General features: G+C 44.3%; 2 protein-coding genes across 3 annotated transcripts; one reads left to right on the top strand and one right to left on the bottom strand.

The window, feature by feature from the left end:
• Positions 1-24,311: 24,311 nt before the first annotated feature.
• TTI1 (TELO2 interacting protein 1) lies at positions 24,312-70,247 on the bottom strand. Of its 2 annotated transcripts, none has more exons than XM_055437198.2 (8): positions 70,190-70,247; positions 55,411-57,752; positions 50,106-50,300; positions 47,066-47,214; positions 43,241-43,381; positions 40,720-40,924; positions 40,335-40,422; positions 24,312-25,839 (listed from the first exon to the last, which is right to left on the bottom strand). In XM_055437198.2, the coding sequence occupies exons 2-8, from the start codon at positions 57,710-57,712 to the stop codon at positions 25,656-25,658; spliced, it is 3,264 nt and encodes a 1,087-aa protein (XP_055293173.2). In that variant the 5' UTR covers positions 57,713-57,752; positions 70,190-70,247; the 3' UTR covers positions 24,312-25,655. The 2 variants fall into 2 exon arrangements, with proteins under 2 accessions (XP_055293173.2, XP_055293168.2); XM_055437193.2 differs by having other exon boundaries at positions 24,313-25,839; positions 50,106-50,315; positions 70,190-70,246.
• An 85-nt stretch (positions 70,248-70,332) lies between these two features.
• RPRD1B (regulation of nuclear pre-mRNA domain containing 1B) lies at positions 70,333-125,900 on the top strand. The gene is made up of 7 exons (XM_055437201.1): positions 70,333-70,880; positions 75,898-76,027; positions 84,013-84,146; positions 92,287-92,399; positions 93,931-94,057; positions 100,217-100,392; positions 123,266-125,900. Exons 1-7 carry the CDS (start codon positions 70,730-70,732, stop codon positions 123,413-123,415), a joined length of 981 nt encoding a protein of 326 aa, XP_055293176.1. The 5' UTR covers positions 70,333-70,729; the 3' UTR covers positions 123,416-125,900.
• The last annotated feature ends 5,767 nt before the right edge of the window (positions 125,901-131,667 follow it).

Raw genomic sequence — 131,667 nt, 5'->3', positions numbered from 1 at the left:
CTGCACTGACAGGCAGATTCTTAACCACTGTCCACCAGGGAAGTCCTCATCCAACAGGATTCTGATGCAGGTGGCCAGAGGAGTATAGTTGGAGAAGTAATACACTATATGATTCTTTAAAGAAACAAACATGTGTAACTTAAAAAAATAATACTTTTCTTTAACAAGGATGGGTGTTTGTTTCACTTAACCGCATGCCACATACTGACCTATCTCATTTTTGCTGCTCGCTGGAGAGTATTTCAGCAGAGGATGTACCACAGTTACCCTGACCACTCTCCTCCTGGTGGGCATCTGAGTTATTTCTAATGATTTGCTATTACAGGTAATGATCACCTGAGTATGGCTCTGTGAACAGCGTGGCACTTTCAGGGTATTTCAGAGTGTGTGGGAAATCCTTAAACATGAAATTGATAGCACCAGATAGTCTATCAAATTGCTCCCCCCAAGCAACCTTGACTATCTTAAAAAAAATTTTTTTTGGAATAAGTAATAAGGGCGCATGATGTGAATGTTAAAAGTTCAAGAGTATTTATAGAGAATTACATTCTATTTCCACTTATCCACCATTTCCCAGTTCTTCCTGGAAACAATTACCATTAGGAGGCTCTTTTTTAAGAAAATATTTATTTATTTGACTGAGTTGGATCTCACTTGTGGCACGTGAGATCTTTCATTGCTTGGGCTCTTTGTTGCGATTCACAGTCTTCCCTAGTTTTGGCACATGGGCTCAGTTGCCCCTAGGCATGTGGGATCTTAGTTCTCTGGTCAGGGACCGAACCCGAGTCCCCTGCTTTGGAAGGCAGATTCTAAACCACTGAACCACCAAGGAAGTCCCACCATTAGGAAGTTCTTACTGTCCTTCCAGTTACATTCTGTGTGCATGTGTGTGTGTGAAAATACTTGAATGATATAGTGTGATATGCACAGTTCTGAATCTTGCTTTTTCCATCTAACAATCTACCTTCATGACGGTTCCACATGGGTTTTTTGATTTATGTAGTCAGTCCCCTAGCGTGGAACATTGAGGTTGCTTTCAATCTTGTGCTATCATAAACAATGTTTATTGTGAATTTCCCAGAGTATAAATCTGTGCATCCATATGCAAATATATCTGTAGGATAAATATTTAGAAGTTAGAATTGCTGATTCAAAGAGTTTCTGCATTTTTAATTTTGGTAAATATTGTAAAATTGATCTCTGCAGAAGCTGTGCCAACTTACACACCCACAAGCTGTATACATGAGAGAAAGGCCCTATTTCCTGATTCCCCCCACTGTCACCAACACTTTTATCAAATATTTTGATCCTGATCAATCTGTTGGCTAAAATAGGATCTCGTGGTGGTTTAAATTTTCATTTTCCTTATGAGTGCAACTGCACATCTTTTTGCTTAAGAACCACTTTTACTCCCTTTTTATGAACTGACAGTTCATAATCCTTGTCCATTTTTCTTTTTTTTTGCTGTTGGTTGTCATACTATTGATTTGTAGGAGTTCTTTGTGTGATGATTGGCAAATATTTTTCTCAGTCTTTATTTATTTGTCTTTTGGCTTTGTTTTCACTGTTTTTTTCTCCCAACTAAATTTTTAAAAAATTTGCTAAGTACCTTATATTTGTTAATTTTTATCAATCTATTAATAAGATTAGTCTATTAATCTTTATATCTAGGAAGCATTATCTTGTCATTTCTGTATTGTTTCATGTCTGTAAATGTAAACTTTACCCTTCAGGAGTTCAAATTGCTTAAAAATATGAGGGAAGGTTCCTGTTTTGTTTTCCTCTCAATGTCTGTCACTTATCTCAATGCTATTCTCCCTCCACTAATTTGAAGTACCATCATTATCATATTTGAAATTCCCACATATATATGGACCGTTTCTCAACTTTCTTTTCTACCCCCGATCTCATTCATGGGTCAATACTTTATTGTTTCAATTATTATGGCTTTATAACATATTTTGATATATTCTAAGCCTGTTTCCTACTTCCCTTTTTGTTTAATTTTTGTCCTAGAAATTCTGTGGATTCTTCTTTGCTTTTCCATGTGAACTTTAGAATCAACTTGTCTAGTTAAAAAGAATTTGATTGTTATTTTAGTTGGATCAGGAAAATTCATAAATTAACATGACCAGAACTTACGTTTTATGACAACATCTTTCTATAGTATCTCAACACTCCCCACCAAGACTTCCCTGATGGTCCAGTGGTTAGGGCTTCGCCTTCCAATGCAGAGGGTGCAGGTTGGCTCCCTGGTGGAGGAGCTAAAATCCCAGATCCCACATGCCTCTCTGCCCAAAAACCAAAACATAAAACAGAAACAATATTGTAACAAATTCAACAAAGAGCTTAAAAACAGTCCACCTCAAAAAAGCTTTTTAAAAATAATAATAAAAAAATACTCCTCTCCCTGGTAACATCCTCTCATTTTGTCAAGGACTTCTTTTGTCTGCTTTTATAAAGACTACTTAAAAACTAACGGATTTTTCTGCCTGCCCGTGCAGGGGTCATAGGTTCTGTGCCTAGCCCGAGAACAGTCCACATCCCACAGAGCAACTAAGCCCATGCGCCACAGTTACTGAGCCCACGCGCTGCAACTACTGAAGCCCATGGGCCTAGAGCCTGTGCTTTGCAACAAGAGAAGCCACCGAGATAAGAAGCCTGCACACTGCAACTAGAGAAAGCCCGAGGGCTTTAACGAAGACCCAGCGCAGCCAGAAATAAATAAATAAAAACGTGTAAGCTGGTGGGATATCATGTGTGCCTAGCAAGTGGTCTGAAAAGACATCCACTTAGCTGAGAGCTGTGGTCACTTCTAAGGATTGAGATAAAAGGGATATATTCCAGGGGGCTGAATAGCTGTACCTTGAAATACATACAAATATTTAAAGAAAACTGACCAAGAAACAAAAGTAAATAAAATGAGGGGAATGTAAGATGTCAAGGTTGGCAGCTATCCTAGTATATCTGAGTCCCCTTGACAACATTTCTTCCTCCAGTGTTATCCTTCCGGAAGAGCCCTTGCTGACTCTGTGTGGAGCAGACCCTGGAGTCGTGTTCACACTCACTCCTCCTCTTCTTTACTCTTCCACCCTCTTCCCACTCTCACTTCTTTTCTTTGCTTGGTAGTCCTGATTTGGTTTATTTTTCATTTTTAAAACTGTTTATTTACTTATTTGGCTGTGTCGGATCTTCACTGAGGCACGGCGGCTTCTCTAGTTGCCACTCGGGCTCAGTAGTTGCAGCGTGGGGTTTAGTTGTTTCACAGCACGTGGGATCTTAGTTCCCTGACCAGGGACTGAACCCACGTCCCCTGCGTTGGAAGGTGGATTCTTAACCCCTGGACCACCAGGGAAGTCCGTCTTCCTGATTGAGTGCAGATATTCACACTCCTTCGAAGCCACTTGTCTCAGTAAAGACTTGCCCATTCCCAGACTCAGTAAAAAGTAGAGACATCATTTTGCTGACAAAGGTCCGTATAGTCAAAGCTATGGTTTTTCTGTTAGTCATGTGTGGATGTGGGAGTCGGACCACAAAGAAAGTTGAGCACTGAAGAATTGATGCTTTCAAATTATGGTACTGAAGAAGACTCTTGAGAGTCCTTTGGACAACAAGGAGATCAAACCAGTCAATGCTAAAGGAAATCAACCCTGAATATTCACTGGAAGGACTGATGCTGAAGCTGAAGCTCCAATATTTTGGCCACCTGAAGCGAAGAGCCAACTCATTGGAAAAAACCCTGAAGCTTGGAAAGATGAGGGCAGGAGGAAAAGGGGCGACAGAGGATGAGTTGGTTGGATGGCTTCATCGACTCAATGGACATGCGTTTTGAGCAAATTCCGGGAGATAGTGAAGGACAGGGAAGCCTGGTGTGCTGCAGTCCATGGGGTCGCAAAGAGTTGGACATGACTGAGTGATTGAACAACAACAACATAACTCAGAAAACAAATCTTACTGAACCCAAGTTACAGGCTCTTAATGTGGAGTCCACAGACCACTCCTGTCAAGGGTCTGTGGATGGAATGCTTGAGATTCACACTCTTGCACTGGGAAAAAACAAAACAAAACTATGTCTTTTTTGCATTAAACTCCAACTGAAATTTAGCATTTCCTTCTATTACGAATGTAAGCAACAAACCTCAGTATCATTAGCAGTAACTTGTGACTTTGTCACCGATAGAAATCACAAATATTTTCGTGTCACAAAACAGTTATTACAGGTACCTCAGAAAATTGTTTACCTTCATTGCTACTTAAAAATTATGGTTGTTATTAGATTTGCTGTTGGATTTTGTCATTTAGTACACTAGTAAAGAAGCAATTTTATTCTTAAATCACTTTAAAAATATAATTTTGAAAACTGTATTTCAATACAATTGATTTCTCTTGTAATCCTGTCATTTTTATTCTATGAGGTTAAGTAGAGTATTCTGGAAAGGGGTCCCTAGGTTTCACCAAAGGGTTCCCTCTCACAGAAGAGGTGTATTAACTCTGGCCCAAGCCGATGCTGGCAGTTCCATTATCCGAGCTGGAGACTGGGAAGTGTCATGTGACCTGGTGTGTCACATTCACAATGAGATGCAAGTGGCCACCTGTTGGAGGGAGAGGGAAGGCCCTCTGCGGAAAGGTTTCTTAAGAGGAGACACAAGGAAGTCATACTTTCTTCCTCTGCTACTTAGCGTCTGAGCATGCAAGCTGGGAATTTCTCCCACGACTGGGCAGCCATGTGGAGAGCAGCTGATACACTTGAGATGAAAAAGACTGATGGGAGAAGAATGGGTCTTTGATCTGGTGGATTAGCCAGATAGGAACCTCCCTGCCTCTAGATTCCTGTTACCAATCAATAAATCCTTTCTGATACAGGCTGTTGTGTCAGTCAGTTATGTTTTACTTGCAGATAAGGGCACGTTCTCTAACCTACATGCTCTCCTTGTTCCGCCACATTTCCCACACTTGGTCCTAACCATCACTGAGGTAACACGGAGGCTCAGGTCTTCCAGCTGATCCCTATTTTTAGATTGGTCCGATCTTCTTTCCTTGAGGCTGAACATCTTCAAGTCCTTCAATGGAACTCGTGTGCATAGTTTTCAGACCTTTATATACCACTAACAGGTATGTCTATCCAGATCACTGGTTCTCAAACTTTGGCAAGCGTTGAAATCATGCTAAGGTTTGTTAGTCGCTCAGTCGAGTCCAAATTTTTGCTACCCCAGGACGGGGGAGCCTGGTGGGCTGCCGTGTATGGGGTCGCACAGAGTCGGACACGACTGAAGCGACTTAGCAGCAGCAGACTATAGCCCACCAGGCTCCTTTGTCCACGGAATTCTCCAGGCAAGAATACTGGAGTGGATTGCCATTTCCTTCTCCAGAGAATCTTCCCAACCCAGGGATTGAACCTGGCTATCCTGCATTGCAGGCAAATTTTTTACGGTCTGGCTCCTAAACTCTCTCCCTATTATTTATTGAATGTCTATTGTGTGCCAAATGCTTTAAGGAGTTATTTAATTCTCACGACAACCCTTGAAATGGGCAGCTATTTCTTCTGGGGCAACTGATGCTCAGAGAAATAAAGAAAAACAATTCCCGAGATCACCTGCTGCTGCTGCTAACTCACTTCAGTCGTGTCCGACTCTGTGCGACCCCATAGACGGCAGCCCATCAGGCTCCCCTATCGCTGGGATTCTCCAGGCAAGAATACTGGAGTGGGTTGCCATTTCCTTCTCCTAGCTGGTAAATAAATGAGGGGCCTAGTATTTGAGGCTGGGTTATAGAACTCTACAATTAAGAACTCTCCTCCTGCTAAACAGCATTAATTAATCAGCTGCCCTTTGGGGCCCAAGACAAATTTACCTAATTGTGCCTCATCTAGCTCATTTCTCTTTCTTGTCTACATGGTCATCAAGTGTGATTTTTGTCAAGTACCCCAGGTTTCTTGAGCCTTTAATATCTCCTTCACCTACAACTCAGTCCTTTGACTGCCCTCACTTCTCACAAAGAGAAGGAGGTTTGCTGAGTTGCATTTGGAGCCATATGAGTTTGGTTTCTGAAAGTGTTAACTGTGGGCACATTTAAATAAAGGCCATTTTCTAGGCTCAGTTCAGTTCAGTTCAGTCGCTCAGTCGTGTCTGACTCTTCGCAACCCCATGAATCACAGCACACCAGGCCTCCCTGTCCATCACCAACTCCCGGAGCTCACTCAAACTCATGTCCACAGAGTCGGTGATGCCATCCATCCATCTCATTCTCTGTCGTCCCCTTCTCCTCCTGCCCCCAATCCTTCCCAGCATCAGAGTCTTTTCCAGTGAGTCAGCTCGTCGCATGAGGTGGCCAAAGTATTGCAGTTTCAGCTTTAGCATCAGTCCTTTCAATGAACACCCAGGATTGATCTCCTTTAGAATGCACTGTTTGGATCTCCTTGCAGTCCAAGGGACTCTCAAGAGTCTTCTGCAGCACCACAGTTCAAAAGCATCAATTCTTCGGCGATCAGCTTTCTTCACAGTCCAACTCTCACATCCATACATGACCACGGGAAAAACCATAGCCTTGACTAGATGGACCTTTGTTGGCAAAGTAATATCTCTGCTTTTTAATATGCTATCTAGGTTGGTCATAACTTTCCTTCCATAACTTTCTAGGCTAGAGCTACATAAATGTTGCAATGTAATATGCAAATATACTACAAGTGATTTAGGTTGTGCTGGGCCTTTATTGTTCTACTTGCAGTCATGTTGATTTAGCCCAGAGCTGTATAGTTAATAATTTAGTAAGCAACCTTACTTTTCAATCTCCCTTTGTGCTCACGCCTCACCCTTTTTTACATTAAGGGACTTAGGCCTGCATGCAGATTTAGTTTAATGAACAATGAACCCCTGAATAAGTGTAGTGGCAAAAGGACTCCCTTGAAATGCTAGCAAAAGTTCATTTTCTTGATGGGATTCTTCATTTTATCATAAATATCATGACTCAGTTTATCCCTAGTAGTCCTTTTTTGCATTATATTCTATTTTGCTGATATTAGCATTCTTAGATGCATTTTCTTTGGTTACTATTTGCCTGTGATATCTGTTTCTTTTTGGATATTTCTGTGTCATTGTCTTAGGTATATCTCTTAAACAAAGTTGATGCTGAATTTTGATTCTTTTAAAAATCTCATAGTCTCTGTCTTTAATAGGTAAGTTTAATCCACTTACATTTATTGTGATTACTGACTTATTTACTTATATTCTACCATCTTATTTTCAGTGTATTTTTGTGTATGTTTTCTATTAACATGACACTTTTGGGGGAGGGGAACGCATAGGGTTACTTCAATGTTTTTCTTCTTTTTTGAATTTTGATGGATAGCATTCTTTAGCATCCCATCCTTTATCCTCCTCAATGACTTGAAAGGTGTGTATCACATTTCTTTTACTATTTCAATATTTTTTCTTTTAAAAAATATTTATTTACATTTGTGTTTTGGCTATATCAGGTTTTAGTTGCAGCACGTGGGATCTTCCTTGAAACATGCAGATCTTTCGTTGTGGCGTGAGGACTTAGTTACCCCACAGCATGTGGGATCTTAGTTCCTGGAGCAGGGGTCGAACCCATGTCCCCTGCATTGGAAGGTGAATTCTCAACCACTGGACCACCAAGGAAATCCCTGATTTAACTTTTTAACATACTTAAGTATACATTTTCCTAACAGCATTAATATAAAGTTTTTCAGTATCTCTATTTTCCTCTTGACAAGACAACCCCTCTAACACCGTCTAACTATGAGCTGAATTATCCCCCATTGCATCATCCTCGTTAGACTCTTAGTTCCACTGTTTATCACAGAAACTAATTATATTATCAGAAATTATTTAGATTCACCAATATATTTGACCAATTTCTGCACTTAATGTTTTCCTCCTTTCACTTTCCCTTTTGCTGAAGTACACGCTTTAATACTCAGGTGGCACAGGCGGTAACAGTACAGGTGGTAAACTCTCTTAATCTGTGAAAAGATCTGTAATTTGATTTCCTTTCTCAGTGCTCATCTGGCTGTGTATCGAGGTAGGCTGATCCAATTTTACCCTCTGCATGATCTGGATATTATTTCTCTGTTTCTGTCATCTATTGCTGTTGATGAGAAATCTGCTGTGAGCTCAACTAGGTTTCCTTTGCAGGCAATTTGTCTTTCTTCTCTTAAATCTTAAGATTTTTCTCTTTATCTTTGACATCCTACTCTACCATTACAATGGTTCTGGTTGAGATTTCTTTGGGGGCGAGGGGGGCGGTCACACTGCGAAGCTTGCAGGACCTTAATTCTTTGACTAGGGATCGAATCCAAGCTCCTGCAGTGAAAGCATCCAGCGCTAACCCACTGGACCATCAGGGAATTCCTGAGATTTTAGCCATTCTATTTAGCACACGGTAAATGTTTTTCATCTGAGGACTTTTGTTTTGATTCTGAAATATTCTCAGTCACCATCTCTTAAATATTGTATCTCCATTATACCTTTTATTCTTTCCTTCTAGCATTTCTATTACACATATGTTGGACTCTTTCTATATGCCCACTGTCTTAAATATTCTTTTCTATTTTCCACTTCTTTATCTCTCTGTGCTGTTTTCTGGGTGAATTACTCAGGAATATCTTTCAAACCTAGGGCTTCCCAGGTGGTTCAGTGGTAAAGAATCTGCCTGCAGTGCAGGAGGTGAGGGTTTTATTTCTGTGTCAGGAAGATCCCCTGGAGGAGGAAATGGCAACCTTCTCCAGTATTCTTGCCTGGAAAATCCACGGAGAGAGAAGCCTGGCAGGCTACAGTCTATGGGGTTGCAAGAGTTGGATGCAACTGAGCACGCATGCACGCATCTTTCGATATACTAATTGTCTCTTCAACTGTGTTTTATTTAGAATGTATCCCATTTGAATTCACTTCAATAATGGTACTTCTCATTTTTAGGATTTCTAATTGTTTCTTTTTCACATTAGCAGTTAATTGTTTATCTTTGTTTTGTAACATGTTTTTACATGTTATTCATTCCTGTACCTTTGTTGGGGGCTTCCCCAGTGGCTCAAACAGTAAAGAACCTGCCTGCAATGCAGGAGACATGGGTTCGATCCCTGGGTCGGGAATATCTCCTGGAGAAGGAAATGGCAACCCACTTCAGTATTCTTGCCTGGAGAATTCCACGAACAGAGGAGCCTGGCAGGGTACAATCCATGGGGTCACAAGAGTTGGACATGACTCAGCAACTAACACTTACCATTGTTAGGATCCTAATGCTTTAATGGATTTTTCAGATTGCTTTATTATTGGCACTTCTCATGGGCAAATTCAACTCCTAAGAGTTGAGTTTGTTGGCTGTCTGTCGGTTTACTTCAAGTGCTTTAGAATTTGGGTTTGCAAGCTTGTTTTGAAGAGGAATCTTTATGCTCATTTTCTCTCTCTGCACTTGTCTAAATCTCCAGGATTCCAGTCGCAAACTGTGCTTCCTAATGGAGCTTAGGAGTCCCAGATTGCAGTGCTATCAGAGATGTCACAGGTACAGTTAGTGAGTCAAGGTGGAATGGCTCAGTTTCTAATTGCCAAACTGGTTTCTGTTCCCCCCCGTTACCTGAGGTATGGATTCAAGCAAGAGTCTGATATGCTATCTCTACTTCTTGAAGAATCCTTTTGGTCTTGAATTCCTGGTCACTTCTGCCTGTTTTCAGATCCAGGGCTTGGCAGGTCTATTCCCTTATCTTTGTGAGTGTGGTTATGTAATTTTATTTATTTAAAAATATAATTTATCTGCTGCTGAGGTATATAAACAGGTCATCTTTCCTCACTAATTTATGGATAGTATGGTTGAATTCTCTTTTGTCAAGGGCTTTCTTGGTGGTCCAGTGGTTAAGAATCTGCCTGCCAAAACAGGGGACAGGGGTTCTATCCCTGGTCTGGGAAGATCACACGCTATGCAAGGCAACCCAGCCCATGCACAGCTTCTGAACCCACATGCCACAGTTACTGAAGTGTGCATATTCTAGAGCCTGTGCTCCACAATGAGAGAAGCCACCGCAATGAGAAGCCCACACACTGCAACTAGAGAGTCGTCACAACTAGAGAAAGCCCATGCACAGCAACAAAGACCCAGCACAGCCAACAGTAAGTAAAATAAATAAAAAATTTAAGATATTTCTTATGTCAGTTTTACTGAGGTATATATGACGATTATGTTAATAGAATAAAAGCATCCATTTAAAGTGTATAACCTGATATAGTCATAAAGTCACCATTATATGATAAACATATACATATATAATCAATAATAATTTCATGAACCCCCAAAACTGCCTTTGTACCCCTTTGCTATCAATCCCCTTCTCCAAACTGCAGCCCCAGGTAACCAGTGATATACTTTCTACACATTGGTTTTCCCTTTCCTAGAATTTCATATAAATTGAATCAGACAGTATATACTCTTTTGTGGTTGGCTACTCCCACCAAGCACAGTGATTCTGAGATTTATCCAGGTTGCGTATACTACCACTTCATTTGTTTCTACTGTTGAGTAGTATTCTGTTGTATGGATATATCACCATTTGCTTATCCATTCTCCTGTTGATGGACATTTGGGTTGTTTCTAGTTGGGGCCATTATATATAAATCTGCCATGAACATTCATACACAAATCTTTGTGTGGACATGTTTTCACTTCTTTTGGGTAAATACCTGAATGGGATTGCTGGGCAGCAAAGTAAATGTATGTCTGAAAACTTCCAAACTGTTTTTCAAAGTGGCTACATCATTTTGCATTCCCATCTGCAATATATGAGTGTTCTGGTTGAGGAGCAGGTTATTTTTAAAGCGTGAACTCAATGCCATCTTCACTGTAGGTGACTGTAAAAACACTTTAGAATGTACCCCGAGCTATAAAATGTCAGGAATGGTAATGAAGGCTCTGTGAGGGCACAGACTTGTAGTGTCCTGCTGTGTCCCCAGTGCCTCACACAGGTCTTGAGGTTCGTGGCATGCACTCAATAAATCAATCAATGAATAAAGATCTGCCCCTGACAGGCACTGACAGCTTTTAAGGGTTGGGTCAAAGTTTGGACTGTATCTCATTTAAACAAAGGAAGTTTTTTGGAGCCCTGTTTTCTCCTTCCCTAAATATCACAAGACCCTTGTTTGGAACTAGTCGGCATTTCTAATTACCGTGGGACCTACCATCCCTTTGGCCAGATTTCTCTTCATAGCCCAAGATGGCCTCTCTACCTCCCAACACTGGGTCCGTATTTCAGCCAGGAGGAAGGAGGAAAAGGGAGAGAGGGGCACACAGCCTCTCTTTAAGGATGCTTTGAGTCGGACACGACTGAAGTGACTAGCAGCAGCAGCAGCAGCTTGAAGTTGAAGATCATTTCTGCTTCTCTATCATGAGCCAGAACTTAGTCACGTGGCCACATCTGGCTCAAAGGAGATGGGAAAGAGTGACCTTTATTCTGACCAGCTGTGTGCCTGGATAAATAGTTCAGTTCAGTTCAGTTCAGTCTCTCAGTTGTGTTAGAAGAAGGGGAGGTTAATTATTGATGACTTCTAGCAGGCCCTACTCTGAGTCTGCCTCTATCCTGAACTCTAGGCACTTTGAGTTTAATATACTATCTTAGTAGAAAAATACAATTATTCCTCAAAATCAGGGAGAACTTTTTAATTCACTACACAAAAGGAAGCCAGGCTGGTGGGTGAGGAGGTGTCTCACTCAGCACCTCCAAACTCCCCACCTCCTACCACCAGACCAGCCACGTTAACTTCTACCTCAAGGTTTTTTGCTCCAGCTACAGGGGATGAGAGTGGGGTGGGAAGCAGTTGACGGGTGGTGCATTCAGAGAAGGGGGAGTTAATAATGGAATCTGTCGACAGACCCACACTGTTGACCAGCCTGAGACCTGAGTTGCTGCCTTCTGGGAGCCTACCTGGGGAGACCTACCTGAGGAAGCTCGGATGGGCCCACTGGCTGAGCTGGGTCCACTTGGCTGCCCTTCCCACAATCCATCAGACTTGATGTCCAGGAAACAGCATCCTACAGACAGTAGGGCATATCCCAGAGCTGTGTGTCCAATATAATAGCCATTACCCACACATATTTTTTCATAACATGTTATTTATTTATTTTTAATTGGAGGATAATTGCTTTACATTGCTGTATTTGTTTCTGCTGTACAACAACATGAATCAGCTATGTGTATAAATACATCCCCATCCCTCTTGAGCCTCCCTCCCACCACCTACCCCTGATCCTGCCCCTCTAGGTCGTCACAGAGCACAGGGCTGAGCTCCCGGTGTCATACAGCAGCTTCCCACCAGCTAGCTATTTCACACATCATGGTGTATATACGTCAATGCTACTCTCTCAATTCGTACCCCCGTCTCCTGCCTCCACTGTGTCCATGAGTCCTCTACATCTGTGTCTCTGTGCCTGCCCTGCAAATAGGTTCATCTGTACCATTTTTCTAGATTCCATATATATGCATTAATATATGGTATTTGTTTATTTCTTTCTGACTTACTTCACTCTGTATAACAGATTCTAGGTTCATCCACCTCACTACAACCAACGTAGATTCGTTCCTTTCACATGTATTTATTTAAATCTAAACTAATAAAATATGAAGTCCCCCAGTTGTACCAACAATATTGCAAGTGCCCTATGGACACCTGTGGCTAGTGGCCACTGTATTGGCTAGAGAAGGCATAAAACACTTTCATCACTGAAGAAAGTTCTGTTGGATTTGCTGCCCCGGAGGAAAGACAGCACAGGTTGAATTGCAGAGGCAGAGTACTGAGAAAGAGGCCAGTGATGGGTCTGATGTACACTGTGCCAGGCAGACCCCAGCTGGGCCACCACAGTCTATGGGCCCCACACTCCACGAGGGAAGCAAATGGGAGAGAGGAAGGTGTCCAGGCAAAGATGCAGAGGCGGGTGGAAAACTGTCTCGTATAAGGGATGTTGTAGTATGGGGCTCCTCCAGAAGCAGATGCTGGGACAAAGGTGGGTTTTTTTTATATTTATTTTTTAAAGTTTATTTATCTATTTACTTGGCTGAACTGGGTCTTAGTCGCGGCACTTGAGATCTTTGTTGTGTCATGCAGGATCTTCCATTGCAGTGCGGGCTCCAGAGCACACAGGCTCAGTAGTTGTGGCGTGGGATATGGGATCTTAGTTCCCTGACCAGGAATCGAACCCAAGTCCTCTGCATTGCTAGGCAGACTCTCAACCACTGGACCACCAGGGAAGTCCCTGGGACAAAGGCTTAAGGGTATGTAGTTTACTGGGGGAGGTGATTCCAGAAAGTACCAGAAGGGGAGTGGGGAAGTGAGACAGGGAAAGTGTGAGTGGTCAGGCCAGCAGCCACTGTGAGCGAGCGGGGCTGTGTCCTACCAGGAGTTCTGGGAGCCAGTGTGGAGCACGTACCTCAAAGTCATCCCTAGGGCTGGGGGACCTGTGGCTTTTATATATTAACTTCCATCAGTCATCGGCTGAAGGCTGTCCCCAAGCTGTTAATATGCCAAGACTTCTGGTCTGCTAAGAAGGCCCTCCTTATCTATGGAAAGTCTTCAGGCAAAGAGATGCAAACATGGGGCAGCAGGAAGTGAGTGGGAGCACACTGAGGTGGTAAGACTTGAAGGGTGTGGGCTGGACACTGGGCCCTGTGTGCTACAAAAGAGAGAACCAACGTCCTTAACCCCAGCCTCCTATCACACACACACACACACACTCCTTGCACACACCCCCTGATGGCCTCTTCCTCTTCCTTAGACTCACCCTGTTCCTTCTCACCACAGGACCTTTGCATGTGCTGTTCTGGAGGTGTCTGGAGCACTCTCCTACTCTTTCCCATCCCCTCTCATGTAGTCAAGTCTTATTTATTCTTTTGATCTTGGCTCAAACATCCCTTCCTTTAGGCAGCCTTCTCTGAGGGACACCCCCACCCCAGCACAAGTACAAGCCCTCCTGTTGCACACCAGCCCAGCTCCCTGTCCTGTAAGTGTGTCATGACATATTTGTGGGGTTAGTTGTTGTCTTCCTCACAGACTGTCTTGCAATCAGACTGTAAGAAAGGATCTTGCTTCTCCTTGTTCACAGCGACACAGAGTAGGTCCTCAAGAAATAGATGTGTGGTGAATGAATGGAAAATGAATGAATTCCAGTCCCATTGTCTAGGATTTCTAGTAGCCAGAGAGAATTTACCAGTTAAAGACCCCAGGAAGAGGAGGAGGCTAATTAGCAATTCATTAGGATTCGTTTTCACTTCTGTAGTCAATGCTAATCACTTGTTTGTTTAAAACAGGAAGTTCTACACTCATTAAATCTATTAGTAAATGAAAATGTTTCTCAGGAAAGTCTGGCCTCCCACACTGGAGTGTAAATTCTAGGGCTCCTCCTCACCCCACCCCCGCTGCTTTGTGCAGACTTCCCAAAAGTCAGGAAAGCAGGCACTTACAAGCTGGAATTGCCCTGGGAGAGCCCCGCTTCACAGTGGGACCCTGGGAATCTTCTTCAGCCCTCTGAGCTCAGTTTCTGCCCCTGTACAATGGGCGCAACATTCAGTCTCAGGGCTGTTGTGAAGGTTAGAGAGAGCTGTGTAGCCAGGAGTATCAGCTCACATCCTGGTGTTATCTTTCTTGATGGCCAATAGAGGGTCTATTTGAGAATGTAGCTACCTGGCAGCCCCAGTGTCCTGAACTCTTTCATTCTTATTAACAACCAGGCTCCTGGGACTTGCCTTGCGGCTCCGGGCTTAAGACTCTGTCTTCCAATGCAGGTGCACAAGTTCAATCCCTGGTCGGGGAACTAAGATCCACATGTGGGATCACTTTTCCTGCATCAAATTTTTGTGAGTCCTCACAAAAATTCGACAAGATGAGCTGCTATTATTACTCCCAGTTTTACAGATGAGGAAACCGACTTGTCACATGGTCATATGGCTGGAAAGTGCATAAATGGCAGAGGCAGGCTGCCTTCAGATCCCATGCACTTCACCACAGGAAGGACAGTTCTATCCCCACGTGAGGCCTCAGGAACAGTGGAGGGGAGGACTGGGAGCCTGGCAAGGGTAAACTCAGCCCTCCATCCAGTCCCGTAGCAAAGTCACAGAGAACAACTTCCCCGGGGCAATGCTACCGATCCACTCAGGCACATACTGAGCACCCACTGGATGTAGAGTCGTGTCTGCCGTTGGGTGTGGAAGAGACCAGTCTCCCTTCCTGAAGTTTCATCCTTTTGTTCAGACTTATTTCTTAAGGATTGTACCACAATGCTTTTTAAAAAATTTTCTTCTATTTAAAAAAATTATTTTTCTTTTTTAAAAAATTTACTTATTTCTAATTGAAGGATAATTGCTTTACAGAATAAATTTTTAATTAGAGGATAACTACAATATTGTGATTTTTTTTTGCGATACATCAACATGAATTGGCTATGCACATATCCCCTTCCTCTTGAACCCCCCTCCCTCCCCTCAGTCCAATGATTTTTTAAAAAATAACATCAACTCATTTTGTGCTTGTAAATGTTTATTTATTATTTATTTATATTTCTGGCTGCACTGGGTCTTCATTGCTGCACAGGTTTTTCTCTATTGTGGCAAAAGGAGGGTACTCTTTTTTGGGGTGTGTGGGCTTCTCATTGCAGTGACTTCTCTTGTTGCGAAGCATGGGCTCTAGCATGAGTGGGCTTCACTAACTGTGACACGTGGGTTCAGTATTTGAGGCCTTGGGCTCTAGAGTGTGAGCTCAGTAGTTGTAGCACACAAGCTTAGTTACTCTGCAGCATGTGGAATCTTCCTGGACCAGGGATTGAACCCATGTCTCCTGAATTAGCAGGTGGATTCCTATCCACTGTACCACCAGGTAGCTATGGTTTTTCCAGCAGTCACGTGTGGATGTAAGAGTTGGACCATAAAGAAGGTTGAGCCCTGAAGAATTGATGCTTTTGAACTATGGTATTGGAGAAGACTCTTGAGAGTCCCTTGGAGAGCAAGGAGATCAATAGAGTCAATCATAAAGAAAATCAGTCCTGGGTGTTCATTGGAAGGACTGAAGATGAAGCTGAAACTCCAATACTTTGGCCACCTGATGGGAAGAACTGACTCATTAGAAAAGACCATGATGCTGGGAAAGACTGAAGTCAGGAGGAGAAGGGGATAACAGAGGATGAGATGGTTGGATGGCATCACCGACTCAATGGACCTGAGTTTGAGCAAGCTCCGGGAAGCTTGGTGGTAGACAGGGAAGCCTGGCATGCTGCAGTCCATGGGGTTGCAAAGAATTGGACACGACTGAGTGACTGAATTGAACTGTACCACCAGGAACATCCCCAGCCTTATTGTTTATGGTCCCCACCTCCTTCCCTCTTCCCAGAGGGTCCCCTCCCTTTGTGTCTGAGGGGCAAATACTGCAAAGCCAGCTTGGATGGCCTCTCTTCCACGAAGCCTCCCAGTTTCCTTTCAGTTCATGTTCTGAGCTGGCACTTATACCTGTAAGGAATCATCATCACCTGACAACCAGCTCCTACAGAGCACTGCCCAGCTGCCAGGCCCTGAGTCGAACACTTTATTCTCACCAGGCTCGAATTCTCACCATGCTCTCAGGGAGGTATGATTTTTACGCCCATTCTGTTGAAGCTTGGAGCAATGAAGAGACTTGCCAAGGCAGCAGGGTCAGAAGTCAAACCCAGGCTGCACGTCCAAAGGCCATGCTCTTAATTGCTGCTCCCAACCTTCTTCCAGTCCAGACTTTATCACTGCCTTCTCATGATGACTGTCTTGGTTAGCTCTCCTCTGGGCTTGGCTTTTAGGAGACAGAATGTATGCTTTTTTGTTTTGGGGTCTGGCACATAAAAAGCCTCGAAAAATACTTGTTGGATGAAATTGAAGTTTCCAACCTGCAGATTCTGAATTCTGTGGCGTAACCCGGTATAACTCATCATATAACTCATCATGGGATGTCGGCAGCCTCCAGTTTGAATTCTATCGTTGCCCTCTATTTGGTGCCTTTGGGCCCATCCCTAGGTGGCTGTCATCCTAACAGTGAGAGGAAGGGACATGCCACAGCCCTGTCCAAGGTGCTGAAGATGCAGCCAGGAACGCCATCTCTCCACAGGGACAAGGCTGCCAGCCTGACAGAGCCACAGTAGAGGCTACGGCAGAGGGCAAGTAAGGCAGCCAGGAAAGCCTCTGAGCCTCACCTTCTTCTTTCAGGGCTCTGAGGGGCTCAGATGAGCTGGGGCACTGATGGGAGGATGGTCTTTGTCCACGCACACAGGAGCTGTGCGGTGGTTGCCTGTACAGTACACAAGCCATCCTGTGAAGGGGTCTTTGCCAAGATCCCTTTCCTTATTTGGCTTAAGCAATACCTCCTCTTCCCAAGCCTGGTTGCCCTGGAGAAATGTAAAGCACATGAGAGGAAGCCCAGATGATGTTATACTCCTATCACCAAAATGTGAGCAGAATAACAGACTCACAAATGCCTTATATTTGAATAATAATTTTTTGAGTGAGTGAAGAAGTTACACATATGATTATGCATATGGCTTTAAAATGTGAAGATATGAAGGGTACAATGTGAAAAGATTTCTCATCACTGATCCTGCTATACTTCCTACAATGCTGCCACCTGGGTATTCTTTAAGAGGAATTCCACACATAAAGTATCTCTGTCCCCCATAAATACTAGCATTGCTCTGCTTGCCTTTTTCTTTAATAATAAATCTCAGTGATGGACACAGAGAAGTGGCTCTTTTTTAAGTCTATTTGGCACAATAGTAAGACACTTATTTAGCCAAGACCCACTGGATGGACCTTGAGGTCATTTCCAAACTTTTATTAATGCAAACATTGCTTCAGTGAACACTGTGTTCACCATCCTTGCATGCTGTGCTGTGCTTAATTGCTTAGTCATGTCTGACTCTTTATGACCCCATGGACTGTAGCCCGCCAGGCTCCTCTGTCCATGGGGATTCTCCTGGCAAGAATACTGGAGTGGGTTTCCATGCTCTCCTCCAGGGGATCTTCCCAACTCAGGGATTAAACTCAGGTCTCCCCCATTGCAGATGGATTCTTTACCATATGAGCCACCAGGGAAACCCATGAATATTGAAATGGGTAGCCAATTCCTTCTCCAGGGGATTTTCCCAACTCAGGAATTGAACTGGAGTCTCCTGCATTGCAGGCAGATTCTTCACCAGCTGAGCTACCAGGGAAGCCCCCATCTTTGCATATGGACAAGGAAATCCCTAAAAGCAGGATTGCTGAGTCAAAGAGTGTGTGCATTTCAAATTCTGATACCCACTGTTGTTTCATTCATTTTATTATATGGATGGACCACAGTTCATTTACCCAATCCCTCCCTCCCTCCCTCCCTCCCTCCCCAACCCCTCCTTCTGCTTTCTTTTTAATCCCATGTTTACTTTTAGGAAATAGTTAACATTTCATGACATTTGACATACCATTGTTCAGTATAGCTCACTAGAACTTCTGGTGGGGCTTTTTGGGGGGTGGGGTGAGGGGTCTTTCAGCCTCCTCTGGGTGGATTTGAAGTCCTGTGATTAGGTTGTTTCCTATCTTTTGCCCCCAGTCTCTTGAGATATTAATGTAAAGCATTAAGCATAATGCCTGGTACATACTGGGCATTCAGTATTGTGAGTTTCTGCAAATCAGGAACAACCTTGCCGTGACTCGCCTGTGCAGGTACCCCTTTGTGCACACGCATCAGTATTAAATTCTTAGAGGCAGAATTGCTGGTCAAAAGGTGTATACATTCAAATTTATGAGATACAGTCAAGTTGACCTCCAGAGAGCTTACACCAATATACATATTATATATATATATATTCCCCTAGAGAAGGGACTGACTACACATTCCAGTATTCTTGCCTGGAGAATTCCATGGATAGAGGAGTGTGTATATATATATGTATATATATATATATATATATACAGATATTGGCCACGCTGCACAGCATGCAAGATCAGCATGTGGGATCTTAGTTCCCCAACCAGGGATCAAACCCATGACCTCTGCAGTGGAAGCAAGGAGTCTTACTAACTAGACTGCCAGGGAAATCCCGAGCTCGTGCCAACTTACATGCCTGTTTCCCCCAAGACGTTATTATCAAGTCAGTCACAATTTAGGAGGTGGATCAATTTTAGAGACTGTTTGGTTCAAATCCTTCAACTAGCAGACAGGAACTGAGGCCCTGGGGAGGAGGAAGGTCCGCCCAAGGTCACCCGTAAACTGTGGCATGGTTAGATTCCCATTTCTGGCCTCTCTGGCCTCTTCTCGGGGACTGGGCAATGTCCCGGATGGAATGTGTGAGAGCATGAGGTGGGGTCTGTGAGGTAAGAAAGGATGTGAAAATGGGGCGGAGGGGAAACGGGGTGCACCAAGGTCTGTGTCCACTGCACACCTCTGCCCTGGGGAACATAACAGGTTTTAGTTCTTGCATATTTTTTGTTGGCTGTGCCATATGGCATGTGGGATCTTAGTCCCCTGACGAGGGATTGAACCCATGCGCCCCTGCAATGGAAGGCAGATTTTAGACACTGGACCACCAGGGAATTCCCATGTTTTGTTTCTTGAAGAAACTTCTGACTCATCTCCATTACTTCTCCCTGCTCCACCTCCCCCACTGCCCCCACCCCACCCCATCTTTTCCCTTGGAAACAGAGATTCTGGAAGGTGCTTCCTTACTTCAGAGCCGTCTTTGTGGGAGGAAGCTGAGGACGTGAGGGTACTAACAGAGAGCAGGTTGAGACCCAGGAGCTGTTGTGCGAAAAGAATGGCAAATTACCTAAGGAGGGAAAACGGAAGGGGGTGTTGGAGGCAGCCGTTCATCAGCGCTTTTTAACCCTTTCCTGCTGTGCAGGCAGGCAGCCCCAGACACGGGAGACCAGATTTTCATAAATGGCTGGGGCTGATGGCTCTGAAGGGAGGTGGGCACCGCTCCCTCCGAGTCCTTGGCAGACAGGCTTTGTACTCTGGGTGAAAGTGTTGGATAAAAAGAGAGAACAGCTCCTCATCTCGGAGAGGATTCCTCAGGGAAATCAGACTGCTTTTCAAGCATAATTTGGAAAGCCACTGCCGCCTCCAAACTTCTGTGGGGAAGGGGGTGGGGGGTGGGGAGAGGAAGGCCATTTATAAAGCAATCGGCGCGTCCATAGAGGCAGCCATCACGCAGTTATTTTCTGAAATTTGGCCTCTCCTCCTTACTCTAGAGGCAAGGCAACACGGGCGACTCTGCTTCCAATCGAGGCTGACAGAAGCTGGGGTGAGTCACACAAAGGGAGAGGGGCCCTGCCCTGCTCATCGCAGCCGAGCTGCTTTCAGAAAATCACTCCCCGTGCTTCTGAACGAGGAGGGAGCCTCATCAGAGGATCCATTCATCTCACTTCTTACTCTTAAACTTTAAAGCACATATTTATGTGCCTCGAGTTGCCCATGAACCACGGCGTGTCAAACAGTTTGGGGTTGATGGAAGAGGTACATTTTCTCGTCCTGGGACTTTCAGAAACACAATTTCATTGCCAGGCTCTCTCCTTTCCAATTTCTCCTGCACGCTGCCATGAGATGAATATTCCTAAAACGCTGCTTTCAGCGCATTACTCACCCATTCAAGAACCCTCCAAGTCCTCCCCTCTTGATCTCTTAAGGCTGGGATCCCCAGGTTGACAAGTCAAGGCCCTTTGTACTTGTGGCCTTGGCCACTACAACCTCCTCACACACACCTTCCCTAGACGGCCAAGCCACCCTTGTCACCTGTCACAGACACAGCCTGTCGACTTGGCCCCTCTCCACCCCACATCTCTTTTTCTGGTAACAGAAATGCAGCGCTTCCTTTTAGGGGAAACCACCCTAGTTCTCTCTCCATATAGTTTGGTGAGCTGACCTGACATCTGCCTCAAGGCCTGCCTGTGAAAATGTAGATCAGGGCAAACAAAGGGCCCTGGGCCAAAAAAAATAAAAGGCCCCTGTCCTATTTTGAGGGGCTCCTGAGCTAAGAACAGTGCTTACATGTGAAAAGGTTGTAAAAAATATCAAGGAAGAAGATGCCATAGAGCTGCTGTCCCCAACCATGGAAGACAATTTTCCCATGGACCAAAGAGGAGGGAGTGGTTTGGGGATGATTCAAACGAATTGCATTTATTGTGCACTTTATTTCTATTATTATTCCATCAGCTCCACCTCAGATCATCAGGGATTAGATCCCAGAGGTGGGGAACCCCTGTTCTAGAGAACCTATCTGCAAAGCCTAAAATATATGCCAGCTGGCCCTTTACAGAGAAAGTTTGTGGATACCTGCTTGGATGCACAGTGCTTGGTTTGGGGTGTGGCGACAGACGGGCTGCGCTGAGGAGAGCAAGTGCCAGGACTAGAACTGGAGCTGTCAGAAGGACGGGCACACTCTCCCAGGTTTGTTGAACCTATGTCTGGAACTAGTGGTGGCCATCTCAGGCACTTAACAGAGAAAAGCTGCCTGAGAAGGAAGGCCACACTGGGGGAAGCAGAATCAAAAAACAGAGGCTGGCTGTGGAGCTGAAGCCAGCTAGGCCCATTGGTCATGCAAGCCCAGGCATTTCTTTGCAGCTGAAGCCAGTTTGAGTTGGGTCTCCTGCCAGCTGCAAGGGAAGGAGTTACGATGAGCACAGATATTGGCAGGCATGCCTGATGCCCTTGGGCATGTTATTACCTTGTCTGGAATGCCCTTTATCCTCTCTGCCTGTCTGCTTATCTCTTAGGATCTTATCTCCTCCTCTGCTGCGATGCCCTGTAGTTCCTGGATAGTTCATTCAGAGACATAACCATCTACTTGCTCAGCTGTAAGTGTCTTGGAGGAGCAGGCGTTGCATCCCTAACAAAGCCACGAGCAGTTGGGTTGGGAGATGGGGGAAGGACAGTGTGTTGTCCTGGGAGCCAGGAACTTACTTACTCACCAGAGACACTATAGCATTGACTCTTCCTGAAGCAGCCACCAAAAGAGGCAGTGGCAGTGGCTCCATTTTACTTAGTTATTTAAAATATTTATTTATTTGACTGCATCAGGTCTTCATTGCAGCATGTGGGATATTCATTGCGGTAAGCAGGCTTCTTTAGCTGTGGTGCGTGGGCTTAGTTGCCCCTTGGCATGTGGGATCTTAGTTCCCTGACCAGGGATGGAACCCACTCCCCCTGCATTGGAAGGTGGGCTCTTAACCACTGGACCACCAGGGCAGTCCCAGCGGCTCCATTTTAGAGATGGGAAAATGAAGTAAAGTGACCCAATGAGGTCATGCCATTATGAAGAGGCAGAGTCAGAAATCAACCCCAGTTCTGATGAACTCCACAGCCATGTTCTTTCCAGAGTATGGTGCACCCCCCACCCCACCCCTCGACACACCAAGGGTCACATCTAACTCTTCTCAGGATCCCCTGGGTCCAGTTTTACATGTCTCCGAATCCTCTACTTCCTGCAGATCAGAGCTCAAACATCTCAACCCCAACTGCAGGGCCTTTCAGCATCTGCCTGTTCATTCCTCCCCTACCCCTGACTCCAGCCACACAGCCACTCAGGGTACTCAGTGTACACCCTGAATGAGAGGAGAAACCTTCGCTGCACCAGAAAGTTTTAACAAGGGGAAACGATCGCTTTGCAAAGCCAACGTTGACAAGGACTAGATTGAGTCAGCAGGACAGGTTCAAAATTAAAGTTGCCTGAATATAATAATAACCGGAGAGGCACTCTAATTAGTTTGTTTTTTTTTTTTAATCAAGTGCAACAATCTGCCTGCAGGAATCTGAAAGCGACTCAGGATATCTTAACTCTTTGAGGAAGCAGTGGGTTTTCGGAACATCATGGAAATTCTCTAGTGCAGGTTATCCCCTGGAGGGCTTCCCCAGAGCATGAGTTTCTAATATCATGGTACAGGGTGGGTGTGCATATACCCCAACTCCTTGGCACATCATCTAGGCCTGCCACACCCTGGCACCTGGTGAAGGAAGGCAGGCTGCTTTAATCTCCCTGGGAGCCAGGTCATGCTCGACAAGTCACGCCACCTCTCTGACCTGTTTTCTCATTTGTCAGGACCTAGAGATTGAATTAGTCTATCACTCTGTGTCCCCAGCGAATCGGGAACAATGCTCTGTGAATCTTTTGACAATCCCCTCAATTAGAGGGCATTTCCTCCCTTTCCCCAAAGGAAATCCCTGCAGAATTTTCAAACTGGAGAGAGTTAAGTGATTATCTCTCTCTTTTCAGGGCTTCTTAACCTGGAGTCCCTGGGGGGTCACAGGTGAGGTCTCCAAAATTGGACACAATTTTTCGAGGTCAGCTGAGCGGACCCAGCGGGAGGTGGAGATGGGCCGTGACTGCAGGCTGTACCCTCTAGTGAGTGACAGGGGAGGAGGAATGTTTTCGGGGAGTGATTCCTAGCGGAGTCTAGAATTGTCCAAATTTAAGAGTTCTCCCTCTGGCCCATTCTGTCTACTTTCCAGGTGGGAGAACTGGGGCCCAAAGTTGTTGGTGGGCGGGGCGGGTAGGGGGGTGGAGGCTGATGACTCACTGACATAGCCAGACCAGAAGCCAGCTGGGCATCCTGCTGCCCTTGCAAGGAGGCTCTGCAAGGCAAGGAGTGGGACCTCTCCGGAATGGGCTGGGGACCCTTGCCCCACAAGGTCCCCATGCCAGCCAGCTTCTGGTTGTTTTTTTTAGAGCTCAGGGATTATCTGTGTCACTAGAGGAGTTATCTAGCTAGTACCTCACCATGCATTTGCTGAGAAAGCATTCATCACTCCTGCACGTGTGTCCTTCAGCACCTGCGTGTATGTGTGTGCGGCTGTATACATGAATTTACATAATCTGTGGATTTTAAGTCTCCCAGCCACGAAAATCAAGTGTTTATCCTGCCTTTTCCACATAAACTCTCTCAAGGTTACCGCATGGTTGATGAAGGGACGCAAGGCTCTAGCTACAAGCCAGCTGGCATGGTGGGGCTGGAAGAGAACTGCTCTGAGGTCCAAAATGAACGAATAGGTCCAGGTGTGACCCACCACTGGCTGCCAACATCACAAGAAGAGATCAGACATCACACACCTCCTGATGGAAGTGTGTGATAGCACCCACAGCAGAGTGCTACCAAAAAATAAAAACAAAAAAACCCTGATCTCTTGTTTTGCCTCATTTCTAGGAAATACAGGTGACAGGGGGAGCCTGTGCAATGACCCCCAAGGGGATGTAATCAATAAATCCAGACTGTGAGAAGTGCTGTAGAATAAATGACCTGTTTCCTTAACAAAAAACTTCCCAGGAAAAGAAGAGAGGTGGAGAATCTATAAATTAAGAGAGATTTATTAAGGGACATATTGATAATGGCAATGTACACACCTTATTTGCATCCTGATTCAAACACAGCAGGAAAATCTGAACACGGACTGAATATAATATTAAAGGAACGCTGTTAACTTTTTTAATGCTATTCTGTGGGTTAGTTGCTCAGTCGTGTCCAAGTCTTTACGACCCCATGGACTGCTGCCCCTCAGGCTTCTCTGTCCATGGGATTCTCCAGGCAAGAATACTAAAGTGGGTAGCCAGTGCCTACTTCAGGGGATCTTCTGGACCTAGGAATCAAACCCGGGTCTCCTGCATTGCGGACAGATTCTTTACCATCTGAGCCACCAGGGAAGCCCAATCTATTCTGGTTGCCCATTAAAAAAAAAAAACAAAACCAGTTTGGATATGACATCTGGGATTTGCTTCAGAATAATGCAGGGGGTGAGTGGGGGCATGGAGGTAACTAGGAAGGGGCGGGATAAAGCAGGGCTGGCCAAGTCCTGACTGGTGCAACTGGGTCACCGCCATAGTGGCCTTCAGTAGACTGTTATCCATGATAGACAGTTAAAAAATACTTAAAAGGCATCCAAACAACTATCAGGAGTGTTTGCCTCTGGAGAGGAAAACTAGATGTCTGGTGAATGAGGCTGGGGAGAATGACTTCTCAGTGTTTTGTTCCACTTGGATTTTATACCATGACTCTGTATTATCCCTTTACAAACATAAACTCATTTTTAAAAAAGTCACCCAGTTTAAATAACAAACTTCAAAGTGAGGTCTTGATTATACTTTTCATCCAAGAAGTGCCTTTATTTCATCTCCTTCCAAAGAACAGGTGAGGTTCCATCTCCTTATCTGAGGAGAGGGAGCTGTGTGAGTCGGTGCTGCCGGCCAGTGACCGGAAAACTCGTGGATGGGTGTCGCTTCCACGTGGTCCTTGAGTGGTCACAGGACACACACGATGCACAGGCCTCTGCCCCACGTATCCCCAGGCTCTCGGGTGTGTGTGTGGGGGGCGGGTGGCCTGTGAGGCAGCTGGGGCCGCAGAGATGGTGAGCTAAGGAGTTAAGCCCTTAGAGCTGCCAGACAATGTCATTTGAAAACACCAGGTATGAAATATAAATAACAGTCGGCTGCTTTCCTTCAATCCAATTTCTGAGCAGTTGTGTGATCGATCAATTTATAAATCGATCGGCTGTCTAATCCACCTTGGCAGTCTTCTCTGCTGCCGCCGCCACCGCCCTCACCAAGGTGGGGTCGGCCCCATGTCCTTGTTCTCCTCGGCAGGGGAGGGAAGGGACCTCCTCTGGCGTCCACCTGCCCGCCCGGGGAGGGGCGGGGTGTCACTGCAGCTCCGGGAGCAGGCGGAGCACGTTGGCTGAGTAGGGGTTCTGCTGCCTGGTGGCCCCCCGCAGCTGCACAGGGTGGAGGCTGGGGTGGGGAGGCGTGAACTCCTCCGGGCAGTAAAGTTCGTTCAGGAGGAACCAGGTGGAGTCTGGGTCGACCTTCATCAGGTGGAGGAAAACGCTGTGGAGAGATGGAAAAGGAGTGTGGGGGCATGGGGAGGAGCTGCTGGGCTCCCCGCACCCCCAGAGGCTCTGTACTGGGTTATTTGTGAAAAAAACTGATAACCACATCACTTTGAACAGCAGAACAAAACCCACTTTAGTTCTGAAGACCATTATGATGGTCCCAAAGTCTAACAGAAAGAGAGGTAAAGAGTTTCATTTCCATTGACAGAGAGAAGGAAAGTAATTAGTCTGAGCGGAACCATATTGACATCAAACAAGCTCTTGGCAAAGAAAGTGGTTAAATTCTTGACTACAAAGCAGTGTTTAGAAGGAAGGAAATGGATAGGGCCCACCTCCATTACAGGGCCCTCGCCGCTCACAGGACCAGTTGCGGGCAGGGGCTCCCTGTCCTGCTTGGGGAGCCTGGGCAAAACCCTCAACTCGTGGGCCTCAGGTCCTTATCTCCTCCCTCCAGCAAGCTGCTGAACTCAGCAGTCGAGGCCTCTGAAAGCCATGGAATTTCGGTGGTCTGGATTCACCCACAAAGAGATCTGATCCAGTTGTTCTCCCGTGGCAGGGATGGCTAAGCCCTGCCCTGAGACCTTTAGCAGACGCCAAGTACTGGTCACGAACATACAACACAAACACAGCAGAAGGGCCCGGGCTACCCAGCGCCAGACACCCACCACAGGTGAGGTTCTTTATCTTGGTCTGAATCATGGGGTCACAACCCTTGTCTCTTATCTGCTCACATTTCATTTCTAAACGATGCCCGGGGCCACGGCACTGGGCAACCCAGGTGTAAACTTCTTACAGTCGGCTGACTCAGCGATGCAGAGTCTGGCTTTCCAGTCTCAGGAAGGGTGAGGCCCTGAGCTGGGTGGCTCTCTTGCAGCCATCCTGCCCATCTCAGAGCCTGGACCACCTGCACGGAGAGGGCGGCCTTCCAGACCACTTCGCCCAGGCGGTTGCCCCTGACTCTTCCTTCTCAGGACACTCTTCCCAGCACTTGTCAACAGCCTCTTGACTGACCATCTCCCTTCCTTATAGCACAAGCCCCTGAGGCCGGGGTCATCTGTCTGGTTCACTGCTGTACGTCGGGTGTTTGGTGTGCACGTGGTAAGCACTCAACCAACGTTTGATTGAGCAGGTTTCATGTTTAATAAGGAAGGGACTTGTCACGCTGCACACTGATGACTTCAGATGGCATCCCTGCTGAAACGGTTGTTGTTTAATCGCTAACTCACGTCTGACTCCTTGTGACCCCATGGTCTGCATGCAGCATGCCAGGCTTCCCTGTCCCTCACCATCTTCTGGAGTTTGCTCAAACTCATGTCCATTGAGTCGATAACGCCATACAACCATCTCATCCTCGGTTGCCCCCTTCTCCTCCTGCTCTCAACATTGAAATGTTGTTGTTCAGTCATCCAGCCATGTTCGACTCTTTGCAACCCCATGGACTGCAGCACGCCAGGCCTCCCTGTCCCTCGACATCTCCCATAGCTTGTCCAAGTTCATGTCCATTGCATTGGTGATGTCATCCAGCCATCTCATCCTCTGATGCCCTCTTCTCCTTCTGCCCTCAATCCTTCTCAGCACTGACGTCTTCTACAATCAGTTGGCTGTTTGCATCAGGTGACCAAAATATTAGAGCTGAAATAGCTATATTCTGTAAAATGACCTAAAGAAGAGGTGAATGGCTCACCACTAAGGAAGGATCCACGGATGTCACTAACGGGAGTCACGTTACCACAGACATCACCAGCTGCGTGTTTTATCTTCATCTCAGCTTCCTCATTTCTGAAAACAGGAGATATACTTCACCCAGGGTCCTGCTGGGGTTTAATTGAGAAAACACAGATCCGGCCCTATGCAGGGCTGCCCGCATGTGATCCCTGTCTACCAGCTAACAATGGACAGAATCTATCTGGTGGATCACGTTTTATTCTTGATGACCATTCTGAGGAGCCTCTCCCCTACTACTGGGCATTGGATAGGAACTTAAACAGTTGTGGTGTGCCTGCTTGGTCATGTCCAAAGTGGTTGCTAACTGGCGCTACATTCTGGCTTTTAATTTTGTTAATCTGAAAAACCTGTGCCCTTGGGGGACGGAATTCAGGTTTTACTTCAGTGGAGTCAGTTTTGCTTCTTTCCTTGGGTTTAACAGATGTGGGCTCAGGTGGCTAGGGAGACAGGTGGAGGGGGCACTCTAATTTTCTGACCTGTCTAGTGCCTGAAGTTTTCTTTACTCAGGATAATCTTGAGTTTATAACCTCAGCGGTGGCTGCTGGAAAAGTGATTAGAATATTCTAATTCATTGTTTCTACTTCACCGCAGAAAGGAGATGGGGCCTGCGTAGGAGACAATTTTTGTTTAAAAACAAAAATATCTTTGATAATTAGAGTGGCGAGGGAAGTGATGAAAAAATGCACCAAAACTGGGAAGCAGATTTCTATTTACACGTGACACAGTTGACAGTTTTCCCTGGTGCCAAAGGCTGTTAGAATGCAAATGATTTCATTTGATTTTTTTTTTTCTCCCCTTTCAAGAACTGGAACAATTCTTCAAGCAACAGCATGGGTGCACACTCTCAACTTCAAGGAGTATTTTGATCTGGGCAACACCCAGCCAAGTGGTGCTGCAGCCCAGTTCAGTCACCGCTCTGTTCTGCAATGTCGCAGTTCATTTTCGGCATCCCTTTTTAACTTGCTAAATCGGGTGCTGTATTCGTTGGCAGGAAAGGAAAAGGAAGGAAGCCACTCTCTCTGACCTTCGAGATCCCTAAATAAGACGCTAACGGGGAAGCAAAGGAAAAATCACGTGCAAAGTTCATCTTCTTCTAGAAGCCAGGGCCAAACTCTTGGAAGAATTATTTTGGGTCTCATTCCTGAGCTCCTAAAGTGATAGAATCCCCAGAATGGCAGGTTGGCAATGCTGGTTTCTTCTCTCTGCGTCTGGAAGCAAATTATTTTGCCTCTGTGAACCTGTTTTCGTCTTTCTCCAAAGGAAAATAATCACACTGGCCCCACCCTCCTCACGGGTTTGTTCTGAGGCTCTAAGGAGATGAGGTGCAGGAAAACACTTTGAAGTGTATGATGAGAACAACTGTTCCTTCCAGAAAGAGTGTGTGTGTCTCAGGAATAATTATCACTACCAACCCCAGCAGGACTACCACACCATGCAAAATTCTCAGATGCTCTGAAAAGGGCAGAACATTTGTCTTTTGCTTCAGTCATAATTTCCTTCATACTGACTTGGTAGGGGTCCCATTTCTCAGCCACTGGGATTGTAATTTTGCCCATTATTTTCAGGAAGAAATGAATGCACTGTTCTTTGCCCTCCGTGTGCCTGAGGTCGGGTGCCGTGCAACTGTGCCAGGTGGCTGGTAGGCAGAGCTGTGTTCTTTGCTTGGCAAAAGACATGCGACCTGCTGAACTCTAAACACTGACAAATTCTGAACCCAGACCCTCGCTCACTCTGAGGCCTTGAGAGCTGAGCCTGAGATGCAGAAGGTGTTGTCTGACTACTCAGAGGCCCAGCTTTGCTCCAACCTCTAGGATCACCCTGTCCCGGGCCCGGTTCCTGCCCTTTTTGGGGAGGGGGCGCCCAGACAGGGAAATGCAGAAAGTCGAAGACCCTGAAAGCATCCTTCTGCATAATCAAAAGATGAAAGACAAAGAAGAGACCTCTGCTTTGAATTGATTGGAGTAACTGCCTGGAAAATGTTCCTAATACATCTTGAGACATGGCCAGGATGGCTGGTGAACACGCCAAATGGCCAACTCCATCTTTTTTTAAGCCTAAAGAGAAACACTTTAAAAATATATATATATGTACACCATTTAACTCCTGCACAAAAATTTCTTTCTCCTTCCCCCAGGCCCAAATCGGTGGCTCCAGGGAGCACAGTTATCAAGAGATTATCTGGTCCCCAGAGTTTCGGGAGGCATTCGGCTAGGCCTCCTGCCTCCGAGTGTCCTGAGGCGAGTGATTATCTCTCAATAACCTGTAGGGCCGTGTAGCTTAAATGATAACTTGACTTTAAAAAATTTAGAACTCGCCGTTAGGCAGTTTCTAAGCAACCTCTGTTTCCATGGCAAAGAAGCCTAGTGTTTATACTGATTTTTCACTTAAAATGCGGTTTTATTGAATTTCACTTCATGCAGGCAGCCATTTCCCTGCACTTCAGCCCTATCTACAGTTGACGGGTATCAGTAAGTACCTAATAAACTCCAGACACCAAACCAACAGAAGCGACTCATTCCTTTACGATCAATATCAGGTGCTCTGAGTGACAAAGCTGGGGGTGAGGGCGCCTGGGGGGCTGGGAAATGTGCTGCTGGCATCTGATTGGCTGATTGGTCCCATCTCTGCGTGGCTCACCAAATGTTTACTGGCACCTGGTCCAGACAGGGGAACTATGTCAGGCGTGTGGGACACAAAGATCGGTGGACAAAGGCTCTGGCCTCAGGGCTACCTGTCTGGTGGGGGAGGCCAGATGGACCACAGACACCCACAGTGCGACATGAAGAGGGCCAGGCTCAGGTCATGGCTGGGCCGGAGCCAGGGAAGGACTCCTGAGGTGGGGATACGGCAATCTTTCTTGGACATCAAATGGGATTGGTTCTAAGCCCGTTCCAGCTCCAACATGTCCCAGTTCAGTTCAGTTCAGTTGCTCAGTCGTGTCCGACTCTCCGCGACCCCATGAATCACAGCACGCCAGGCCTCCCTGTCCATCACCAACTCCTGGAGTTCACTCAAACTCATGTCCACAGAGTCGGTGATGCCATCCAGCCATCTCATTCTTGGTCGTCCCCTTCTCCTCCCGCCCCCAACCTTTCCCAGCATCAGAGCCTTTTCCAGTGAGTCAACTCGTCGCATGAGGTAGACAAAGTATTGGAGTTTCAGCTTTAGCATCAGTCCTTCCAATGAACACCCAGGATTGATCTCCTTTAGGATGGACTGGTTGCATCTCCTTGCAGTCCAAGGGACTCTCAAGAGTCTTCTCCAACACCACAGTTCAAATGCATCAATTCTTTGGCGATCAGCTTTCTTCACAGTCCAACTCTCACATCCATACATGACCACGGGAAAAACCATAGCCTTGACTAGACGGACCTTGGTTAGCAAAGTAAGGTCTCTGCTTTTTAATATACTATCAAGGCTGGTCATAACTTTCCTTCCAAGGAGTAAGCGTCTTTTAATTTCATGGCTGCAATCAGCATCTGCAGTGATTTTGGAGCCCCCAAAAAATAAAGTCTGACACTGTTTCCACTGTTTTTCCATCTATTTCCCATGAAGTGATGGGACCAGATGCCATGATCTTTGTTTTCTGAATGTTGAGCTTCAAGCCAACCTTTTCACTCTCCTCTTTCACTTTCATCAAGAGGCTTTTGAGTTCCTCTTCACTTTCTGCCATAAGGGTAGTGTCATCTGCATATCTGAGGTTATTGATATTTCTCCCAGCAATCTTGATTCCAGCTTGTGCTTCTTCCAGCCCAGCGTTCCTCATGATGTACTCTGCATAGAAGTTAAATAATTAAGGTGACAATATACAGCCTTAACGTACTCCTTTTCCTATTTGGAACCAGTCTGTTGTTCCATATACAGTTCTGACTGTTGCTTCCTGACCTGCATACAGGTTTCTCAAGAGGCAGGTCAGGTGGTCTGGTATTCCCATCTCTTGCAGAATTTTCCACAGTTTATTGTGATCCACACAGTCAAAGGCTTTGGCATAGTCAATGAAGCAGAAATAGATGTTTTTCTGGAACTCTCTTGCTTTCTCCATGATCCAGCGGATATTGGCAATTTGATCTCTGGTGCCTCTGCCTTTTCTAAAACCTGCTTGAACATCTGGGAGTTCATGGTTCACATATTGCTGAAGCCTGGCTTGGAGGATTTTGAGCATGACTTTACTAGCGTGTGAGATGAGTGCAACTGTGCGGTAGTTTGAGCATTCTTTGGCATTGCCTTTCTTTGGGATTGGAATGAAGATTGACCTTTTCCAGTCCTGTGGCCACTGCTGAGTTTTCCAAACTTGCTGGCATATTGAGTGCAGCACTTTCACAGCATCATCTTTCAAGATTTGAAATAGCTCAACTGGAATTCCATCACCTCCACTAGCTTTGTTCGTAGTGATACTTTCTAAGGCCCACTTGACTTCACATTCCAAGATGTCTGGCTCTAGGTCAGTGATCACGTTATCGTGACTATGTTGGTCGTGAAGATCTTTTTTGTACAGTTCTTCTGTGTATTCTTGCCACCTCTTCTTAATATCTTCTGCTTCTGTTAGGTCCATACCATTTCTGTCCTTTATCGAGCCCATCTTTGCATGAAATGTTCCCTTGGAATCTCTAATTTTCTTGAAGAGATCTCTTGTCTTTCCCATTCTGTTGTTTTCCTCTATTTCTTTGCATTGATCACTGAGGAAGGCTTTCTTATCTCTCCTTGCTATTCTTTGGAACTCTGCATTCAGATGCTTATATCTTTCCTTTTCTCCTTTGCTTTTTGCTTCTCTTCTTTTCACAGCTATTTGTAAGGCAACATGCCCCAGCAGTTCTCAAACCTGGGGGCTGAGTCCTGGGCCTGTCCATCCCAAGTGGGGCAGAACCAAAAAGACGCCCTTCTGCTGAAAGTGCGAATATTATGGAGTGTGTCCTCACCATCTACTGCTAGACCACGCTGGCTTCAAGGGGAATTCTAGAAAACCGCCGGCCAATTGAGGCTCGGCAGAGCTAAATAAACCATAACTGAAATTCAGTGCTCCCAGTTCTCCTGGGTGACAGGCTATTCTTTCTCTGTCAATTACTTGCTTGAGGGATCTGCTGCTGCTCCTTGTCTCCTTCTGGATTTATAAAATGCTCTCATGAGCTGTCTGCATAAATGCCAGTGGTAAAGAACTTGCAGCTCTGAGAGGTTTATTTATTTATTTATATGGGGGGTTGAAAGAAGTTACTCAGGGCATCTCCTTAGGGACACGACGCAGGCTGTCTCTATGTGGGTGCGACCTAAACGCAACTGGAGGACAAACTCTCTTGTTGGAAAGCAAAGTGATTTTGGCTTCCCTGTGATTCTCTTTCTGGCAGAGCAGCCACCACGCTCTTCTCTTCTCTGGCCACCTCTTCTCCCATGTCTCCGTACCTGCTGACTCAGTACATGCTGACGCTACAAATGAGGCTGTGTGTTTCCTTTTAAATAAACGGATGCTAGGGGTATCCACGTGTCGGAGTCAGCAAAGCAGTGGGGCAATGCTTCCATACTCGGTAATTTACTCTAATGGGTCTCGCTTCATTGGTTAACCAGTATTTCAAGCCTGTCCTTTCTTGCTATTCAATTTAGCTATCTTCCCCTGCACGGAGGCCGTTTTTTTGTTTCTAAATGTTGGAAATGGAGGATTATGACTTGGAGCAACGATTTACTCTCCAAATAAATACCACCAATTGCCTTTGCGGCTATACATACTCGTTCGACTTAACTATATTTACCTGTTCACAGTCATTCATCTATCGATCGCCAACCTGCACACTCACGCAGAGGCCGGTATTAAAAACATTTTTAAATGCAACTGGGACAGGAATTAAAACCATAAACACTAGTGGAAGCTTACGATGCTAATGCAGTCCCTAAAGTACCACAAGACAAAGTATCATAGTTGCAGTGGAATGACTCCATGGCTTTGTGCATATTTAAAAAGATATGGCACTGAGAGGCCCAATCTGTTACCAACAATTCAAAAATAAGCCAGAGCCGAGAAGGGTTTAAATCCCACTGGGGCCGGATTTAAAAGCAGTCCTTCCCATCTGGCCAGCTCTCCCAGCTCCAGGCCCCACTGAGAGCCCAGATCCCACGATGGCAACGCTGCTGGGCATGGATTTCAAAGTGGCCCTGGCCGTCTGTACTCTCTGGCCACATGCCGAGTTTCCTGGCCCTCCCTGGAAGATTCACACCCTTGCAGAAAAAGACATCTTCCTGGTAGCCTACCTGTTTTGCGCCCCCTTCCTTGCCACCCTCGAACTCTTTTCCTGCAACCCACGCTCAGGCACCAAGCCAGCAGCCTCCACTGATGGAGCTGTAAGAAACAGCTCTAGGAAATGTGCTTCTGTATTTACTGCAAGGATGTTAGGAGTCATCAGTCACAGAGGTACCCAGTGTTCTTCTAAGATGACCCAGGGCGGGGATTTTCTCAGGGTTCAGTACCAACGGAATTCCAGAGAGAGCTGCTTTCTAAAAGCTTTCTGACTTCAGTAAGGACTGGAAGTCGCACAGCAGGTGTGTCTCCCTCTCTGCCTCCTGTGTTAGGAAGCCCAGGGCCATGCTGCAGGCTCATCTCTAGCAGAGGTGAAGAGTTCCAAGTCTGTGTTTTACAAATGAACCTCAGCCCTGACTTCACTTTGTTTTCCCTCTTCTTATTTTTCCTTTAAAAAAATGTCTTCACTTCTTATTTACTGTGTTGCATACACTTTAGTTTGTAAGATGCTCGAGGTCTTTTTTGGAATAAGGAGGAAGTTTAAATAATGATAATGACTACTACTGATTGAGTTTTTACTCTGGGCTGACATTTTGTGCTACAGACTAATATACATGACTTTGCTAAATCTTTGTAATAATTTTATCATACAGAAAAAAAAAAGATATGCTTATTCTAGTCTTGTAGATGAGGAAACTGAGACTTCCAGAAGGAAATTAATTGCCCAAGGTGATACCACTACTAGCAGTAATGTGAGGCCAACCCTACCATGGTCTTCACCTTTGAACTCTCAGCACAGTATCTGGCGAATAAGAGACTCTAAAGCATCTTTTGAATAAATACATATATAATAAGACAATTGAGGCCATGTCCCTGGCTACTTCACTTGGCACTGAGATTGTCAACATTCACTCCTGCCTCTTAGGTGTTCAAGACAGACCTCAGATCCTGCAAAAGGATGAAATGACCACTCTGTAGTCAGCCAAGGCTTTTGATATCTGAAATCCACTTGGTACAGACTGTCCAGCTACCAGGCTCAATCTCCCATCATAAGCATCATGGTTCCCAACCCAGTACGGCACATATAAGTGTGCATGCAGGCCCCACACTGGGCTTCACCACTGGGTGGTAGAATGGATGACCCTGGCAGATTATCAGTCACATGACAACACCGAGAAAGCAGGGGAAGGATTGGTAGCATTTGATTTAACTGGTAGCACAGAGGTCCCTGCCTTCCGATCTGAAACCCAGCAACCCACTTCGCTTGTAATTTGCATGGCAGATGTCTCTTATCTTTGACACCAGGAAATCATGCCTATATCCACACAGTGAACAGCTTCAGATCTGAGTGCATTTTTAGAACAATGAGACTTGAAAAGCAGCAGTGCCTGCCAAAAGATGGATAATAGGAAAGCTAACTACTGGGTCTGGATTTGTCCACTATTAATCAAATGTCAAAAGGGAAAATATTAGAAGTGCCCTCATTTCCATGCTGGGTGTAGTCTGAGGGGAAAACAGCTCGGCAGCCCTAGCTCAAACACATTGCCCACACCATTTAAGGGGGTGAGCTGCTAATTTCAAGCTCAGCTGAACTAACGGATCACCTCTGTGGCTGCTGATCCATTCAAATATAATAAGCCCACATGTGGGTAAAGAGAGGAGTTGGGACTCTGACGGGGATGAAATGAACAAGCCTCTGCCAGTCTGAGTTCGTCCAGGGTTTGAGGCAGTGGCTGCATCTTTGATGGGCTGCGATCCTACTGCTAGAAAGAATGTGAGGAAGTCAGTCAGTAAATGAACGTTCCAACTTGGTCCTGGCCGCTCAAGCAAAAGTGGTAAGGGAAAGGTAGAACAACTAACATGAGAAAGATCTTTCAGGGACTGTCCTGGAGGTCCAGTGGTTAAGATTCTGTACTTCCACTGTAGTGGGCACAGGTTCAATCCCTAGTTCAGGAACTAAGATCTTGCATGCTTTGAGGCGCAGTCAAGATAAATAAATAAAATTAAAAATACTTTAAGAAAAAAGATCCTTCTGAGGTGAATACCCTGTTTCAGATTTCAGTCAAGATGAAGCAGAATTCCCACAAAAAATACCATGCCCAAGGGTACACATGTATGTATAACAAATACACAACATATCATATATTTGGCAAATTTATACATCTCCCCACATGGATGATTCCCTGGTGTCTCAGATGGTAAAGAATCTGCCTACGACACAGGAGACCTTGGTTTCATCCCTGGGTCAGGAAGACCCCCTGGAGCAGACAATGGCTACCCACTCCAGTATTCTTGCCTGGGGAATTCCATTGACAGAGGAGCCTGGTGGGCTACAGTCTATGGGGTCACAGAAGAGTCGGACACGAGTGAGCAACTAACGCTTTCCACACGGTGCGCACACACACATAAATATAACTCCAGAATGGGAGCACCATGAGGGCACAGGCCTACTCTCTCCTGCTCCCCTCTAGTTTCCATGCCTGGACCAGTGCCAGGTACGGAGTAGCTACTCAGTCAGCAGCATGAATGACTGCCGAGTAGACTCTTACACACTAACGCAAAGCGTCGGCGTGACATGTCTGGAGGAAGCTCTTATCACCAAACCCGGTTTACAGAGAGAAGAGACGAGGGGCAAGGAAACAAAGTCACCTGCTCAAGGTCGCAGAGCTAGGAAGCTGTGAACCTGGGTTTGCCTGCGTCCAGGACTGGAGCCCCGGGCCTGTCTACACAACGTCCAGGAGAGGTAGATGGGGGAGGCTCTCTCCCTTTCCCACCACACGCATCAGGAACCACAGCATCCCACACCTGCCCAACCAGGAGGTGTACCAGCTGGTCACCACCTGCTGGCACCTGGCACCCCCACCTGGCGCCTCAGGGTGACAGGTGGGGTTAGGACTGTGGGGGTGGAAACCGGGTGGCCTGAAAGCATCGTCCCTCCCTTGCTGGGCATGGACTTCCAAGTTTGAAAAAACAGACATTGCCCAGTTCTTGTTCTGTTTAACCTGAAGGTAGGAGATTGACTGGATGATGTATGCAAAAGACAGGGAACCTCAGAGGCTGCTCGGAGAGAGGCCTGAGGAGTGTGGTTTTAATGGAGCTGAGTTGAACCAGGTTGAGAGCATGTACTGACTGGAAGGAAAAACACAGGAATCTGGGGGAATGTGAGCTCATCTCAGATTCCTTTCATGTAGGGGAAGGAAAAGCTCCACGGCCAGAAAGGCACAGAACCGCGGAGGCCCACTGCATGATGGGAGGTACCTCAAAGGCCATTGGGGCCACTGGGGAATTTATGTCAGTTAAGTTCTCCAAGGCTGAGATGGGGGCGTGGCTGATAGAACGTGTTATTTTGCACTCCAGGGCTTATTCTCAGGGACTGGGCCTTATTTATAGCTCCTGACATGCTGACCCCTCCTCCCACACCCCAAACATGGTTTTCTCATTTGTTATCCACTGAAATCACTTAACTAGGTGAACTCTGGGAGAGTTGGTATTTTTCCTTTCACAGCCAGTTAACAGTGACATCTGGTGGTAACAAACAGCAAGATTATACCCCTACTCCTACCACCCACCCCCATGCGCCCCCATTCCGCACCCTCCCTCCAACCAAGCTGCAAGATTTATGTTCCTCCTTACAAGGCACATTCGCTAGATAAAAGCATTAAACTGGAATGGCATCTCCGTTCTTAGCATTTATGGCCTTGGTTATATCAACCACCCCCTGATCAATTTCCATTTCTAGAGTTTACAGCCGGGATGTAAAAGCCTGCCACAAAGGCTATATTTAATATGACAAATTAAAAAAGCAAACACAGGCTTGGTCATTCTTTGGAGCCAGGAGAAGCAAACAGGATGAAGGAAAAATCCAACCGTGAATACACGCAAAGGGGAACTTGCCTGGAGCTGCTGAGTCTGCCTCCATCCCCACATGAGGCAGGCCGCCCTGCAGAGGTCTCACCGAACCCCCACCTGCCAGACCTACAGACACAGCTGCTCCTCCATCTCCTTTCTGCCTTGGGGTGGGGGGAGGGTGCCTGAGAGCAGCCACCTGCCCTCCCAGGTTTCCTTACCAGCCCCGCCACAGCCAAAGCGAGCCAGTCACCTGCCCAGTGCTGGAAAGTCACTACCCTAGAGGGAGTTGGGGCATCTCTGAACGGCTCTGGTTTGTACTAGTTGTTCTGAATATGGAGCTGAGGCTTGAGTTTTTGTAACCCTCTGGTTACAGAACTCCCCTGTGGGCCCTGGCAAAGAACACACCACCTTTTCTTCTCCCCCGAGTGGGTAGGGGTGTCACTGACAGTTGTTGCGGGGGGAACAATGAGGGGCAGGAGTGGAAGCAGGGGGCTGGGGTGAGGCTTCTGCAGGGGATTGGGTAAAGAGATGAGGGTGCCTGGCCTGGCAGCTTGGAGGAAAGGAGAAGCGGACAGTGTTAAGAGAGATATCGAAGTTAGCTAGACAGGCTTCACTTCTGGAATGGATGTGGCGTGTGAAGGAAAGAGGAGAATTAAGGACCAACAACTGGATGGATGTGCGGCCATTTGCTGAAATGGGGCCTCTGTCTCACTCAGGGGACCTCGTTCGTTAGTCCCTGGAGGTCTGACTGCTTTCATACTCATGGGTCCACCCTTCTCCCTGTCTTTGCTCTGCAATCAGACTCACAAAGGGACCAGGTTGCCTATTGTCTCAGGCTTCTTCTCCCATTTAGAAAGCTTATTAATTTCTGAATCAAGATGCCAAATCAGCTCCGGATCAAGGACAACACAGGTATTTTTTTCCCCTGACTTCAAAATAAGTTTGCAGATGATGCACACGTGAAGCAATCAACCTTGCACTTCTTCCTCGCCCGGCCCCGCCCGGCAGAAGGAGGTCATCTGACTCAACCCTGAGTGGAATGCGGTGGAGCAAACAAAAGGCCGGCTGGCAGCAACCTCCTCCTTCCCCACCCGCCTCCTCCTGGGGCACCAGGAATTCCAACTCAAGAGTCAGCAAGGTCCAGTTTGGGTTTGATTGCTTTCAGTGGCAAAAAAAAAAAAAAGAAAATTAGAAATGAAAAGATAATGAATTGTGAATATTAGCCTGTTTGATGGGTCTGAATTTGAAGGACAGCTGTGGGGAGGGTGGAGGAAAAGTAGAAAGAGACGGGAGATGAGAAAAACCAGACCTTTCAGACTCTCAATCATAGCAGACACCCAGAAGAATCTGCTTCCAGATGGATCCGTCATGTTCGTGAGTTGTACTTTAAATCAGAGCACAATTAGCTTCAGGGACTCTGCCTGGGGGAGGACGATTTTCATCTTTAAGGAACGAAAATGTCTGGGGACAAGAAGCTGGTTGAGATGCGCCCCTGCGCTCGAGAAACCATGACTGATTCTGGGCCTGGAGGATGTGACAGGAAAGGGACAGAAAGAAAAAAGGGAACTGGGGAAATCAAGAGTAGAAAACTGCAAAGGATAATAAATCAATTCGAAGAGATATTTCCATCACTCCCAGAGAGTGCAAGGTTTGTAAGGGAGCAAGTGGGCTTTCCTCACTCACAGACAGAGAGCAGCTTTCCAGCCCTTCAGGGAGCAAGATGACACCGACCCCACCAAGGAAGATCAGGGGCATGTTTCCAGAGGCTGATGGAGTGGGAGGGGCTGTTTCTTTGCCTGGGGAGGTGGTGTAAGGCCCAGGGCAGGAGGCAGTGCCAGGCAGACCGGCCAGCTTTCGCCTCCGCTGCAGACATCCAAGGATGGCAGTTCCAGGGCGCAGGCTGATGCTGTCTAGAAGGAGGGCTCGGGAGATGGGGGTCAGGGTGCACTGTGGGTATCAAGTTGGGGGAAGGCTGCTGTGCTCAGTTTTAGCTTTTGCTGAACATTCCTTAGGACTCTAGGAACCAGACATAGGTTCTTCCATTAGAGGTGGTAGAGCTATTCTTCAATAAGCAAATCTCTTAGAAATGAGAATCACATAATTTCAGAGTTGAAAAGGCCCTTTAAATCATTAATCTAGGGGTTTTGAACGACTCTTGGTTCACAGACTCCTATTACATATCAGATGAATGATGTAGACTTCATCTAGAAAAAGACATGTACGTGTCTGCTTGCACACACACACACATACACACAGTGCTGCATATGATTTGTGAGGGTCTGTGGCACCTGAAGACCATTAAGACATTCTGTGGAGCCAAGGTTTGCTAGATCAATAACCCAATGCTTTCGCCTGGCAAGTGGGGGAGCTGAGAGGGAGGTGCCAGGGTCGCCAGAAGAGGAGAGCTGGAAGTTAATCGCCCTCTGCCTGCTCCCCTCCAGGACACTGTCTTTATGCTTTTGGCCCCATTGGAACTGTTGTTGATGCTGCAGCAGAGGAAAAGGTTACTTTCAAAGAGAAAGGCATCTAGTCAAAATGCCATCTCTGGATGTTGGCACAGTTAAAGAACCCATCTTAACCTGGCGAGGAGAGAGAGAAGAGAAAGGAGCAGAGATGCCTCCACTCTGCTCGCCATTAGCAAATCATCCATAATTTAGGACAAACGTAAAAGAGATGCGGGTGATAAGCAGACGTACCTCCTGGCCGCCTCTTGTAATTTCACGGGCTGTTTGGCACTGAGGTAAATCAAGCAGGCATCCGCCACTTTATTCAGGTCACCCTCACCTGCAGAGAGGAGAAACAAAACAAGCGTTGGCCCTCAGACTTCATCAGGGACGAGCAGTAACCCACTGCTACTGCATGAAACTGGAACAGCTCGGCAAGATGCATGGGCTCTGTACTCCATCCCCAAGTCAAAAAACACAGCAAGGTAAATGGATAAAGGAGGCCGAAGTGAGATGGAAGGATGTGCATAGGAAGGGAGATGACGGGAGCAGGGCCAGGTAAAGAGGGCGACAGAGCGGGTGAGACAGAGAGGATGGGGTGTGGGTCCAGGCGAAACTAGCAGGACCTGCTACTTACCGAGGTCCAGTCTCTCACAGAGGGGGCCCAGGCCCTGTAAGACGGCCAGCTGCAACTTGAAGGCCAGTGTGTGGGAGTAAACTGGTCCAGCTCTGGCACTGATGGGAGCCTGGCTGACCAAAGAGCCAGCCAGCTTTGGCAAGACATCTTTGCAGAACCGGCTCCTTAGAAAATCGCCACACTTGCCTCCCAGGGTACGCAAAACCTGCGGAAACAGTCCCTAATCCAGTGACTGAACATCGCTAAGGCAGCAAGAGCGTTTAAGAGAATGTTTGGTAATTCAATTTCATCTCAGTCTCTGCTTGAAAAAAAAAAATAGAGTTATTGCTGTTAATTCCTTGCTCACGGTTTGTGATTCTGACAGTTATGAATTCGGAGGTCTCTGTTCCTGAGGCATGGCTGCTTTTATCCATAAATACAGATTGCGTGGAGAATAATTCAAAGGAATCTTGGGTTGGATAAGTAATATGGTTAATACCTGGATTTTCCTCCCTTTTTTATAAAAAAAAAAAAACACAAAAAAACCCAAGAGCTTAAAGCAGTTCACATAGATCATCTCTTGAATCTTCCTAACAGCCCCTGAAGCAAAGGCTTGTGCTTTTTAACTCTAGCTGGCTGAGCACACACAGACAGGCCCAGGAGCCCACGCCCAGCTCAGCTGCTGCCATGTGCAGACATCAGAAGGGCGGTGACTGGCGAGGTCTTGGCTGGGCCTGGGCAGGGACCCTGGTGGGCAGAGCTGAGCCAGAGTTCCTTCTGTTCCGTGGCACAATCTCTTATGGACATCATCCTCATTCCAACTTTCACAACAGGCAGTCTCTTTGCATGTCTCGTTTTAAACTTTCTCTAGCAGAACATATTGAAACGTTTTGCCCCACTGCACAGGACTGAGTGTACAGGATAATAAGAATTTCTTTAAAAATTGGTAAGCAAGGCATATCCAGCACAGAGAGCATTTGCCGACTTTGTAGAGAACGAGGCACTTATTTCAGGGCTCTCAGCTGGACTGCACAAGGCCTGACGGAGCTCAAGGGTCACCAAGGGAGCTCAAGGGTAGCAGCCTCAGCTACAGTGCATAAACCTTTATATTTTTTCGCTCTTCCACACTTGCTGTCATTTCAGATAACCTACTAATTTTCTTAAAGGAAACAGCACAGATGAGTACGATTTGGGCAAGATCTCCTTCCTCCTCCCTTCTCCTAACTTCTCTTCTTCCCTCTCTCTTTCTCTCCCCACCCCACCCACCACCAACACATCTGTGTGTCACCTTGCACATTTTGCTTTTGAAAATACATTAACAATTTTGTATGTTATCAATGTAAGCGTCATTTTGTTCCAGTATATGTTGAAGAATCTTACAGAAACACAATATACTTTTGCCAAGTGTATCGGTTATTTCCCTGGCTTCATTTTATATCCCTACACATCTTTTTTTCTTTGTCTTATCTTGCTCACCCACTTCTAATTTATGTTAGCTTGCCATGGTAAATGTATCTCTGTAAGCTGCCTTAAGTGCTTTTTAGAACAAGGAAGGATATAAATAAATAAGCCAAAATATGTGCGCTAACATAAGCCAAACTAACTCAGGGAGAATAATACCATGCATACACAGAGGGCTTCTACCTTTTCAAAGCATTTCGTCAAACAGTCCCATTTTATCCTCGACAACAACAACTGTGAGAATGGTGGGCTAGGTGGCCATAAGCTTTGTCCAGAGTTGCTCAGCTGGACAGAAGATGCCCACTGCTAGGCTGCAGACCCTTGGCCTCTTCACCGTGACTCTGTGCCATGCACACAAGGTGGGCATGACCTCACAGATTCAGGTTCTATCACTTACTATCTGTGTGATCTTTGTTTTGAATTTTGACTGTTCTGGGTGTTTACTGCTGTGTGAGGGCTTTCTCCAGTTGTGGTGAGCGGGGGGCTACCCTCTAGTTGCGGTGTGTGGGCTTCTCATTGTGGTGGCTTCTCTTGCTGTGCAGCATGGGCCCTAGACTGTGGGTTCAGTAGTTGTGGTGCAAGGGCTTAGCTGCCCTGAGGTATGTGGGATCTTCCGGGACCAGGAATCGAACCTGTGTCTCCTACATTGGCAGGCGGATTCTTAACCACTGGACCACCAGGGAAGTCCCTAGCTGTGTGATCTTGAGAAAGTTCCTTAATATCTCTGGGCTTGTTTCCTTCTCTGTCAAAGATGGGGGTGTTAGTATCTTCCTTGCAAGGGTGTTGTAAGGAGATGAGCTCACACATGGAGAATTCCCAAGCATGCTGCCTGGGGCACAGGAGGTGCTCAGTGGATACTGGTGGCCCTTTCATCTACTAGCTCACTCATTCTGCTTCAAATTCAAAAGGAAATTGACTTTCATTTTTTTTCTCTGTGCTTTCTTATTTTTCTGTACTTTCTTCAAGGTGTAGTAGGTCACATCAGATAAAAAGAGAACCAATCCTCCCAAAACACTGCTGAGCTTCCAGCTTACATCCCCCCATCCCTATGACTGATGGCAGTTGGGCACCAGTGCGGTACCTTGAAGGCTCTGAGTACCGCCAGGGGGTCATCATTGGTGAGTCGGTGTACGAGCGAGGGCCAGGCCCGATGAGCCAAGGGAAGCAGCTGGTTCTTGTGGGACTGCAGAACAACCACGCACAGATCCAGCACATCTAGGACCTGAAAGGGAAAAGGACGTGATTGCAGCAGACTGTAAAGGCTTGAAACCAAATATCTGCGATCAAGTCGCCACTTAAAAAGAATAAAGCTTAGACACTCATAAGTCAAATAAATATTCATGAGTTCCTGACCACATGCCAAGCACCGGGGAGGTATACTGGGTGGGAGGTACACAGGGACAAAATACATACGTTCATAATACATATGTTTCCTTGCCTTCATGGGGGGCTTATGGTCAACTGGGGAAAGACCCACGGTCTTAGACCTTAGCTAAGACAAAAAAAGGGATGAATGATTGCCAATTGTGATGAGTGCTACGAAGGACAAAGTCAAGCGGGAAATGCAAAGACACTAAAGGGAGGAATCTACACCATACAAACTGCTGGGAGGGCTGTTGGGCTGTCTTCCTCCTCTGTCAAAAGTGGGGATGTCAGTATCTTTCTTGCAGGGTTGCTGTAAGGAGATGAGCAAGGCAGAAACAACGTAGTAACTTCTACAAGGAGGCATAAAGGATGAGCAGGAGCTAGTCACATAAAGAACGGAAGGGTTGGGACTTCCCTGGTGGTCCAGTGACTAAGGCTCGGCACTCCAAATGCAGGGTGCTTGAGTCTGATGCCTGGTCAGGAAACTAGATCTCACATAATACAACAAAGATCTCGCATGCAGCAACTAAGACCCGGTACACCCGAATAAATGAATAAATAAAATTAAAAAGAAACTAGAGCAGGGCAGTATGGAGCGTGACAGAGGAGGGGTAAGATGGGGCTTGACCATGAAGGCATCACGTTAAGACTTTTTTATCTGGTACTAAATGCGGTGGGGAGCCAGGGGAATGTTCAGGAACATGATATGATACAATTCATGTTTTTAAAAGGTCACTCTGGTTGCTGAGTGGAGAGGGGACTTGAAGTGGGAGCGAGAAGAAGTGAGGAGGCCCTGGAGGAAGACAAGACATATGTCCACTTGGGTGGCGTGGGGGTGGAGTCACACGGCCACATGGTGGAGACAGAGGCAGGGATGTGAAGCGTTTGAGATCTGTTTTGGAGATGAAATGGCTTAAACTGCTGAAGGACTTGCTCTTTGGGGAGGTGAAAAGAAGTATTAAAAAGTGTTGCTTGATTCAGGCTTAGCAACTGAATAGATGCAGGTGCAGCTTTATGAGACAGGAATAGGGGAGGGGGAGGAAACTAGGAGGGGGCTAAGGGAGATCGGGTTCTGTTACCTCTAAGTAGAGAGGTCAAATAGGCAGCTGGGACACCGGTCGACCTCAGAAGAGAGGTCTGGGGTAGATGTCAATTGGGTTTTTTACCTTTCCTGAAACTACGTCTCCTGATCTCTCATGTATTAAAGTTCACTGAAGACAGACGGCCTGCTCAGGGTCACAGGCAGCAGTTACCATGATGACCAGGGCAGGCTTTCCCCCAGCACAGAGGAGGTGAGGGTGCATATGTGAGTTAGGAAGACAGAGTGAGGTCTGCAGGAAACGCAGATTGGATGCCTAGTATGTGCTGGTCATAGGAAGACTGGATCAGAAACAGAACAAAAACAGGCCCTGCCCTTGAGGGCTGAATAGTTAGGGGAAGAAGAGAAGCCTCAGGAGAGCAGGGTAGTACTCAGGGGGAAAAGGCTTTGGGATCACTGACGCTTTGGATTTGTGTTCTGTCACTAACTGAGCAAGTTACACCATACTTCATTGACTCAAAGATGCATGTTTTCCCCCTTCTGCCTGGAGTGTTCTTCTTCTCCCTTTCACTCCTGCAGGGCTGGTTCCTTCTCAGCCTTTAAGCTTAAACATCACCCAACAACCTGGCCTAAATCAGAACGTAAGCTCCCTCTTATTCAACAGGCCATGGGAGAGTAGGTTCCCAAACACATTTACTACAGGGCTGAATTTTCTTTCACAGAGCCTCTTCCTACCTTTGCAGCATTTCCTCCACGTACATGTGTGTATTTGTGCATCACCTCTTTCCCCTCGAAAGACAGAAATGTCCATGAAGACAGGGATCATGTCTGCTTCATTTCCTTCTACATACCCTCTGTCTGATCTGTAGCAGTCCTCAAGAAGTGCTGAGCGAGTAAGTGAATGGGTATAAATGCCACACCTGATGCTGTTTTTTATTTATGGCCAACAACTCAGTGAGGTAGGTTACTATCATCTCTACTTTACAGATGAAGCAGAAGATGCTCAAAAAGGTACACTGATCTACTCTAGATGACATGGCTAGTGAGGGGCACAGCCAGGATTTGAACTCGGGAAGGACTGATGCTAAAGCTGAAACTCCAATACTTTGGCCACCTCATGCGATGAGTTGACTCACTGGAAAAGACTCTGATGCTGGGAGGGATTGGGGCAGGAGGAGAAGGGGACAACAGAGAATGAGATGGTTGGATGGCATCACCGACTCGATGGATATGAGTTTGAGTGAACTCCGGGAGTTGGTGATGGACAGGGAGGCCTGGCGTGCTGTGGTTCATGGGGTTGCAAAGAGTTGGACACGACTGAGCGACTGAACTGAACTGAACTGAACTGATGCTGATTTGACCCCAGTGCTGATGTACTCCATAGCTACAGTGTTTACATGGCAACTGGGCTTCCCTTGTGGCTCAGCTGGTAGAGAATCCGCCTGCAATGCAGGAGACCTGGGTTCAATTCCTGGGCTGGGAAGATCCCCTGGAGAAGGGAAAGACTACCCAGTCCAGCGTTCTGGCCTGGAGAATTTCATGGACTATATAGTCCATGGGGTCACAAAGACTCCGACATGATGGAGCAACTTTCATTTTCACACATGGCTGCTACAAAGTGTCCAGAAGAGGGAAGACAGTCTGTTAATGTATCAACCAGACATCACTGACAAAAGGCACCTGAAAAATGACTCCTGAATGGAACAGAAAATACTAAGAAGTATCTCTGGGAAGACCAAACACGTCCCACAAAACCCAGATGCTGAAGTTTGAAGTAATCTGTGGGCCAGGGTTTCCCAGCCCACTGCCCCTGGTCAGGGCGAAGTGCCCTCATCACTATCAGTAATTCATGGAGGCGGCTGTGTTTCTCACTCCTGCCTGGGGGTAGGCAGGAGCGGGTCAGGCTGTGCTTTCCTCTGGGTGTCAGATCTGCCCCCAGGTGATCTGAAAGCTGTGTAGCCTATGCTCACCCTGCCCCCACGCCCCCAGTCTGTTATCAGAATCACTACTGTATAGTTTAAGTCCTTGCTGATGGGGAGGCTGCTTCAGAAACTGCCAGCAAGCGAGGATGTAAGATTAAGAAAAGTGTTGATGCTTGGCCTAGGATGAGAATGGAAGCAGAAACAGAGATAAGGGCTACAGTCAGGCTTGGAAGAATGACCACTTTAAAGTATTAAAACCTGTGTCCCACATTAAGTCAGCACAGAAAATGATACCCTTCCTAAAGCTTATGACTTTTTTTTTCCCCCTTGGAGATGCGACGACTCTCTGAAACTTTGTGCTTTTTAATTCCACCAAGGAGACTCGGCTCCCTTTTGGCATCTGGGTCGATACAGAAAGACTAAGATGGCATCCCACAGATAAATTCCTCCTGAGGCCTTCTCTTGGCCACCACACAGGCACCGGAGATAAGGGTGGCTCCTGCTCACCCTGCAGTCACTGCCCGCAGACCAAACCTCACCCCGCTGCTCTGTGAACGCAGGGGTAGGGCTGCACACTGACCTTCAAGCGGATTTTCAGGCTTTTATCTGACATCAAGTGGATGCAGCGCTCCATCACGTCCGTGGCTATTTGGATCTGCATCGGCAGTGGTGGCTCCATATGGGGACCGGTGTCATCCCCCTCCATTTCGGGAAGGTCTGACTGCTCCTCTGGAAAAAAAGGATAACTGGGGGCAGTGTTTTCTGAGAGATGCCGTACCTCAACTTAACCTCCCAACCTCAGATCTGGAGTAAGACTTTAGAGGGAAAACGTCGAGGAACTGATCCCAAGGAAACCATGTAAAAAAGGTGGGTCAAGCTCTGAGTCCAGATATTCACCAAAGTATTACCTCTAACAGCTAAACACTGGGGGGAAACCCTCCATGTCCACTGTAGGGGGATGGTTACATAAACCATAGTATGATCCATAGAATGAATGGCATGTTATGAAGGCCTGAAAATTTGTGTTTATCAAGGGCTTTAAGGACAAGGGAAAATGTTTATGAAATAACATTGTGTTAGAAAGAGAAACGCAGGATACAAAACTGCATACACAGTGTGAATACTATTATATAAAGTTTTATATAAAGACAGGAGGAAGTACAAAATATTAACAGAGATGGGGTCACGAGATAATGATTTTTATTTTTTCCCTATACCATTAGCCTTTTCTAAGTTGCCATTCATAAATATTTAAAATAAAAACATAAGAGGGCAAGGTTCTAATTGGGAGCCCTGAGGCTGGGCAGTTACCTGCTGGGCCTCTGGCCCTTTATTCTCTTTCCTCTCCTTTTGACTAAGGGGGTATGTGTCTGTCTTCTCTACCAGCCTGGAAGCTCTTTGAGGGCCAAGAGCAAGCCTTGTGCATCCTGGTATGAGGGATAGCACCAGGGCAGCTTGGTGCAATATACAATGATGGGGTTTGGTCAGAGGAATAGTCTTGCCTCCACATCCTACTAGCAGCTCCTCTCACCCCATGTTACCTCTAAAAAAAATGGGGATAAAGCATGTATATCTCATTGGCTTGTTGAGAGAATTAAATGAGATGAATGCCACCAGTTATTTATTTTCACTGCCTGGAGTGCTACATTGCATGAGATAAGTGTAAGTTTGTAAATTAAAACAAAAAACACTTGAGTAGCGTGACACCCAGACCAAAATTCCTTCCCTGAAATTCTTCCTCCCTCTGCTTATAGCCTCGAGCCTCCCCACTGATCCTCAATATCAGCTGTGCTCATTTCCATGGAGCTGAGCATTACTCCCTTAACTTTCTTCCATTTCAGTTTCCACTGCTGGAAAAACAGAATCTTAAGAGTCCACATCTGTCTCTAACAATGCTGAAAAAGATGAAGGAAAATGTGTTTATAGGATGCTTGGATTTCCTAGTGAAAGGTTTCAGGCCTCAGATACCCCAGGTGCGCTTATGGCTAAAACAAAAAACCCACGTCAAACCACTATCAATCTAAACATTCCTTATAATGCCAAGTGTGTGGTGTGTACTTGATGAATGATAATGGTAAGAATGACAAGGCTGTGCTCTACTTCTAGAGGAGGACTGGTTGTTTGAAATTCACCTACTGTGGAATGCTATCTGAGAGCTGTGGATTCTTGCTATTGGAAGAAAGATTTGATTCATTCACTCTTCTCCTGGCGAATATCAACTAGAACCAGAAGTTCCTAATCGTGAAAGAATGGATTCAGGGACGATGCTAGAATTTCAAACAGGAATGGCCAATCTGGATTACCAGGGATCAAGATGCCTCTCCTTCATGGTTTCTAGGCTTGGGCAAGGGGTGTAGTTTACAAGTATTGGGTTGGCTCCAGAAACAAAATGGAGAAGAAAAAGCTGGATGGATTTCTGATCAGAAAATTCTGTTTTTGGAGAGAAAAACAACTCAGCTCTGCATAAATTGTTACTTGGTTGTGATGCTTCCCTGTTATTTAGAAGGAATTTGTTGTAGTTAGCTGTATTGAACTATTTCCTGTTATCCTGAAAAAGTATTGGCTTCAGTTCACCAGAGCCTCAGAGTAGAGATTGCCAAAAAAAAAAAGAGAGAAATCTGCTCAACTCCAACCTAACAAACTAATTTGGGACTCAGTTCGATTTAGGATAGTTCTGAGACCACCAAGCTCATTATGACTTGGCATTTTATGTTTGCAGAGGAGATTCTAATAATTTATTAATCCTTCCGTGACCTGAAGCTCCAGATTGAGCTTGTGAATAAAACAACAGGCCAGAGCTTCAACTAGCCTAAACTCCTTTCTTCTTTATCATATCAGTTGGTAAGAGAAACACTGGAATCTCCTCCTACCAATAAATAAAATAAATGGACAAAGCGTATGAAAAGATAATGGGCGTAAGAAAAAAAAACTGTTAGGAAAGATGCATGCAGAAAGATGTTCGACCTTTCTAGTGATCAAAGACACGCAAAGTGAAATAACCAGAACCAGTCTGATTCAGCGAGAAGTAAAACTGGCGATAGACGTTGTTGGCAAGGCTGTGGTGAAACCAGTATTAATCCTGTACTGCTAAAGGGAAGGCGTAAATTGACACAACCTTTCTGGAAGGCAATTTGGCAGGCGTAAAATAATGTTCGTATCCTTGACCTAGAAATCCCACTTCTGGGATTTATAAAGAAATATGCAAAGGAAAGAAAAGGTCACATGCACAGAATCATACACTGAAGCACTGTTTATCAGAGTGAAAAGCTAGAAGCAACCTAAACTTCCCACAGGGGAATGGATGCTTAGTAGCAGCTATTAAAACATTAATTATGAAAACTCCATAGCAACGTGAAGAGTTCCTTCTTATATAACTAAATGCAGAAAGGGTATCATACATTTCAACTGTGGCTGCAATCAAATAAAAACAGGCGTGCAACAGAAAAGGATGGAAAAGACAACAGACAAAGTGAGAATGCCTACGTTAGCTAGGTGGGCTTATGAATGACGCTTCTTATTTCCAAACTTTCTCTAACGATGTTTCATTGTTTTTACAATAACCTGTTTCAAAAAGAAAAAAAACAAACAAAACAGTTGAAGCCAAAATAAATGATAGTTACCGTCTTCATTCTCGAGATCTGAGACATTCCCAGCTGCTAAATCCTTTTCCTTGAGGTAGTTCAGCACGAACTGTTCAATGTCTTCAGCTGCTGTGGGGTTCTCAAGGCCTTTCTCAAGACTTGCTGGTCTCTGGCTCAAAGAACTTCCCTCTTCCCCTACACGTTGCTCCTGGAGTTGCCTGAGATGACCTGCATCTGGGAACCACTGAACTGTAAATAAAGTGTTATACGATCACCTTGGTCACTGACAGTAGGCATTAGTGCCTTCTACCTAGAGTAAGCTCTTTGCTGTGGCCCGTGTGGCCACCACAGGATCCAGTCTCTGCCTCTCTCCAATCTTCTCTTCTAACCACTCCTGGCTGCCTGTTCACTGACCATCTTCTGGTCCCTCCAATCTGTCAGGCGTCCTCCTGCCTGTGAACTTCTGCACGTGCTGTTCTCATTGTCTGGAATACTTTCACCCCCTATGTCATACCTGGTTAATTCCAACTCACTTTTCATATCTCAATACAAATACACCTCACCCAGTAAAGCCATCCCTTGACTCCCGTACCCCATCCCAACTTCAGTCTCTCATATGCTATATTAGACATGTTCTTTCATTTCAGCTCATCACCATTTGCAGTTACTGTATTTACTTTGTATGTATTGTTTAGTGTCTGAATCTCCCACAATAGACATTGTGCTCCAGTGATCACCCCTGTAAAGTCAATCTGCCCAGCATGGAGTGGATGCTCAAAACACATGCTGAATGAATAAATATGCTAGACTGAAGGACAGCTACAAGAGACAAAATTCTGAGTGCAGACTACATTGCTCATCAGCAGAAGAGAGGTTCAGCAGAGCCTTGAGAACTAACAAGTCTCACACAGGTATTTGATACAAAATGCTTCAGAAGGCTGGCATTTTCTCTCCAAAGCTTTTCCTTCTTCAGTGATCCTCCAATACTTTTGATGTGTCACCACGGAATACACTTCAAATGGTACCAAATCAGTGGTTTTCAAACTGTGCCTTGAGGAGCCCTAGGGCTCTGCAGAAATGTCTCAGGGTCACAAGAAGAAGGGCACCCAGAGACAGCAGGTTAAAGGGTGGGAACAGGGTTTCTACGCCTTCGGTGGCCACCACTGCTCTAGTTTTAACTCTTTTTATATATTGGGGTTCCCCAGGGCTTCATTTCAAAAATGGCACTTAATACTTAAAGAACAAAACAATAAGAAAGCCCTGTAGCCTGAATTTTTGTCCTCCTTTTGCAGACAGCAGGGGAAAGTCTCTGATGACCTTTGGCACCTGCTACTCACTGGAAAAGACTCTGATGCTGGGAAAGGTTGGGGGTTGGAGGAGAAGGGGACGATGGAGAATGAGATGGCTGGATGGCATCACCGACTCTGTGGACATGAGTTTGAGTGTACTCCGGGAGTTGGTGATGGACAGGGAGGCCTGGCGTGCTGTGATTCATGGGGTCGCGGAGAGTCGGACACAACTGAGCGACTGAACTGAACTGAACTGAACTGAATCTTTCTGCTTCCCTGGTGGCTCATCGGTAAAGAATCCACCTGCCAAAGGAGGAGACGTGGGTTCGATCCCTGGGTCAGGAAGATTCCCTGGAGAAGGAAAAGGCAACCTGCTCCAGTATTCTTGCCTGGGACATCCCATGGACAGAGGAGCCTGGCAGGTTGCAGTCCATGGGGTCACAAAGAGTCAGACACAACTTAGCAACTCCTACAACAACAGCAACAATCTCCTTTCTATCAAGGAGTATCTGCAAAGAGTCACAGTAGTAGCAGATGGGCTATGCCAGGGCCAGGCAACTGGGAGTGGCAGAGAGCGAATGCTGGACATGAGAACCCCTGGCTCAGTATTTGAAGGTTCCGACATAAAGGGATCAATTATGCCAATGCTTCAACGCCCAGACATAAACCTGTCCTTAATGTACTCTGAGGGACTGCATTCCCAATGGGTTAAAGCCAGTACCCAGCATTTACACTGCTGAAAGCAGACACGCTGCAAAGACTATTTTCTAGATTTAAGGCTACTGCCAGACATTAAAAAGTCTTTGCTCACAAATGGCTTTTAAACATATGAAAAGAAGCTCAACCTCACTCTTAATGCAAATTAAACTATAATAAGGTGCAATTTTTCTCCTACTGGATTAGCAAAGATCAAAAAGCTAAGGTAATATACAGGGTGGGTGGGGGGTGGCAAAATTGCTGCTCTCTTATACTGCTGATGGGAGTTTAAATTGGTGTAACCTCTTTACAGAGCAACTTGAAACTGTATCTTTCTATCAAAGACTTAAATGTAACACTCTCTAAGCCAGCAATTGTCTTAGGAATTTACCCTATAGATACACTTAGATATGTCCAAAATGATCTACAAAGATACTCACTGAAGCATTTTTGGAGGGGAGCAAAAAGATCAGAACAAACAAAATGTCCACCAAGAAAGGACTGCTTAAATCACGGTGCAGCTATGCAGCAGAACACCATGCGGCCATCAAAACAATACGGCAACTCTGTGTATGGATGTGGCAAGTTCTTCAGGGGGTCAAGGTGTGTGGCATGGATGCTTTCTCATTTTTCAAAGAGACTCAATTTTTTGTTGCTGTTACAAATAATTAGCCAACTAGTAGCTGGTGCTAAGCAGTAATTTAACTGACAGTTCTTGCCTTCACTATGGAACTTTATGGCTTTTTAGTCAATGAGTGTGAAACGCTGTGCTTACGGTAACTCGGTTTCCTAAAAGGCATACTGGGTTCTTTTAAAACCTTTCAGAAGTTCCCTGAGACCACACTTCCACTCCCATCTTAAGAGAATGTGACCATCAGTTAGACAATTCGATGACAAGAAGAAAAGCTAGCAGACAATGCTACTTTGCTTCATGTGGGGCTGATTCATTCCCCACAGTACTGCTTACCATTCAAAATGCAAGTGTTGTCTGGGTTATTTTGAAACTTCTGGAATAGCTATCCCCACTTTTGCAGCTTTTCCTAGGTTGTTCTCAAGTCAAGCTTTTGCCATCCTCATTTTCCTTTCTACAATTTAAGGAAAGGGTGCTATACACGGATCCCTCCTTTAGAAATGATCAAAGACACTGGCAATCCAAGGCAATTCCATTTTCAAGGCCCAAAATGAGATATCTCCTGAGAGAATATATATATATATATATATATAATTCCATAGACAGAGGAGCCTGGCAGGTTACAGTCCATGAGGTTGCAAAGATTCAGACATGACTGAGTGACTAAAACACTTTGGCCTTTCTTTATGGCTCAGCGGATAAAGAATCCATCAGCAATGCAGGAAATACAGGAAGAAGAGGGTTTGATCCCTGGGTCCAAAAGACTCCCTAGAGGAGGAAATGGTGACCCATTCCAATATTCTTGCCTGAATAATCCCATGGACAGAGAAGCATGGTGGGCTACAGTCCAAAGGGTCACAAAGAGTCCGACACAATTGAGCAGGCAGAACTACCATGAGTGTGTGTGTGCCGCACAGCATATGAGACCTTAGTTCCTCAACCAGGGATCAAACCTGCGACCCCTGCGTTGGATGCACGGAGTCTTAACCACTGGACTGTCAGGGAAGTCCCCGAGGATATTTTTAATAGGCCTTTTCTTAATATATTTTTTAAAACTCAAATTAAGACAGTAGAGTTCTCCAAAGCACTGAGGGCGGGAGTCTGGGCCCTGGAATATTTGGGCCATGGAAGCCTTTCATAATCTAAAATCTATAAATAGTCAGCCAGTGTTAGCTGCACTTCCACGAGGGCAGGGACCAGGTTCTCCTTGGTCATCGCTGCTATCCCAGTGACTAGCCCAGGACACAGGCTTCTTCGTGGGTGCAAAATACAACCTCTACTCCTTCCTTTGGTCTACAAGGCCTGTGGGATTCACATTTACCCACCCTTTCAATTTCATCTGGTGTCACTCTCTCAGCAGTGACCTCTCTCCCATTCTCCAAAGACCCCAAGCCCTTTCTTCCCTCCAGGCCTTTACAACTGCTATTCGCTTGGCCTGAATATTCTTAAAATCCCTGAAAAGGACATGACAGCTCCATGATGAGCCCTTCTCAAACTTTGGGTCATAGCTATAATGTCCCTTCTTCCGAGAAGCCCTTCCTGACCGCTCTGCTACTGTTCCTGTTACCCTCTCACAGTAGCAGGAAAGCTCCTTGAGTTTATCCGTCTTGTTCACTGCTGTACCCTGATTATTTAGCACAGTGTCTGACACCTAACAGGCACCCTTTATTTAACGAATGAATCAAAGAACATTTACATTATATGTTCATGAATGAACGTTGGCTTCGGTATCAGCTACAGGGCAGAAGACTGTCCCTGTTCAGTCATTTCATTGAGAAACTTTGCTTATGCAGTCTTGGCTTTGTCAGCTGACAGAAGGAGGTCAGCGACCTTTCCACTTACTTTGGCAGCTACTAGCAGTACTGAAATAAATACTGGATGTATGTTCTTTGGATAAAAGGAGCTCATGTATATAGCTCGTTTTTCAGTTTTTTATTTTTCCATGCAAAGATGGACTATCCAGTGGAGGGACTCGTTCTTAGAGTCCAAAACTTTGCCATTTTAATGGTGGCTAACCCAACAGACAGCCAACAAGGTCAAAGGGAAGGAGAGAAATCCAAATGAACTCATACAATTAAAAGGTTAAGGAAAGTTCGCAGGCCTGCTCTGACGCGGCAGTCGCTAGCCACGCGCGGCTATCCAGATGAAAATTATTCAGTCCCTCAGCTCCACTTGCTGCATGTAGTTACTGTACTGGGCAGAACAGATAACGAACATTTCCACCGTCACAGAAAGCTCTGTTGGACAGTACTGTTCTGGATTATCTGTGGACTGAATAATTCATGCCAGTTCTGTTCTCCATTAGCAAAGATACTGCTAACTCTAAACACTGTCAGAAGCAGTCTGATATACTGAAGAGAACAAAGTCGTCATAAATCCTGACTTTCCTCCTTATTAATTGTGTGACCTCGGCTAAGTAGGAGCTCACTGAACTTTAGTTCTCCTTCTCTGTAAAATAAAAATAACGTTTACAGTGTGCAGGGTTTATGTCCCTGGGATAGAGCAGGGGCGTTGAGCCCCTTGGGATGGAAGAGACTGTTACAAGCATAAAAACATAAGCAATGGAACCCTAGCATAACATGTGGGACCAGATAAACAACTATACAAGTAATGAAATAATGTCCTCCATAGCATAACCACAAATAAACAAACAAAAGAAAACAAGATGCAGCAAATAAGGATACTAGTCCTTCCCTCCCATCAGCATTAAAAAGGGCTCTCAATTTACCTAACGCTGCCATCAGGGCGTGCAGGACACTGACAAAAGTTGCAGCTCTCTTATCATAAAATTGGTCCAGGGTGGCCAAGACATCTTGAATCACGTCTGCCACCAAAGGAAGCAGGCTCACATCTGAGTTCTGCAGCATGACTTCCAGGACCTTCGGGGTGTGGGGGTGCAGAGAGAGATGACGCAGGTTTAAAGAGATCCCGTTCACCAAATAGTCGGAATTCTCATTGATCAGGTGCTGTAGGGAGTCGTAGCCACAAGCCTGGCAGATGTCCGTCATGGTGCCAATGGCCGCCTGACTGATGATCAGGGTTTGGTCTCCAGCCTTCTCCAGTACTGGATAGAGGGCTGACATCAAGAGCAAACGGAAGTCCTTCCCTAATGCGTGTGCGAAGTGGCCGATCCCTTCCAACTGGATGCATATCTGCCAGATGTTGCTGTTCATGGAGCAGACTGTGGGACTCGGCCTTGAGAATGCAGGAGAAGAGGTAGGCTGGCAGGTGTGTGCACCAGAAGCGAGGGCCTGAAGGCCTGTCCACCTCATCATCCGCTCTTCTCCCACGTCTTCAGCTTCCACGCAAGTGACCAAATACCAGTTTTCTTGGCTCGTGTATACTTCAAGTATGGAGGTCACAATCTCCCTCAGCTCCTCCGGGTCGGCTGGAGTGTGTTTTTCATGGAGATTCTCCACCCCCAGCCCAGCAGCTCCCACGACCAGTTCATTCAGGATCATGGCGGCCTGCTTCCGGTACACCACGGACTCGTGGTACAGCTCCATAAAGTGATCCACAAGCAAGTAGAGGTTCCCATAGAAACCAAGCAGCTGACAAACCTGCCTTAAGAGCAGAAAAACTCTCTCGTCAGTGAAGAAGCGGAAATATCTCCTCTGCATGTGAGCCCAGGGCCTCGTGGCTGGAGTCTCTGGAGAAGCACTCAGATGTTCGGAGTTCCAGCGCCGCTCTTCAACAATTTTGACATCGGCCACGTCTAACTCCAGAACTTGGATAAGCGCTTTGGAAAGGCGCTGGAGGTGGGCCACAGAGTTGAGGACAAAGTCCACTTTGGGGCCCAAGAGTTTCAGGTACCCGAGTAACAGGGAGAGAGTAGAGAATCGGCCCTGGTCGTCTTGGGAGCTCATCAGGCGGGGAAGGGACGTGGCCAGGGAGTGCAGGTTTTCTGATAGGACGTCAGCGAAGGCTCTGCTGCCCACCACCACCTTCTCGTCTGCGAAACGCCTCAGGGCTTTATCGCACTGGGCTTGGACGTCAGGACTCTCATCGTTTACCAGACTCACCAGGGCCTTCAGAAGCGGACCAGCTGACTCGATCAAGGACCGACTGCACTTTAAAAGAAGGGCCTCGACAAAGTCTATCAGCTCCAGCCTGACCTTCCAGTGTGGGTGGACCGAAATGCACTCCGTTATCTTTTTAATAAGGATGGTCAACTTGTCACCAGTATTTTTTACCCAGCTGGCTTCCCTGTGAACCATCAGCTCCGCTACTCTGCGCTCCACAGCAGGCTTCGCCTGGACCTCTGAGACCCTTCTGAGCTGGTCATCGGCCATAATGAAACTCACTGTCTCGTAAAAGACCTTGAGGGAAGACACGACGATGCTGTGCCCCTGTTTGAAGTCTCCTGTGATGACTCTGGTCAGGGTAGTGGAGAGTCCAGGTAAAAAGGAAGCAAACAAATCCCCCAGCTGCTTCTGCTGAAGCTCATCCAAGGTGCGGGGATGGTCCTGACAGTCACACTGAAAGAGCAGAACCTGCAAACACGTTAGGGCAGCCATTTTAATTTCCTTGGATTTCTCCTGTTCTGCGAGGCCCAACAGCAAAGATACGGCAAATCCTAAGCGAGGCAGAATGGAGGGCTCATAAAAAGTCAGAAGGATGTCCCCATAAGCCGAGTGCATCAACGTGCCGAGGCCCCGGACCACAGCCAGTTTCAGCTCCTCAGACACAGCTGCAGGTTTCTGGGAGCTGGGCGAATACAAGCAGGCAGAGAGCTCTGAGAACAGCTCCTGGAGGAGGTCTTGTTCCTTGACGCATGTTGAAGACAGGACGAAGGTGATGCACTCCACCACGCTCTGGATCAAGCGCTCTCTTTTGGGGCCTGGGGTCTTCAGGGTAAATCGCAAAGGGAAGAGGATGTACTGCTGAAGTTCCTGAAGGGCAGAGTCACTCACGGCTTGTAACTGGGCCTGCAGACGCTCCACGTTCTCCACCGTCTGCGTTTTGGTGAGCTGAATGCAGACGGGACGCAGGACGCCGAAGGCCTCCTCCGGGGTATCAAACACCGCCATTGCCAACAGCCTTCCTCTCACTGAGGAAACATCCTGAAGGCTGGAGGGAGGGAGACTTTTCAGTACAGAAGGCCAAGCTCAGAGCAAATACAAAGTGAACTCGCACTCATCACTCAACAGACATTCAGCGGGGGCCTACGTGCCAGTCGCTGCACGAGGTGCTGGGGGAGCAATGGAACGGAAAAGGGCTGGTTCCTGGTCTCCGGGAGCTCCCAGTCCAGTGAGGGAAGCAGATATACACTGACAACACGGTCTATGAAGAATTAGGAGAGACCTGTGCTTACTGTCCTACATGAGCCTGCAAGACCTACATGTCTTCACTCACAGACAGCCTGAGTTTCACAGGAGGAAAACGCTGAGGCAAGACTCAAGGGAGAAGTGAATAGAAACCTCAGTGAATTTCAATATTTGCAGAGGCCCATGAAACACTACTGAAAATAAGATACAGAATTATTTCCAGCACACTGAAAGGCTCCCTCATTCCCTTTTGCAATCAATTCCCACTTCCCCTACCCATTGGTTACTTACCCAGAGGTAACCATTACTCTGACTTTTACCAGCATGGGCTAGTTACGCCTGTTCTTATCATAGACGGGTTTTAAGCAGAGGGTGATTGGATCAACTTTACCCACTGAAAAAGGCTCCCTGGCAGCCAGTAATACAGGAGAAGACTCAGAACTGGGTGGGACTGAAAGCAACACAAAATGAAAGGGAGCGGCCAGAGAGATGGGAAAACCAGGAGCGCACACGATCACAGAGACCACGGGAGAAGAGAGGCTGGGGCAGGATGGAGAGGTGGCCGGCAGGCAGGCAGGGAAAGGAGGCAGGTTTACAGGTAATCGAAGGAGCTCAGAGACTTTACACAAGAGAAGCTCTTTTTTTCTACGAGGGGAAATGCAAAGTCATGGGCTGACAGTGAACAAGAAGGAGGGGAAACAGAGGGCTTGAAGAGAGAAATAAAAGTCTCCAATATTCCCTCTGGGGAAAGCAAAGCATGCTGGGAAGACATAAAAATCTGGTCCCAGGGTACTGAGGATTGAGCTGAAGCTGGAGACCATAAACACATGTGGCTGTAAAAGGCAAGCACTGGATGGAGGCTTAGAGATCACCTAGCCTGGTAGTGTCTCTCTCTCTCTCTCTCTCACCCTCTATTTGCTGGGGGCTTCTGAACAGATGATGACAAGAAAGTGTCTGCTGGCACTTCTCTGGTGGTCCAGTGGCTAAGACTCCACGCTCCTAATGCAGGGTACCCGGGATCGATCCCCAGTCAGAGAATTAGAGTCCACATGTCGCAAATAAAGATCCTGCATGCCATAACTAAGACCCAAGGTAGCCAAATAATTTTTTTTTTTAAAAAATAAAACTGTCTGTTGCTTCTCCTTGTCCCAATACAGCTGGCAGGCAAGTGGTGCCTGGTAGGTGTGGGCAAAACCTGCTCAGCCCAGGGAAAGAGCTGGTCCCTGATTTCTCCCCTGGGGTCAGGAGGGGGCTCTGGGGCAATGATTAGGTTCTCAAACCCCAGACAGAGTTTGGTCCCCAGAGTTCCACGAGAGGAAGGGCACCGCTGGTCTGTGAGGTTCCTGGTCTCTGTGAACTCCAAGAAGCCTGGGAAGGGAAGAAGCTCAAATCCTCTCTAATCCAGGCTAGCAAAATGCCAGGTGTGGATGTCAGAAAACTAAGTCAAGGACTGCCCACACTCCAGCAGCGACAGCTCACACACCCCGAGTTACTAGTAACTGTAACAACATAATGAAAGAAGTAACCATTTCATGGGACACAGAGGTCAGGAGAGGAAAGGCAGAGGGAGCGCCCCGGAGGCAAGGCGGGAACCTCAGAGTAACAGAACAACTAAAGGAGATACAAGGTTTTCCTGGTGGCTCAGCAGCAAGCAATGCACTTGCTAACACAGAAAACACATGTTCAATCCCTGGGTTGGGAAGACCCACTGAAGAAGAAAAACGGCAACCCACTCCAGTATTCTTGGCTGGGAAATCCCATGGACAGAGGAGCCTGGTGGGCGACAGTCCATGGGGTTGCAAAGAGTCAGACAGGTCTTAGCGTGACCCAAACAACAACAAAAGGAGACAGATTAAAATGTGAAAAACAGTAATAAGGAAATTCAATTACAAGACAAAAAGATATCTCTCAGAATTTTAAAAACATGTCTTTCCATACCAAAAAAGCTCAACTGATTAAAAAAAAAATTTTAAAGGCAGTTAATCGCTGCGATCCTATTAGTGGTTGGCAAGATCAAGTACAGCTATCTTAAAACTGAGCAGAAATACAAAGAGACAGAAAACGTGAGGCTTGGAAGCCAGATCTGGGAGAACCCACATATAAATAGCTGGAAATTCTAGGAGAAAAAAAGAACAGATGGAGGAGCTAAAACAAATAAACAACTGAAACACTTCCCTGAGCTGCAAAAGGATTTACCTGCAGATTGAAAAGACTGAAGGATACACATCTAGTCACATTTTGGTAAAATTCCTGTACACTAAAAGATAAAAGGGGGGAGGAAATCACATATGCCTTCAGGAAGAAACAACAAATAACTTAGACCAGCTTTGGACTTCTCGTTTGCAATAGAAGACAGTGGAATAGCATCTACTGACTGCAAATAAAGGATTGTGGCCCCCAAAACCTACTTATAGTAAAGAGATGCAGCTGTCAGGGTCAAAGAGCCACAGAAGGACTCCATTCATATAAGTGACTCAAAACAGACTTAAAATGGGAAGATGAATGAAGAAGGAAATACTGCTTAGTAACTTTTTTATCTTTTAGCATGGAAAACTTTCTTCAAATAGAACAGTTTAAATGGAAGCCCAGCAGGTAAAACTGATAAAATCAGTGTCTGGTTAAAGCTGGGTGGAAGGCAATGGCCTGGGGTTCTGCATCTCTCTTATTCATCTCAGGAGTTTCAGGAAGATAAGCTGGGGGTCCCAGATTACATGAAAACTGTAACAGAGCTAGTGAAGTGAGAACACCACAGCCTGTCCCAAACTGAACTCATCTGCTCTTTCTGCTGTATTCCCTTCGTGATTTATGGTCCTCACCTGGGCTAGACACCTTAGACTCTCTGCATTCTTTCACCTCTTTCTAAAAAAAAAAAAAAGAAACTTTATTTTCGGCTGTGCTGGGTCTTCTGCTGCCCAAGCTTTGCTGCAGCTGCGGTGAGCAGGGGCTACTTCTCACTGTGGTGGCTGGGTTCCTCGCTGCAGTGGCCTCTCTTGTTGCAGAGCACAGGCTTCGGTCATTGCCGCTCACAGGTTTGAGAATTTGCAGGCTTCAGTAGTTGCGGTGGGTGAGCTCAGTAGGTGCAGCTCCCAGGCTCCAGAGCACAAGCTCAGTAGTTGTGGTACGCAGGCTTAGTTGCTCTGTGGCACATGGGATTCTTCTGGACCAGGGACTGAACCTGAGTCTCCTGCTTTGGCAGGTGGATTCAGAGCCACCGAGGAAGCCCCTCACCTCTCTCTTAATCCACTCTTCCCTTACATTTCATCAGTTCTACCCCTTCAATATCTTTCAAACCTATTGATGCTTATAATCCTCTATTTAATATTGGACTGATCATAATGTTTTTTCTTTGGCAACCCTTGCCTTGTGTGTATGTCCTTCTTGAGCTCACATTTCACAGTGACATGTAAGTAATTTTTTAAAACAAAAACAAAAACCTGGATCACTCTTTTCCATGCTTAAAATTCGTCACCTGCTCTTTGCAGTCTGCCTAAAGTACAAATGCCTTTGTACCATGGCGTACAGGGCTCTGCACCATCAGGCCCATGTCTATCTCATCAACTTCATTTCTCACTGCTTCACCCCTTGAGATGGAAACTGCACCATGTGAAATGATAAAACTTGCAGTTCCCTAAACAGGTGGCACTGTCATATTCACCTTTCTCCTAGCACTGTGTACGCTGCTATTACAGTATTCAGCATGCTGAATTATTTTGTTTGTGCCTGTTTTACCTACTTTAGACTAGGCAACCATACAACTAGAAGCCGCAAGAGCATCTGGCATATGACAAAGCACTCAAAAACATCTGTACAGATTCTCCTTTCAAGTAGCTCCAATAGAGGATAGCAGGCCAATACACCTGGTGACAACTAGAGAAACCCAGAGAAATTTTAAAAACCATTTCTTAAAGCATCAAATAGTTGTAGAAGCAACAAAGACCAGATGGACTAATACTCCAATGAAGGGTGAAAGTCACAGTGAGTCAACAATCAACAGCTGCTTTGTTTGTTTTCCTTTGGTCTATTTGCTGATTCTGGACGTGGCTCAAGCTTATGATGAGGCCCAGGCTGAGGGCTGTCACTGATGAAAAAGAAACAATGATGCTTTTAATGTGGTCATATAAGATTGGGGTCCTATATGCAAAACCACAGTCTTCAGGAATCTCAAAATACATGACTTCTGAGAAGAGGCTGCTGCTGGGGGACAAATGGCTGAGAAATGGCTAACAAAATGAAAGAGGTTAACCCACAGATTCAAGAAGTTCAGTAAACTCCAAGCTGATAATACAAAGGGAAACACAGAGACACATCATACAGCCAAAAAGCCAGAAATAAAGAGAAAAATCTTAAAAATAATACAGCGGTAGAAGCGATAGATAACTTCTCTAAAGAAATGATGAAACCCACAAAACAACAGAATGACATCTCTAAAGTGATAAAAGAAAGTAACTGCTAACCTTGAATTTTACACTCTACAAAAATATCTTTCGAAATTGAAGGTAAAATACAAGACAATAATGCACAAAAGGTGCACGTATGGTATAAAAGGAGATAAGGATATTAAGAGACTAGTAGTACCAGGAAGTGGTTAAAAAAAATCTGTATTAGCTAACATGTCAAGAATGCATGTTGAAATCTGTAAATTCCAAAAGAACTGTAAAAGAATATGTTCCTGACAAGTTCAGAGAGCAGTAAAAATGGGATAATAAATTCATTGTTGTTCAGTTACTCAGTTGCATCCAACTCTTTGCAACCCCATGAACTACAGCATGCCAGGCTTCCCTGTCCATCACCATCTCCTGGAGTTTGCGCAAACTCATGTCCATTGAGTCGATGATGCCATCCAACCATCTCATCCTCTGTCGCCCCCTTCTCCTCTTGCCCTCAATCTTTCCTAGCATCAGTCTTTTCCAATGAGTCAGCTCTTCACATCAGCTGGCCAAAGTATTGGAGCTTCAGCATCAGTCCTTCTGATGAATATTCAGGGTTGATTTCCTTTAGGATTGACTAGTTTGATCTTCTTGATGTCCAGGGGACTCTCAAGAGTCTTCTCTAGCACCACAGTTTGAAAGTATCAATTCTAAGGGGCTCGGCCTTCTTTATGGTCCAACTCTCACAACCATAAATGACCACTGGAAAGACCATAGCCTTGATCCATGGAGCCTTGTTCCATGTCTGGTTCTACAGGGAGGGAACACAATCTCACCCATTAGCAGAAAATTGGATTAAAGATTTACTGAGCAAGGCCCTGCACTCATCTCACACACTAGTAAAGTAATGCTCAAAATTCTCCAAGCCAGGCTTTAGCAATACGTGAACCATGAACTTCCAGACGTTCAAGCTGGTTTTAGGAAAGGCAGAGGAACCAGAGATCAAATTGCCAACATCCTCTGGATCATCGAAAAAGCAAGAGAGTTCCAGAAAAACATCTATTTCTGCTTTATTGACTATGCCAAAGCCTTTGTCTGTGTGGATCACAACAAACTGTGGAAAATTCTGAAAGAGATGGGAATACCAGACCACGTGACCTGCCTCTTGAGAAACCTATATGCAGGTCAGGAAGCAACAGTTAGAACTGGACATGGAACAACAGACTGGTTCCAAATAGGAAAAGGAGTACGTCAAGGCTGTATATTGTCACTCCGCTTATTTAACTTATATGCAGAGTAGATCATGAGGAACGCTGGGCTGGGAGAAGCAAAAACTGGAATCAAGATTGTTCAGAGAAATATCAATAACCTCAGATATGCAGATGACACCACCCTTATGGCAGAAAGTGAAGAGGAACTAAAAAGCCTCTTGATCAAAGTGATGAAAGTGAAAGAGGAGAGTGAAAAAGTTGGCTTAAAGTTCAACATTCAGAAAACTAAGATCATGGCATCTGGTCCCATCACTTCATGGCAAATAGATGGGGAAACAGTGTCAGACTTTATTTTTCTGGGCTCCAAAATCACTGCAGATGCTGACTGCAGCCAGGAAATTAAAAGACGCTTACTCCTTGGAAGGAAAGTTATGACCAACCTAGACAGCATATTAAAAAGCAGAGACATATCGCTTCTCGGCCTTTTGGCTAAGATCAAGTGTAAAAAGCAGAGACATTACTTTGCCAACAAAGGTCCATCTAGTCAAGGCTATGGTTTTTCCAGTGGTCATGTATGAATGTGAGAGTTGGACTGTGAAGAAAGCTGAGTGCCGAAGAATTGATGCTTTTGAACTGTGGTGCTGGAAAAGACTCTTGAGAGTCCCTTGGACTGCAAGGAGATCGAACCAGTCCATCCTAAAGGAGACCAGTCCTGGGTGTTCATTGGAAGGACTGATGCTGAAACTGAAACTCCAATACTTTGGCCACCTCATGCGAAGAGTTGACTCATTGGAAAAGACCCTGATGCTGGGAGGGATTGGGGGCAGGAGGAGAAGGGGACAACAGAGGATGAGATGGCTGGATGGCATCACCAACTCGATGGATGAATTTGGGTAAACTCTGGGAGTTGATGATGGACAGGGAGGCCTGGCATGCTGCAATGCATGGGGTCACAAAGAGTTGGACACGACTGAGGGACTGAACTGAACTGAGCAAGGCCCTGCCCACCAGGGCAAGACCTAGCTTTCCCTACAGCTAGTCCCTCCCATCAGAAGCTTGCATAAGCCTCTTATCCTTATCCATCAGAGGACAGACAGAATGAAAATCACAATCACAGAAAACTAACCAAAATGATCACAGGGATCACAGCATTGTTTAACTCAATGAAACTATGAACCATGCCATGCAGGGCCATCTAAGACAGATGGGTCATGGTGGAGAGTTCTGACAAAATGTGGTCCACTGGAGAAGGGAATGGCAAACCACTTCAGCATTCTTGCCTTGAGAACCCCATGAATAGCATGAAAAGGGATAATAAATATTTTTTATTACTCTAAAGGTGAAAAATGAGAAAAAAAGGAAGCAAAACCAGTGAGTCAAACAGAAGACAAATACTTAATAAGATGGTAGACAAGACTCCCAAAAGAAACACTGATTACGTTAATTCTGAATTTCTCTACAGTGGCTCTACTGACATTTTTGAGCTGGATAATTTATTGGTAGAAAAAAGGTCTGTGCACTGTCAAATGTTGAGCAGCATCTCTGACCCCAACCCCAACATGCCAGGAGCACTCCCCTAAGAGTACCAACCAAAAACGTCTCCAGATAGTGCCACATGTCCTGTGGAGGGTAAAAATCACGCTGGCTGAGAACCACTGGTAGAGAGTCAACATAATCCCAATCAAAACACAGTAACATTTTCGTAGAAAATTACAAGATTATTCTAAAATTGATATGGGAATACAAACCACTTATAATAGCTAAGATAATCTTGAAGAAGAGGAATTAAATTGGTAAATTACACTACCTGGTTTCAAGATTTACTGTAAAGATACAATAATTAAAGGCAGTGGGTTATTGGCAAAAAGAAAGACAAACAAATTAATGGAACCAGAATAGAGTCCAGAAACAGCCCCCACACAAAGAGACTTAACACCCTCAACAAGACTCCACATGTAGGCTCACATACGTGACAAAGGTGACACTGAAATAAACTGGCAAAGAAGAGGTCTTGATTACATCTCATACTAGATTTAAATGTAAAATGTCAGATAATAAATCTTCCTAAAGAAAACAAAGATAATCTTTGTAATGTTGGAGTAGCCCAAGATTTCTTAAACAGGACACAGAAAAGAGCTAACCACAGAAAAAAACTGATAAATTGGACAATGGTAAAATTAAGAACTTTTGTTCATCAAAAGATACCATTACGAGGGTGAAGACAACCCATAAAGTGAAGAAAGATATCTGATATGTCTGACAACATAACCATATTTATAATAAAGATTTTCTATAAATCATTAAGGAAAAGACAATCCATCAGAAACATGGAAAAGGACTTGAACAAGCATACCACAATAGAGGATATCTAGACGGCCAATAAACATAGGAAAAGACAGTAACAGATATTAACACCGTTAGTATGGAAAACCGGAGAAGGCAATGGCAAGCCACTCCAGTACTCTTGCCTAGAAAATCCCATGGATGGAGGAGCCTGGTAGGCTTCAGTCCGTGGGGTCGCTAAGGGTCGGACACGACTGAGCGACTTCACTTTCCCTTTTCACTGTCACACATTGGAGAAGGAAATGGCAACCCATTCCAGTGTTCTTGCCTGGAGAATCCCAGGGACGGGGGAGCCTGGTGGGCTTCCGTCTATGGGGTCACACAGAGTCGGACACGACTGGAGTGACTTAGCAGCAGCAGCAGTATGGAAAACGCAATACGAAACCACAACAAAACACCATTACACAACAACTAGAAGGGCTAAACTGAAAAAAGGGAGGGGAAAAAAAGAAAGTACTAGGTGTTGGCAAGGATATGAAGCAACTAGAACTCTCATTCAGTGCTGGGAAGAGTATAACTGGTAAGACTACTTTGGGAAATACTTGGGCAGGATCTATTATTCTAAAGATAAACATGCATGCACACTGTGACCTAGAAATTACATTCTTTGATAAATACACCCAACAGAAATGCATACAATAGACGTGTTCTGGAACACACTATCCACAATTGCCTCCACATTAAAAACTATTGCACATCTACAGTAGAATGCATAAATAGCAGTATATTCTCCCAGTGAGATACTGTACAGATGAAGATTTACCACAACTGGAGATCTTCAAAGAATGGGTTATGGGTTCAGAAATACATAAAACAGCTTTCTGTAAGGAAGAGAGTGTAACAAATCGCTACTTTGGCATGACTATAAAAGGTACTCATATATAACACCTTTATGGGATGGCCATGAAATCACACCTGTGTGACAATATGTCAATTACAGAAGAAACTGTTTAGAGATTTAGAAGCTTAGGTGCCCTGGATTCTATTCCTATAAAATGCAACCCTGATTATTTAAAGGGGCACTGCAAAGTCTGACGTTTATATAACTTATAGCAAGAGGCATTCTGGCCCAGAAAGTGATACTGGGATGAGGCACTCAAAACAAGCTCATTCTCTGGGTAAGCAAAGAAGACAACCCAGAGTTCAACTGTGGCAGAGAGGGACTGAATAAACCAACTCTTGACTCTAATCTTTTCCAAGTTCAGTGGAGCCCTACTGGGTTGTGGAAAGCAGTCCCTGGTGAGGTGTTGGAACAAACTGCAATCAGTGTTTGAGTGAACCCATTTCCCTCGCAACCTCTCCCCCTCCTCCCCGCCTCTTTCTGCTCTGTCACAGGCATGGGCGATATAAGACCTCTGCCACGGTGTACAGGAGAGGAAGACAAATGGGACACTCTGTATAGGATAAGGTGCTATACTTTTGTTGGTGTTGTTTAGTCGCTAAGTCATGTCCCACTCTTCTGTGGCCCCATGGACTATAGCCCACCAGGCTCCTCTGTTCATAGGATTTCCCAGGCAAGAATACAGGAGGGGTTGCCGTTTGCTTCTCCAGGGCATCTTCCAGCCCGAAGGATCCAACCTGAGTCTCTTGCCTTGGCAGGCAGATTCTTTACCACTGAGTTACCAGGGAAATCCCCCCCTCATCCCTCTTACCCTCCTTTACTTTTATTCAAGGCACTTACAACTTTTGGGCTCATTTTACACACGCCTATGTTTATCTTCCTGTGCAGAAGATAAGCTTCCGAGGACAAAGATTCAGTCTGTTTGCGCTATTCTGAATAGTGCTTCAGACACAGGCTCTCAAAAATTACTGGCTGAAAGAATAAATGAACCCCTGGCTTGAGAGTGAAGAATCTGTGACAAGAAAACCTCAATTTGATTCCCACTTCTGTTGTTTCTTGTGTCCAAGTGACACTGAACAGATTACTCATCCATGATTAATATTTTCTCATATATCAGATAGTGATACCCATACCCCATAGGACTGTTGTTAATGATTAAATAAAAGAATGTATGTAAGATGCTTAATACACAGTAACTTGGTGTAAAAGTGCTCACTATATGACACTGTTACTTAATACAGAAAGATGGCCTAGATTTGGGGCTTCACTGGTAGCTCAGCTGATAAAGAATGTGCCTGCAATGCGGGAGACCTGGGTTCGATCCCTGGGTTCGGAAGATCCCCTGGAGAAGGGAACGGCTACCCACTCCAGTATTCTGGCCTGGAGAATTCCATGGACTGTATAGTCTATAGGTCGAAAAGAGTCGGACATGACTGAGCAACTGGACTCAAAAGCCCTAGGTTATAATTATGACTGGATACTGACTGTGATTTTAGGCTTTTCACCTCTTTGATATTAATTCACTCAATCAGCTACGAATAAGGTGTTAGGGTAAAAAAGATAGGTAGAGTCCCTTCCTTGGAATCTTAGATATGTGATCTTAGGTAGGTCACCTAAACTTTCTCAGCCTCAGTTTCTTCATTTGCCAAATGGGAATACATAATACCATCTCATAGCTTTGTTGCCACGATTAAATGAGTCACTGTGTGAAAACACTGCGTTTAGCTCACAGCAGCAGCTCATTATGTTGGCTATGATTATCACGATTCCAGTCTGGAGAAGTAAAAGCAGCTAAGCAAAAAACAGGGCACTAAGCCCAAATAAGACGGTAGGTATTGTGAGGGGGCATCAGAGGGCAGACACACTGAAATCATAATCACAGGAAACTAGCTGATCTGATCACATGGACCACAGCCGAATGTGGTCCGCTGGAGAAGGGAATGGCAAACCACTTCAGTATACTTGCCTTGAGAACCCCATGAACAGCAACAAAGGGCAAAATAATGGGATACTGAATGAGGAATTCCCCAGGTCGGTAGGTGCCCAGTATGCTACTGGAGCTCAGTGGAGAAATAACTATAGAAGGAATAAAGGGATGGAGCAAAAGCAAAACCAATACCCAGTTGTGGATGTGACCAGTGATAGAAGCAAGGTCCGGTGCTGTAAAGAGCAATATTGCATAGGAACCTGGAATGTTATGTTCATTGGAGGGACTGATGCTAAAGCTGAAGCTGCAATACTTTGGCCACCTCATGCGACGAGTTGACTCACTGGAAAAGACTCTGATGCTGGGAAAGGTTGGGGGCGGGAGGAGAAGGGGACGACAGAGAATGAGATGGCTGGATGGCATCACCAACTCTGTGGACATGAGTTTGAGTGTACTCCGGGAGTTGGTGATGGACAGGGAGGCCTGGCGTGCTGTGATTCATGGGGTCGCGGAGAGTCGGACACGACTGAGCGACTGAACTGAACTGAACTGAAGAGCAATAACAGGCATCGACTATAACAGAACAGCGTCTCTAAAGTGGAATCTGCTTCAACTGATCGGTTCCACTATGGTTGCTGCTACTGCTACTGCTAAGTCACTTCAGTCGTGTCCGACTCTGTGTGACCCCATAGACGGAAGCCCACCAGGCTTCCCCGTCCCCGGGATTCTCCAGGCAAGAACACTGGAGTGGGTTGCCATCCTGTTATGTCTACAATAACCTAACTCCCTACCACCACCCCATAGCAGTTAAAAGGACAAATTTCTCTGCTGATTTGATAACTGAAATTTATAACTTTTTTGAAATGGGAAAAGGGTACAGAGTATTTCTGTTTCTGAAAAGTGTCAAATAGTGTTTCTTAAAGGAGGTTAACGAACCCACTGACTTCCTTATCCACCCACAAAGTTAATATATGGTATTCAAATTTGAGCAACAGTCAAATGGACCCCCCACCCAGAGGGCAGCCTGTAATTCCCCGAAGAGCGGAAAGATCCCCTGGAGGAGGAAACGGCAAACCCACTCCAGTATTCTTGCTTGGAAAATCCCATGGATAGAGGAGCCTGGCACGCGGCAGTCCATGGGGTTGCAGAGTCAAATACTAGTGAGCACGCACGCAGGCACGCACAACAATCAAGAGCACAAGGGTGTCACAAACTCAACATCGGAACTGGCCACTAAGGGTGGTTCTGGAGGTGGAGTGGGAACCCACCACGTGGGGAGGGGGGCGTCACCTCTGGAGAAAGAAGAGCAAAAGCCAAGGTGTGGAGGCAGAAAAAGTGCACGTGCGTGGCTTGGTAGAACCAAAAAAATGCTTTCTGTGGTGGGAGGTCAGAAAGCAGGAGGAAGAGTGTGGCTGCGGCCTGCCAGGTGAGGGAGAAAGGCCCCGATCCATTCCCAGGTTAGGAGCTCTAAGCCTCATCGTCTCCCTGGGATTCCCCTCTAAGGGCTCGCGGTTCCTGGGCTCCCGCCTGCTCGCTCCACTCTTCCCTTACCTCGTCTTCCAGCCTTTCCCTCACTCTCCCGCCTCCTCCGCCGCGCCGGAAGTGACGCGTTACACGCGCACCGCCCAGCGCCAGAAAGGTTCTGCGGGAGCGGGAGAAAGGGTTCCTATGAGACTCACTGCGCCGGCGTGCGGGCGCGAGCGGTCAAAGCGCCTTCCGGAGGCCGTCGAAGTGCGCTCTTTTTCCAGTCTGCCGCTCTCGGAGTACTCAAGAGCGAAATTCAAAGAGGCCTTCAGCACTAGGGTGTTTTCTACACTCTGACTCCCCGCACCCCGGTGCCCCACCACTTCTGCGCTTGCCCTTTGACCCTGCTCTCGCGGCGGGGTGAGAGGTCGGTGGCCATCTTGTGGCGGCGGTGCGGGTAGCTGTTACTGCGGAGACCCATCCCCTCCCCCGCCGGGCCCCCGGCCGTCTGTCAGTCCGTAAAGAGTCCCGCAGGCGGGTGGAGTGAGGCCCCGGCCTCGTGCCGTCACTCTTCCCGCCGCGCTGGGCGGCCTAGGCCGCTCCTTGCTGGGCCTCACCGCCGCCACCATGTCCTCCTTCTCCGAGTCGGCGCTGGAGAAGAAGCTCTCGGAGCTGAGCAACTCTCAGCAGAGCGTGCAGACCCTCTCCCTGTGGCTCATCCATCACCGCAAGCACGCGGGACCCATCGTCTCGGTGTGGCACCGCGAGCTCCGCAAAGGTAAACATCCCCTCCGTCCCCCTCCCGTCCTCCCCCGGATAGCCCTCGTCCGCACCCACTCCCGCGGCCCCTGTAGCTTCTTTGCTGAGCCTTGGCTTTCCAGGCCCGGGCCTCTGATCGATTGCGCTTGCTGAGGTTGGAGACAGTGTTATCCTCATTTCTCGGAGAAGGAAACCGAGGCCTCGGAAGGTTTAAGGTGCTTGTCTTAAGTTCCACCGACCCGGGCTCAGGACTCTCAGTTCATCCAGACGTTTTCCCCCTCCGGCTTCTTCTGACACTTGTGACTATTATTCTCTCGGCCCCGTTGAGTACCAGGTGGAGGATACAGGGGCTGGCCTGTTGTGTGCCAAGCGCTGGCTAGGGATCTGAAGTAAGATTGCCCAGATCGAGCCCTGGCTCAGCCACTTTTAGTAGCTGAGTGATCTCGGGCAAGTTTCTTCTAAGCCTCTGTTTTCTTATCTGTCAAACGAAAATGAGGACAGTTGGCCCTTACAGAGGCTTTATTCTGTGCCAGTTAGTGTGCTAGGACCTTTCGTACATCCTTGCACCCAATGCTCAGCACTGTCCTGGGGAGTGGATATAGTCACTGCCGTTATAGAGAAGTTAAGAGGCCACTCCACCTAGACCTAGCCTCTCAGGCTCCTCTTCTCATGCAGCTCTCCTTGGTTCTAGATCCTGCTCAGGATCTGACCGCCATTGATTGAGCTCAGCCTGTCATGTGCCAGGCACTGGGTTGGGTGCTTGAAAACCTGTTGGCCGCAGAGGCCAACTGCCTGGAATCTAAGCCCTACTTTGTCATTTACTGAGCCCCGGCAGCCTAACTTCTCTGTTCCTCAGTTTCCTGATCTGTAAAATGAAGGTGATGATGAGTGATACTTACGGTGCGTTTGTTCTGTGCCAAGTGCAGTACTGATCTCTTTACACACGTCATTTTTTAAAAATTCTCAGAGTTCTATGAAGTAGGAACTTGGCAGATGAGAAAAAAGGAGGCTCAAAGGGTGTGTGGTGAAGAGTAATCAGCCTAATCCACCTGAACGTCTAGCATGGTGTCAGGCACAGTGTAGGCATTGGATAGATACAGTCACACACTCCATGTGTGACATGGTCTTTGCCACAGTTGCTTTCAGGTGGGGAAAGATGGGCACCTACATAGCTGTCTCATGCCGTGGTGAGTTTCAGATTAAAAAGCCGAGGAAATGAAGCTTAGCGCTGTTTTGGACAGCCTGTGTGTGGTAGACCTTTTATAGCATAGGGAGTAACTTTACATGTGTCCTCTGCTCTCTGTGAGCTCAGGATGTCACCCTCTTTTGCAGATGAGAGAACCTGTGAGCCTTGGATAACATCAGATTGGTAGACACCAAAATCCGGGATTCTTTTGGGAGACCCAATTCTAGTCCTCTGGCAGAGACACCCACCCCACCCCACCCCCGCCAAAATCATGTGCTGTACCAAGATGTGGGGGGTGGTCCCCCTCATCCTTTTAGGCAGTTGGAGAATAGAGCCTGGGTCTCCCAGAGCCTCATTCATGTACCCCACTGTGCCACTCAGATATTATTTCCATCTGAGACGTGGGGAGAAAATTTGAATTGCCTCTGTAGGATCCTTTCTAGTATGATCTCAGAGGCATGTCAAAATCCATCTCGAGTGTCACTTCTTTTGTGATGCCATCTTGATTCCCCCCCTCACCATAACTGAGTTATTGAGAGTAACAATTTAGAGTTCTTTTGTTTATGAAGCTCCTTAAACCCTAATCTCGTATAATGGAACCTTATGTTGTAAGTAGGTCAGCATCATTATCCCTGTTTTATAGATGAAAAGATAAAGATACGAAGAGATTAAATGCTTTGTTAAGGGTTATCCAGTTGGAACATGAGCTATCTGTGATGAAAGAAATGTTTTACATTTGCTGTCCAATAAGGTAACCTCTTGCCATGAGCACTCAGAATGTGTGACTAAGGAAGTTTCAAATAAATACAATGGAAAATTCAGTTCCTGTGTTTTGTTAGGTACAAAGCAGATATTCATAGCGGCATGTGGCTAGTGGCTACCACATTGGACGATATAGAACTAGAGGCTGGTCTTCCAAGCCTCAGGATACAGTTTTCTAATAGCCAAGCTTCCTTCATGAATTGAAAATGCCTCCACACTAAGTGGAAAAGGATTTTGTGCCCTAATGTTCAAATTGACTAGTCCTTTAGGTTCTAGCCCACCCTGAGTATTTAAAAGTGGGCATTTCTGTCTGTAGTCATTTCTTTAAGACACAGATTGGTTTTTTTGCCTCCAAATATTTATGAGACTTTAAACTTTTTCTTTTCCTGCTTGAATACTGTTTCTATTCCTGCTGTGTTATTTTCTTTCCATTTCCTAGGAATAATTCTTAATTTATCCCTTTGGACTCTGTTCTAGGTAGAACCACTCCCTTTCTTTTTGAAACAATTTGATGTAAGATACTCTGTGTTGTTATTTAGTTGCAAAGTCGTTTCCCACTCTTTTGCAACCCCATGGACTGTAGCCTGCCAGGTTCCTCTGTCCATGGGATTTCCCAGGCAGGAATACTGGAGTGGTTGGCCATTTCCTTCTCCAGGGAATATGCTCTTAGATGAACATTTTTCAGTAGTGTTTTGTACCTTAGCCTGAACTCAGGTAAATAAACTTTTTTTTTTTTAAAGTTAGTTTCCCTAGATGTCAGAACTAGCCAAACAAGTGAAAAATTTTGGACAGCCAGTTACTTAAACCTTGCTCAATAACTGTTTCAACCAATTTGGAATGGGCCTTTGTGGGGAGTGAAAGAATCTGTCCTGACATATTGGAAAGACACCTGAACAAGTGAGTTATCACCCAGGGCTGGAGTAGACGGGGTGTGTGGGGGTGTGGGTGTGTTCTGTGTATCATGACTGTATTCAAGTATTCTAGGGTTTTGTGGGGGATTTTTTGTTGTTTTTGTTTGTTTCGGCTGTGGCTTGTGGGATCTTAGTTCCCTGACTGGGGGTAGAACCAGGCCCGAGGCAGTGAGCACTCAGAGTGCGAACCACTGGACCACTAGGGAATTCCGTCTAAGACTTTGTTACATTGCCCTTGCACACATGGTGCTGTTGTTGACTGTTCAGGACACTGACCGTGGAGGGATGCAGTTTTGTCCTAACCACATCCCTGTTGCTGAGTTTGATGGTGGTGAGCACTAATTGGCGTCACAGGTGGCAGGACCCTTGGCGCTCTGTCTTCTCAGCGGTCAGGTTTTTGATGGTGCACAGTGTGTCCAGTCTTGAAGGGCCTAACAGACATTTCACAGTATGGATTCTCAGCTTTTTTTTTTTAGCATAAAGTATATAAAATTTGTAAACCTTCACTTAGTCGGACTTGCTTCCTTAAGTTCTATTTTACTTCTGAATCTTCAGCTTTCATGGTGGTGTTAACGTGATCATTTAATTTGCTGCAATATCCTGCTGCTGCTGCTGCTAAGTCACTTCAGTCGTGTCCGACTCTGTGCGACCCCATAGACGGCAGCCCACCAGGCTCCCCCATCCCTGGGATTCTCCAGGCAAGAACACTGGAGTGGGTTGCCATTTCCTTCTCCAGTGCATGAAAGTGAAAAGTGAAAGTGAAGTCGCTCAGTCGTGTCCGACTCGTAGCAGTATCCTAGAACAAGGTTTACTTAAAAAAAAAAAAAGCGCTTTTTGCTGTAATCATACCTTTGTAGCAGCAGTGGCATATTGGAACTATTGACGCTTACGTTCTGCTTTTGAATAATCATTAGGACAGTTAAAGATAGCTCCAGGTTTTCAATATTCTCATCAGTTGACTGTCTAAACTAGGTTATTACCAGAAGGTTAATACAGTTCAGTGTATCCTTGTTTAATTTTATGAACACTTTAAGTCATCAGTTTAAACTGTAACATGCCTTAAAAATCTTATTTTTACTTGAGTTATTCTCCTGTACTACATTTTAAAATGTCAGATCTTATGCCTGCTGTGTCAGAATTTATGCATGCTGTGTGCATTTCAAAAGAAACAGAAATGGTTTCTCAAAGGGAGGAATAAAGACTAGTAATTCAGTGTGTAAAGTTTGATACAGGGCTTGCTTGAGTTTTTCAGGCACTTTGATATTGAAGAAAACTTTGTTTTGAACTGATTGTGTTACTATTTATTTCTTACAAAGGAAAACTGGGACCAAAAAATGATATTGATGTAACTCCATGGTTGAAAAGTTATGTGCAGAGAAGCCAGGAAATTCAGTATATTCCCCTAAGCAACTATAACTCAGATATATTGCATGATGTTTTTATGGTTTAATATATGATGCCATGTAGAGTAATAGAGAATGCTGCATTTAGTAGGTATAAGAGAGAAGAATTTTTGTGGGAGCCATGATTTTGCATATTCAGATTTCAGACTTGTGTAAATTTTCACTGATTATGTAGCGTTAACCTGTATTTTTATTTAAGATGACTATCCACGGGTACATCTAGAGATTCCTCTGGATTGTAGAGTCGGTATCATTGGCTGATTATGGTTGTTGAACAGTTGAAAAAGAAATGCTTGTCCAGGAGCATAAATTACAAGAATCTATTTTAGAATTGACACCTGACTGAGTCTTCCATTCCATGGTGTTTGATAATTAACAGTGAGTTAGAGATGTTCATCTCTGCAACAGAATAAATGAAAATATTGCTTTTAACATGTCTTCTGGAGAATATTGACTGCTCATCCTTTAGGAATCTTCTTTGGATTATCTTCATTTTTATTGCCAATTAATTACAGTGATTAAAATAACAGAAATTAAGATGGCTTTTCTTGTTTTTTTTTTCAAAATTGTATTCTCAGTCCTATTTTACTAGACACACCTCCAGGAGTTCCTTAAATTGTGTTTATTGTTAGTTTGTTTGTTTTCAAACATAGCAGTCGAGACCTCAAGTGGATAATGTTTGTCTTAGTATTCTTTAGGAGTAGCATAAGGCAAAAGAATTGTGGATTGAGAATTTCCTTGGTGTAAGCTAAATTATCTTTTCTTTTTTTCCAGCCAAATCAAATAGAAAGCTTACTTTTCTATACTTAGCCAACGATGTCATTCAAAACAGTAAAAGAAAAGGACCTGAATTCACGAGGGAATTTGAATCTGTCCTTGTGGATGCTTTTTCTCACGTTGCCAGGTATGTTTAATTTTTAAATGCATTACTTTTTCTCTTTTGTTCTTTTTTTGTAATAGCCTTCGTAACTCACCAACTTCATACTTAAAAGAGATGTGCTTTATAGAGAGTATGGTTTTATATTTTGCCTGGGCCCTTGAGAACTATCTCAGCCATGTAAATATTTTGTTGTATTGAAGGGATTCAGTCTAGCACTTGAAGCACATCTTTTCTCCTAGATGAACTCACTGTTGAATTTATTTCTAGAATATGGTATTTTCCTTGGTTTGGCTGAGTTACCTCAGTAGCTTATGGTCAAAAAACACAGCTAAATTGTACAAGGGAACTTTCCATTAACAAAACCATGCTATTTAGCAAGAAATTAGTTGCTTGTGCCTTTGTTTTTATTTATTTCCTTCTGGGTGTCTGGATGTCTAACTTACTAAAAATAGTAGTCATTATTGTAACTGCAAAGATAGTAATTATTAGTGTGAAAAGTTTCTCTGGCTCTTATCATACTGAGTCTCTGCCACTGTTGTGTTTTGTGACAGAGGACGGGAGCGTAGGGCATCCATATAGCTGAGATCATGGAAATTATACATTTCATTGAAAGTTTTACAAATCATTTTTATTCATTTAAAAGCAAACTGCTTTTTACACTTAGCTGCCCAGAAGAAGCAAAGAAAAACTACTTTTCACTAGAACGTTACTAAGTTAACATATGAAAGTAAACATCTTTGACAAAGGAAACTGGCAGAGAGGAGACTAGTGAGTTAAACAAAAACTGTTCTAGGGTCTAGAGTGTAAGTGAAAGACCTTAAGTGTGGAAATAAGTCTGGCATTCCTTGAAAGATTTGGAAAGTTTGAAAGAATAAAATGAGAAATTCAGAACATTTTTAAGAGATGACATCTAGCTCTATAGAGATGGAAACAAAATATTTGTTTGTCAAGTGTCTTTTTTTTGTGAACATGGCTACTGAAAAAGCAGAATGTGTTAGGAACTTGAAAACATACGGAATCCTCTTAACAGTGAATAAACTTAGAACAGACTACTAGAGTAGCCGTCTGAAATTGGAGAGAGGCAGTTTCTTTGTTTGAGGAGATTTCGTTCAGTTTCTTGGATGTGGGCTGTAGCTCTACCTCCAACACTGTCTGAGTGGCCTTGGATGTGTTACTGAGCTTTTTGAACCCGAGTTTCATAATTGGTTAAAAGGGGATATTACCTGCTATCTCCTTAGAGTTGTTGTGAGGTAAAACAACAGTGTTTGCTCATTCATGGGTGTGTACTAAATTATAAACTCTGTGAAGAGAAGGACTGTTTCTTTTTTGTTCTTTGCTGTGTTCCAGGCACCTAGTGCAGTGTCTGGCATAGGTAGCTTAGGTAAGCTTTAGTCTTGATGTCAGTGGTGTCCCAAGAGCTGAGCAACATTGTTGCACAGCCTTGGCACAGAGTTGCTGCTAAGTCACTTCAGTCGTGTCCGACTCTGTGTGACCCCATAGATGTAAGCCCACCAGGCTCCCCCGTGCAAGAACACTGGAGTGGGTTGCATTTCCTTCTCCAGTGTGTGAAAGTGAAAGTGAAGTCTCTCAGTTGTGTCCGACCCTTAGCGACCCCACGGACTGCAGCCTACCAGGCTCCTCCATCCGTGGGATTTTCTAGGCAAGAGTACTGGAGTGGCTTGCCATTGCCTTCTCCGTGGCACAGAGTAGGGATACAGTAAATAGTCACTGAATAAGTTAACTAATTTAGAGTATAGGAAATTGACTAAAATAATTCCTGTAACACACATTTTCCTTAAACATTGAACAGTAATTGTTCAGTTCAGTTCAGTCACTCAGTCGTGTCCGACTCTCCGCGACCCCATGAACCACAGCACGCCAGGCCTCCCTGTCCATCACCAACTCCCGGAGTTCACCCAAACTCATGTCCACAGAGTCAGTGATGCCATCCAGCCATCTCATTCTCTGCTGCCCTCAAGTCAGAAAAGAATAAGTAGAAAGGGGTGGGAGAAGAGGGATGAGCAATACCAAGATTAAAAATTCCTTCTCTACTTGGTTTCATCTTAAAACCTATCTAGGAGACATTGTAAACATGTCTTGGCGAATTCCATGGCATCGTGGGGAAAATAGACCTGATCCTAAAAAAAATAAAATGGCCTGTTACCTTTCCTCTTTGCATTCTTCTAGTTCTTTTAAGGTTCTGTTTGGATATTATTTCCAAAATCTCCATGTTTCTAAGTTCCCTCCCTACTCCCACCCCCATAATTAGGATAGAAAGTCCAGCCACTCCACTTTGATCCTGAGGCACCTTCCTTATCAACAATGAGAAATGCTCTCTGTATTGTTTTTTTGTGTCCAATTAAATGAGCAAAGATAGACCCATTAATATTGACTAAAATTGATTAGGTATCTCTTTATGATAATTTCCTACTTCCTCCCTCAAACCCCCTGCCACCTGGGCGGGGGAGGGGGAAACAAACCTCTCAAGTCAGGGAAAGCTTGCCAGTCTTGTAAGTAAATAAGTGTTAGTCGATCAGTTGTGTCTGACTCTCCTTGATCCCTTGGACTGTAGCCCTCCAGGCTCCTCTGTCCATGGACTTCTCCAGGCAAGAATGCTGGAGTGGGTTGCCATTCTCTTCTTCAGGGGATCTTTCCCATCCAGGGATTGAACCTGGGTGTCCTGCATTGCAGGCAGATTCTTTACCATCTAAGCTACAGGGCGGAACCCAAGCTCCTGGGAGTAGATAAAGTTTGAATAGCAGTTTAAGTAACCAGAGAGGAAGCCAGGTGACAGTCACATATGCCCTGTGAGCCTTGGGAGAGTGTTAGGATTTTGTCCGGATGGGATGTCAGTGAGGGATTTTAAGCAGGGAAATGATGTATTCCAATTACTTTTGTTCTAGCATTCCTCCACTTTGGGGTGGAGAATGAATTATAAAGGGCAGGGACATGGGCATGGCGGGTGTTGCACTTGTATGGGCTAGAGGTGATGTTGGCTAGGACTCAGAAGCGGTGAGAAAATTACAGCTTTATTAAACGTGTATGGATTTGTGTGGCCCGCTCCGATGTAAAATCGAGAAGATTTGTGGGAATTAAGTGGGAGCTGGTAGTGAGGGAAAAGAGAAGTCAAAAAGTGCGTATTTCTAGATTCTTGACATGAGTATATGGATGACTGATGGCCCTGCTTACTGTGATGGAGATTGGGGTAAAGAATTGGTAGAGGAAATCAGGAATTTTGTTTTGGCTATATTAAGTTCGAGATGCCTAATAGATATTCCAAGGGATGGTGCCAGATAGGTGGATGGATGAAATAGTTGGAAGCTCAGTAGGAAATTAATCTCTGGAGACATGAATTTGGAATTATCCCCCTATACATATTTATTTCCTGTTATAACAATCGTGGGTCCCCAAGACCACTTCCAGGTTGGTGACTCTCTAGGAGGACTCGCTGGACTTAGTGTGTAGTTGTGTTCATGGCTGTGATTTATTACAGTGAAGGGATATAAAGCAAAAGTAGCAGAGGGAGAAGGTGCAAGGGGTGCAGTCCAGAGGAGACCAGGCACAAGCTCCCAGGAGTCCATTCGTGGTGGAGTCCCAGGCGATATGCTCAATTCTTCCCCCTTTGAGTTACGGCGGCACATGCTAAGTGTTGTCTACCTGCGGGGCCCATTAGAGATTTAGTACCTAGGGGTTTTGTTGGGGTTGGTCACAGGCATTCTTGGCCAAAATTCTAGACTCCCAGAAGAAAAGCAGGTGTTCAGCATAAAACCATACTGTTTGTACAAACAGTGTAAGCACAGTAAACCACCCTCTTCCATTAGGACATGATGGGATCATGTCTGAAATCCAAGTTCCCAGATGCCAGTCAAGGGCCAGCCCTGTGAGCAGGCCTTTCTCAGGGCAGCAGTCTCAGGCCTGCCGTGTTAACTCTTTTCTCAGTTCAGTTGCTCAGTCATGTCAGACTCTTTGTGACCCCATGGACTGCATGGATGCCAGGCTTTCCTATCCATCACGTTTTCTACACAATTGCAAAGGACTGTTTCTGCTCTGCCCATACATGAGGTGCTTTTGGAAGTGCTGAGGGTACTTAGAATTTCTGTCCTGAGTAGGCCCGCCATTGGCCTACTGTGCATGGGATAAGAGAGAAACACACGCGCTACAGTGGGTGTGCCAAGGAAGGCAGCGCCCTTAGAACTTGCAGAGGAAGACCTGCACCCAGGCTTGGCGGGCCCTCAGGCATCCAGCTGACACTTCAATCAGCAGTTCCACATGGGAATAATACATACTTTTCACTTTTTAAATCAGATTTTCAGTGGTTGAATTTATAATTAATTAGAATTAAGATACATACTAAGTTGTGTTTCACAAAATAGGTTATACATGTACTTATCTAACTCAGTTTATTCATTGAGAGGTGGCAAGGGGTTTTTTGGTGTTTTTTCACTTAAATATCTCTAATTAGAATGGAATTAGTATAACTTGAAAAGATAGCTCCTCCTGTCATAAAATGATTTCATTGCATTGGTTGTATCCAGTTCAGGTGCTAAAGTGACTTCCACTTCATTGGAGCTACTTATAGCAGAGCCCCATCTGTAAAGAGATTTCTTGACTGTGTGTCTCTGTCTTTGGACCTTAGGTGGCAAAACTTTGTTTTACTACAGTGCTCAAGGAATCAGCCTATCATGCTTAATTAGTTCACTCATTAAACTAGAGCACCCTTTTGGCTTTAGCGTTTAGAAAGTCTTTTGAAAATCTTTTGGTGCTAACAGATTCGAGCATCAGTATCCACTGTGCAATAGTGAGACTGCAGCTGTACTATCAGCCTTAATGGAGCACCAGACCACCAGCCGCAGGAATGGTGGGTGGTGTTTGGGTAGATGTCCCTCACAATCCTTTCAGGAATTTGTTGACATGATTGGTTTCTCTTTTAGGAAAATTTGCAGATAATGGACTTTATTTATTTAATTTTAAAAATACATGTATTTATTTATTTGGTTGTGAGCTGTCTTCATTGCATCAGCAGGATTTTTCCTTGTGGCACACAGTCTCTAGTTACAGCACGTGGGCTTAGTTGCCCCTTGGCATGTGGGATCTTAGTTCCCCTACCAGGGATTGAACCCACATTCCCTGCATTGTAAGGCAGACTCTTAACCACTGGACCTCCAGGGAAGCCCCAAGAGAACAGATTTCATGTTAAAATACCAACCAGTTAAACTCTGGTTGGTTGTGATTTTGTTGTTACAATAGTTAAAATGACTTTATTTTTCTAAAGCCTACATTTGATCACATTAGGGACTTTGTTGCTTCCAGGATAAAGGCCATAAAGACTTAACAACAGAATAAGGTCCTCTGTAATCTCAGGCCACTCTGTCTCTATCCCTCCAGTTTCTTCTGCTGTTTCCACACACTCCCTATACACTTCAGCTACCTGAATTACCAACGGCTTCTTGCTCTTCACCTTGTTCCATTTTGGGGGTTCCATTGAAGGGAGCGGGGATAGCATGAACACCGTCACATTCTCCAGTGCCTGCAAAATGCTGAGTAGAAAATATGGTTGAGCGTTCTAGATGTGAAGGGATGGAGAGGTGGGGTGCTGCTAGAGCAAGCCCTGGAGGTGAGGACCTAGATCTTGTTCGGTGTATTCCAAGCACGGCATTTCACAAACCCCGATGAATGAGCAGATGAGTATCTAATTGAATTCACGTCTGACATGAATGACCTCCGCGTGGTAAAATGGTCTTTGAAAGCTAACTAATTGTCTGGCCTACTGAAACCTATCTAAAATTTTATTAAAGACATTGCAGTTCAGCATTTATTGTGCTTATTCTTGGGCATATAGCAGTTGGGGGAAGACACATCCCTGTCCTTGTGAAAATTACATTCAAATGGAAAGGGTATAAACAACAGGGAAACTGTACATACAGCAATCCAAATATTAAATGTTGTGGAGAAAAATTAAGCTTGCACAGAGTCGGACACAACTGAAGTGACTTAGCAGCAGCAGCAACAGCAAAGAGTATACTTTTAAATAGGAAGATTAGGAAAGGATTCACTGGAAAGGTGCTGTGTGAACAGACACACCTGAAGGAGGAGAGCAGAGGGGCCTTGTTGGGCCTGAGCTGTGTCGGGTAATGTGGTTCCAGGCGAAGTGGAAAGGCCCTGAGGCAGGAGGGCCAGGGAGCTGTGGGGGAGGGAAGGGAGAGTGAGGACAGGAGGTGAGGTCAGGGAAACAATGGGCTGGGCTGAGAAGGGGTTTGTCGGCTTTATTAGGCCTTTCACTTTTATTCTGAGGGAGAATGGGAAGAACTGTTGAAAGTTTGGAGAAAGTGATGTGAACTGCCTTCACAAGACAGTTAGGATTGGAGTTTTAAACCTTGGGAATAGATGGTTGGAGGACAGGTTGGAAGCAGGGAGACTAGTAATGAGGCTGCTGTAGTCATCAGACAAGAAATGATGGTGACTTGGTCCAGGCTGATAGCAAACAGAAGTTATTTGTTTCTAGATGTATTCTGAAGATGGAGTAGAGATGTTTTTGTTATAAATATCAGGGTCATATCTTTAAGTTTTATAAGCTGTCAGTGGAAAGTTTTCCCCCCTTTTCCTCATCCTCACCTCTGACTTAAAAAAAAAAGGCTGAACAAAAGAATTTTGCATGTATCCTGATTTAGTTAGTACTTTGACCCCCCCAATTTAGCGAAATTTGCCGCTAATACAATCTGACCAGATGAGGCCAAAACCTCAGCTCATCTTTTAAGTTTTAAAAGTGTTGTCAGGGCTGGTGGTGGGTGAAATTCCCACCTAAGTTGAACTTGGTATGGAGGGCTTCCCTGGTGGCTCAGTTGGTAAAGAATCTGCCTGCAATGCAGGACTTCCCAACTTCCCTGAGTTGGGAAGATCCCCTGAAGGAGGGCTTGGCAACCCACTCCAGATTCTCCAACCCACTGGAGAATCCCCCTAGACAGAGGAACCTGGGGGGCTACTGTCCATAGGGTCGCAAAGAGTCAGACAGGACTGAGTGACTTTCACTCACCACTTTTTGAGGTTCCTGTTAAAGCTATTTATTGACTGAGATGCTAAGATGTCAGGGTATCTGTTCTTGTGTAAAGCCCCTCAGTGCTTCACAGAACAGAACAATTCATAGTGACGCAGCGGATGGTGAGGGGATTTGTTTTCCTTTCGAAAAGTCTTCCCCCCACGCTTCCACTTGCTATCTGACACTTTATGGTAAACAACTGTCTAATGTTGAATGTGAGCTATGGTCATTGCCCTGAAAAATGGTCTGTTTTAAGAAGAGTAATATGTCAAGAATAAAACTACCTAGCTTCTTTCATTCAGATATAAATTACAAAGAACTGTATTGTGCTCAGTGTGTTCTAAGAGTATCTGCTCAACACCTTTGTGTGAACCTGGAATGTAGAACTAGCAAGGAATGAAAATAATTATGAAGCAGTGAGTATAAAGTTGAGATTAGTCTTGACATATATATGTGTACAATTGCATTTGTGCGTTAGAGGTGTTGGTGTGTTAGCATTGATGAGTTGTTACAAATGTATTCCCATTTTAAACATTTGATTTTAATCATTCTTTTTCTCACCTGAAAAAGTTTTGACCTGCTTTAATTTTCCAGCAGTATACTAGACTTAAGTTAATGCATTCTAAAAAGCAAGCTGTCACAATTGATATGATTGGTTTTTGATAATTTTCTGTCAGTGAAAACGAGCCTTTGGCTTTTGCCCTATTTGCCTTTCAAAGAGGATAAAAGACACAGATTACTTTTGTAACATAATCCCTCTCTCTTCCCTACACACCACAGGAAGAATATAGTTTGTGGTGAAGTTTTGAGTATCCATTAATTACAGTATGTACCTTATTCTTCCTTCTGTTTTTAAATATGTAAATCATGTAGTCAGTTGTTGGTGTTTTCTGTTTTTGTTTTTTTAAGTAAATCTGTCCTAATTAAAAATAAAAAATCTTAAGCTTATATATATCTTTTCATCTTTTCTGGGCAGAGAGGCAGATGAAGGCTGTAAAAAACCTTTAGAAAGATTGCTGAACATCTGGCAAGAAAGAAGTGTGTATGGCGGCGAGTTCATCCAGCAGCTGAAGCTGTCTATGGAGGACTCCAAGAGCCCTCCCCCCAAAGGTAGACACATCACCACATGCTTACAGCTCTTGGTCTTTGCCTACTTTCGAATCAGATATGAAAAGCTGCAGTGGGGGTTGCTGTGAACCACCAGCGATTGTATGATTCTTCAGAGAGAGATGATCATAAATGATGGTGAGAATTTATGTAGTGCTTGCAGCGTGTAAGCCTGGTTCTAGTATTCATGCTCTTCATCATCTCGTACCCTGCCTTTTGCTCTGTATTCTCCTTGGTTCACTCCTGCCTTTCTGAGACTTGCCTTGCACAAGGGAAAGGAACAGCAAACTTGTTTAGAGTTCTAGGGAACTAGGAAGTACCCTGGGTAAGATTTTGTCCTAGCTTTGCCATTAACTACTATAGGCTCTTGAATGAGTCCTTTAAGCCCTTTTGGAACTCAGTTTCATTAAATGTTCATGTGGTTTGGGGACATACTTTTGATGGGTGTCAGCTGTCATCAAAAATTGGTTTTGGTCTTTACTGAATCAAGAATATCCTCAGGTAATGTGTACATGCATGTATGTGAATTTTGCCAAGTCCTTCTTAAAAGCTATGTTGTTTTTTCCTTTGAAGAGGAGTAAGACCAAACATTATTTGGTTCTTTGGCTTCTGGTTAGTTGTGATTCCGGTTGGCACAGCTCTCACGTGACTGCGTATATATACCCATTGCCTGGAGGATCAAGTCCGAGTCCTGACATGGTGTTCTGTTTATAATGTGAACTAGTGTCCTTTTCCAGATTCTTCTCCCATTTCCTCATATGTACCATATTTAAATGGCCATTCCTAACAACTTCCCCTCTGAATGCTCTGTGGTTCCCCTTCCTTTGCATCTGCTGTTAACTCTGCCTAAAATGTCTTTTTGCCCCTTGTATGTAGTGAACCTACTCTTCAAGAATGTTACTCTCATTCTGACATCTTTGCTAGTTTGTCTGGGCACATGTAGCCAATTCCCTCCTTGTTCCTCTAGTATTTTGAACATGTGTCTGCAATAGAATTTAACCATGATTGGACGGAGGAGCCTGGTAGGCTGCAGTCCATGGGGTTGCTAAGAGTCGGACACGACTGAGCGACTTCACTTTCACTTTTCACTTTCATGCATTGGAGAAGGAGATGGCAACCCACTCCAGTGTTCTTGCCTGGAGAATCCCAGGGACGGGGGAGCCTGGTGGGCTGCCGTCTATGGGGTTGCACAGGGTCGGACACGACTGAAGCGACTTAGCAGCAGCAGCAGCAGCATACTTGATGATATTCATTCAGCAACTCTTTATTGTATGCCTTTCATGATCCCTTCCAGATCTGAGTTTATGTATTTTTTAAGGTAGAGTAACTTTCCTGTGAAACTAGAGGCTAGAGGCTTGCTAAGAATGGCATAAGTGCTTTCAGACTGCAGATCATTGTTCTTTTACTTGGAGTTGACAGAAGACAATTTTGAGGTCACTCTGAAAAGCGAGGTATTTCCTACTTTGGATTCTGGCGGTGTTTGTGTTGTGTCCTTTGGAGGTGTTCTGCACAGCGTCGGGGAATTATCCAGCATTCTTCTCTCTCCTCTGACTTCAAGTTCATTGGTAAACAGTGCTGATTTCTTAAAAACACCTTTGGGCAAGTAGGAGAGCTCTGAAAGATGATGTTTGAAGCCAAGTGTTGAATTTCAATTCAACAAACATTTGCCAGACATATGCTATGAGTAAACAGCTCTGCTAGACCATATAGGAAAGAGCAGAGAGGAGTGAGAAATAGTTCTGCACTCAGGGAGCAGTCAGACTAATTGGGGGATTTGTGGTAGCAGTAGATTTGAAAATAGCTCCATTAGGTTTCTGATTTTTTTTTTTTTGGAGTGTCTAGACATTAACAATAGAGGCAGTATTCCTTTACTGTGGAGGATGATGCTGATCCAAAGATAATTTCTCTTTCTGTAGTTGGTAAAGATGAAAACACGTATTCCAACGTGTGTATTCATCTCAGCTAACTCACTGTCTTCTCACTGTCTTCTTCAGACTTCAATTACCAGAATATTTTACACAGTCCTTTCAGAATGTTGATGAGTTTTTCCAGAAGCTCATTTCCAAATTTAAATAGTCCATTTATATTGCAGTGTTAATTCATGAGTAATTCTTTGTCTGGAGACAACTTTATAGAGTTTACCCTTGGAATAAAAATTTTCCTGTGGAACTTTGGCAGTTCTAATCTTTTAGAATGTGTGAGTTTAGGAATTTTTAGAACTGGACTTTTCTTGAGTTTATATACCTGTGATAGCTTATGGTGAACGATGTCGGATTTGTGATCTCTGAAGAAGATTTAGCTACGGGACCAGGGACCAGGCTTGATCACTCAAGAGTTGTGTAGCAGAGTTTTATTAAAGTAAGACAAGGGATAGAGAAAGCTTCTGACATAGACATCAGAAGGGGGATGGAGAATGCCCCCCTTGCTAGCGTTAGCAAGGGAGTTACATACTTTTTAATTATTACAGTAAATCAAAAGAATGTCTCAAGTTTGTGAAAATTTTACCAGACCCTCTCCCACAATTTATATTTTAAAATAACAGGATTATCCAGAAGGTTTTCAGGAAGGAGAACTGTCCTCAAGCAGGATACATTGTTGTTATATAATCCTTCAGTTCAGTTCAATTGCTCAGTCGTGTCTGACTCTTTGCGACCCCATGTATATAATCCTTAGTAGAGTTTAAACTGAGTTGTTTGTTGTGTAATCATCAGTTCCGGGTTTAAAGAAAAAAACGTTTTATGTGACTAACGTAGAGAAAAAAAATGTTTGTCCTCTCCTCCTTGAGAACCCCAGACCCCTCTCTCCTCGGGAACTCCCGGACTTCTTATCAACCTGCCTAGGAATTGACTGTCTCACCTGTCTCTCAGGTACAGGACCCAGGCTTCTAAAGTGGTCTCTCTGTTCTTGGGAATACTCAAGCCGTTGCTTGTCTGGGTGGAACTTCATCATTTACTGGAGTCCCACATAAATCACACAGTATCCTATAGTTGTAGACTTTGGAAGGAAAAGGGAGGTACAAAGGAAGTAACATTTATTCAACTCCAGCCTCTCTGCTGGCTTCTTTTCCTGTTAGTTAATTTTAGGTACTTAAGGACTATATGTACTTGGTATTGTATTTCAAATGACAGTATTAAGACTCAAAAGGATTGAGTAATTTTGTCCAAGTAGATACAATTGATAAGTAAGTCTATATAAACCCAGGTCTGTATAACTTAAAAGCGTATTTTCTTCACACCATAACTTTTCCTTGCAGGCACATGGATTTAGTAGACTTGAATTAGGATATGAATTCATGAGTAGGTCACTCAGCTTCCATGGACCTTTAGTATAGTTAGTTTAGCTATTCAGGGCAAGGGTTTGAAAGCAAACTCCAGAGTATGAATCCCAGCTCTGTCACTTGCAAGTTGTGTGACCTTGGGCGTGGCATTTGACCTCTCTGAGCCCCAGGTTCCTCACTGTACAGTATGGCTATTAATAGTAATACCTCATAGGCTTGTGTGAGGATTACTTGAGATCATGTAGATATGAAGTTATTAATGTGATCACATGGCTTCTTTTTGGCACCCCCTCCCAGTTCTAATATCTAATATTCTGAGTTTCTAAATACAAGCCAATAGCAAAAGTAGGAAGAGTCTTGTTAGTATTTTCAGTCCCTGAGATTTTACGCAAGGTTGGAAAGCATGGTGGTTCAGAGCACACACTATAGGCTTAGCTTCCCGGGTTCAGGGCTGGACCTGGTGGTTCAGTCCAGTGAGATGAGACGGGTCGGGTGCTTCCAGAGCTGTGCCTCGAGTGTCAGCCCTTGGTTTGCTGCACATCTTTTTCTCCCTACAAGTAGAAGTTAATGTGCTTTTTAAAAGAAAACTCTTATTTTGCAGGGAGGGAACAAAGAATGAGGGAGCTGTTAGAAACAGTATTTCCTGATTCTTTTTTCATTATAAAAGTAATATAAAATCTGTGGGTTTTTTTTCCTTTTTTTTTTAAATCTTAGACATTTTTAGTAGATCTTTAGAAGGTCCAGCTTTTTGGGTAGATGACTGCATTTTCTAATATGATTGGGGATCCTTTGGGCTAACTTTTTGCCTTAGAATTAGTTTTACTGTCGGGAATTCTATCATAGGTCTCTAAGAAGCATACCGTAAACCCTTCGGTCACCAGAGCATTTGATGGTTAGCTGAGTGCAGGGCCCCCTGGAGACACGGGAATGAGTTGGAGGACAGAACAGAAGGTGTGCAAGATGAGGACAGAAGGAACTTTGCCCCTGAGGTGTTTGCCCTGCCTGTGAACAGAGTGAGGGCGTGAAAAGGGGATGAGAGGAACTGCTGTGGTCAGAACCAAACGGATAGCAGAAGGTGCCTAGTCTGAAATCAATGCAGGAACAGGCCTGGCAGATGCCTGGGCCATTTTAATGGTTGTATGACTCGACTGAGGATTCTGGGCATCCGCACTGCTAACTCTGCACATGAGCAGAGGAGAGTCCGGTTTGTGTAAAGGACAGCAGGGATGGTCATTTGTGGCACAGCACTGGGGCTTTCCAAGCACTGTGCTTCCTCTGCCCTTAGGAGGTTTCCAGCTCAGGTGTGTTGATACTTTCCTGAGCATCGTAGGGCTGTAAAGGAATAAGGTACTGAAGGTTTCTATCAGAGAGGGAAGGCCTGTGCCTGCCAACGGACATTCAAAGTAGCAGGGCCAAGTGCTTTCAAAGAGAGGCCCGTGGGGTTAGAGGAGGCAGTGACGGTTGAAAGGGAGTGCTGAGAGTGATGCTGCCGTCACCATTCGTTACCAAGTAGACTGAACCTCGGTGGCCTTTCCAGGGTTTTGAATAGAGGCCTGATGGGGCCAGAGCTCAGCTTTAGTAAGAGAGAGATTACTGTCCATGTTGGAGAAGGCGTGATTGGAAGAGGCAGGATGCAGTTGGGACAGCGGTCTGGATGAGGCATGAGAAAGGCCAGGTGGCTGAGCAGAGGCTTTGGGAAGAAGCAGAAAGCGGACGTGTGCAAGGATCCCTCACCGGCGTGGAATCTGTACAAGCTGGGACTTGGGGAGAGAGTCTGCTGTTCTCCAAGGCATGGTACTTGGAAGATGGAGCCAGTGGAAGTGTTCAGAGTGGAACTAGATAGTTCAGGAAAGGTGGAGCCCTGTGGGGGAAATGATCAATAATTTATTTCCAGCAGGTCCTCTAAGTGGAGACAGAAGAGAACCGGAAACATAGGATGATGATGATTACTTCCCTCTTCCATCAGGATGTGAAGGACGGAAACAGCCCTAAAATTGTCATCAGTTTGATCTAGCTTTGCATTGCTGTGAGTGAGTGACAGCAAGAACTCCTGCTTAGGAGACAGAAAGCTTTTGCTGTAGGACCCAGACTTACTAAACAAGCTCTCTGGCTTTAGAGAAACCTCAGCTGGTGGGCCTTGACATTCTCATGAAAAATGAGGTGGGGAGCAGTGGGGAAAGCATAGACATAGGTGTGTGTAAGGGCTTCCAGTATCTGAATTCAGTGATTCCGAGTGTCCTGAGATGTTCAGTGGTATGTGGTTTTTCTATGTAATAATTTCTGTATGAGAGTTGGAAAACTGAAGGACTCAAGTTTTATAATTTTTTCTACCTGCTTTAGTGTCTTTAACAGTTATATTTTGAGCATTCTCTTATAGGTGTTTGGAAGTCAACAAAACAAGACTATAAATTCTTTTTGCTCCTGTGCTTACATTCTTGTGGCTACTAATCAAACATAGCCACTTTGATGCTGTAGTGACTGAACGCTGATGGGGTCATACCACACGCTACATACTACTTAGGCAGCCACTGTGTGCAAAGTACTGCTAGATATTTCTTATGCAAATTATAGGCTTACAGATTTTCTGTTTGAAAAATACAGCCATTCTTGCTTTGCATAGTGCAGGACTGTAAAAATGACTGGTCAAGCTGAATACATACAAAGTGATCTTAATAATCGATTGAGAAAATTACAATTGTTCTGTAACTTTTAAAATTTTTTTGTCAAAGAAAGAAAAACTCACTGTTGATCACAATTGTATAAGAAAACAAGAAAGTAAAATAAAGACTTATTTAGCATGTTTTAGCATAAATTAGAAACATGAGTTGCAATGTTTATTTCTCTGTAACAGACTTATCAAGAGTGATTTGAACAAATCTTGTTGCATCTTTTCCATCTTTGTCATACTCCTTTCTAACTTTGGATCAGTTTCCAGCATTTTTTCCTTTGTGCTTTCAGTGTTGTGAAGTATCTTAAACATTCTTCTAAAGTGAATTTTGTCAACATTACTTCCTCTAGGACATTGTCATTCTTTTCATCACAATCACTTTCTTCTTTTATGTTGATAAGTTGGCCTTCACTAAGTTCCCTCTGGCTGTGAATCCAGAGTCTCTTGAAGAACATGACAAGGGTCCGCATCCCTACAGCCAGCCGTCTCTTGTACAGCCCCATTTATGTTTCGTGTGAATTTCATTTCCAGCATTAATTTTAGTTTTAGTTTCTTTGTTGCTCTTTCATCTTTGTCAGTCAGTTCCCTGTTTTGATTATTTATTTTTATAAACTGTCATGTCGATTTTGACACTGGGAGACTAACAACACGACTAAACACTTCGTTGCCTACGTGTGAACTGAATAACAGTGACCAATTACTGACCTTGAAAGAAGTGATGCGGTCACTAATGATGATGCCCTTCTGTTATTTACGTAGTGATTTGTGGACCGAAGTTAGCAGCGAGGTTTGTTGTTGATGCAGTTACTCTGAGTAAATACACCATGACAACTGAAATTTAAACTGTGTTGATGGGAGAATGGTGTCATTTAACCAAACCGTGGTAATAAATCTGTGCATAATAGAATAGCGCGGAGGCAGGACTGCCCGTCATACAAATGCTGCTGTTTCTCTTCTTTAGTAGAGCAAACAAAACATTAAGAAAAAAAAAAAATGAAACCCACAATATTGACTTGGCTTTCACGTCAAACACAGTTTGCTCAGTTAATATGTAAGGTAGAGAACAGGAGCTACATCCTGGGTTCCAGAAGAGAATGTTGAATTAAGCAGGAAGTATCTGTGTCCTGTTTATAACTTACAGAGTTCTGAGGCAGGTGCATGGTGCCCCTCACTTGACAAGATGAGAGGATAGTTGGGTGGCACTAAGTTTTAGCTGAGTTCAGTGGAAAGCACACAGATGTTGAAATCATACCATTACATGAGTTATTTAGCCTCTCTGGGTCTTCATTTTCTCACGTATAAAATGAAGACACACCACGCCTTAGAATTGTTGAAAGGATCAAATGTAAAGAAACTGTTAGAATGCCTGGCACATATTAGGCATCCAATAGTTTCTTTACTTTCCAAACTTGAATTTCTCATTTAGCTTTATGTCCCTCAGTAGTTTGGCGTTTATTTTGTATTGTCCAATTTAATGCAAAAAGAATGATTTTGAAATTAATACATCCATCATAAAAATTTAAGAGCACATGGTACAGATAATTAAAAAATGTAAGCCATTAGCCTCAAAAGTGGTTAATTTTAAAATGTTGACTTAGGTCCTTTCTCTCAGTAGTATCATCATGCTCAGCAATGGTTATTTTAAATTTTAAGGTAAAACTAGGTTTGTTTTATTCTTAAAGGGATGACTTAAATGGTATTTGTTTTTAGAGCTTTTGACACAGTCTTATCGATGGGTCTCTCTACTAATTTTCTGAAATGATCCCAGAAGGTGTAAAGTCTCTCATTGTACACATGGTATAGTCTATACAGATCGTGGCACACATTGTCTTGCTTCATTATATTTTCTGATGAGATTTGTTACCTTTTTACTTTCCCTGTTAACTTTTTGTTTTCTTTTAAAGATAATGAGGTTTTTTAGTGAAATATGTTAGTTTGGTGAGTTTCACTTTTAGATGCTTTTTTCCGGTGGTATTTTTCCAGTGAGTCAATCTGAGATAACCAACTGAGGCCATTTTGACTCAATAATGTACGAATGACCACCACTTCAAAATAGGTGGCGTTAGGGTTAATGTTAGGCCATCTCTGGAAAGGTACACCCTTCTGCCCTTTTTCACTTGTGACCCATTGTGCTTAGCATTTGACCCACCTCTTCAGGCTGCAGTGAACCACATGTGTCACTTTTTTCTTTCCTCTAGCAACAGAGGAGAAGAAATCTCTGAAGCGAACTTTTCAGCAAATACAAGAGGAGGAGGATGACGACTATCCTGGAAGCTACTCTCCCCAAGATCCTTCTGCAGGACCCCTCTTGGTATGTCTTGACCCCCCAGAGCATAGGGCCTAATGGCTTGAAGTGACCCCTAGTTGAAGATTCTGGCCACAAGGTGGAGCTAGTGATCAATAGTATGAATCACCAGAGGGCAGCTCTTGGCACTGGGTGCAGGGTCCACATCCTGAAGCAGGCTTGATTTTGTCTTTGCATGCCTCAGCTCCGGGATGGATTTGTGTTTTACAGAGTAATTGGATTTGGCATTTTTTCACTCCTAGAAATTTAAAATATTCTTTAAAAGTAGTTTTTGTAAAGCGGTAGATAAAGACATTCAAAAGTCCTCTACCATGGCTTGTCTTATAAGTAAACAATGCGTTAGTATCTAAGGATAGTCTGTGTAGCAACAGCAAATTTGCCGCACTATAGCCTATTTAAATATTAGACCAGGTGCTAACATTGACTGAGTTTTTAGCCATAAATTTGCATTGTTTGACCCCCTTGTATAAATTAGTTCATGAACTCTCTATGATTGGTTCGTTTTAGCTGTTTGTTTATTTATGTATTCATTTACAGTCAAAGAAAGTGAGTCTCAAGGAGACAAATTAAGTAACCTACTCAGTGTTTTAATTGAATCTGGGCCTGGCTGACTTCAAAGCCCATACACATTTCACTGAGTTGAACTGCCTCTCATTCTGCCTAATGCAGCTTTCTTTTATTACACATGGGTGTGCTTAAGGCCTGTGTAAATAAGAAAGCGTGTCTTATTTGTGTTATGTTGTCAAATTAGCCTGGGAGTTAAATGAAAACAGTGTTAGGCCATGTATCTTTGCATTTAAAAACTTTCAAGAGAACAGCCCAAATGACCAACTTTCAGGATAACCTGACTGCCAGCTTCATGGTACTCTGGGGGTCATTGTGAACTAGCTAACCTGTCAGTGTTGTATGTTTCCCTGACAATTAAAAAACACTTTTTTGGTATACATAGAATATGCATTCTTGTTTTTTTTTGGGGGGGGGTTTTCTTCCCTCTTTGTTTCTAATTAATGAGCTTGACACATTTAATTTTGGTAGTGGCTGCCGAAATCAAAAACATCATCTTTGTAACATTCATTTTGTAGAGCAAATCCAGGAAAGAATTGAAGTAGGTCGTGTCCTTTCATTTAATCAGTCAACACACAGTGTTGCTAGAGCATTTGGTATATGTTCCTTTACTCTAAACTGGAGGCCGTTCTATACTAGAGATCATGCATCCTTTGAAACTAAGCAATGTAAACCAGACTCCATTTTCTTAAGCTGCCAAAAACACCCTCTTTAAAAAAATTATTTTTCTCAGTTATGTAGAATTTCATTTGTGTTCTGCCTCATACTTAGAAATACTATGTGAATTCTCTTAGAATTCGTATCACTGATTCGGTGTACACTCTGGGGTAAGGACAGTGGTTCTTTTTTAAATGTCAGGGATGATCATGTTGAAGAATTCTCCTTCACCTTGTTGAACTCCAGCTAAGTTTCTCTAAACCACACATCCCCACATGTATTTATGGATAGTGTTGTCTGTGTTTTCCTTGTACAGACTGAGGAGCTGATCAAAGCTTTGCAGGACCTAGAAAATGCTGCATCGGGGGATGCTACTGTCCGACAGAAAATTGCTTCTTTACCCCAGGAAGTGCAAGATGTTTCTCTTTTGGAAAAAATCACAGGTGAGAAGTTAGAGGTCGGGTGAAAGATGAGGGAGGGGAAACATATCTCCAGTGCATCAGACCCCAGGACACGCCACCATCTGCAGATATAGACCTTCCACCCGGGGCTGAGTTCTCTGTTGCTTTGAGATTTGCAAACATAACTCAGAGACTGAACAAAGGAGCTGCTGGGATAGTCTGAGCTTGAGTAGTGGCTCTAGGAATTATTGCAGGAATGCTAGCGTGCCACAGCCTGCGGTACTCAGTTCAAGCAAGGTCTCTTGAAACCAGGGTCTCTTGAAACCAGACTGTGTGCGCAGGAGGGCAAGGGAAGGGAAGCGCTGAACTCATGAGCCTTTTAACACATAGTGTGACTTGGCGTCGTGATGCTCACACTGCTCCCTACCACAGCCCCCGAGGGTCTCCAGTGCCAGGAACCCTGGTGTGTACTGTTAATCGTATCATCTTGCCCTTGCGATGGTTGCCCCCAATTAAACAGGGAGGGGCAGTTGACAGTCTTCCCGCTCTATGCGTGGTCAGTCAAGAGGAAGGAGTGAGCATGAACTAGCCCCCCCCCACCCCCAATTTAGGAAGCAAGCTGTGAGGAGACGCGAGGAAAGGCAGTGCTACCCAGATAGAGCGGGCGGCAAGACCTTCAGGCAGGAGTGGGTTAGCTGGAGAACACAGCCAGGCCGCTTGGCTCGCTCTCTCTACTCCCCCCATCCTGGCAACCCAACCCACTGGATCGAACAGCCTGTTGAGCGCATGGGCTATAGGTCTTCCCCCTTTCCCCAGGCTTTAGCCCCTCCTGGCCTCGTGTTCTCTGTTACTTGGCTTCGAGTCTTTATAATCACCCTTCACACCCACCCTCAGTGCCTTTTGCTCTTTTTCCCCTTCACCCTATAGTCTCCTGGAAAAACCCAACTTTTTGAATCACAGTCTGCAAAACTGAAAACAAGTTAACATAAAACTAGCAGCATGTGTAATTGCATTTGTCTGTTTTCACTGACTTAAAGGACTTACATGGCTTTTAAAAAGTATTTATTTATTTTGACTTTTAATTATGGTGACATATACCTAACAAAACTTGCCATCTTAACCATTCAGAAGTGCTGAGTACATTCACGTTGTGTAACCAGTTTCCAGAACTCTTTCCATCTTGCAGAACTGAAGCTCTCTATCATTAAAGTAACAATTCACTGCCCCTACCCACCCCCAGCTCCTGGTAGCTGCCACTTGCAATTGTATGTGGCTGGGCAAAACAAATGATAAACATTGGCTGACTTTTCTTCCTATTTCTGTGGATGAGCATGCTGTTTTCTAAAGCAGACCCTTAGCCTAGTAAGCCTATTTCTTCTTACCCACTCAAGGACACTGCTCTGACAATTCTCCCCTTTTCTGCTGCATCTCCAGTTCCCCCCCACTCCCTGACTGGGTCATTCTCCATAGCATAAAAATACAAATCTTTTCCCATGTGGGAAAATTTTTTTTCTTGGCCTGGTACCTTCCTCCAGCTCTTGTCTCATTTCTCTGTTGTGTGTTGCTAAACATTCTAAGTAAATGGCCTGTGCTCATCTGTCTCTGTTCTCCGCCCCCACCCCTTTTGGTTTCACCTCGCTGACTGCTCTTATCAGTGTTGGCTGATGACTTCCATGTTGCTAAATTCAGTGGTGAATTTTTTCTGCCCATTCTTGTGCGTGTGTGTGTAGCAGTTTTATTAAAGTATAAAAAGGCACAGAGAAAGCTTCTGACATAGACATCAGAAGGGGGACAGAGAGTGTCCCCCTCACTAGTCTTATCAAGGCCTTATATATTTTTGCCCATTCTTAATTTGGCCCAGTTGATCATTTCTTCTTCCTAAAAATACTTTCTCACTTGGTGTGGTAGACAGAATAATGGTCCTTCCCAAATGTTCATGTTCTAATCTTTAGAGCCTGCAAATATATTGTCTTACATAGGAAAAGGGACTTTGTAGATGTGGTTGAGTAAAGGATCTTGTGGTGGGGAGGTTATTCTCCTGGGTTAGTCAAGTGGGTCGGGTTCTTAGAAGAGCAAGGAGAGCAGGAGTAAGAGATGTGACTGGGGAAGCAGAAGTTGGAGAGATGCATTTTGAAGATAGAGGAAAGGGCCATGATGATAAATGTCAAGATAATACGTTTGTGTTGTTTTAAGCCACCAGGTTTCTGATGCTGTGTTACTGGCAGCAGGAGGAAGCTGGGACGCCATATCTCCTAGCATTCCTCTCTAGTCTCTTGTCTTTTCAGGCTCCTTTGTTGATTTCTTCTCTTCTTCTCCTCTTAATTTTGAGTAATTAGCTCTCTTCCCTAGTTAGGTTCACTGACATTTCCTTTCATCCTGTTTGATGACTAACAATTTTTGTGCTGCTGCTGCTGCTGCGTTGCTTCAGTCGTGTCCGACTCTGTGCGACCCCATAGATGGCAGCCAACCAGGCTCCGCCGTCCCTGGGATTCTCCAGGCAAGAACACTGGAGTGGGTTGCCATTTCCTTCTCCAATGTGTGAAAGTGAAAAGTGAAAGTGAAGTCGCTCAATCGTGTCTGACTAGTAGCGACCCCATGGACCGCAGCCCACCAGGCTCCTCTGTCCATGCGACTCTCCAGGCAAGTGTACTGGAGTGGCTTGCCATTGCCTTCTCCGAATTTTTGTGCTAATGATCCCCTAATTTACATCTCTAGGGTTGACCTCTTCCTTGAGCTTGAGACCCATACATCCAGCCTCCTGCTCTGAGTGTTACTGAGTTGGATATCCTGAAAGACATTTCAAACTTGACCTGTCCCCAAGCCAGACTCCTCCTCTTCCCTCCAGATTTGTCTCATAGTCTTCCCTATCTCAGTAGATGACCCTCTCATCATTCCTGTTGAGCTGAACTACGGCTTGAACCTGACACCTGTTAACCACCTCCGCTGCTGCCACCTGGTGGGAGTCTCCACCATCTTCACTTGAATTATCCCAGTAGCTTCCTGTCTGTTCTCCCGGCTGCCTCTTGTCCCCCAGCCATCAGTCTGTCTTCAACATAGTAACCAGAGTGATCCACTAAAATAGAAGTTGGCTCATGCCCCACTCTGCTCAGAACACTCTAATCATGTGGGCCTCTTGCTAAGCACTCTCCAAGGGCCCTTGTACTTGACTGTTTCCTCTGCCTGGAATGATCTTCCCCAGATGGTCACATGACTTGTTTTCTCACCACCTCCTTCCAAATGCTTTGCCTTTTTGTTCTCTAGAGTTCTTATCTTCAGCTGATAAATAAGTAAAATATAGTGTATTATTTATTTCTCTTCTTCCCTGAGAATGTAAACTTGAAGGCAGAAAGTTTTTTTCTTTTGTGTTACCTTTCGGCTCAGAGCCTAGAACAGCGTTGGACACACAATAAGAGTCCACATATATGTCAGGCTAGTTGGAAGGTTTGGGGTATAAATGTCTGATTGGAGTGAGTTTAGTGACCTGGTAAGAGAGAAGGTGGGTACCAGGAGGAGAGACAGCTCTACTGAGTAGTTCTGCTGTAAGAGGAGCAGGCATGTGGCACAGTAGCTGGGGAGTGACACATGGTCAGAAGATAGAGCAGCGTGTGTGTGTGCTAGTGGGAATGCTTCCGGAGGCAGAGACGGCTGGGGAAACGCAGGTGACAGTCCCAGACACTTGAGTCTTGGAGGAAGCAGATGGGATGCCCATGCATAAGTGAAGGAGTGGCTGAAAGAGGCACACAGCGCTTGTCTGTGGACTTGGGAGGGCAGAGCATTTTAGGGTAGCCACAGGTAAGTTTCCCAAAGTGAGCATCTCACTGCTGCATTTCAACTGCATTTTTTTCTTTGACTCCTAAAACTGTCACGGGTTCTTTTTCTGGGTTGTAATTATTTGTGTGAATGAATTATTTCCCTTGTACAACTTCATGGAGCATGAGAACTGAATTTTTTTTTTTTTTTTTTTATCTCAAAAAGTAGTGTTTTACTTATCATTTTCTGCCACAGGCCCTAAAACATTTTAATGAAATTAACCATTACAAGAATAGTTCAGCAGTGACGAAGGCAGCCAACCTAACAACCCCAGCAACTTGTTCCTAGACTGTGCCACCAGTCTAGAATAAGTTTTGCTGTCCTCTTTACCCTCGGTGACTGAAATCGTCTCTCTCCTTTGTTTTCTCTTTGGCTCATGCCTCCTCCACCAAGAACATCCTGTTGTTTCCTTGTCCCTGAGGAGCCTAGAAGTACCTGATCTTTGGCATGAGGCCTAATTTGGAATCCCTCACCAGTTCACCTTCCAGTATTCATACTGAGGCAGCATCTAATCATCAGGCACTGTTTGCCAGAGAAACTCGGTGGGGAATTCTTAAATCTGGGTTACCTGTGATTGTGCTGAACTCTCTCACCTTGACCACCTGTATTCAGACGAAGCAACAAATCTGTATCACTAACACTCACTTTCAGTTTATCCCATGGAACTGCTGGCGTCTCTAGTGCTTTGTTTCAAAGAACCGAACCCTCTTGATCCTTTAAAGCCTTTTTAGCTCTGACAAACCTAGATAGCATATTAAAAAGCAGAGACATCACTTTGCCAAGTCTGTCTAGTCAAAGCTATGGTTTTTCTAGTTGTCATGTACTTATGTGAGAGTTGGGCCATAAAGAAGGCCAAGTGCCAAAGAATTGATGCTTTTGAATTGTGGTGTTGGAGAAGACTCCTTGAGAGTCCCTTTTACAGCAAGGAGATCAAACCAGTCAACCCCAAATATTCATTTTAAGGACTGATGCTGAAGCTTCAGTACTATCGGCCACCTGATGTGAAGAGCTGACTTGTTGAAAAAGACCCTGATGCTGGGAAAGAGTGAAAGCAGGAGGAGAAGGGGGCGACAGAGAATAAGATGGTTGGATGGCATCACCGACTCAATGGACATGAGTTTGAGCAAAATCAGGGAGATAGTGAAGGACAGGGAAGCCTAGTGTGCTGTAGTTCATGGGGTTGCAGGGAGTTGGACACAACTTAGCAGCTGAACAACAGCAACAACAACATACATACTTAAGTATTAATCTCACCATCCCCACACGTAATTAAATATATCGGTTTTTTAAAATGCAGATCATCCTTTGTTTTTTCTTACTTCCTGAGGTTGAGTGTGGTTCACCACTTTTCCCACGGATACCCTTTCTTATGCTTTGATTCTTCTGCAGTTTCTTCCCCAACAGTGAGCTGCAACCCATTAATTGGGCCTGAAGTCAGTCTGGTAGATAATAACCAACCTTTTTCTTTTTTTTAAATGAGATGGCAGATAGAATGCTCTGCACACACTGAAGAAAGTATTGTCTAATGAAACTTTGGTTTCTTTTTTAATATATATTTATATAAAGTGTATTTCTTAGCATGGGTCACATTCAAAAGCATTTAAAAGCTTCTGTCTTATCAGACTATATTTTGCTGAACAAGAGGTTTAATGCTTATACAGATTAAGAAATAGAATCTTACAGGTCCATTTTATTTATTTATTTTTAATCAAACTTTTTTTTTTGTTTATTGAATTTGTTATAATGTTGCTTCTGTTTTATGTTTTGGTTTTTTGGCCATGAGGCGTGTGGAACCTTGGCTCTGCAACCAGGGATCGAACCCATACCCCCTACATTGAAAGGTGAAGTCTTAACCACTGGACCACCAGGGAAGTCCCTATAGGTCCATTTTAGAGCTGTGGTTTTGAGTCCACAGCTCCTCAGCAAAGCCCACGATACTGAATCTGTTGTGTAGCTTTTATTGTCTTAGTTTTCACACTTAAGAAATGGGTGCTTACTTTTGTATTTCAGATGGATATGCAAAGAATATTTAATGACGTAATGTGAAGAAAGCAGTTTTGAAATTTTCAGAGGTGGGGAAATATTATTTCACATACAGCTATAAATCTGTTTATTTGTAGAGCTTTTATAGGAATAGGCATTTTGAAGTCCTTTGTCAGATTCACCTCTTTGTACAATTGCCCCACTTCAGGTAGTTCAGAAAGGTCCCATCTTGTTGACAGGAGTGAGTACCTTTGATTTTTCTGCCAGCCAGTCCATTGTCTTCAGGTTCCAGCCTATTCTTGGACTTGGGTGTTAGGGGAGAAACTACTAACCTCCCCCGGAAGTGTCTGCAATTGTGCCTGTGTCATTACTTATTGTCTCTCTCTTTTTGGTCTCACTTGTATTTAGACAAAGAGGCAGCTGAACGTCTTTCAAAAACAGTAGATGAAGCATGTCTGTTACTAGCCGAATATAACGGGCGCCTGGCGGCGGAGCTGGAAGACCGACGCCAGCTGGCTCGGATGTTGGTGGAGTACACTCAGAACCAGAAAGACGTTTTGTCAGAAAAGGAGAAAAAACTGGAAGTGAGTACACTGCAAGGCAGACCCAAACTCCCCAAGTTTACCTTCCTGGAGCCCGCGTTAGGATGGTTTTATTATGCCTTAATTAGCACATTTTTTTCTCTAAAACATTCATGAGATGAGAACATCCATTAGGTACTGTAACGATTTAAACCAAATTGAAAATCGAAGTCATGTTTTTATATGTCCAGGAAAGAACAAATGCAGAAAGGAAGCAGTGAAGTCTTAAATCACAGCGTTTAGGGTCTCATTGCTTTAGTTTGAACTCATATTTCAAGAAAAACAGTTGTAGATTGAGGTTTGAGAAGGATAGGCATTCAGCACAGCCAAGGAATGATTGCATTTGGGAAGTGCTTAAAACTTTCTTTTGGATTATATTGAGATTTATTTCCAACTTGTATCCTTGCTAAGGCCAGTAAGTAGTGTGCCTCCAAGCTCTGTCTGCAGTCTGTTCTAGAATTCCACATAAACCTCATAATGTTTGTGAAGCCCAGTTCTCAAACTGTTGAGAAGGAGCTGATTTTTACCCTGAGTTGACATTGTCTGAATGCCCTTGGAGAGCAGCTCCAGAACTAGTTTCTCTCCATGCATTTGTCTGACTTAATTAAATACCTGGTGGTTTATCTCAGTCCTTTGATAACTGAACCAGCAGTGTGGGAACTTTTGCTTGCGTCTTACAGCTAGGCTTCCATTTTAAGAGTGTCTGCCCTTCTTTTTTTCAAATAGAGAAACGTTGCAACCAGTGGCTTGGGAAGGGAAGACAGTTTTGAGTTGAAGAATCAGTCACTTCTTATAGGAAACAGAGTAGATCAAGGAGGGAGGGATTGTCCCCATCTGCCAACCCTGCACTCAGGAAACACTTTCTCTGGCCCAGAGGGACGGAAAAGTGAGCTAGCCCTGAGGCTGCCATGATTATGTTTGCCTTTCAACACAGTCATTTGACTGGTGCAGGGAATTGAAAGATGGCGCTTCTTCCCATGTCGTTACCTGTGATGATTATGGGAGCTGTGATGGGTAGTAGTAGTGGGAACTTCATACTCCTAGCCAGCTTGAAAGTGGAAGATGGAAAAGAGATATAAAAATAGTATGGCTTAGATTTAGAAATCACCACTGACCAGAAATCCTAAAGGGAGTTTCATAGGCAGTACCAGACGGTCATTTATCTGAAATGCTCAATTTTCACTGAGGAAACGTTTTCAGCCCTGTGCCCCGGGACTAATAAGGGAGTGTAATTAATGATTCTGGTTGTAAGTCACCATACCATCTGTTGAACTGCCCCTTGGCGACACATTAAGGGCTTTCTCTGATCTGTCAGACATTGATTATCATGAGCAGCTGCTGTTGGGTGGAACGTGGCAGGCTACCATAGAGGACAGAGTCTTTGCGAAGGAGATTGGGTTGGTAGAGTGAATTAACTCTTTGTTTGTTTCCTTTCCTCATGGTTGCACTTTCCTCCCTATATTTCTTCTGGGGGAATCTTCCTGGTTTCTGTAGAACCAGTGGTTTGCTAGATGCCGTAGGAGGTCATTAAGGCAGAAATGGATCAGAGATTTGGATCCGTTTTGTTGCTTTCCAGCCCTAATTTTTTTACCCACTTGGGCATTGGTATTCCATCTCTTTAAAAATCAGAACAGGTATGTCCCATCACCCAAAAGTATAGATTCTGAACTCCCAGTTTTTATCCCAAACCATGTCTGTCAGCCACATGAGTGAAAACTATTCATTGTAAAAATGGAGCTAAATTTGCTACATTTTAAAAAAGCAAACTGCTAGATATAAGATGTTGAAAGATGGTTTTCATTCTTTATCCATGTTTGCTAAAAATATGAACAGTCTGCTCCCTAGAATCTGAGGTATTTTTTCTAATATCCCATAATAGACTGATCTTAATTCCATTTTATCTTTGTGGTGATGATAAAACTTAATGTGCCACTTGAAAGACACATTATTACTATGGTTTCTTCTAAATCTTCCAACAATGTCTTATTGATAGGGACAGCGCATAAAGTATATGTATTTTTTTAACATTCTTTTTTTTTTTAAACATTACCAGTCCTTGTTTTAAAACTGCCACATCAGAAGAGTAATGAAATCTGCTTTTATTTTTTAATCTTTTCATTGCCATCAGTGTATGAACGTGGAATTCTTAGAACTCTGGAAATGTAGTTACTTGCTTGAGAGTCTCTTTTCTTCCCAGAGTTCTAATTTGATAACACAACATTTTTTTCTGCAGGTTTATATCTTCCTTATATAATGAGTGTACCTCTTTATTCTTTTCACTTGAGAATTTTATCTTAGATTCTCAATGTCTCCTGAACTTTGGGGTAGGAAGTATAATGATTCAGAGCCTAGGATGATTCAGACCCTGAGACATAGAAGAGAATAGTTATGGCTCGCAGAGAGATTGTGTTTCTGCCCTCAAGGAAGTAACATTTTTGCATAAACAGGATGGTTGAATATAAAAACCAAACCAAGGGATTTTACATAATATAGATCAAGGAGACAATTGGCAATTATGATTGTGTTTGCAGTTATGATTGTGGTTTAAGGTTAAGTCTGAACTTCCTGGCAGGCAGTAAAGCCTTTTCATAAGAGGAAGTGGCAACTGAAGAAGGGAAATGCATTTGTGAACGGAGAACAGCCAAACTGGCTCGGACAGATGAGTGAAGGAAGACAAACACGGGGTATGGGAAGCGGGGCCCCGGAGCCCGCACGTGGGGATCCGGCGTCGTACTCTTTCAGCAGCAGCAGAACTCTCCTAGCAGCTGTTCATTCAGCCATGAAGTTAGCAGAACCCATGCCAGGCAGGAGATAAGTGGAGATGAGCAGGACATGTGCTCTCCCTCAGTGAGCTTCCACTCCAGTAGAAGCAAGAATGAACTTAAAGTAGAATGTGAGAAATGTTCTCAGTAAGGGGAATATCTTAACTCACTGTGTCTAAGCTAAAATCAACTGAGGAAAATTGAAAATGTTATTTGTTTAATATACTGTTTTGGTCAGACATTTGTTTAAAATAGAAGCGAATTCTAAAATACACAGACAATTTTTCAATGATGCTGTGCTTTCAGTGGGCTTCTCTGGTAGCTCAGTGGTAAAGAATCCACTTGCCAGTGCAGGAGACATGGGTTCAATCCCTGAGTGGGAAAGATCCCCTGGAGAAGGAAATGGCCACCCACTCCAGTATTCTTGCCTGGGAAATCCCTTGGACAGAGGAGCCTGGCAGGCTACAGTTCATGGGATTGCAAAGAGTCAGATGCAACCTAGCAACTCAACAACAATGCCTTCAGCAGGTCTTCCAGAATAGGTATTCTTTGGCAGCTCTTACAGTATCAGGAACGTAATTTTTTTCAGTAAATATTTGTTCTGGGAGTGAAATTCATCACCTGATACGACCTTACTCAATGAAGAGGATTTTTAAGGTTGCATTTAAAAACTAATTCTTGGTTGTAAAGACTGTATTAGTAAAGAAAGGTGAGTATTTGATGGAAACTGTGGGGTTCCTCCTTTGTGTTTCTTTTTTTTTTAACCTTTAAATAGAATCATGATTCATTTTTTGTTTGTTTACCTTTTTTTTCCTTTTCTTTTTTCCCCATGCTGTTGCTTTTGGCTGTTATAATAGACATTGGCCTTAAACTCCAGGCAAGTTAGAAGGAAAACTGCTTAATATTTGTCATGCTTTTGTCGTGAACATGAGAAAACAGAAATGGGAAAGAGGACATGTAGCAGGAAGCACAAATAGCAGCCTGAAAGGGAGGACAGGAGTGTGGAGGAGATAGAAGAAAGTGAATTCCAAAAAGGAAAAGGAACCAGAAAAGCCTCTAAAACTTCAGTTCTTAGAGCAAAGGGAGGATTTGTTTCTGGGGGACAGAGGTGACCATTAACCCCAAGTGACTGCTAGAAGCTCACAAGCCGTAGGGTAGGCTGGACAGAGTTCCAGTCTTGTCAGTTTGGAGAAGGCCTCATATGGTATGTTCCATCTGTGCAGAGAGAGAGGGAGGTGAATCTTATCTGTACATGCATTGAAGAAAAAAACCAAAACGGGGAAGGTGCTCATAATTTTACCACCTTGATGCATCAGTCCTTTTTTTTAACATCGTGGTGTCTGCCTGTTGACATTCTAGCAATGCTCTAGAACTGAAAGGAGACAGATCAGTGTGTGATGTCCATGCCAGTGGCACACACACAGACTGTGTGCCACACAGGGATGAATTCTGGGGAACTGTGTTCCTGTCTGCACATGTTTTAAAATTGCGAGGTGAAACATTAAAATAATAACCCTTTTAAAGTATATGCATTTCAGTGACACATAATGCATTCATAGTATTGAGCAACCATCACCTGTATCAAATTCTGAAACAGTTCACTTTCTGTCGTACCAGAAGAAAACCCTGTGTCCCATTAACCAGTCCCTCCGTGGTGCCCCTCTCCCTGCACCTCTCAACCACCAGTCGGCTTTCTGTGCCCATGGATTTGCCAGCGCTGGATATTTCATGTAATTGGGTCTGGCTTCTTTTACTTAGCATGTTTTGGGATTTATCCAGATTGTAGCATGTTTTCTTCTTATGGCTGAATTGTCCATTTTATAGATATGCAAAAATGTCTGCCCATCAGTTTGCTGATGGACGGTTGGGTTGTTTCCACCTTTTGGCCATTATGAATAGTGTTGCCATAAAGAGTTGTGTACAAGTTTTTGTGTGGACATATGTTTTACTTCTCTTGTGTTATATGTATACCTAGGAACAGAATTACTGAGTCGTAAGGTGAAGTCTTGGAGAAGGAAATGGCAACCCACTCCAGTGTTCTTGCCTGGAGAATCCCAGGGACGGGGGAGCCTGGTGGGCTGCCGTCTATGGGGTCGCACAGAGTTGGACATGACTGAAGTGACTTACAGCAGCAGCAGCAATAAGATGAAGTCTATGTTTAACTTTTTGAGGAGACACCAGAACTGGTTCCCATAGCAGCTGTGCCATTTTCCATTCCCACTAGCAGTGTATGAGGCTTCATTTCTCTACATCCTTGTCAACACTTGGCGTTGTCTGTCGTTTTTAAGTTCTAGCCATCCTGGCGGATGTGAAGTGATATTGTGTGGTTTTGATTTGCGTTTCCCTAGTGACTAATGGGGATGAGCATCTTAGCATGTGCTTGTTAGCCATTTGTGTATCTTTTTTAAGAGCGTGTTTGTTCAAGTCCCTTGCCCATTTTTTAACTGAGTTGTTTGTTCTTGAATTGTAAGAGTTCTTGGTATGTTCTGGCTATCAGACTTCTACCAGTTAAATGCTTTGCAAATATTTTGTTTCATTCTGTAAGTTGTTTTTTGCACTTTCTTCAGTATGCTGTTTGAAGCAGTAAGTTTTGATAAGTTCTAGTGTGTTTTTTCTTGTGTTGCTTATGTTTCGGTGTCACATTTAAGAATCCATTGCAAAATCCCGGTCATAGGAAGAGTTATTCCTGTGTTTTCTTCTAGTAGTTTTATAGTTTTCGCTTTTACATTTAGGTTGTTGAGTTGGTTTTTGTATCTGATGTGAGGTGGGGAAGGGAGTGTGAGTGTACCTTCTTTATTTTCATATAGATACCTGGTTTCCCTAGCACTGTTATTCCCCACTGAATACTCAGTTCAGTTCAGTTCAGTTCAGTCGCTCAGTCGTGTCCGACTCTCCGCGACCCCATGAATCACAGCACGCCAGGCCTCCCTGTCCATCACCAGTACTTTTGTTAAAAATCTATTGGCCATAGATGTATGGGTTTATTTCTTGACTCTCTGTTCTGTTGCACTGATCTGTGTGTCTGTCCTATGCCAGTATCCCACACAACTACTTTGATCACTGTCGCTCCATAGTAAGTTTTAAGATGGGAAAATGTGAGTCCTCAAACTTCGTTCTTCTTTTTTAGTGTCATTTGTCTGTTCAGGGCCTCTTTCAGTTCTGTAGGAATTTGAGGATCAGCTTTCCCATTTCCAAAAATGTTTGTTGGAATTTTCACAGGAGTTGTATTGACTCTGGAGATTGCCTTGGGCACTATTGCCATCTTAACAGTCTTAAACCTTCTAATCCCTGAACGTGAAATGTCTTCCCATTTAGTTAGATAATTCTTTAATTTCTGCTGCAGAATTTTCAAAGACATGCTAGAGCATCGTTTCCCAGTGCATTTGGTTTTACAGAGGCCTTGTTTAAGTACCCTCAGTGTCCGAAACTGCAGCAGACGACAGTGTGTGCCTCTCCTTACAGTAGGCAGTGTTTACGCACCTCTGGAAGGCCTACATATGTACACATGTGTATTTAGCAAAGTCACCATGGCACAGGCAAGACCGCCAGCTTTATTCTGCAGAGGAGAGGCCTGGATATTTAGGTAAGGTCTTTAACAGGATTACAGAGCTGGATAGGACCTCAGAAGGTGTATAGTCCAGCTTCTGAATTGTATAGTCTTCTCTTCAGACCCAGAGTTAGCCCAGACCAGGAATACAGTTTAAAGCAGACATCTTGTCATTTTATCAAGTTTGTGTTTTGGTTTATTTATTATGGTTTTAAAATTTTATTTGTTTATTTCATTAGGTCAGGTCACAGCAGAAAGACACTGTACACAGAAGAGTAGCCAGAGTTGATCATTTCAGCAGTCCCAAGAATCTTATTTTAGAGACATGATGTCTTATATAGGGGCATTAAAATGGTTGCAGGAAAGTGTACTGGAATGGCCCCTGAGAAAAACCTTTCTGAGTTTGAGAGAGCCCACTTTGCCACCAACTTCCTAAGTACCCTCCTGCCATAACTCTGCATGCTCTTGCTCTGAGAGTAAGGGAGAAATTGGTCATTGAACTTGGGCCTGCTGCTGTGTCTTCCAAACTTGGTAGGTCGCCCTCCACTGTAATGAATGCTCAAGAGTACATGTGACTTTTCCTTTGAGACTCTGGTGGCTCAGATGGTAAAGAATCTGCCTACAGTTCAGGAGACACGGGTTCGATCCCTGGGTCAGGAAGATCCCCTGGAGAATGGAATGGCTACCCACTCCAGTATTCTTGTCTGGAGAATTCCATGGACAGAGGAGCCTGGCGGGCTATATAGTCGATGGGGTCACAAAAAGTCAGTCACAACTGAGTGACTAACACTTTCACACTTTCACTTTCACAGCCTTCTACTTAAGACAGCACAGCTGGGAAGGGGGAAATGGCCCAGAATCCAGCACTGACTTGTGACTTCTTATATCTGTTTGTAATTTGGTTCCAACAAACCTGAGAGATTCTTGGGCTATAGCTGAGGGGGCACTAACCAAACCGATGAGCATCTGTTATTTTTGGCAGCATCCCCCACCTCCCTGCAGGGTGCAGATGGTGAAAGGTGTTCATTCTAGTAATGGGATGGGCAGTAGGTGGAGATAGAGAGCTCCGTTTTTAGTCAGCTTTGGACAGGACACATCCTCCCCTTTCCCCATGGTGAGGGAAGCCAGTATCTCATTGTCCATTACAGTCAGGGCAGATGGGAGCAGGCGATCTAATCCCCCTTTTAGGTGAGAAGACAGAGCTCAGCGTTCCTTTGAGCAGTTCAGGGTCACAGAAGGAAGTCAGTGAGGACAGAACCCCAGTCTGCAGAATCCTGACCCTAGTGATCATCTACCATGTTCCCTGGGAACTGAGAGGCCCTGCCTGTGGGTCCTCTGTATCACTCCCTTCCTTAGCGTGTCGTTCTCCCCTCCCTAGACTAGCAGTGCTGTTAGCACCATGGCTGAAGCAGGTCAGTCTGCTCACACTGGTCACTTGATCGGCGGTGGGCTGGTGGGATGGGGTTGTACTTGTGTCCCCACATGGCAGGCCTTGGCTCGCTCACTGCTTTTTCAGCCCTGCTTTGATGTGAGTCCCTTTTTTTTTCTTCTTCTTCTTTTTTTTGTTTAAAGTTTCCCTCCAGTAGGTGAGGACTTTTTGAGTTGCATGGTTCTGTAAGTGATTTGGAGTTTGGAGGCTGTGTTTAATCCTTGGATTCCTTCCTTTCGTTTTAGGTACTGCTGACCCTTCTAGCTCAGGCCAGATTTGTAGCTGGAGCTCTTATCTATTGGTGTGTGCGCTTAGGGGGTGGGGGGTGGGGGGGGGTGGGGGTGTGTGTGTGTGTTTATATTAATCGGTCATTACTCCAGGGGAGAAAAGGCCCCATATAATGTACCTCACTTACTTGGTGGCCTAAGGGCATGGTTCCCTGACACTTCAGATGTTACTTTGAAAACAGTGACGTGAATTCAAAGCGCTCCCAGCTGTAAATCCATACCTTTAGCCACAACATTGTTTTCCTATTTATCAGCTTTTGATGGTTCCTCCTCCTCCCCGGAACAGCTCCTCTGAGTTTAGCAAGTGTGTAGCACTAATTCTTCATATTTATTTATAAAGTGCATATATACATTGAATCAAAATAGTATTGAGGCCCCACATCACTGCTTTGTCTGCCAAAATATTCATTCTTTTTTTTTTTTTAAAACTAACTAACTTACTTGGCTGGCTGCCTAACTGCACCAGATCTTAGTTGCAGCATGTGGGGTCTAGTTCCCTGACCAGGGATTGAAACCAGGCCCCGTGCATTGGGAGCTTGGAGTCTTAGCCACCCCACCACCAGAGAAGTCCCAAAACATTCATTCTTACTCAGCTAATATTCAGTTCTTTTTCTTTGTTGAATTACAAAAGAAGCACTCACAAGAAACTTAGAAAAAATGAATATAAAGAAAAAGAAATCTTAATCTCACTATTCAGAGATAACTACTTTTAATTTTGGTATATTTCTTTTATTTTTCCTCTTGTTTTAAAATTAAAATGATCATATGTGCCTTTAAAAACTTTACGTGATTATTTTCCCTTATTAGCAAAAAACTTTGTAAACATTTTAAATGGTTTCTTGAATATGGTTTGATATTCAATGACTTTTATTGAAGATTTTTTTTTTTTAAACTTTGGGCTAACTTTTAGTATCTGGATTTTTTAATTCCTGTAAATTTTTAAAAATGGGTTCTTTATGTGTGCACATGTCTGCTTGTCTTTAAGATACTCCAGGTCATATGTATTTCAAGGTCTTTGCCCTCAGTAGGCATTTCTGACTTACGGGTTCTTGATTTTTTCAAAGCATCTTAAGTAGACTAGAACTTCACTGAGCTTTATACACAGACAGATAGGTAGAAGATACATAGGTATGTGTGTAATGTGTGTATATACCCACAAGTTAAGGATTAATCTTTGTTTTATGAAGGAGTGAACGTTGAAGTAGACAAATTAGACAAATGGGGCTCTCTTCTGGGTTTTAAATTAACTGTTTACATTTGAAACGGCTGTGGGAAAATGACAATTACTTATTATAACATTGACTTGAGTGAGCATAGCTTTGAGAGCAGAGTTCAGATTACAGAAATTTGAGCTCTTGTGTCTAAGTGTCTATTTGACCCAACGGGTACATGTTATTTTGAGCAAAGATCTATTTTAGTTTTTATGAATGTTCCTACTCCTGTTAAGGTGGGCCTTCTACTCCCACTGTAAGTTGTGGTTTTTTAAGAAGTGCAACTAGATTATGGCATGCTCTGCAATTTTTTAAGTTGTATCTCTGACTTTGTTTTCCCTTATAAAATGAAGGCCTTAAAGTAAGGTCAAAAAGAGTCTTTTTCCATGTTTAGAGCAAAAATTTGCTTGCTTATAATAAGGAGTCAACATGAAACCTTTACAAAGTCCCTGAGCTCCCAAAGGTATTGCATGCTTCACGTGAAGAAGCGACAATACCAGTCAACTTTCTTTATGACTCTGCAAGCCTCCTTATTTGTTCTCTTCCTTACTCAGATTCTTCAACATCTTTAGGAAAAAGTATGAACATCTCTCTTACTCCAGTCATGAGGTTCTTTGAGAATTTTAAGCAGAGTAACTTTGCAAATTTCAACTCAGCAAAAATTTGCTGTTGGCCTTCTAAGCATTCTTGAGGTTTTGATAGTGATTAAAATAGACTCATCCCACTTTTCCTTCATGGTGTCTGGTAGACTCTGTTTGGTGCTTTTGCCTACCATTGTTTCTGCTCCGTGGGACATAAGACTCACAAGAAGTTATTCCCAGAAATATACCATGACACCCCAATCAGGTTTAGTGATGAGGATCCGCAGTGCCCATTCCAGGCTCTTTGTGACTTTCTCTACTGAGGCCAGTCAGTGGTTTTGGCAGCCTCCTATCTTTGGCATGGTTTTTCATTTATAAAATAACAGTTTTACCTTCACCTGTAACAAACAGGTTCCAGCCCTTGTCCAACCTCAGTTGTTAGTGTTTGCCTTTCCTTAGAGCATAAGACCTTTAGGACCAAGTTATTTTCCGTTCTGTGTAAAAAGTCTCTGGTAGGCTGGCTGGAGGGCTCCTTCTCAGCAAGTGTATCCTTCTCTGCCTCTCTAATATGGTTCTTACATCACGTTCACACAAGCATGCCCCGCATCACTGCTATCCCTTTTTTACCACATCACTGCGTCATGGCTCCCCATTTTGCCTCTGCTTATCCCACTGCAGCTTGCCAGGTACATCTCCATTACTGTCTTTAGAATCACCCACCGGTAGCCTAGGGCTTCCCAGATGGCTCAGCGGTAAAATAGTCAGTCTTCCAGTGCAGGAGCCGCAGGAGACTCAGGTTTGATCCCTGAGTCGGGTAGATCCCCTGGAGGAGGAAATGACAACCTACTCCAGTATTCTCGTCTGGAGAATCCCATGGACAAAGAAGCCTGGAAGGCTACAGTCCATGCAGTTGCAAAGAGCTGGACATGACTGAGCACCCACACACACCAGTAGTCTAATCTCAAAAGCCTAAAGATATTTCTCAGTCTCTGGCTCTCTTTTTCTTTTCTCTTTTTGGCCCTCTCTATAGCATTTAATGGGGGCTTCTCTGGTGGCTCAGTTGGTAAAGAATCTGCCTACAATGCAGAAGACCCAGGTTCAGTTCCTAGGTCAGAAAGATCTCCTGGAGAAAGAATGGAATGGCAGCCCACTCCAGTATTCTTGCCTGGAGAATTCCATGGACAGAGAAGCCTGGCGGGCTATAGTCCATGTGATCACAAAGAGTCGGACACAACTTAGTTACTACCAGTCATCTACATGCAAACCAGGAATCCTAGCCACCAGGCCAGTAAGGTCTGGAGGCTAGAAACTATACCTTTTAATACTGTTTATTACTTTTCATGTGTTTTCCTTCTCTTGGTTTCTGGATCCCACCTTCTGCTGGTTCTAGGCTTTTTATCCTTTAATATACTTTTCTCCTTTCTTGCCCAGTAAATGGATATTCCTTTAGCTTTTTTCTCATTCTCATTCTCTGAAGTGGCTTCCACTACCACCTCTGTGCTGATGGCTTCAATCTAGGTCTATATCCAGATCCTTTCTTGTACTTAAGACCCATGTATCTAATTTCCACAGACACCTCATACTTCATATGATCACATACACCATCTTCTCCCTTCCAGCTGCCATTTGTCAAAGCCAGACACTGGGCCTCATCCAGTGTTTCTCTTCGTGTTTTTCCCACCTCCCACGTGAGTCACTTCACTCGCCTGATGTCCCAGTCGCTTCCTCAGCTCCACTGCTGCAGCTCTGCAAGACAGCCCCCCCGTCACCTCTCTTCCACATTGGAGTAGTTGCCAGGCCATTGTGATTTTTATCTCCTCAGTTTTTCTTGAACTTGTCCTCCTGCTCTTCATCTCTGTCTCCACTTACTGCTGTAGTCCAAACTAACACCATCTCTCACCTGAGTGTGTAAATGCTCACTCAGTCGTGTCCAGTTCTTTCTTATTTATTTGACTGAGCTGGGTCTTAGCTACAGCATGTAGGATCTAGATCCCCGACCAGGAATTGAACCTAGGCCCCTTGCATTGGGAGCACCAAGTGGAGTCTTAGCCACTAGACTACCAGGAAAGTCCCTGAATCTGGAGTTTCTGACTCCAGGTTTTTTCTGTTCTACTATAGAGACCTCCTTCCTATGGGAGTATGATGTACCCTCAGTCTTTTGGGAGAGCTAGGAAATGCATTTTACTTCCTTTTATTTTTTGCTAACAGGAGGAAGTGAGAACTTTTTATTGCTTGTAGAGAGAGCTGTATCAAATGCAGAGCAGTAACCTACAGGCCACCTTGCTCCAGGCAGACCTTTTAGCACTTTAAATTATGACAAACATTGCTTAAAGTTATTTTGTGTGAAAAATGTCCTTTTCCTTTCTGCCCTTTGCTTCTCATCTGCCCTGCAGGAATACTTGACTCCACCAGTATCAGGCTCAACAAGAGAAACGGTTGAAAGGTCTGCCTGCACCTTTCATGTTTGCACAACATCAGTAACTTAGTTTTTTATTAAAATGGTTATTAACGAAATCAGTTTGTGGGGGCTTTATTTGCATAAAGCTTGTGCTTTTTGAAGGTTAACTTTTTTAAAAATGAATTAATTATAAATATACTTCCGGTGCATTAGTGGTTTGGTTTTGCCTGGTTTTGTATGAGGGACCCATTGTATAAATGGTGTAAGCATTTTTGACAGACCCAGGTGCATTTTTAAATTAGTCTCTTTGTCTTTTTTTAAAGCACTTTCACAGGCATCTGCTAAATTGTAAATTTTAGCTTTATGATTACATTAAGATTTGAAAATTTGCCCAGTCCCAAAATGGAGTTTGGGTTTCCCAGGTGGCACTTGTGGTAAAGAACCCATCTGCCAATACAGGAGACATAAAAGATGTGGGTTTAGTCCCTGGGTTGGGAAGATCCCCTAGAATGGCAACCCACTTCAGTATTCTTGCCTGGGAGAATCCCATGGACAGAGGAGCCTGGTGGACTCCAGTCCCAAGGGTCACAAAGAGTCGGACACAACTGAAGTGCCTACACACACATGCATGGAAAATGGATTTTATTTTTGTTAGTTTCATTTTTATTAGTTTAATTATGTGTGTTGGACTTCCCTGGTGGCTCAGATGGTAAAGAATCTGCCTGCAATGCAGGAAACCCAGGTTTGATCCCTGGGTGGGGAAGATTCCCTGGAAGAGGGAATGGCAACCCACTCCAGTATTCTTACCTGGAGAATCGTGTGGACAGAGGAGCCTGGCAGGCTATAGTCACAAAAGAGTTGGACATGATACATAGTAACTTTTCATTCTTCTTCCCTTGCTTTTGCAAATCCCACTCAGAAGGGGGTTTTTGTTGTGATAGTAGAAGCTCCCTTAAACCTTTTGTGTAGAGGGTCTTCTGGGGAGAAAGAAATACTCCAAAAACACTTTGTGGTATGATTTTCAGCTTAAGAAGCCAGTTCCCATTTGATTCCGCCATTCAGTTCAGTCTCTCAGTCATGTCCGACTCTTTGCAACCCCATGGACTGCAGCACGCCAGGCTTCCCTGTCCATCACCAACTCCCGGAGCTTGCTCCACCTCATGTCCATCGAGTCAGTGATGCCATCCAGACATCTCATCCTCTGTCATCCCCTTCTCCTCCTACCTTCAATCTTCCCCAGCATCAGGGTTTTTTCCAGTGAGTCAGTTCTTCGCATCAGGTAGCCAAAGTATTGGAGCTTCAGCTTCAGCATCAGTCCTTCCAATGAATATTCAGAGCTGAATTCTTTTAAGATTGACTGGTTTGATCTCCGTACTGTCCAAGGGACTCTCAAGAATCTTCTCCAACACCACAGTCCAAAAGCATGAATTCTTCAGCGCTCAGCTCTCTTTATGGTCCAACTCTCACATCCATACAGTCCTACTGGAAAAACCATAGCTTTGACTAGACGGACCTTTGTTGGTAAAGTAATGTATTGCTCTGAGAATACTTCAAATTGTGGTCATTTTGTCACTTTCCCTCCTGGGAAACACTTTGTGTGTACTTTTGGAGAGGGGGGATTTCCCCTCTGCCCCTCTTGGGCTCTTGAGACTATACTACTAAAACAAAAAACAAAAGGACAGAAGGCAGATTAAGAGGAGAAAAACAAATGGTTGTTTTTTTCTTTTTTATATATACACAGAGGTCTTTAAAAATGAGACCTAAGAAGTAACCAAAGCAGGCAGCTTTTATACTTTGTACACAGTAAATTTGTGAGAAATGGACAGCACAAAGAAACTTAGGCTTTGGGTGCTTAATTAGAAAAGAATCTAAACAGAATTTGAGCATGGGGTGGTAAATTAAAGAAGTAACAGAGTTTGTTTATACAGGCTCCTCAGCTGTGAATTCCTGTCTCTGACAATAAGGGTGTCTGTCCTTCCACCTCCAGATGCAGAAAGCGAACCTTTCACTCGAGAGATTTCTTTCCTGCTTTTCAGGGAGACAGAAGAGGATCAGAGTTTTTCTTGTTTTTTAGTTTCTTACATCAGCGCTTTCATGCAACTTCAAATAATGAATATGCCATGGTTTAGCCATTTTGGGGTAGCCCACTTGGAGCCCCAACAGTAGTAGTCCCTTTATTATTGGTTTTGGTAACAGAACTGAGAGCCCCTGAAAACCAGAATCAGAGCCACAGCTTTCTCTTTTCCTTGTATGTTCCCCAGCGTCTTAACTCAGCAGCTCCAGCCCTGCTGTGACACCTCAGAAGGGATCATTTTGAAATGTCACAGCTGCCACTAAGTCACATGGAGCAATGGAGCTGGCTGGGAGAGAGGTGCGAGTCAGCGATGGGTTTTTAATGTTCCCATGTAGATCCTTGAAGAAAAAAGCAGCATTCTTATTTCAGCTCAAAGATTTATATATTGTATTTTCCCATAAAAAATGAAGGATGAGTTAATTAGTTGTAGTTTAAGTTGAAGCTATGATTTCTAAGTGTATAGCTTCAGCGACTGTAGAGTTAAGCCTCCTGGAAAGACAAGAGGGCTGAGGGGGCATGTTCAGTAACCTTAGGGCAAGGTTCAGCTTTCCCTTTTTGCCTGGCTCTCTTGCCGTTCCTGTGATGAAGCCGTTCTTTGACTTTAATTCAGAGTGGCAGGTCACGTTTCAAACAGGGCCCTTCATAAACTTCTTCATGCATAGTAACCCTTTATAATTCTTAATTGGAAGTAGCTGAGCAGTGGGTGATTTTTACATACCATATGTCCTGTAGCACAGCAGGGCAAGATACAGGAAAATGGGCATTTTGTTACTGGAAATCTTATCAAATCAAGCCCCTGCCTTTGGTGTTATTTCTAACATAATTTTTGTTGTATAAATACTTCTTAGCAAGAAAAAATAATAGGTTTGACAGTTTACATTTTGATTGGTATTTCTTACACGAGTTGCTACATGAAATGCTTACAATTTTTGCTTGTTTTGAAAGTGAAATTCCCCTCGAAAGGTCTTTGCGATGTCGGCCCCTGTCATTTCTAACCATCTTATCCCCCAGCTCATCTGCAGCGTGTCAGGTCTGGCTTACCCCTCTAACCAAAAAAGGCAAAGAATGTGTCAGCCTTGCTTCCCTCGGCCAGTTGTCTCCGTGCACTGTGCCGGGCTGTGTTCCCACAGTGTCAGCTGGATCCATAGGAAGCAGGAGGATGTTGGACACTTTTTCTAGTTTGAAGAATCTGTGAGGCAGGATTCCAGAATTTTGCCAGGAACATAAATCCTAGGCTCAGTCTTAGAGCCACACCTCAGTCTTTTACCTTCTCTGTTTTTAGCATTTCTTGGTGATCACAGAAACCCAGGCAGTTGATCACGCATGCCTGCTTTCCCCTCCATTACCTCCCCTCCAGGATCCTGCACCAGGGCAGCGGTAGCCACAAGTCTGGTAGAACACCTGCCTGTTTCATGGCTCCCCATGGTGGGGGTCGGTGGGGGTGTGTGTTTTGCTGCAGTGAGTGCCTGTAGCGAACGGCGGATTCAGCTCAACCCTTCGCCTCTTCCACCACCCCAGTGTAAATTATGCATGAGCAGGGAAGGAAAAGCAACAACGCTTCCTGGGTTTGTCTTGTCTTTTCTTGCTTGCCTGGTAGTGGAGGAAAAGGCAAGTGTCTGAAGATATGAGTGTGAAAAAGAGCCGTGTGAAGTGTGGGTGAGGTGAATCAGCTGGTGGGGAGAGAAGACTGAGAAACAGGAGCAGAGCAGGGGTGGCATCTGCTGGTGTAAACGGTGCAGGGCTCCGTGTCTTGAGTTCCTGGACCAGGCAGGGTAGTGGGAGCCTTAGATTAAAGGCTGAGTCCTTTGTTATACACAAGTGTAAGGGATTTGAAGCAAGGAGCATGTGACCACCTTGTTGCATCATTTGTCTATGTGGTACTTGGTGTGCTGAAGAGATTGTGGGATGCAGCACACTTCAGTGAGTCAGAAGAATTTGAATGGGTCTCATCACTTGGAAGTTGATTTTCATGGTATCTTGAAAAGAATCCTTGATTTCTGCTGAGTACAGGAGTTCCTGAGGACTCGGTGTGGAACCTTGCAGGAGCAGAGCTTGTGGGTCTTAGCTGTCAGAAAGCAGACTAGTACGTTGAGGAAAAAGATGCTTGGATTCTCCTGTGGTCTGTCTCCTTTGTCTGTTTAGAACCTAAGAGAATAACAGGAAGGCCGCTATCAAGGGTGTGCCCTGCCCCAACTGAGGGAAGAAGTGGAGACAGGTAAAGGCTGGATTTGTGTCTGGGGGAGTAGTTTTATTTGGATTCATGCTTAATTTTCTGTTGGTCAGTGGCAACATTAAGGGCTTCCCAGATGGCTCAGTGTTAAAGAATCTACCTGCCAATGCAGGTTTGGTCCCTCAACTGGGAAGATCCCCTGGAGGAGGAAATGGTAACCCACTCCAGTATTCTTGCATGGATAATCCCATGGACAGAGGAGCCTGGTGGGCTACAGTCTATGGGGTCACACACAGTCTGTCACAAGCTGCACACATATACACTTGGGAAAAGGCTGAGTCTAATTTAAAAAAAAAAAAAAGGTGAGGATATCACAGAGTCAGTTACTACTAAATCTATTTAGGGGACTATAAAATTACTATAGCCTCAGTTTGACCTAATCAGAGCTTGGGGTGAATTCTAACCCATTTGTCTTGCCTCAAGGCATTAAGTGGGGTCATTCAGCTGTCCCAGTTAAGCAGCTACATATTTTAACAGTTTTGTTTGTTTATCTATGTTTGTTTCTTCGGCTGTGCCATATGGCTTGTGGGATCTTCTTCTCCCCCTGTCCAGGGATGTTTTAACAGTGTTAAAGGCAGTCTACCTGTATTTTGATATTCAGAGTATATACCTAGTGGCTCTTGCTGATACATTTTAACCAGTTGGCTGATTCACCATTTTTCAGAACAGTTTTAGGTTCATAGCAAAATTAAGAGGAAGGTACAGAGATTTCCTATATACTCCCTTATCCCCAGACCTGTATTGTCTCCCCCACTATCAACGTCCTCCAGATGGAGTACATTTTTGCTCTTGATGAACCTGCACAGTGAGTAGTGAAAGTTGTTCAGTCTCTTTGCAACCCCATGGACTGTAGCCCGCCAGGCTCCTCTGTCCACCGAATTCTCCAGGCTGGAATACTGGAGTGGGTAGCTGTTCTTTTTTCCAGGGGATCTTCCCAACCCAGGGATTGAACCCAGGTCTCCCGCATTGCAAGTGGATTCCTTACCATCTGAGCCACCAAGGAAGCCCTGATGAATCTATGCTGACACTATATTAATAATTACCTAAAGTCAGTAGTTTATATTAGAGTTCACATTGGTGTTGGACATTCTGTAGGTTTGGACAGATGTGTAATTCATCACTATTGTATTTCCACTACCCTAAAAATCATCTGCTTCACCTATTCATCCCTACCTCCTCCCTCTAACCTTTGTATCCATGGTTTTGCCTTTTTCAGAATGTCATATAATTGGAGTCATACAGTAGTTAACATTTCTAGATTGGCTTCTTTCACTAAATAATATGCATTTAAAGTTTTTCCCTGTCTTTTCATGGCTTGATAGCTCATTTATTTTTGTTGTTTTTCAGTCACTCAGTCATGTCCAGACTCTTTGCGACCCCAGTGGACTGTAGCTTGCAAGGCTTTCCTGTCCTTCACCATCTCCCGGAGCTTGCTCAAACTCACGTCCATTGAGTTGGTGATACCATCCAACCATCTCGTCCTCTGTCTTCCCCTTCTCCTCCTGCCTTCAGTCTTTCCCAGCATCAGGGTCTTTTCCAGTGAGTCAACTCTTCACATCGGTGGCCGATAGTGTTGAAGCTTTAGCATCAGTCCTACCAATGAATATTCAGGGTTGATTTCCTTTAGCATTGACTCGTTTGATATCTTTGCAGTCTGAGGGATTCTCAAGAGTCTTTTCCAACACCACAGTTCAAAAGCATCAATTCCTCTGCACTCAGCATTCCTTGTAGTCCAACTGTCACATCCAGTTGTCATACATGACAACTGGAAAAACCATAGCTTTGACTAGATGGGCCTTTGTCGGCAAAGTAATGTCTCTGTTTTTAATATGCTATCTAGGTTTGTCATAGCTTTTCTTCCAAGGAGCAAGCACCTTTTAATTTCATGGCTGCAGTCACTATCTGCAGTGATTTTGGAGCCCAGGAAAACAAAGTCTGTCACTGTTTCCATTGTTTCCCCATCTATTTGCCATGAAGCAATGGGACCAGATGCTATGATCGTAGTTTTTTGAATGTTGAATTTTAAGCCAGTGTTTTCACCTCTTTCACTTTCATCAAGAGGCTCTTTAGTTCCTCTTTGCTTTCTGCCATAAGGGTGGTGTCATCCTCATATCTGAGGTTATTGATATTTCTCCCAGCAATCTTGATTCCAGCTTGTGCTTCATCTAGCCCAGCATTTTGCATGATGTACTCTGCTTATTTAATTGAGGTTAAATAAGTAGGGTCACAATATACAGCCTTGACGTTCTCATCTCTTTTTAATGCTGAATAATGCTCTGTTGTTTGGATGTACCAGAGTTTATCCACTCCCCTGCTTGACCTCTTGGTTGATTCCAGCTTTGGGTAATTATGAATAAGGCTGCTGTAAACGGTGGTGTGATGGTATTTGTGCGGGCACAGATATTTAACTCCTTTGGGTAAATACCAGCAAGCATAGTCATATGGTCAGAGTGTGCTTGGTTTTGTAAGCAGCTACCAAATTGTCTTCCAAAGTGTCTGTACCATGTTGCATTCGCACCAGCGGTGTATTGAGCATTCCTCTTGCTCCACATCCTCGCCAACATGTGGTGTGATGTCCTTCTGCACTCTGACTATTCTAGCAGGTATGGGCTGGTGTCTCAGTGTTGTCGTCGTTTTTCATGTTTATTTTATTTTTTGCTGTGCTGGGTCTTTGTTACTGTGTGCAGGCTTTCTCTAGTTGTAGTGAGTGGGAGCTACTCTTCAGTTGCGCTATAGGGGCTTCTCATTGCAGTGGCTTCTCTTGTTGCAGAGCACAGACTCTGGGGTGTGTGAGCTTCAGTAACACAGGCTCCAGAGCACGGGCTCAGTAGTTGTGGCAGATGGTCTCAGTTGCCCTGAGGCATGTGGGATCTTCCCGGAACAGGGATCAAACTTGTATCCCCTGCATTGCAAGGTAGACTCTTAACTACTGGACCACCAGGGAAGCCCTCAGTATTGTTTTAATTTGCATTTCCCTGATGACATATGATGTCTTTCACAGACATTTTCTCTCAGTCTCTGGCTTATCTCTTCATTCTCTTGGCAGTCTTTTCTAGAGTCGAAATTTTTCATTTTAATGAAGTCCAGTTTGTCATTTCTTTCATGGATCATGTTGTTGATGTTATATGTAAAATACTGTCTGCTCTCCATTGTATTGCCTTTGCTCCTTTGTCAAAGATCAGTTGACTGTTTATATATTCTGGGCCCTCTATTCTGTTGCACTCATCTTTTTGTCTGTTCTTTCGCCAGCGTTGCGTTCTTGATTACAACAGCTTAAAGTAAGTCTTAGAGTTAAGTGATGTCTAGCTTTGTTCTTTTAATAGTGTGTTGACTCTTCAGAATCTTTTGCCTCACCATATAAACTTTAGAATTAGTTTGTTTATATCTTCAAAATAACTTGCTGTGGTTTTGATTGAGATTGCCTTGGATCTGCAGATCAAGTTGAGAAGAACTGACATTGTAAGAGAATTGCATCTTCCTATCCATGAACATGGAATATCTATTTATTTACCTCTTCTGTGTTCGATCACCAGAATTTTGTAGTTTTCCTCCTGTAGATGTCATATATATTTTGTTAGCTTTATACTTAAGTATTTCATTGTTTTAAGACTAATGTATATGGGTTTTAATTTCAATTCCACTAGTTCATTGCCAGTATATAGAAAAGCAATTGATTTTTATTTATTAATGTTATATCTTGCAACTCTTTTTTTTAATCCTGTTATTGGCTTCTGCTTTCATCCTTTGTCTAGTGATGCCCTCCTCCTAGGCTCATGAACCTGCTCTTAAAATAAAAATGTCTGTGGGTAGAGAACAAGACCTCCCTGGGTCATGAGGAGGTGTGGGCCTGATCCATCCACTTTCAGAGTGGTATGAAAAGAGGACTTTAATGTGGAACATACTTCCTTTCATTAAAATGAAGTTTCTCTAATGATATCTAGAATATAATAGCAACTTAAACATGATGAGATACCCTCCCACCTCTTGTACTCCTAAAGAGGAACAAATGGGATTTTTTTTTTAAATGAGAGTTGTTTGAATTTAAGATGGTGTGGGAGTGTTAATCCAGTCAACCACCTTTTGACCTCAGGTGGACTTGCTAAATTAGTCTGAGGATCACCCAAGAGTACGGACCTTTGGATTCTGATCCTTGGTCAGCTCTCCAGAGACCCGGTGATTTTCAAACTGTTCTTGAGGAATTCCTCCTTCAACTGAAGTGCTCTCTGATTGCTCTGGATGGCTCTGAGTTGAGGTTTCTTTCATGTGTCAGCTTTGGTCAGAGGATGGTCACAGGGAGCAGGGGGTAACTATTACCCTTTTTGTACCTAGAATTTAGGAGAAGTTCAATAAATGAATCCATGTCCAGTAATAGAGAATAGGTCTCCTCTGTGAGCTTCCTGTGACATCTGTAAAACCAAAGGAGAAAACTGTTTGTAGAAGGAAGAACTATGAACTTGGATGTTTTATTAATAGATCCTCAGATTTGAAAATCAGTTTTTTGTTTCAAGAATGAAAGTTAATTACTGGTATATAATCCTATCTTTTATATATTGTTAATTCATTGTGTAGACACTTACTGTTTGCAGGGCACTGCTGGGCATGGTGGATGCTGGAGAGGCAGTTGGGTTAGGTCCTTGCCTTCTGATGCTTACTGGTTTGTTGAGGGAGTCACTGGGAATAATTTACAGAAGTCATTATTTTGGTTGTGTTAAGTCTACAGAGGAAAGGAAGGGGGTATCAGGAGAGCTTCCTTTCTGTACTTGTCCCTTGTCTCTGTTTGAGGGCTTGTGTGAGCAGCTCTCTCTTCAGGGAGCAGTCACATGGGGGCAGAGCCTCCCTGCTCATTTCCCCATTTCTCTCTCCCACTCCTTGCTTGGAATTTGTCTTTACAACTTCAGCTAAGTGTTCTTCTTTTAACCTATTTCCTATCTTATCACTCTTCTTCAAACCTTTTGCCTCTCTAAGTATGTGGAAAGTGTCTGGCATGAAGGAGTCTAGAACATGAAGAAGTCTAGAACATGAAGAAAAACCTTATGGGTGCTTCACTTCCTTCATTTTCAGATAAAGAAGGATGAAGGAAAGGAGGGAACACCTCCACAGTCACACCGGAACTTGGGAGTCGGAGCCAGAACTAAGCCCAGGGCTTTGTGTCTCAGCCCAGTGCTCTGTTATGTTCCTGTAGGAGAGGCTTGAGTCAGCAAGGGCCCAGTCTCAGAAGCCTCCTTGTCTTTGCAGAAACACCAAAGAGGGTTAAAAAAGAAAAAAGTCGAGCCCCAAAGGAGCCATAAACCTCTGGCTTAGAGTTGTTACCCAAGACCTTTTAGCTGGGAGCTGAGGAAAGAAAATAGTATATTCAGTACCTGTCATCAAGGGAGTCGTATTTTGGAGGACCGTAGAACTCTGGCATTGCAGAGAGCACCTAAGAGCAGTCCGTTCGGGGCGCAGAGCCCAGGAAGTCTGGCGGAGGTGGGGACCAGTGTATTGGGTGAGGAGGAAAGATTTTCCTAGAGAGGCGGGACTCAGCAGTTGGCGAAGGAGTGGAGCCAGGACCTTGCCGAGACCAGGAGAAGAAAGAGAGCCCTTCAGGCTTAGGGGGATCCTGAACAAATGGCCAGTGCAGGCTCTTGCCTGTGCAGCATGTGGGCAGGAGCTAATTTTAGAAGACCTTGCACTCATATCAGTCATGGAGATAGTGTGGCACCCTGCTTCCCTTTATCAGAGGAGGGACTTGATGAGAGCTGGGCTTCTGAAAGAGAAGTCCAGGGGCGTGTTTAGGGTTGACTGCTAGAAGGCCTGAGCAGGGCCTGGCTACAGTGCCTGTGTGTCGAAAGGGCAGTCCTGACCCAGGCGATGGCGGTGGGGATTTTGAGCTTCTGTAGTCCTTGTCTATGAAGATGCTAACTCTGGGTTAATCTAAGTTTAACACAGAAAATACAGTTCGTTCTAGAGTGGTTTTCCTAGTCATGTCTAGGTGGAACCTTCAAACTAATTGTAAAGCTTAAGCATTATCTTATCTTACAAAGTATTTTGAAATACATAAGTACCAAAGACACTCCAAATACAGAACATCACTTTTTACTTCCAGATCTCAAGCACTCAGTTGAATACCATTTAATTCATTATTGCCAGTATCGAACTCTAGAGCTTTCGTTGTTTGTGTAAAGTCCTGCTTTTGAGCGTTTGAAACCCTGAGCCTGGTAGCTTAGCTGAATGTGTGAGGGGCTCTCTGGTCATAGCACATAGACCAGGAGACTGAGTGTCCGTATCAGCTCCTTAACGTAACTGCATCGTCTCCTCGGGAATATAAACAGAAGCTTGTTTTCTCTTTGGCCTTACTGTAACTCTTTGTCTCCTCAGGAATATAAACAGAAGCTTGCTCGGGTAACCCAGGTCCGCAAGGAACTCAAGTCCCATATTCAGAGCTTGCCAGACCTCTCGTTGCTGCCCAACGTCACAGGGGGCTTGGCCCCCCTGCCCTCTGCTGGTGACCTGTTTTCAACTGACTAGGGCAGGTGTCATGCCCCAGATTCCCATCTGTACCAGCAGAAAGAAGAGGGCACATCATGGTTGGAAATAACCTGGAAGCCCCTGGTTCTGTCCCTCGTTCAGTCGGCCCCCATCCTCAAGAAAGAACCACAGACTCTGATTCTCCTCCCTCTCCGGCCTCTCCTCTGTTGAGCACAATTGAGAACAGTGGCAAATGGAATCCAGTTTCAATGTATACTTGGAAAGAATACAAACTCACTTCATGTTTCCATGCCCCTGTTGGTTTTCCCTTTTTAACCCTCTCTGTACACCTAAGAAGTTATGAAAATCATGTGTAGAAGAATCTTGTCCCTCATGACAGCACTGTGTCATGAAAGCAGTTGCTCCTTTTCGAGCTGGGCTTGTTCAAGTTCAGGGCAGGCTTCCGCCGAGGGACTCAGGTCTGGAACCGTTGGCTTTCCTGGCTGCCATCCACCCCAGAGGTTGGAGGCACAATTGTTTTGAGCATCTTCGCCATAAAGAGTTTGCCAAATCTCAGATTCTCCCTTGTTGTGACTTCTGGCAGTGTGTTGTCAGAGGTTAGGTGCATGTGTTCTGTGAGCATACTAGAGAATCTAGCAGTAAAGATTCAAATCTTATCTGGGACATCAAGCCACAGTTCTGAGACAGACTCACGGGGATCACAAGCATGAATCAAAAATAAGGTATTTGCTCAACGTTCCTATCAACCTTCCCAGGCTGCTCTGATCAAGGGTCCCACCCTCTGTTCAGGAGCATGTTTCTAGAAACATGATCCTTGCCCCACATTGTGAAAGCTTGAAGGCAGTTATTAGAAATGGCACAGTGGGCCCCTGAAACTGAAGGCTTTTTGGGAGTCCGGGTTCTGCTGTCGCTTTGACCCCTTCTTTGGGGGAATAGGGCACACACTACCAGTTAATTCACTGCGTGGGCGCATGTCCACAGCATGGTGACTAAACTTGAAACTCTCCCCTGCAGCGCACTCTGTGCATGCTTGTCTGTCCTTCAGTTCACACCACTGTACGTTTCCTTGTGCCCCTCGGAGGAGGAGTGCTTTGTGTCAGGTGTTGCTGAATAACCCACCTCGGGAAGGGGGAAAGTGAGGGATATTAATTGAGGGGTCTTAATTCCATTATCATGCCAGCTGACATTATGACTGTATGATGTAGTTAGGATTTTTATCTTTTAGTAAAGGCTAGGCCTGCTGTCTGTAAATCATTCTTATTTGGCAGGCTGATTTTTGACATTGGAAAGGGCAGAAAGCAGTTCGCCCTAATAGTGTAATAGGAATTAGAGCCCAGAGGCTGAAATCCAAAAGCTATAAAAGGTATTCCTTGGAGGGGGCTTCAGAATCTCCATCATTTTGAATTGCTCTTTTCAGGATTACCAAAAAAGCCAATTACCTGTGATTCTACAAGTTCAGCGTGTTAAAGCATGATGATGTCTGTTTTTAGAACTGTAACAGGCTTCCCTTCAGGAAGCTCTCCTGCCTGCCGTGAAGTGGAAACAAGGAAAAGTCACAGCAGGTATGCAGTTTAACTCTGTAGAACCTCATAGCATTTAAGCTATTTTTCAGATTGAATATGGACTGTGTGTTGGTTGCTTATCGACACTGCCTGTCGTCCTGTCATTATCAAATTAATGGGTCTGTCTGTAAAGTGTTTCTCCCAGAGGCCATAGGGCAGTAAATGACTCTACCACAATTGCAAAATAAATTCCAGTCTTTGCTGTATCTGCATATAAGCCCCCTCCCCATGCGGTGTGCTGCTGTGGTCTTGCAGGCGAGCTTGCTTCTAAACAGATCCGTCGTGGACGTACTCTGCTTTCTTTCACCAAGGAACCAGAATCTTACCAGCCACAAACCAACCAAAAAGGTGTAGAAGGTATTTTCTCTCATCAGCTAGATGAAAATGTTATATAACATAATGGATTTTGCCCACTGCTATGTTTTATCTGATTGAGTCTTTGACTAGAGATTGGTGTGTAATTATTACAGCAAGAGCAAGAAATGAAACTGTAGCAATTATGTAAATGAATGTGTTGGCCTCTTAACACCTGTTACTAGTAGACTTCCTATAAGGAGGTTAGTCCTGTGTTTTTTTTTCCAATGAAATGCTTTTGTTTTTTAATTCTCAATTCTCCCACATCCTCCCCAAGTGTACTTTTTACTTCATTTGTTTAATTTAAATGACCCTTTCTCCTTGTATGTATGAGGTGACCAGGTGGGGTGGGGGTGCGGGGTTTGTTTTGTGTTTTCCTACACTTAGGACATCCATCGGCCTCCAAGACCTTTCCTTTAGGTCATGTTCCTCAGAAAGTCTTCAATCTTCCTTTGTTTTTTTTTTTTTTCTTAAAGAATATTTTTAAAGCTTAAATTTGTATATTAATTTAGGACTTTATTTAGAAGTATAGGCTGCCATTGGCGGTAGCAGTATATTCTGAAATGTCTCATAGATATATATTTTTGAATAAAGATGGTGTTGTTGAACGACATTGTACAATGTTTCTTTTCCCTTCCCTCTTAGGGAACCCCCAAAGCTTTCTTTGAAATCAGTGGGTAATTAGTAATCACCAATAGAGATTATACTGTCTGCACAGAATCCTGTCTCTTAGGAGTTTTTGTGACTGTTAGTGGCCCATAAATACTCAGCTCTTACATAGAACTTTTTGGTTCTTTCCAGGGGGTCAGTTAGCTTTAATTAGCCAATCCACACAGTATCCAGGAGAGCTACCTCCAGAGTTTTATCCTCATTGTACTGAAATGGGACTGATGGAGAGAGGTCACATGACTCTTTCCCTGGTACTATACAGTCTCTGACAGATTAAAACTTGGAAGTTCTTTGATTTCAGTGCTTTTGTTCGCACCACCAGGCCTCCTAAGAGGGATTTGATGTTGGCGGTACAGTGAAAGCCACTCTAAGCAGTAAAAAGAAACATGGGGAATAAAAAAATATTTTTGTGGGTTCCTTTTCACTTTTAAATTCATGAGAGCATATTGACTATTACCAGTTAAAATTCAAAATATTGAAAAATGGTTTGAAATACAGTCCTTTGAAGCAATTGATACTTTTAGAAGGATGGTTTTAACCTTTGTTATTGGTGAGGGCAGCATTTATCAGAAATAAGTTATCTGTTTATCTCAAAAGATGCAAAAAACTGCTCTAGTCATGGTCCTTCAGGGCTACATATGTAGCAACTCAAGATGAAGATCAGAGTTGGAAAGTTGAGACTATGGCATTAACCAAGTTCTTCCTTAAAATATAAAGGCTGGATGTAATATGTGAATCTCAGGAGACAATCTCCTGTGTTCCCAGGTTTCATGGCCTAGTTAATGTCTTCACTCCTACCTATAAATAGTAAGTCCATAATTCTTCAGGTTTAATTAGCACTTCAGGCTACAAAATGTGACTCCAAGGTCCTCAGAGCTGAGGGTGGAACTACCCAAGAGTTCATGAATATGTCAAACTGCTTTACTTTTGTGATGAGAGCCATTAACTGTGTGACCTCTCTGGCAAGGTACTTTCCTCTCTGGGCCTCAGTTTTCCCATCTTTGAAGTGTATTGGATGAAATTATTTCTAGACACCCTGCCAGCCCTGAAGCATATGATTTGTTGTGTTTCAGGAAATGAACGCAGGCCTGAAGTCTGAGAATGCTGAATGGCATGTCCTGGGTTGCCAACAGTACTTGATAGATAGAGTAATAATATCATCATCATTCTATATATACTTATTTTTTAAGAAATATCTATGAAACCCTGGGGTATGATAGCCAATAAAGGTCAGAACGTGAGACAGTGCGAAAATTAGGAAGATGAGAGTAAGCACAGTAGTTCACTATCTGGGCACAAACTGTCTGTATTTGGTTTATTTGAAATCTTTAAGAAAAAGCCACTCTCCATCCTGGCTTTGCTGTCTTACTTTCTCTTGAGATCATTCATCTAGTTAAACTCATTTCTCATCACCACCTCGGTGAGATTTTCCATTTAAAAATCATTCTTCCACTCGGAGGCACAGATTCAATTAAGAATCCATTATTCTCCTCTACAGTAGATTAGGATTCTCACAGCTTTATCTCATGTTGAAAGCCCAGATTGTTCAATTTTTTAAGACTCTGAAATAGTTATTTTGCATTAAGAAATCATTTCTACCACTGGTTTGATGAATATTAAAATTAGCAGTATGCATCAGAATGTATCTAATACTTTTTACAAACAAGAGCTGCAGCAAGTGACAGTCTCCATCTTCTGGTCTCCTGTCCCTGTGATGACCTTGGGCATGTCCCTCAGCCTCTCGGGACCTCAGCTGCTGCCTAAGGGCAATGAGTAAGGTCAAATAACCCTTGCCATCATTTCCAGATCTACCGTTCTGCAACTGGGGTTTCAAAATATTTCTTCCCACTGAGAATCTTATTAATACCACCTCACTCTGTAGATTTTTAAATGCCAGTTGTCTGTGGGAACTCATGAAATTGATAAATCAAGGTAATTGTAACTATTAATAACTTAAGTGACTTTAAACTTTTAATAACTTTAAATGTTCAGTCGCTAAGTCGTGTCTGAATCTTTTGACACCCCATGAATTGCAGCACACCAGGCTTCCCTGGCCTTCACTGTCTCCTGGAGCTTGCTCAGACTCATGGCCATTGAGTTAGGAATGCTATCTAACCATCTCCTTCTCTGCCACCCCCTTTTCCTTTTGCCTCAGTCTTTCCCAGCATCGGGTCTTTTCTAATGAGTTGGCTCTTTGCATCAGGTGGCCAAAATATTGGAGCTTCAGCTTCAGCATCAGTTCTTCCAACTTTAATGAGATGTTTGTAAAATAGGGCCTAATACCATGTCTGGGACAAATTAGGGGCAGCAGCTGTTAACTGTATTCAGTAATGGTTATTTAAATGTACGTGTAACAATACATGAAATGGGAAGACAGCACATACGTATACCATACACTGAATTTATAATGGAGATGGTCAAAAACCTGAAGCCCTCTTAAACTCCCTAAGCCACTCTGAAGGTGTAAAAGAAGAGTTAGAGGTGAAGGAGGAGAGTTCTTGGTGTGGATTTCTTTGAGAGAGCCATTTGTGTGTTTTGAGTCTCCTCAGGGAGAGTAGTGGGTGTCAGCTGCCCCTCACCTCAAGGCCAAGGAAAGGGGGCCTGGATGGAAAGTTAATGCGCATCCCCTATAGGGTGACAATCCAGTGGACTACACAGACCCCAGCCTAGAAAAATCTAAAGGATGAGCTACCAGTGTCTGGCTGGGTGCTTTGATGATGGAGCAAATGACAGAGGTGAGTATGGCCTCCACTCCTGGAGCCTGGATGGGGCAAGTGGGGGAGAGGGCATGCGTGCGCACCTCCCTAGGACCGGATGTGGGCTGTGTGCGTGCGAGGGAACCGACCCGCACTCATCTCAGAGCCTGAACAAGAGGCAAGGGTTTCCTCCAGGAGGTGAACTTCGGCTCACAGTGCGGACAAAGGAGCAGAAAGCAGAGCCACAGGGTGGGCACCACTCCTGAGGGATTTCTGGGCATGAAGATGGCAGGACTGGGAGGGAGAAGCTGCCCTGAGGGGTGCTGGAGGAGTCCACAGGAGAAAGACACAGTTAAAACTCTTGCCAGGTCAGTGTCCAGTTACCACAACACCTCAACTCGGGATTTTGTTCTTGCTTTGCCTTCATTTCCTCACTCCCATGGCCCTATCCCTGGAAGGGTCAGAAACCTTAATACACAAGCAAGACCTTGCTTCCCTAATGCTGGCTTCCTGTCTGCAGCTGGCCCAGAGAAGCCTCAACTTCGAGTGATAAGCCATTTTGATTATAACGGAATTGGACATTTAAATTTCTGAACTGAGACTGTTACACACCTTAAGTGTGACTCTGTGTATGTGCATGCTCAGTCATGTCTGACTCTTTACAACCCCATGAACTGTAGCCCGCCAGGCTCCTCTGTCCGTGGAGTTTTCCAGGCAAGAATACTGGAGTGGGTTGCCATTTCCTTCTCCAGGGGATCTTCCTGACTCAGAAATCGAACTGGCATCTCTTGTGTCTCCTGCATTGGCAAGCAGGTTCTTAACCACTGTGCCACCTGGGAAGCCCCAAATGTAACTACAGGATGATATTAAGATGCACTAAGGAAGTGGAGCAAACTCCAGGAGATAGTGAAAGACAGGGAAGTCTGGCATGCTGCAGTCCATGGGGTCACAGAGAGTTGGACATGAATGAAGAGAAGTTGCAGAGGCTTGAGTTTTCTTCTAGAATTGATACACTAGTCTCAAGTTGGATTTTAAGGGAGAGTAGGAGACAAAAATAAAGTTGCTTTGTGATTGTAATTCTCTACAAGCCTACCTGTTTATTGTAATGGTTATTGTTCAGTCAGTAAGTCATGTCTGACTCTTTGTGACCCATGGACTACATGTGGCCCACGCCAGGCTCCTCTGTCCATGGGATTCTCCAGGCAAGAATACTGGAGTGGGTTACCATTTCCTTACAGTTAAACACATGATTTATTTTACAACCTCTAGATTTCTCATTCACTTTTATTTTTTTTAACTTAAAAAGTTCACTTGTGTATCTTTAATTTGTTTCTTAATTAGTTAATTTCAAGAATTATCCTTCTCTGTGTACTCGAACACATTTTTTAATTGTAGTAAAATGCTCATGATATAAATTAACCATTTTCGCCATTTTAAAAGTGTATGGTTCATTGGTATTTAATACATTCATGATGTTGTGTGACCATCACAGCTTAGTTTTAGAATATCTTCACCCCTCAAAAGAAAACCCCATTGTCATTAAACAGTCACTCCTAATTCCAAGCCCCTGTGAGTAAAAGTTGCTCAGTCGTGTCTGACTCTCTGTGACCCCATGGACTAAACAATCCATGGAATTTTCCAGGCCAGAATACTGGAGTGGGTAGCCTTTCCCTTCTCCAGGGGATCTTCCCAACCCATGGGTTGAACCCAGGTCTCCCACATTGCAAGCAGATTCTTTACCAGCTGAGCCACAAGGGAAGCCCCTGTGCCAAGCCCCTGGCAACCACTAGTTTGCTCTTTTGTCTTTATGACATTGCCTATTGTGGCTACTTAATGTAAACAGACTTATACAGTGTGTGTGTGTGATCTTTGTGTCTGGTTTTGTCCATTCAGCGCAGTGTTTTCAACGTTCATGTTATAGCATTTATCAGAATTTTATTTTTTTATGGTTGAATAATACTATATTGTATGGATATGCCACATATTCATCAATATTTATCAGTCAATAAACATTTGAGTTGTTTTTTACCTTTTGGCTATTGTCAGTAGTGTTGCCATGAATATTCTTGTACAAATTTTTTTTGAACACCTATTTTCAATTCTTTAAGATATATACTTTGGAGTGGAAATCCTGGGTCGTATGACAACTCTGTTTAACTAATTGAGGAACCACCAAATGATTTTCCACAGTGGCGGCACCACCAAATGATTTTCCACAGTGGCGGCACCATGTACATTTCCATCAGCAGTGGATGAGAACTGCTGTATTAGGGTTTTCCAGAAAAACAAAATCATCAGGATATTGAGACAGATGTTTTCCTCTAGAATTTTATACTTTCAGCTCTTATATTTAGGTCATTGCTGCACTTTTTGGTTAATTTTTGTGTGTGGTGTGAGGTGAGAGTTCAGCTTCATTCTTGCATGTGGATATCCATTTATCTCACCCAGTACCATCTGCCAAAGAGATTATTTTTTTCTCTTGAATGGTTTTGGCATCCTTGTCAAGATCTTGAACTTTAAGAAAACAAATTTAAAGGTTAAGTAATGCGTTGTATCTTGATCAATTCGAGTTAACCTTGAAGATCTTTTTGCCTAGTTCAACTTTTCACAAAATCTTCACAGAGCCTGACTTCCTGGTAGAATTGTAAAACTCAAAAATATTCATGAACTAACTCCCAACACAATTTTCTTAAACTGTCTCTAACAACTTTTAATGAAGTCGCCATCTATTAGATAAATGATATCTTAAAGTATAAACCAATGGTGAAATCAACTAGGATAGAGATTTTCAGTTCCACCCATGAAGGATTAAGTGCGTGGGATTTGCCTTCAACCATAAACAACTAGAAAAGCAGATGAAATACATAAAACAAATGTTTTTAGACATTGGACATCAGGAAGCACAGGCTGCGACTCCCTGAGAGACGGGAAATGCACAGGAAGGGGTGATCACCAATCTTACTCATTTAGGATGCCTCCAGCCTTCAGCACAGAGATGGGGAAACTGACA

Source organism: Moschus berezovskii, chromosome 15 (genome assembly GCF_049115385.1).
Source record: "Moschus berezovskii isolate FMDL1 chromosome 15, NW_MosBer_1.0, whole genome shotgun sequence".
Classification (NCBI taxonomy): domain Eukaryota; kingdom Metazoa; phylum Chordata; class Mammalia; order Artiodactyla; family Moschidae; genus Moschus; species Moschus berezovskii.
The sequence above is the reverse complement of the archived record's forward strand: the minus strand, read 5'-3'. Positions and strand labels throughout refer to the sequence as shown.

Bases quoted from the DNA above. Each gene is read 5' to 3' on its own strand.
- TTI1 (XM_055437193.2), bottom strand. From the start codon at position 57,712: ATGGCGGTGTTTGATACCCCGGAGGAGGCCTTCGGCGTCCTGCGTCCC. The intron at 50,316-55,410 runs GTAAATTGAGAG...CTTTATTTACAG, and splicing joins CGCCCTGATGGCAGCGTTAG to TTCAGTGGTTCCCAGATGCA. The intron at 43,382-47,065 runs GTCAGTGTGCAG...TTTCCCTTTCAG, and splicing joins GCCTGAAAATCCGCTTGAAG to GTCCTAGATGTGCTGGATCT.
- RPRD1B (XM_055437201.1), top strand. From the start codon at position 70,730: ATGTCCTCCTTCTCCGAGTCGGCGCTGGAGAAGAAGCTCTCGGAGCTG. The intron at 84,147-92,286 runs GTAGACACATCA...TCTTTCCTCTAG, and splicing joins CAAGAGCCCTCCCCCCAAAG to CAACAGAGGAGAAGAAATCT. The intron at 100,393-123,265 runs GTGAGTACACTG...TTGTCTCCTCAG, and splicing joins AAAAGGAGAAAAAACTGGAA to GAATATAAACAGAAGCTTGC.